This window comes from Acipenser ruthenus, chromosome 47 (assembly GCF_902713425.1).
Source record: "Acipenser ruthenus chromosome 47, fAciRut3.2 maternal haplotype, whole genome shotgun sequence".
NCBI lineage: Eukaryota > Metazoa > Chordata > Actinopteri > Acipenseriformes > Acipenseridae > Acipenser > Acipenser ruthenus.
In genome coordinates, this window is record NC_081235.1 from 1,062,983 (window position 1) to 1,207,161 (window position 144,179).

General features: G+C 42.8%; 29 non-coding genes across 29 annotated transcripts; all 29 read right to left on the minus strand.

Moving 5' to 3' along the window:
* Positions 1–30,158: 30,158 nt before the first annotated feature.
* trnaa-ugc (transfer RNA alanine (anticodon UGC)) lies at positions 30,159–30,230 on the minus strand. The gene has a single exon. It is a non-coding gene; the product is annotated as a tRNA-Ala (tRNA).
* Positions 30,231–31,461: 1,231 nt separating this feature from the next.
* On the minus strand, positions 31,462–31,533 carry trnaa-ugc (transfer RNA alanine (anticodon UGC)). Its single transcript has one exon. It is a non-coding gene; the product is annotated as a tRNA-Ala (tRNA).
* Positions 31,534–32,742: 1,209 nt separating this feature from the next.
* trnaa-ugc (transfer RNA alanine (anticodon UGC)) lies at positions 32,743–32,814 on the minus strand. Its single transcript has one exon. It is a non-coding gene; the product is annotated as a tRNA-Ala (tRNA).
* Positions 32,815–34,028: 1,214 nt separating this feature from the next.
* Positions 34,029–34,100, minus strand: trnaa-ugc (transfer RNA alanine (anticodon UGC)). Its single transcript has one exon. It is a non-coding gene; the product is annotated as a tRNA-Ala (tRNA).
* Positions 34,101–35,307: 1,207 nt separating this feature from the next.
* Positions 35,308–35,379, minus strand: trnaa-ugc (transfer RNA alanine (anticodon UGC)). The gene has a single exon. It is a non-coding gene; the product is annotated as a tRNA-Ala (tRNA).
* Positions 35,380–36,604: 1,225 nt separating this feature from the next.
* Positions 36,605–36,676, minus strand: trnaa-ugc (transfer RNA alanine (anticodon UGC)). The gene has a single exon. It is a non-coding gene; the product is annotated as a tRNA-Ala (tRNA).
* Positions 36,677–37,890: 1,214 nt separating this feature from the next.
* trnaa-ugc (transfer RNA alanine (anticodon UGC)) lies at positions 37,891–37,962 on the minus strand. Its single transcript has one exon. It is a non-coding gene; the product is annotated as a tRNA-Ala (tRNA).
* Positions 37,963–39,168: 1,206 nt separating this feature from the next.
* On the minus strand, positions 39,169–39,240 carry trnaa-ugc (transfer RNA alanine (anticodon UGC)). Its single transcript has one exon. It is a non-coding gene; the product is annotated as a tRNA-Ala (tRNA).
* A 1,207-nt stretch (positions 39,241–40,447) lies between these two features.
* trnaa-ugc (transfer RNA alanine (anticodon UGC)) lies at positions 40,448–40,519 on the minus strand. The gene has a single exon. It is a non-coding gene; the product is annotated as a tRNA-Ala (tRNA).
* Positions 40,520–41,739: 1,220 nt separating this feature from the next.
* On the minus strand, positions 41,740–41,811 carry trnaa-ugc (transfer RNA alanine (anticodon UGC)). The gene has a single exon. It is a non-coding gene; the product is annotated as a tRNA-Ala (tRNA).
* Positions 41,812–43,052: 1,241 nt separating this feature from the next.
* On the minus strand, positions 43,053–43,124 carry trnaa-ugc (transfer RNA alanine (anticodon UGC)). The gene has a single exon. It is a non-coding gene; the product is annotated as a tRNA-Ala (tRNA).
* Positions 43,125–44,330: 1,206 nt separating this feature from the next.
* On the minus strand, positions 44,331–44,402 carry trnaa-ugc (transfer RNA alanine (anticodon UGC)). Its single transcript has one exon. It is a non-coding gene; the product is annotated as a tRNA-Ala (tRNA).
* Positions 44,403–45,613: 1,211 nt separating this feature from the next.
* Positions 45,614–45,685, minus strand: trnaa-ugc (transfer RNA alanine (anticodon UGC)). Its single transcript has one exon. It is a non-coding gene; the product is annotated as a tRNA-Ala (tRNA).
* Positions 45,686–46,885: 1,200 nt separating this feature from the next.
* Positions 46,886–46,957, minus strand: trnaa-ugc (transfer RNA alanine (anticodon UGC)). Its single transcript has one exon. It is a non-coding gene; the product is annotated as a tRNA-Ala (tRNA).
* Positions 46,958–49,458: 2,501 nt separating this feature from the next.
* On the minus strand, positions 49,459–49,530 carry trnaa-ugc (transfer RNA alanine (anticodon UGC)). The gene has a single exon. It is a non-coding gene; the product is annotated as a tRNA-Ala (tRNA).
* A 1,129-nt stretch (positions 49,531–50,659) lies between these two features.
* Positions 50,660–50,731, minus strand: trnaa-ugc (transfer RNA alanine (anticodon UGC)). The gene has a single exon. It is a non-coding gene; the product is annotated as a tRNA-Ala (tRNA).
* A 1,215-nt stretch (positions 50,732–51,946) lies between these two features.
* trnaa-ugc (transfer RNA alanine (anticodon UGC)) lies at positions 51,947–52,018 on the minus strand. Its single transcript has one exon. It is a non-coding gene; the product is annotated as a tRNA-Ala (tRNA).
* Positions 52,019–53,223: 1,205 nt separating this feature from the next.
* On the minus strand, positions 53,224–53,295 carry trnaa-ugc (transfer RNA alanine (anticodon UGC)). The gene has a single exon. It is a non-coding gene; the product is annotated as a tRNA-Ala (tRNA).
* A 1,213-nt stretch (positions 53,296–54,508) lies between these two features.
* Positions 54,509–54,580, minus strand: trnaa-ugc (transfer RNA alanine (anticodon UGC)). The gene has a single exon. It is a non-coding gene; the product is annotated as a tRNA-Ala (tRNA).
* Positions 54,581–55,795: 1,215 nt separating this feature from the next.
* trnaa-ugc (transfer RNA alanine (anticodon UGC)) lies at positions 55,796–55,867 on the minus strand. The gene has a single exon. It is a non-coding gene; the product is annotated as a tRNA-Ala (tRNA).
* A 1,204-nt stretch (positions 55,868–57,071) lies between these two features.
* On the minus strand, positions 57,072–57,143 carry trnaa-ugc (transfer RNA alanine (anticodon UGC)). Its single transcript has one exon. It is a non-coding gene; the product is annotated as a tRNA-Ala (tRNA).
* Positions 57,144–58,341: 1,198 nt separating this feature from the next.
* On the minus strand, positions 58,342–58,413 carry trnaa-ugc (transfer RNA alanine (anticodon UGC)). Its single transcript has one exon. It is a non-coding gene; the product is annotated as a tRNA-Ala (tRNA).
* A 1,235-nt stretch (positions 58,414–59,648) lies between these two features.
* Positions 59,649–59,720, minus strand: trnaa-ugc (transfer RNA alanine (anticodon UGC)). Its single transcript has one exon. It is a non-coding gene; the product is annotated as a tRNA-Ala (tRNA).
* A 1,190-nt stretch (positions 59,721–60,910) lies between these two features.
* trnaa-ugc (transfer RNA alanine (anticodon UGC)) lies at positions 60,911–60,982 on the minus strand. Its single transcript has one exon. It is a non-coding gene; the product is annotated as a tRNA-Ala (tRNA).
* Positions 60,983–62,238: 1,256 nt separating this feature from the next.
* On the minus strand, positions 62,239–62,310 carry trnaa-ugc (transfer RNA alanine (anticodon UGC)). Its single transcript has one exon. It is a non-coding gene; the product is annotated as a tRNA-Ala (tRNA).
* Positions 62,311–63,569: 1,259 nt separating this feature from the next.
* Positions 63,570–63,641, minus strand: trnaa-ugc (transfer RNA alanine (anticodon UGC)). The gene has a single exon. It is a non-coding gene; the product is annotated as a tRNA-Ala (tRNA).
* A 1,194-nt stretch (positions 63,642–64,835) lies between these two features.
* On the minus strand, positions 64,836–64,907 carry trnaa-ugc (transfer RNA alanine (anticodon UGC)). Its single transcript has one exon. It is a non-coding gene; the product is annotated as a tRNA-Ala (tRNA).
* Positions 64,908–66,101: 1,194 nt separating this feature from the next.
* Positions 66,102–66,173, minus strand: trnaa-ugc (transfer RNA alanine (anticodon UGC)). The gene has a single exon. It is a non-coding gene; the product is annotated as a tRNA-Ala (tRNA).
* A 1,241-nt stretch (positions 66,174–67,414) lies between these two features.
* On the minus strand, positions 67,415–67,486 carry trnaa-ugc (transfer RNA alanine (anticodon UGC)). The gene has a single exon. It is a non-coding gene; the product is annotated as a tRNA-Ala (tRNA).
* Positions 67,487–144,179: the final 76,693 nt, after the last annotated feature.

Below are 144,179 nucleotides of genomic sequence, written 5' to 3' on the forward strand. Positions count from 1 at the left end.
TCGTGACATGGCTACGGGCATGCATTTCATGACATTGCCACAGACATGCATTTCGTAACATGACCAGAGGCAGCATTCAGAATCATGACCATGGTCATGCATTTCGTGACGTGGCCACGGGCATGCATTTCATGATGTGGCCACGGGCATCCATATCGAGACGTTGCCATGGCCATGCATTTCGTGACGTGGCCACGTGCATGCATTTCATGATGTGGCCACGGGCATGCATTTCGTGACATTGCCATGGGCATGCATTTCGTGACGTGGCCACGGGCATGCATTTTGAACTTGGCCACGGGCATGCATTTTGTGACATTGCCAAGGGATTTCATTTAGTGATGTGGCCACAGGGATGCATTTGATGACCTGGCCATGGGCATGCAAACTGTGACATGACCACGGGCTTGCATTTCATAACTTGGCAACTGGCATACATTTTGGGACATGACCATGGGCATGCATTTAATGACGTGGCCACGGGCATGCATTTCATTATATGACCATGAGCATGCATTTTGTGATGTGGCCATGGGCATGCATTTCGTGACATGGCCACAGGCATGCATTTCGTGACGTTGCCACGGGCATGCATTTCATGATGTGGCAACGGGCAGCATTCGTGACATGGCCACAAGCATGCATTTCGTGATGTAGCCACGGGCATGCATTTCATGACATGGCCGCAGGACATGGCCTCGGGCATTAATTTCGTGACGTGGCCACGGGCATGCATTTCGTGACGTGGCCACGGGCATGCATTTCGTGATGTGGCCACGGGCATTTATTTTGTGACGTGGCCATGGGTATGCATTTTGAACGAGGCCATGGGCATGCATTTTGTGTCATTGCCACAGGAATACATTTTATGACGTGGACACGGGCATGCATTTCATATTGTGGACACGAGCATTCATTTCGTGACGTGGCCACACGCATCCATTTCATGATGTGGCCACGGGCAGCTTTCGTGACATGGCCACGGGCATGCATTTCGTGACATGACCACGGGCATGCATTTCGTAACGTGGCCACGGGCATGCATTTCATGACGTGGCCACGGGCATGCATTTTGTGACTTGGCCACGGGCATGCATTTTGTGACATTGTACGGGTATGCATTTCGTGATGTGGCCACATGCATGCATTTTGTGACGTGACCACAGGCAGCATTTCATGACATGGCCACGGGCATGAATTTCGTGAGATGACCACAGGCATGCAATTTCGTAACATGACCACAGGCAGCATTCAGAATCATGACCACGGGCATGCATTTCGTGACGTGGCCACTGGCATGAATTTCGTGACATGGCCGCAGGACATGGACTCGGGCATTAATATCGTGACGTGGCCAAGGGCATGCATTTCGTGATGTGGCCATGGGCATGCATTTCTTGACATTGCCAAGGGCATGCATTTCATGACATGACCACGGGCATGCTTTTTGTAATGTGGCCACTTGCATGCATTTCATGACATGGCAACAGGACATAACCATGGGCATGCATTTCCTGACATGGCAATGGGCCGCATTTCGTGACATGGCCACAGGCATGCATTTCGTGACGTGGCCACGGGCATCCATTTTGTTACATGGCCACGGGGATGCATTTCGTGATGTGGCCACGTGCATACATTTTGTGACGTGGCCATGGGCAGCATTTCATGACATGGCCAAGGGCATGAATTTCGTGACATGGCCTCGGTACATGCATTTCGTGACATGGCCATGGGACATGGCCACGGGCATGCATTTCGTGATATGGCCACGGGCATGCATTTTGTGACTTGGCCTCGGGAATTCATTTCGTTACGTAGCCACGGGCAAGCATTTCGTGACGTGGCCACGGGCATGCACTTTGTGACATGACCACGGGCATGCATTTCGTGACACGGCCACGGGCAGCATTTCGTGACATGGCCACAGGCATGCATTTTGTGACGTGGCCACGAGGATGCATTTCGTGACGTGGCCACGTGCATGCATTTTATGACGTGGCCATGGGCATGCATTTTGTGACATGGCCACCGGCATGCATTTCGTGACATGGTGACATTTCGTGATGTGGCTTATGGCATGCATTTTGAACGTGTCCATGGGACATGGCCACGGGCATGCATTTCGTGATGTGGCTACGGTCATGCATTTTGAACGTGTCCACGGGCTTGCATTGTGTCATTGCCACGGGAATTCATTTCGTGATGTGGCCACGGGCTTGCATTTCATATTATGGACACGAGTAGCCATTTCGTGACGTAGTCACGTGCATCCATTTCGTGATGTGGCCACGGGCATGCATTTCATGACGTGGCCACGGGCATGCATTTTGTGACATTGCCATGTGAATTCATTTCGTGATGTGGCCATGGGCATGCATTTCGTGATGTAGCCACGGGACATGGAAACAGATATGCATTTTGTGACATGGCCACGGGCATGCATTTCATCACTTCGCCACGGGCATGCATTTTGAACTTGGCCACAGGCGTGCATTTTGTGACATGGCCACCAGCATGCATTTCGTGACATGGCCACAGGCATGCATTTCTTTACATTGCCACAGGCATGCATTTCATGAGGTGGCCACAGGCATCCATATCGAGATGTGGCCATGGCCATGCATTTCGTGATGTCGCCACGTGCATGCATTTCATGATGTGGCCACGAGCATTCATTTTGTGACATTGCCATGGGCATGCATTTCGTAAAGTGGCCACGGGACATGGCCACGGGCATGCATTTCGTGACGTGGCCACGGGCATGCATTTTGTGACATTGCCAAGGGAATTCGTTTCGTGATGTGGCCACAGGGATGCATTTTGAACTTGGCCACGGGCATGCATTTTGTGACATTGCCAAGGGAATTTATTTCGTGATGTGGCCACAGGGATGCATTTGATGACCTGGCCACGGGCATGCAAACTGTGACATGACCACGGGCATGCATTTCATAACTTGGCAACTGGCATACATTTTGGGACATGACCACTGGCATGCATTTCATGACGTGGCCACGGGCATGCATTTCATGATATGACCATGAGCATGCATTTTGTGATGTGGACATGGGCATGCATTTCGTGATGTGGCCACGGGCATGCATTTTGTGACGTGGCCACGGGGATGCATTTCGTGATGTGGCCACGTGCATGCATTTTGTGACGTGGCCATGGGCAGCATTTCATGACATGGCCAAGGGCATGAATTTCGTGACATGGCCTCGGTACATGCATTTCGTGACATGGCCATGGGACATGGCCACGGGCATGCATTTCGTGATATGGCCACGGGCATGCATTTTGTGACTTGGCCTCGGGAATTCATTTCGTTACGTAGCCACGGGCAAGCATTTCGTGACGTGGCCACGGGCATGCACTTTGTGACATGACCACGGGCATGCATTTCGTGACACGGCCACGGGCATGCATTTCATGAGGTGGCAACGGGCATGCATTTCATGAGGTGGCCACGGCATCTATATCGAGATGTGGCCATGGCCATGCATTTCGTGACATGGCCATGTGCATGCATTTAATGATGTGGCCACGGGCATGCATTTTGTGACATTGCCATGGGCATGCATTTCGTGATGTGGCCACGGGACATGGCCACGGGCTTGCATTTCGTGACGTGGCCACGGTCATGCATTTTGAACTTGGCCACGGGCATGCATTTTGTGACATTGCCAAGGGAATTCATTTAGTGATGTGGCCACAGGGATGCATTTGATGACCTGGCCACGGGCATGCAAACTGTGACATGACCACGGGCATGCATTTCATAACTTGGCAACTGGCATACATTTTGGGACATGACCACGGGCATGCATTTCATGACGTGTCCACGGGCATGCATTTCATGATATGACCATGAGCATGCATTTTGTGATGTGCCCATGGGCATGCATTTCATGACATGGCCACGGGCATGCATTTCGTGACGTTGCCACGGGCATGCATTTCATGATGTGGCCATGAGCATTCATTTCTTGACATTGCCACGGGCATGCATTTCATGATGTGGCAACGGGCAGCATTCGTGACATGGCCACAAGCATGCATTTCGTGATGTGGCCACGGGCAAGCATTTCGTGACATGGCCGCAGGACATGGCCTCGGCCATTAATTTTGTGACGTTGCCAAGGGCATGCATTTCGTGACGTCGTCAAGGGCATCCATTTCATGATGTGGCCACGGTCAGCTTTCGTGACATGGCCACTGGCATGCATTTCGTGACATGACCACAGGCATGCATTTCGTAACGTGACCACGAGCATGCATTTCGTAACATGACCACGAGCATGCATTTCTTGATGTGGCCACGGGCATGGATTTCGTGACATGGCCGCAGGACATGGACTCGGGCATTAATATCGTGACGTGGCCAAGGGCATGCATTTCATCACGTGGCCACGATCATGCATTTTGAACTTGGCCACGGGTGTGCATTTTGTGACGTGGCCACCAGCATGCATTTCGTGACATGGCCACGGGCATGCATTTCGTGACATTGCCACAGGCATGCATTTCGTAACATGACCAGAGGCAGCATTCAGAATCATGACCATGGTCATGCATTTCGTGACGTGGCCACGGGCATGCATTTCATGAGGTGGCAACGGGCATGCATTTCATGAGGTGGCCATGGGCATCCATATCGAGACGTGGCCATGGCCATGCATTTCGTGACATGGCCACGTGCATGCATTTAATGATGTGGCCACGGGCATGCATTTCGTGACATTGCCATGGGCATGCATTTCGTGATGTGGCCACGGGACATGGCCACAGGCATGCATTTAATGACGTGGCCACGGTCATGCATTTCGAACTTGGCCACGGGCATGCATTTTGTGACATTGCCAAGGGAATTCATTTAGTGATGTGGTCACAGGGATGCATTTGATGACCTGGCCTCGGGCATGCAAACTGTGACATGACCACGGGCATGCATTTCATAACTTGGCAACTGGCATACATTTTGGGACATGACCACGGGCATGCATTTCATGACGTGTCCACGGGCATGCATTTCATGATATGACCATGAGCATGCATTTTGTGATGTGGCCATGAGCATTCATTTTATGACATTGCCACGGGCATGCATTTCATGATGTGGCTACGGGCAGCATTCGTGACATGGCCACAAGCATGCATTTCGTGATGTGGCCACGGGCATGCATTTCGTGACATGGCCGCAGGACATGGCCTTGGGCATTAATTTTGTGACGTGGCCAAGGGCATGCATTTCGTGACGTCGTCAAGGGCATGCATTTCGTGATGTGGCCACGGTCATGCATTTTGTGACGTGGCCTAGGGCATGCATTTCATGATGTGGCAACGGGCAGCATTCGTGACATGGCCACGAGCATGCATTTTGTGATTTCGCCACAGGTATGCATTTCGTGACATGGCCGCAGGACATGGCCTCGGGCATAAATTTCGTGACTTGGCCAAGGGCATACATTTCGTGACATGGCCACGGGCATGCATTTTGAACGTGGCCACCGGCATGCATTTTGTGACATTGCACGGGCATGCATTTTGTGATGTGGCCACATGCATGCATTTTGTGACGTGGCCAGAGGCAGCATTTCATGACATGGCCACGGGCATGAATTTCATGAGATGACCACAGGCATGCAAATTCGTAACATGACCACAGGCAGCATTCAGAATCATGACCACGTGCATGCATTTCATGACGTGTCCACGGGCATGCATTTTGAACGTGGCCACGGGCATGCATTTTGTGACATTGCACGGGCATGCATTTCTTGATGTGGCCACGGGCATGCATTTCGTGACATGGCCGCAGGACATGGCCACGGGCATGCATTTCATGACCTGGCCACGGGCATGCATTTTGAACGTTGCCACGGGCATGCATTTTGTGACATTGCACAGGCAGCATTTCTTGATGTGGCTACGGGCATGCATTTCGTGTCATGGCCGCAGGACATGGCCACGGGCATGAATTTCATGAGGTGACCACAGGCATGCAATTTCGTAACATGATCACAGGCAGCATTCAGAATCATTACCATGGGCATGCATTTCGTGACGTGGCCACTGGCATGCATTTCATGAGGTGGCCACGGGCATCCATTTCGAGACATGGCCATGGCCATGCATTTCGTGACATTGCCACGGGCATGCATTTCATGATGTGGCCACGAGCATTCATTTCGTGACTTCGCCACGGGCATACATTTCATGATGTGGCAACGGACAGCATTCGTGAACGTGGCCACGAGCATGCATTTGATGATGTGGCCAAGGGCATGCATTTCGTGACATGGCTGCAGGACATGGACTCGGGCATAAATATCGTGACGTGGCCAAGGGCATGCATTTCATCACGTGGCCACGGGCATGCAACTTTCTTGACATGGCCACTGGCATGCATTTCGTGACATGACCACAGGCATGCATTTCGTAACGTGACCATGAGCATGCATTTCGTAACATGACCACGAGCATGCATTTCTTGATGTGGCCACGGGCATGGATTTCATGACATGGCCGCAGGACATGGCCACGGGCATGCATTTCATGACGTGGCCACGGGCATGCATTTTGAATGTGGCCACGGGCATGCATTTTGTGACATTGCACGGGCATGCATTTCGTGATGTGGCCACATGCATGCATTTTGTGACGTGGCCACAGGCAGCATTTCATGACATGGCCACGGGCATGAATTTCATGAGATGACCACAGGCATGCAATTTCGTAACATGACCACAGGCAGCATTCAGAATCATTACCATGGGCATGCATTTCGTGATGTGGCCACTGGCATGCATTTCATGAGGTGGCCACGGGCAGCCATTTCGAGACATGGCCATGGCCATGCATTTCGTGACGTTGCCACGGGCATGCATTTCATGATGTGGCCACGAGCATTCATTTCGTGACGTCGCCACGGGCATGCATTTCATGATGTGGCAAAGGGCAGCATTCGTGAACGTGGCCACGAGCATGCATTTCATGATGTGGCCAAGGGCATGCATTTCGTGACATGGCCACAGGACATGGACTCGGGCATAAATATCGTGACGTGGCCAAGGGCATGCATTTTGAACTTGGCCACGGGTGTGCATTTTGTGACGTGGCCACCAGCATGCATTTCGTGACATTGCCACAGGCATGCATTTCGTAACATGACCAGAGGCAGCATTCAGAAATATGACCATGGTCATGCATTTCGTGACGTGGCCACGGGCATGCATTTCATGAGGTGGCAACGGGCATGCATTTCATGAGGTGGCCACGGGCATCCATATCGAGACATGGCCATGGCCATGCATTTCGTGACATGGCCACGTGCATGCATTTAATGATGTGGCCACGGGCATGCATTTCGTGACATTGCCATGGGCATGCATTTCGTGATGTGGCCACGGGACATGGCCACAGGCATGCATTTAATGACGTGGCCACGGTCATGCATTTTGAACTTGGCCACGGGCATGCATTCTGTGACATTGCCAAGGGAATTCATTTAGTGATGTGGTCACAGGAATGCATTTGATGACCTGGCCACGGGCATGCAAACTGTGACATGATCACGGGCATGCATTTCATAACTTGGCAACTGGCATACATTTTGGGACATGACCACGGGTATGCATTTCATGACGTGTCCACGGGCATGCATTTCATGATATGACCATGAGCATGCATTTTGTGATGTGGCCATGGGCATGCATTTCGTGACATGGCCACGGGCATGCATTTCGTGACGTTGCCACGGGCATGCATTTCATGATGTGGCCATGAGCATTCATTTCATGACATTGCCACGGGCATGCATTTCATGATGTGGCAACGGGCAGCATTCGTGACATGGCCACAAGCATGCATTTCGTGATGTGGCCACGGGCATGCATTTCGTGACATGGCCGCAGGACATGGCCTCGGGCATTAATTTCGTGACGTGGCCAAGGGCATGCATTTCGTGACGTCGTCAAGGGCATGCATTTCGTGATGTGGCCACGGGCATGCATTTTGTGACGTGGCCTAGGGCATGCATTTCATGATGTGGCAACGGGCAGCATTCGTGACATGGCCACGAGCATGCATTTCGTGATTTCGCCACAGGCATGCATTTCGTGACATTGCCATGGGCATGCATTTCGTGACGTGGCCACGGGACATGGCCACAGGCATGCATTTCATGATATGGCCACGGGCATGCATTTTGAACGAGGCCACGGGCATGCATTTTGTGTCATTTCAACGGGAATACATTTTATGATGTGGCCACGGGCATGCATCTCAAATTGTGGACACGAGCATCCATTTCGTGACGTGACCACGGGCATGCATTTCGTAACGTAACCACGAGCATGCATTTCTTGATGTTGCCATGGGCATGCATTTCATGACATGGCCGCAGGACATGGCTATGGGAATGCATTTCATGACATGGCCACGGGCATGCATTTTGAACGTGGCCACGGGCATGCATTTTGTGACATTGCACGGGCATTCATTTCGTGATGTGGCCACATGCATGCATTTCGTGACGTGGCCAATGGCATGCATTTCATTAGGTGGCCACGGGCATCCATTTCGAGACATGGCCATGGCCATGCATTTCGTGACATGGCCATGGCCATGCATTTCGTGACTTTGCCATAGGCATGCATTTCATGATGTGGCCACGAGCATTCATTTCGTGACGTCGCCACGGGCATGCATTTTGTGAGATGGCCGCAGGACATGGACTCGGGCATAAATATCGGGACGTGGCCAAGGGCATGCATTTTGTGATGTGGCCACGGGCATGCATTTCGTGACGTGGCCACGGGTATGCATTTCGTGACGTGGCCACAGGCATGCATTTCGTGACGTGGCCACGGGCATGCATTTCGTGACATTGCCACGGGCATGCATTTCATGACATGACCACGGGCATGCTTTTTGTAATGTGGCCACTTGCATGCATTTCATGACATGGCAACTGGTCATAACCACGGTACATGCTTTTCGTGACATGGCCATGGGAAATATACCACGGGCATGCTTTTCATAACTTGGCAACGGGCCGCATTTCGTGACATGGCCACGGGCATGCATTTTGTGACGTATCCACGGGCATGCATTTTGTGACTTGGCCATGGGAATTCATTTCGTGATGTAGCCACGGGCATGCATTTCGTGACGTGGCCACGGGCATGCATTTTGTGACATGACCACGGGCATGCATTTCGTGACACAGCCACGGGCAGCATTTCGTGACATGGCCACAGGCATGCATTTTGTGACGTGGCCACGGGGATGCATTTCGTGACGTGGCCACGTGCATGCATTTTATGATGTGGCCATGGGCATGCATTTTGTGACATGGCCACCAGCATGCATTTCGTGACATGGCCACGGGCTTGCATTTCATGATGTGGCTTATGGCATGCATTTTGAACGTGTCCATGGGACATGGCCACGGGCATGCATTTCGTGATGTGTCTACGGGCATGCATTTTGAACGTGTCCACGGGCATGCATTTTGTGTCATTGCCACGGGAATTCATTTCGTAATGTGGCCACAGGCTTGTATTTCATATTATGGACACGTGTAGCCATTTCGTGACGTAGTCACGCGCATCCATTTCGTGATGTGGCCAAGGGCATGCATTTTCTGACATGGCCACGGGACATCGCCACGGACATCCATTTTGTGACATTGCCACATGAATTCATTTCGTGATGTGGCCATGGGCATGCATTTCGTGATGTGGCCACGGGACATGGAAACGGATATGCATTTTCTGACATAGCCACGGGCATGCATTTCATCACGTGGCAACGGGCATGCATTTTGAACTTGGCCACGGGCGTGCATTTTGTGACGTGGCCACCAGCATGCATTTTGTGACATGGCCACGGGCATGCATTTCTTTACATTGCCACAGGCATGCATTTCGTAACATGACCAGAGGCAGCATTCAGAATCATGACCACGGGCATGCATTTCGTGACGTGGCCAAGGGCATGCATTTCATGAGGTGGCCACGGGCATCCATATCGAGATGTGGCCATGGCCATGCATTTTGTGATGTGGCCACGTGCATGCATTTCATGACTTGGCCACGAGCATTCATTTCGTAACATTGCCATGGGCATGCATTTCGTGATGTGGTCACAGGACATGGCCATGGGCATGCATTTCGTGACGTGGCCACGGTCATGCATTTTGAACTTGTCCACAGGCATGCAATTTGTGACATTGCCAAGGGAATTCATTTCGTGATGTGGCCACAGTGATGCATTTGATGACCTGGCCACGGGCATGCAAACTGTGACATGACCACAGGCATGCATTTTATATCTTGGCAACTGGCATACATTTTGTGACATGACCACGGGCATGCATTTCATGATATGACCATAAGCATGCATTTTGTGATGTGGCCATGGGCATGCATTTCGTTACATGGCCACGGGCATGCATTTCGTGACGTTGCCACTGGCATGCATTTCATGATGTGGCCATGAGCATTCATTTCGTGATGTGGAAACGGGCATGCATTTCATGATGTGGCAACGGGCAGCATTCGTGACATGGCCACAAGCATGCATTTCGTGATGTGGCCACGGGCATGCATTTCGTGACATGGCAGCAGGACATGGCCTCGGGCATTAATTTCGTGACGTGGCCAAGGGCATGTATTTCGTGACGTCGTCAAGGGCATGCATTTTGTGATGTGGCCACGGGCATGCATTTTGTGACGTGGCCACGGGACATGGCCACGGGCATGCATTTCGTGATATGGCCACGGGCATGCATTTTGAACGAGGCCACGGGCATGCATTTTGTGTCATTGCCACGGGAATACATTTCGTGACGTGGCCATGCGCATCCATTTCATGATGTGGACACGGGCAGCTTTCGTGACATAGCCACGGGCATGCATTTCGTGACATGACCACGGGCAAGCATTTCGTAACGTGGCCACGGGCAGCTTTCGTGACATGGCCATGGGCATGCATTTCGTGACATGACCACGCGCATGCATTTCGTAACGTGGCCACGAGCATGCATTTCTTGATGTTGCCACGGGCATGCATTTCATGATGTGGCCATGAGCATTCATTTCGTGACGTCGCCACGGGCATGCATTTTATGATGTGGCCATGAGCATTCATTTCGTGATGTGGCCACGGGCATGCATTTTGTGACCTGGCCGCAGGACATGGACTCGGGCATAAATATCGTGACGTGGCCAAGGGCATGCATTTTGTGATGTGGGTATGGGCATGCATTTTGTGACGTGGCCACGGGCATGCATTTCATGATGTGGCCACGGGCATGCATTTTGTGAGATGGCCTGCAGGACATGGACTCGGGCATAAATATCGTGACGTGGCCAAGGGCATGCATTTTGTGATGTGGGTATGGGCATGCATTTCGTGACGTGGTCACGGGCATGCATTTCGTGACGTGGCCACGGGAATGCATTTCGTGACATGGCCATGGGCATGCATTTTGAACGTGGCCAAGGTCATACATTTTGTGTCATTGCCACGGGAATTCATTTTGTGACGTGGCCACGGGCATGCATTTCATATTGTGGAGACGAGCATCCATTTCGTGACATAGCCACGCGCATCCACTTCGTGATGTGGCCATGGGCAGCATTCGTGACATGGCCACAGGCATGCATTTCATAAAGTGACCACGAGCATGCATTTCTTGATGTGGCCACAGGCATGCATTTCGTGACATGGCCACAGGAATTAATTTCGTGATGTTGCCACGGGGATGCATTTGATGACATGGCAACAGGCATGCAAACTGTGACATGACCATGGGCATGCATTTCATAACTTGACAACTGGCATACATTTCGTGATGTGGCCACAGGCAGCATTCGTGACATGGCCACGGGCATGCATTTCGTGACGTGGCCACGGGCATGCATTTCATGATGTGGCCACGAGCATTCATTTCGTGACGTCGCCACGGGCATGCATTTCATGATGTGGCAACGGACAGAATTCGTGACATGGCCACAAGCATGCATTTCGTGATGTGGCCACGGGCATGCATTTCGTGACAATGCCGCAGGACAAGGCCTCGGGCATTAATTTCGTGATGTGGCCAAGGGCATGAATTTCGTTACGTGGCCACGGGCATGCATTTCGTAATGTGGCCACGGGCATGCATTTTGTGACTTGGCCACAGGCATGCATTTTGTGTCATTGCCACGGGAATACATTTTATGACGTGGCCACGGGCATGCATTTCATATTGTGGACACGAGCATCCATTTCGTGACGTGGCCACTCGCATCCATTTCGTGATGTGGCCACAGGCAGCATTCGTGACATGGCCACGGGCATGCATTTCGTGACATGACCACGGGCACGCATTTCGTAACGTAACCACGAGCATGCATTTCTTGATGTGGCCACAGGCATGCATTTTGTGACATGGCCTCAGGACATGGCCACGGGCATGCATTTCATGACGTGACTACGGGCATGCATTTTGAACATGGCCACGGGCATGCATTTTGTGACATTGCCACGGGCATGCATTTTGTGACATTGCCACTGGAATTCATTTCGTGATGTGGCCACGGGGATGCATTTGATGACATGGTCTCGGGCTTGCAAACTGTGACATGACCACGGGCATGCATTTCATAACTTGGCAACTGGCATACATTTTGGGACATGACCAGGGGCATGCATTTCATGACGTGGCCACGGTCATGCATTTCGTGATATGACCATGGGCATGCATTTTGGATTTCGGCCATGGGCATGCCTTTCGTGACATGACCACGGGCATGCATTTCATACTGTGGACACGAGCATCTTTGTGATGTGGCCACGCGCATCCATTTCGTGATGTGGCCAAGGGCAGCATTTGTGACATGGCCACGGGCATGGATTTCGTGACGTGGCCATGGGCATGCATTTTGTGACATGGCCACGGGGATGCATTTCGTGATGTGGCCACGTGCATGCATTTTGTGACGTGGCCATGGGCAGCATTTCATGACATGGCCAAGGGCATGAATTTTGTGATATGGCCACGGTACATGCATTTCGTGACATGGCCATGGGACATGGCCACGGGCATGCATTTTGTGACATGGCCATGGGCATGCATTTTGTGACGTCTCCACGGGCATGCATTTTGTGACTTGGCAACGGGAATTCATTTCGTGACGTAGCCACGGGCATGCATTTCGTGACATGACCACGGGCATGCATTTCGTGACATGACCACGGGCATGCATTTCGTGACACAGCCACGGGCAGCATTTCGTGACATGGCCACAGGCATGCATTTTGTGATGTGGCCACGGGGATGCATTTCGTGATGTGGCCACGTGCATGCATTTTATGACATGGCCATGGGCATGCATTTCGTGACATGGCCACGGGCTTGCATTTCGTGATGTGGCTTATGGCATGCATTTTGAACGTGTCCATGGGACATGGCCACGGGCATGCATTTCGTGATGTGGCTACGGGCATGCATTTTGAACGTGTCCACGGGCATGCATTTTGTGTCATTGCCACGGGAATTCATTTCGTAATGTGGCCACAGGCTTGCATTTCATATTATGGACACGAGTAGCCATTTCGTGACGTAGTCACGCACATCCATTTCGTGATGTGGCCACGGGCATGCATTTTGTGACATGACCACGGGCATGCATTTCGTGACACAGCCACGGGCAGCATTTCGTGACATGGCCACAGGCATACATTTTGTGATGTGGCCACGGGGATGCATTTCGTGACGTGGCCACGTGCATGCATTTTATGACATGGCCATGGGCATGCATTTCGTGACATGGCCACGGGCTTGCATTTCGTGATGTGGCTTATGGCATGCATTTTGAACGTGTCCATGGGACATGGCCACGGGCATGCATTTCGTGATGTGGCTACGGGCATGCATTTTGAACCTGTCCAAGGGCATGCATTTTGTGTCATTGCCACGGGAATTCATTTCGTAATGTGGCCACAGGCTTGCATTTCATATTATGGACACGAGTAGCCATTTTGTGACGTAGTCACGCGCATCCATTTCGTGATGTGGCCAAGGGCATGCATTTCGTAATGTGGCCACGGGCATGCATTTTGTGACTTGGCCACAGGCATGCATTTTGTGTCATTGCCACGGGAATACATTTTATGACGTGGCCACGGGCATGCATTTCATATTGTGGACACGAGCATCCATTTCGTGACGTGGCCACTCGCATCCATTTCGTGATGTGGCCACAGGCAGCATTCGTGACATGGCCACGGGCATGCATTTCGTGACGTGGCCACGGGCATGCATTTCATGATGTGGCCACGAGCATTCATTTCGTGACGTCGCCACGGGCATGCATTTCATGATGTGGCAACGGACAGAATTCGTGACATGGCCACAAGCATGCATTTCGTGATGTGGCCACGGGCATGCATTTCGTGACAATGCCGCAGGACAAGGCCTCGGGCATTAATTTCGTGATGTGGCCAAGGGCATGAATTTCGTTACGTGGCCACGGGCATGCATTTCGTAATGTGGCCACGGGCATGCATTTTGTGACTTGGCCACAGGCATGCATTTTGTGTCATTGCCACGGGAATACATTTTATGACGTGGCCACGGGCATGCATTTCATATTGTGGACACGAGCATCCATTTCGTGACGTGGCCACTCGCATCCATTTCGTGATGTGGCCACAGGCAGCATTCGTGACATGGCCACGGGCATGCATTTCGTGACATGACCACGGGCACGCATTTCGTAACGTAACCACGAGCATGCATTTCTTGATGTGGCCACAGGCATGCATTTTGTGACATGGCCTCAGGACATGGCCACGGGCATGCATTTCATGACGTGACTACGGGCATGCATTTTGAACATGGCCACGGGCATGCATTTTGTGACATTGCCACGGGCATGCATTTTGTGACATTGCCACTGGAATTCATTTTGTGATGTGGCCACGGGGATGCATTTGATGACATGGTCTCGGGCTTGCAAACTGTGACATGACCACGGGCATGCATTTCATAACTTGGCAACTGGCATACATTTTGGGACATGACCAGGGGCATGCATTTCATGACGTGGCCACGGTCATGCATTTCGTGATATGACCATGGGCATGCATTTTGGATTTCGGCCATGGGCATGCCTTTCGTGACATGACCACGGGCATGCATTTCATACTGTGGACACGAGCATCTTTGTGATGTGGCCACGCGCATCCATTTCGTGATGTGGCCAAGGGCAGCATTTGTGACATGGCCACGGGCATGGATTTCGTGACGTGGCCACGGGCATGCATTTTGTGACATGGCCACGGGGATGCATTTCGTGATGTGGCCACGTGTATGCATTTTGTGACGTGGCCATGGGCAGCATTTCATGACATGGCCAAGGGCATGAATTTTGTGATATGGCCACGGTACATGCATTTCGTGACATGGCCATGGGACATGGCCACGGGCATGCATTTTGTGACATGGCCATGGGCATGCATTTTGTGACGTCTCCACGGGCATGCATTTTGTGACTTGGCAACGGGAATTCATTTCGTGACGTAGCCACGGGCATGCATTTCGTGACATGACCACGGGCATGCATTTCGTGACATGACCACGGGCATGCATTTCGTGACACAGCCACGGGCAGCATTTCGTGACATGGCCACAGGCATGCATTTTGTGATGTGGCCACAGGGATGCATTTCGTGATGTGGCCACGTGCATGCATTTTATGACATGGCCATGGGCATGCATTTCGTGACATGGCCACGGGCTTGCATTTCGTGATGTGGCTTATGGCATGCATTTTGAACGTGTCCATGGGACATGGCCACGGGCATGCATTTCGTGATGTGGCTACGGGCATGCATTTTGAACGTGTCCACGGGCATGCATTTTGTGTCATTGCCACGGGAATTCATTTCGTAATGTGGCCACAGGCTTGCATTTCATATTATGGACACGAGTAGCCATTTCGTGACGTAGTCACGCACATCCATTTCGTGATGTGGCCACGGGCATGCATTTTGTGACATGACCACGGGCATGCATTTCGTGACACAGCCACGGGCAGCATTTCGTGACATGGCCACAGGCATGCATTTTGTGATGTGGCCACGGGGATGCATTTCGTGACGTGGCCACGTGCATGCATTTTATGACATGGCCATGGGCATGCATTTCGTGACATGGCCACGGGCTTGCATTTCGTGATGTGGCTTATGGCATGCATTTTGAACGTGTCCATGGGACATGGCCACGGGCATGCATTTCGTGATGTGGCTACGGGCATGCATTTTGAACCTGTCCAAGGGCATGCATTTTGTGTCATTGCCACGGGAATTCATTTCGTAATGTGGCCACAGGCTTGCATTTCATATTATGGACACGAGTAGCCATTTTGTGACGTAGTCACGCGCATCCATTTCGTGATGTGGCCACGGGCATGCATTTTGTGACATGGCCACGGGACATTGCCACGGGCATGCATTTTGTGACATTGCCACATGAATTCATTTCGTGATGTGGCCATGGGCATGCATTTCGTGATGTGGCCGCAGGACATGGACTCGGGCATAAATATCGTGACGTGGCCAAGGGCATGCATTTTGTGATGTGGGTACGGGCATGCATTTCGTGACGTGGCCACGGGCATGCATTTCATGATGTGGCCACGGGCATGCATTTAGTGAGATGGCCTGCAGGACATGGACTCGGGCATAAATATCGTGACGTGGCCAAGGGCATGCATTTTGTGATGTGGGTACGGGCATGCATTTCGTGACGTGGCCACGGGCATGCATTTCATGATGTGGCCACGAGCATTCATTTCGTGACGTCGCCACGGGCATGCATTTCATGATGTGGCCACGGGCATGCATTTTGTGAGATGGCCTGCAGGACATGGACTCGGGCATAAATATCGTGATGTGGCCAAGGGCATACATTTTGTGATGTGGGTACGGGCATGCATTTCGTGACGTGGCTACGGGCATGCATTTTGTGACGTGGCCACGGGCATGCATTTTGTGACATGGCCACGGGCATGCATTTTGAACGAGGCCATGGGCATGCATTTTATGTCATTGCCACAGGAATACATTTTATGACATGGCCATGGGCATGCATTTCATATTGTGGAAACGATCATCCATTTCGTGACGTGGCCACGCGCATCCATTTCATGATGTGACCACGGGCAACTTTCGTGACATGACCACGGGCATGCATTTCGTAATGTGACCACGAGCATGCATTTCTTGATGTGGCCACGGGCATGCATTTCGTGACATGGCCACAGGACATGGCCACGGGCATCCATTTCATGACGTGGCCACGGGCATGCATTTTGAACGTGGCAACGGGCATGCATTTTGTGATGTGGCCACATGCATGCATTTTTTGACGTGGCCACAGGCAGCATTTCATGACACGGCCACGGGCATGAATTTCATGAGATGACCAGAGGCATGCAAATTCGTAACATGACCACAGGCAGCATTCAGAATCATGACCACGGGCATGCATCTTGGGACATAACCACGGGCATGCATTTAATGACGTGGCCACGGGCATGCATTTCGTGATATGACCATGGGCATGCATTTTGTGATGTGGCCATGGGCATGCATTTCGTGACATGGCCACGGGCATGCATTTCATGACATGACCACGGGCATGCTTTTCGTAATGTGGCCACAGGCATGCATTTCGTGATGTGGCCACGGGCATGCATTTTGTGACGTGGCCACGGGGATGCATTTCGTGACGTGGCCACGTGCATGCATTTTATGACGTGGCCATGGGCATGCATTTTGTGACATGGCCACCGGCATGCATTTTGTGACATGGCCACGGGCTTGCATTTCGTGATGTGGTTTATGGCATGCATTTTGAACGTGTCCATGGGACATGGCCACGGGCATGCATTTCGTGATGTGGCTACGGGCATGCATTTTGAACGTGTCCACGGGCATGCATTTTGTGTCATTGCCACGGGAATTCATTTCGTAATGTGGCCACAGGCTTGCATTTCATATTATGGACACGAGTAGCCATTTCGTGACGTAGTCACGCGCATCCATTTCGTGATGTGGCCACGGGCATGCATTCTGTGACATGGCCACGGGACATTGCCACGGGCATGCATTTTGTGACATTGCCAAATGAATTCATTTCGTGATGTGGCCATGGGCATGCATTTCGTGATGTGGCCGCAGGACATGGACTCGGGCATAAATATCGTGACGTGGCCAAGGGCATGCATTTTGTGATGTGGGTACGGGCATGCATTTCGTGACGTGGCCACGGGTATGCATTTCATGATGTGGCCACGGGCATGCATTTTGTGAGATGGCCTGCAGGACATGGACTCGGGCATAAATATCGTGATGTGGCCAAGGGCATGCATTTTGTGATGTGGCCACGAGCATTCATTTCGTGACTTCGCCACGGACATGCATTTCATGATGTGGCCACGGGCATGCATTTTGTGAGATGGCCTGCAGGACATGGACTCGGGCATAAATATCGTGACGTGGCCAAGGGCATGCATTTTGTGATGTGGGTACGGGCATGCATTTCGTGACGTGGCCACGGGCATGCATTTTGTGACGTGGCCATGGGCATGCATTTCGTGACATGGCCACGGGCATGCATTTTGAACGAGGACATGGGCATGCATTTTATGTCTTTGCCACAGGAATACATTTTATGACATGGCCACGGGCATGCATTTCATATTGTGGACACGATCATCCATTTTGTGACGTGGCCACGCGCATCCATTTCAAGATGTGGCCACGGGCAACTTTCGTGACATGACTACGGGCATGCAATTCGTAACGTGACCACGAGCATGCATTGCTTGATGTGGCCACGGGCATGCATTTCGTGACATGGCCACAGGACATAGCCACGTGCATCCATTTCATGACGTGGCCACGGGCATGCATTTTGAACGTGGCAACGGGCATGCATTTTGTGATGTGGCCACATGCATGCATTCTGTGACGTGGCCACAGGCAGCATTTCATGACATGCCCACGGGCATGAATTTCATGAGATGACCAGAGGCATGCAAATTCGTAACATGACCACAGGCAGCATTCAGAATCATGACCACGGGCATGCATCTTGGGACATAACCACGGGCATGCATTTAATGACGTGGCCACGGGCATGCATTTCGTGATATGACCAGGGGCATGCATTTTGTGATGTGGCCATGGGCATGCATTTCGTGACATGGCCATGGGCATGCATTTCATGACATGGCAACAGGACATAACCACGGGCATGCGTTTCGTGACATGGCAACGGGCAGCATTTCGTGACATGGCCACAGGCATGCATTTCGTGACGTGGCCACGGGCATGCATTTTGTGACGTGGCCACGGGCATGCATTTTGTGATTTGGCCACGGGAATTCATTTCGTGACGTAGCCACGGGCATGCATTTCGTGACGTGGCCATGGGCATGCATTTTGTGACATGACCACGGGCATGCATTTCGTGACACGGCCACAGGCAGCATTTCTTGATATGCCACAGGCATGCATTTTGTGACTTGGCCATGGGAATTCATTTCGTGACGTAGCCACGGCATGCATTTCATGATGTGGCAACGGGCAGCATTTGTGACATGGCCACGAGTATGCATTTTGTTATGTGGCCACGGGCATGCATTTCGTGACATGGCCGCAGGACATGGCCTCGGGCATAAATTTCGTGACGTGGCCAAGTTCATGCATTTCATGACATGAACACGGGCATGCTTTTCGTAATGTGGCCACTTGCATGCATTTCGTGACATGGCAACAGGACATGACCACGGGCATGCATTTCGTGACATGGCAACGAGCAGCATTTCGTGACATGGCCACAGGCATGCATTTTGTGACGTGGCAATGGGCAGCATTTCATGACATGGCCAAGGGCATGAATTTCGTGACATGACCACAGGCATGCATTTCGTGACGTGGCCACAGGCATGCATTTCGTTACATGGCCACGGGACATGGCCACGGGCATGCATTTTGTGACATGGCCATGGGCATGCATTTCGTGACGTGGCCACGGGCATGCATTTTGTGACTTGGCTACGGGAATCATTTCGTGACGTAGCCACGGGCATGCATTTTGTGATGTGGCCACGTGCATGCATTTCGTGACATGGCCACGGGCAGCATTTCGTGACATGGCCACAGGCATGCATTTCGTGACACGGCCACGGGCAGCATTTCTTGACATGGCCACAGGCATGCATTTTGTGACGTGGCCACCGGCATGCAATTTGTGACGTGGCCACAGGCAGCATTTCATGACATGGCCATGAGCATGAATTTCATGAGATGACCACAGGCATGCATTTCGTAACATGACCACAGGCAGCATTCAGAATCATGACCACGGGCATGCATTTCTTGACTCTGCCACGGGCATGCAATTCATGATGTGGCAACGGGCAGCATTCGTGACATGGCCACAAGCATGCATTTCGTGATGTGGCCACGGGCATGCATTTCCTGACATGGCCGCAGGACATGGCCTCGGGCATAAATTTCATGACGTGGCCAAGGGCATGCATTTTGAACGTGGCCACGGGCATGCATTTTGTGTCATTGCCACGGGAATTCATTTTGTGACGTGGCCACGGGCATGCATTTCATGACGTTTCCACGGTCATGCATTTCATGATATGACCATGGGCATGCATTTTGGATTGCGGCCATGGGCATGCCTTTCGTGACATGACCACGGGCATGCATTTCATATTGTGGACACGAGCATCCATTTTGTGATGTGGCCACGCGCATCCATTTCGTGATGTGGCCACGGGCAAGCAAACTGTGACATAACCACTGGCATGCATTTCATAACTTGGCAACTGGCATACATTTCGGTATATGACCACAGGCATGCATTTCATGACGTGGCCACGGGCATGCATTTTGTGATATGACCATGGGCATGCATTTTGTGATGTAGCCATGGGCATGCATTTCGTGACATGGCCACGGGGCATGCATTTCATGACATTACCACGGGCATGCTTTTCATAATGTGGCCACTTGCATGCATTTCGTGACATGGCAACAGGACATGACCACGGGCATGCATTTCGTGACATGGCAACGAGCAGCATTTCCTGACATGGCCACAGGCATGCATTTCGTGAGATGACCACAGGCATGCATTTCGTAACATGACAACAGGCAGCATTCAGAATCATGACCACGGGCATGCATTTCTTGACATGGCCACGGGCAGCATTTCGTGACATGGCCACAGGCATGCATTTCGTGACACGGCCACGGGCAGCATTTCTTGACATGGCCACAGGCAAGCATTTTGTGACGTGGCCACCGGCATGCAATTTGTGACGTGGCCACAGGCAGCATTTCATGACATGGCCATGAGCATGAATTTCATGAGATGACCACAGGCATGCATTTCGTAACATGACCACAGGCAGCATTCAGAATCATGACCACGGGCATGCATTTCTTGACTCTGCCACGGGCATGCAATTCATGATGTGGCAACGGGCAGCATTCGTGACATGGCCACGAGCATGCATTTCGTGATGTGGCCACGGGCATGCATTTCCTGACATGGCCGCAGGACATGGCCTCGGGCATAAATTTCGTGACGTGGCCAAGGGCATGCATTTTGAACGTGGCCACGGGCATGCATTTTGTGTCATTGCCACGGGAATTCATTTTGAGACGTGGCCACGGGCATGCATTTCATGACGTGGCCACGGTCATGCATTTCGTGATATGACCATGGGCATGCATTTTGGATTGCGGCCATGGGCATGCCTTTCGTGACATGACCACGGGCATGCATTTCATATTGTGGACACGAGCATCCATTTTGTGATGTTGCCACGCTCATCCATTTCGTAATGTGGCCACGGGCAGCATTTGTGACATGGACACGGGCAAGCAAACTGTGACATAACCACTGGCATGCATTTCATAACTTGGCAACTGGCATACATTTCGGTATATGACCACGGGCATGCATTTCATGACGTGGCCACGGGCATGCATTTTGTGATATGACCATGGGCATGCATTTTGTGATGTAGCCATGGGCATGCATTTCGTGACATGGCCACGGGGCATGCGTTTCATGACATTACCACGGGCATGCTTTTCATAATGTGGCCACTTGCATGCATTTCGTGACATGGCAACAGGACATGACCACGGGCATGCATTTCGTGACATGGCAACGAGCAGCATTTCCTGACATGGCCACAGGCATGCATTTCGTGACGTGGCCATGGTCATGCATTTTGTGACATGGCCACGGGGATGCATTTCGTGACGTGGCCACGTGCATGCATTTTGTGATGTGGCCACAGGCAGCATTTCATGACATGGCCACGGGCATGAATTTCGTGAGATGACCACAGGCATGCATTTCGTAACATGACCACAGGCAGCATTCAGAATCATGACCACGGGCATGCATTTCGTGACGTGGCCACGGGCATGCATTTCATGACGTGGCCACGGGCATGCATTTCGTGATATGACCATGGGCATGCATTTTGTGATGTGGCCATGGGCATGCATTTCGTGACTTGGCCACGGGGCATGCATTTCATAACATTACCACGGGCATGCTTTTCATAATGTGGCCACTTGCATGCATTTCGTGACATGGCAACAGGACATGACCACGGGCATGCATTTCGTGACATGGCAACGAGCAGCATTTCCTGACATGGCCACAGGCATGCATTTCGTGACGTGGCCATGGTCATGCATTTTGTGACATGGCCACGGGGATGCATTTCGTGACGTGGCCACGTGCATACATTTTGTGATGTGGCCACAGGCAGCATTTCATGACATGGCCACGGGCATGAATTTCGTGAGATGACCACAGGCATGCATTTCGTAACATGACAACAGGCAGCATTCAGAATCATGACCACGGGCATGCATTTCGTGACGTGGCCACTGGCATGCATTTCATGATGTGGCCACGAGCATTCATTTCGTGACGTCGCCACGGGCATGCATTTCATGATGTGGCAACGGGCAGAATTCGTGACATTGCCACGAGCATGCATTTCGTGATGTGGCCACGGGCATGCATTTCGTGACATGGCCGCAGGACATGGCCTCGGGCATTAATTTCGTGATGTGGCCAAGGGCATGAATTTCGTTAAGTGGCCACGGGCATGCATTTCGTGATGTGGCCACGGGAATTCATTTTGTGTCATTGCCACAGGAATACATTTTATGACGTGGCCACGGGCATGCATTTCATATTGTGGACACGAGCATCCATTTCGTGACGTGGCCACTCGCATCCATATCGTGATGTGGCCACAGGCAGCATTCGTGACATGGCCACGGGCATGCATTTCGTGACATGACCACGGGCATGCATTTCGTAACGTGGCCACAGGCATGCATTTCATGACATGGCCACGGGCATGCATTTTGTGACATGGCCACGGGCATGCATTTCGTGACATGGCCACGGGCATGCATTTTGTGACTTGGCCACAGGAATTCATTTCGTGATGTAGCCACAGGCATGCATTTTGTGATGTGGCCACGGTCAAGCATTTTGTGACATCACCCTGGGCATGCATTTCGTGACATGGTCACGGTCAGCATTTCGTGACATGGCCATGGGCATGCATCTCATGACGTGGCCACGGGCATGCATTTTGTGACGTGGCCACGGGGATGCATTTCGTGACGTGGCCACGTGCATGCATTTTGTGACATGGCCACAGGCAGCATTTCATGACATGGCCACGGGGATGCATTTTGTGACATGGCCACGGGGATGCATTTCGTGACGTGGCCACGTGCATGCATTTTGTGACATGGCCATGGGCAGCATTTCATGACTTGGCAAAGGGCATGAATTTCGTGACATGACCACAGGCATGCATTTCGTGACTTGGCTACAGGCATGCATTTCGTTACATGGCCACGGGACATGCATTTTGTGACATGGCCACGGGCATGCATTTTGTGACATGGCCACGGGCATGCATTTCGTGACGTGGCCACGGGCATGCATTTTGTGACTTGGCCACGGGAATTCATTTCGTGATGTAGCCACGGGCATGCATTTTGTGATGTGGCAACGGTCATGCATTTTGTGACAGCACCCTGGGCATGCATTTCGTGACATGGTCATGGTCAGCATTTCGTGACATGGCCATGGGAATGCATTTTGTGACGTGGCCAAGGGGATGCATTTTGTGACGTGGCCACAGGCAGCATTTCATGACATGGCCACGGGGATGAATTTTGTGAGATGACCAACAGGCATGCATTTCGTTACATGGCCACGGGACATGCATTTTGTGACATGGCCTTTGGCATGCATTTCGTGACGTGGCCACGGGCATGCATTTTGTGACTTGGCCACGGGAATTCATTTCGTGATGTAGCCACGAGCATCCATTTCGTGACGTGGCCACTCGCATCCATATCGTGATGTGGCCACAGGCAGCATTCGTGACATGGCCACGGGCATGCATTTCGGGACATGACCACGGGCACGCATTTCGTAACGTGACCACGAGCATGTATTTCTTGATGTGGCCACAGGCATGCATTTTGTGACATGGCCGCAGGACATGGCCACGGGCATGCATTTCATGACGTGACTACGGGCATGAATTTTTGAACGTGGCCACAGGCATGCATTTTGTGACATTGCCACGGGCATGCATTTTGTGATGTGGCCACGGGACATGGCCATGGGCATGCTTTTCGTGATGTGGCCACGGGCATGCATTTTGAACGTGGCCACGGTCATGCATTTTGTGACATTGCCACGGGCATGCATTTTGTGATGTGGCCACGGGACATGGCCATGGGCATGCTTTTCGTGATGTGGCCACGGGCATGCATTTTGAACTTGGCCACGGGCATGCATTTTGTGACATTGCCACGGGAATTCATTTCATGATGTGGCCACGGGGATGCATTTGATGACATGGTCTCGTGCTTGCAAACTGTGACATGACCACGGGCATGCATTTCATAACTTGGCAACTGGCATGCCTTTCGTGACATGACCACGGGAATGCTTTTCGTAATGTGGCCACTTGCATGCATTTTGTTTCATGGCAACAGGACATGACCACAGGCATGCATTTCGTGACATGGCAACAGGCATCATTTCATGACATGGCCACAGGCATGCATTTCGTGATGTGGCCACGGGCATGCATTTTGTGACATGGCCACGGGGATGCATTTCGTGACGTGGCCACATGCATGCATTTTGTGACGTGGCCATGGGCAGCATTTCATGACTTGGCAAAGGGCATGAATTTCGTGACATGACCACAGGCATGCATTTCGTGACCTGGCTACAGGCATGCATTTCGTTACATGGCCACGGGACATGCATTTCGTGACATGGCCACGGGCATGCATTTTGTGACATGGCCTCGGGCATGCATTTCATGACGTGGCCACGGGCATGCATTTTGTGACTTGGCCACGGGAATTCATTTCGTGATGTAGCCACGGGCATGCATTTTGTGATGTGGCCACGGTCATGCATTTTGTGACATCACCCTGGGCATGCATTTCGTGACATGGTCATGGTCAGCATTTCGTGACATGGCCATGGGCATGCATTTCATGACGTGGCCACGTGCATGCATTTTGTGACGTGGCCACGGGGATGCATTTCGTGACGTGGCCACGTGCATGCATTTTTTGACATGGCCACAGGCAGCATTTCATGACATGGCCACGGGGATGAATTTTGTGAGATGACCAACAGGCATGCATTTCATTACATGGCCACGGGACATGCATTTCGTGACATGGCCTTTGGCATGCATTTCGTGACGTGGCCACGGGCATGCATTTTGTGACTTGGCCACGGGAATTCATTTCGTGACATAGCCACGGGCATGCATTCCGTGACGTGGCCATGGGCATGCATTTTGTGACATGACCACGGGCATGCATTTCGTGACATGGCCACGGGCAGCATTTGGTGACATGGCCACAGGCATGCATTTCGTGACGTGGCCACAGGCATGCATGCCGTGATGTGGCCACAGGCAGCATTTCATGACATGGCCACGGGCATGCATTTTGTGATATGACCACGGGCATGCATTTTGTAACATGGCCACTTTTAACAAACCCAATCCTTAAGCAACATCCAATAACTAGTATTTTGTGACGGAATTACAAGTAAACTACCCTGAACAATATAAACTCTCCAAAGCAGTAGGATTGCACGACAGAACCAAGAAAAATTGCTGGGTAAGGCAGGATTGTTTACAACACATAGAAAATAGTAAGAAAATTAAACCCGAAGACAGTACCAAAACTCACATAGCAGAGGTTATTGAATAAGTGTGGAATATTATAGTTGTAGACAGAGGTATCAAACATTTGGTGTACATGAGTTTTAATCAGACAGCATTTGGACCATTCACAAATGTTCAGCAGAGACCACATTAATACTAATCATATAGGACAGATCAAGCGTTTAGTAAATGTACAGCCTAACATGCCCATGTTGATTAAAGTGTTTATCACAGAGTCCATCAGGCAGTCCTTATAGAAAAAAATGTCCATGAAACAACCACAATCAATACTTTAAAAGTCCCAAGCTGTTATATCAGGTCCATATTGAGAATGCAGGTTGAGTCAGTAAAGTTTAAACACAAAACAAAAAAACAACAAAAACCAAAATGAGACTTCTATGCGAGGTGCTCGTTAAACCCCGATAAATAAACAAAATGAGACTTCTATGCGAGGTCGTTAAACCCCGATAAAAAAACAAAATGAGACTTCTATGTGAGGTGCTCGTTAAACCCCGATAAATAAACAAAATGAGACTTCTATGCGAGGTGCTCGTTAAACCCTGATAAATAAACCAAAATGATAATAATCCCAAACAGTCAGAACAAAACAGATAATCCAGCAGCGAAAGATAAGATTCCTCCCCATCAGGGGATCTCACCCAGTTCTTCCTTGGTCCTGTAGAGCTTGGAGTTTCCAACCAGGTAAGGAGACAAAAAGTGATGATTTGGATAATAAATGGATTAGTCACCGTTGTTACTTTTAGGATAAAAATAAACAATTTGAATGATGTGGATAATTTCAATTGGGCAGGAGATTAGATAACTGGTTACTTTCAAACTGGAAAATGGCAGATTAGAAAAAATACACTTTCTAACAACCAACAGATCATTGCTTCCCGATCTCTCTTTTATAGACAGCAACCTTCTTCAAAAAACCCTGCTCTTTCCTCCAAACACTCTGCATCCACAAAAACCACACCCGAAAAAGAATCACCCCAGAAAAAGGAACCACCCCCTTCCCAGGAAGTAATAGCCATATTTAAAGAGCTCCCAATTAAGATACTTAGACAATGATAAATCAAGCTCAATAAGCCCTTTGCCAAGGCAATTAGCAACACCTGACTCTAATTAGAACTTCCATGTGGAAATTAAGGAAAAGATCATTCAGTTAAAATAAGAGAGACCAGTGCAGAGATAAACCCCTTACCAAAAACTGACAGTAAATTGATATAGCTTCACCTAAGTTTTACCTTATGAATCTGAAAGGCCCATTTTCGAAATTAGGACAAAATCACTTATTTAGCAATTGAATAGAGAATTAACTTAACCTGGCCAGGTATTCTGATACTCAATTACGAGCAGCAGGCAGCAAATTACTTATGCTACATATACCCCCCCCCCCCCCCCCCCCACGGAGGTACTGAGGTTTTAGAACTGAAATAGGGCTTCAAATTCACTACATGGACTGTATCAGCCTTGTCTGGTTGATGCACCCCCTGCACACGGTAATTGACAGGGCCTAACTTTTTTAATACAACGCAAGGACCTGTCCATTTAGGTGCTAGCTTGGCGGTAAAGTTGATTGAGGCATCAGAGATCAGGTGAGCTCGCACCCAGACCAAATCTCCCACCAGGAGCTGTACATTTCTCCGATGGGCATGTGGCAAAGTGCCCCGCCCCTGTGTGCATTTGTGTGTTTTGTGTATGTATGCGTGCGTATGTTAATGTTGGTGTATAGATTGGTACACGGGATATAAACGGGTCTGTGTTTCACGTATATTTAAAAAGTGTATATTTGTATTTAGGCACGGGATTGCACATCACGCACGTGCATTTAAAATATAATGTGTGGCACGGGGTTGCACGTAATGAATTCACGTGCTGGGATTCAAGTGAATAATTAATTAGTAATTGAATCCCAGCACAACAGTATATATAGAGACACGTAGCATGCAGTCGGGGTTGGTGTTCGGTGAGTGGAGAACGGGAGAGAGAGGAGAAACTAAGAAGTGAAAGAAAGAAAGAACGTAAATATTGCTTTACTCACCGTGTTTGTTCGTCCCTGTTTGTTAGTGTGTGTTCGTTTTTGTTTGTCTCTTTATTTTGGCGCAAGTGCCGTGTCCAGTGTTTTTTGTGTTTCAAACCTTTTATTTTCTGTTTATTAAATGCTGAGCGCGATCACGCGCCCAGCTTATACCAAACCACATCTCTCTGTGTATTCCTTTTCTGGTCTGACGCCACCCACTCTGGCCGTCTTTGTGACAGGGCATTATAATATTTGGCTTGTCTGGTTTGGGCTACCTCTACTCTCTGACGTACCGTATTTAAAAACGTCTGTTGACGTTCTAACAAGTTATATTGAGGACTGCTAGCAGGTGGAGCTGTAGTGATCAAACGGTCAAGAGGACCTTTCAGCTTCCTCCCCAAGGCTAGTTCGGCCAGACTAAACCCTGTGGTTTCCTGCTGGGCAGTGTTAATTACAAATTGAAACTCTGGTAACCACCGATTCCATAGCCGGTGATTCTCCCCTACAAATGAGGCGATCATGGTCTTCAACGTCCTGTTTATTCTCTCTGTTAAATTGGTTTGAGGATGATAACTTGTGGTTAATTTTTGTATTACTCCCCACATCTGACACACATCTTTCATTATTTGGCCTGTGAATTGGGCCCCTCTGTCGGACAACAGAAATCTAGGCGTACCCCAGCGAGTAAAAATCTCCTCGGTCAAGAACTTTGCTATCTTCGTGGTCTTGCTGTCCTGAATAGCCACCATCTCTACCCATTTGGTGAAGTAATCTACCACGACCAATAAAAAGACATTGCCTTTCTTACTGCGGGGAAATGGTCCCATTAAATCAATACCGAACATCTCCCCTGGTTCAGACACTTCAGTTGACTGAAGAAGTCCAGCAGGTTTTTGATTGCTGGATTTATACTGCTGACATGTAAGGCAGGTTTTTACATGTTTCCAGACGTCTTTCCGGATAGTAGGCCACCAAGCATTATTTAATATCCGCAGCAATGTCTTTGAATGGCCGAGATGACCTCCCAACGGATTGTCATGGTAGTGCTCTAGGAAGATGTTTGTCAAACTTTCAGGAACCACCAACTGATAGCTCACACCATCACCTTTGGTTGGAGCTCTTCTGTATATAACTCCTTGATGTTCCTCATAAGAGATACGATCACGTTTCTTAACAGAAGATGACTGCAGATTTATTTTAATATCACAGAGCATGGGATCTAATGATTGTGCATGTAGAATTTCTGGTAAAGAGGTTGGTATCTCCAAGCTTGCCGGAGTATTAGACATGGCAGCGCATTGGCTTGCCACAGGATCTGGAGAGAGAGGAGCCCTGGAAAGAGCATCTGGTACAATATTTAGACTGCCTTTTCTATACAGAACCTTAAATTGAAATGGCTGAAGCCGTATAGTCCATTTTATAAGCCGTGAGCTGGTCTTGGGAGAATTAAACACCCAGGATAGTGCGGCATGATCGGTCACAACTTCAAATTCTGTTCCCTCTAGGTAGTGTCTCCACTTTTCTACAGCCCAAACCACTGCAAGACATTCTTTCTCTGCTGTCGAATAATTACATTTAGCTATTTAGATATGTTTAGAATTGTAAATCAAAAGTTAGATAGTGATTAATAAAATAAATAATTTTGACATTTATAAATAAAAAGATAGATAGATAGATTGAATGAATGAATGAAACCATAAAGGGCTGGGTGATGGAAGAGAGTTTTTAACAAATTGTGATTTCATGGAAGAACGGGGTAAAGAAATACCACCTAGAGATGCCAGGGATTGAACCCGGAGCCTCATACATGCAAAGCATGCGCTCTACCACTGAGCTACATCCCCTGTTGGCATTGAGTCCTTGCTTTGTGCAACTGGCCCCTTTGATTTCCAGGGTAAGCTGTGTGCTTTGCTTTCAATCCTGAAGGGTGTGTTTTCTTACCTCAACTTTGCCGTGCCAGTTACAACAGTGCAGGGCTCTGTGGCGCAATGGATAGAGTGTTGGACTTTTAGACTGGCTGTGTAGTGTGATGCAAAGGTTGCGGATTTGAGTTCCGCCAGAGTTGTAAATGTTTACGCGTGTTTCTTTGGATTAATTTGATTCAAACCCAGGATCTCCTGTTTACAAGGCAGGTGCTTTAACCATCTAAGCCACAATGCCACACACTTGCCAGCTGATCGGTGTGCTAAACTGAAGGTCTACAAAACTGTCCCAGGACTTGGTGGACAGTAAGGTTATTTTGTTTTGACAGCTTCCCTCAATTTTTCTGAGACCTCCTCACGGTGCTCCATGTGGTGCACTTGTTTTGTGTGTGGTACTTATACGGCAGGATGCTGCGGTTGTGAGTTGGAGGCTCACCGGGAGCTGCTTTTTCAAAACTTGTAATCTGGATACAAATTATCTGGATTTGTAATCCTATATTTTGTGATCGAGATTACTTTTTAAAATGCTGGACTTTTTAATTATTCATAATATGGATAATCCAGCAGTGACATTTTCTGAACAAATGGATCAAAACGATCCAGATTACAAGTTTTGAAGAACCGGCTCCTGGAGCATATCTCTTTTGTGTTTCCCTCTGGTCCTGTTATTCTGATTAATTTAGCTTCAATGACAACATTAATCAGTTGAAACGGAGAAGATAAGAAGACTTTTTTTTGTAATGGCATGGCTAATAGATGGATGGATAGAGAGAAGGAGAAAGTTAAAAATAATAATATTTATTTTTAGATAAAAATACCTTTTTTGTAATGGTATGGCTAATAGATGGATGGATAGAGAGAAGGAAAGGTAAAAAATAATATTTATTTTTAGAAATCAAAATATAGATAGAGAATATATATATATATATATATATATATATATATATATATATATATATATGTTTATAATTATAAATCAAAAGTTAGATAGTGATTAATAAAATAAATAATATTTACATTTATAAATCAAAAGATAGATAGATAGATAGATTGATTGAATGAATGAAACCAGAAAGGGCTGGGTGATGGAAGAGAGTTTTTAATAAACAACAAATTGTGATTTCATGGAAGAACGGGGTAAAGAAATACCACCTGGAGATGCCAGGGATTGAACCCGGGGCCTCATACATGCAAAGCATGCACTCTACCACTGAGCTACATCCCCTGTTGGCATGGAGTCCTTGCTTTGTGCAACTGGCCCCTTTGATTTCCAGGGTAAGCTGTGTGCTTTGCTTTCCATCCTGAAATGTGTGTGTTTTCTTACCTCAACTTTGCCGTGCCAGTTACAACAGTGCAGGGCTCTGTGGCGCAATGGATAGTGTGCTGGACTTTTAGACTGGCTGCGTAGTGTGATGCAAAGGTTGCGGGTTTGAGTTCCGCCAGAGTTGTAAATGTTTACGCGTGTGTTTTTGGATTAATTTGATTCAAACCCAGGATTTCCTGTTTACAAGGCAGGTGCTTTAACCATCTAAGCCACAATGCCCCACACTTGCCAGCTGCTCGGTGTGCTAAGCTGAAGGTCTACAAAACTGTCCCAGGACTTGGTGGACAGTAAGGTTATTTTGTTTTGACAGCTTCCCTCAATTTTTCTGAGACTTCCTCATGGTGCTCCATGTGGTGCACTTGTTTTGTGTGTGGTACTTATACGGCAGGATGCTGCGGACGTGAGTTGGAGGCTCACCGGGAGCTGCTTTTTCAAAACTTGTAATCTGGATACAAATTATCTGGATTTGTAATCCTATATTTTGTGATTGAGATTACTTTTTAAAATGCTGGACTTTTTAATCGCAATTATTCATAATATGGATAATCCAGCAGTGACATTTTCTGAACAAATGGATCAAAACGATCCAGATTACAAGTTTTGAAGAACCGGCTCCTGGAGCATATCTCTTTTGTGTCTCCCTCTGGTCCTGTTATTCTGATTAATTTAGCTTCAATGACAACATTAATCATGTGAAACGAAGAAGATAAGAAGACTGTTTTTTTGTAATGGCATGGCTAATACATGGATGGATAGAGAGAAGGAGAAAGTTAAAAATAATAATATTTATTTTTAGATAAAAATACCTTTTTTGTAATGGTATGGCTAATAGATGGATGGATAGAGAGAAGGAAAGAGGTAAAAAATAATATTTATTTTTAGAAATCAAAATATAGATAGAGAAAAATATATATATATGTTTATAATTATAAATCAAAAGTTAGATAGTGATTAATAAAATAAATAATATTGACATTTATAAATCAAAAGATAGATAGATAGATAGATTGATTGAATGAATGAAATCACAAAGGGCTGGGTGATGGAAGAGAGTTTTTAATAAAAAACAAATTGTGATTTCATGGAAGAACGGGGTAAAGAATTACCACCTGGAGATGCCGGGGATTGAACCCGGGGCCTCATACATGCAAAGCATGCGCTCTACCACTGAGCTACATCCCCTGTTGGCATGGAGTCCTTGCTTTGTGCAACTGGCCCCTTTGATTTCCAGGGTAAGCTGTGTGCTTTGCTTTACATCCTGAAATGTGTGTGTTTTCTTACCTCAACTTTGCTGTGCCAGTTACAACAGTGCATGGCTCTGTGGCGCAATGGATAGTGTGCTGGACTTTTAGACTGGCTGCGTAGTGTGATGCAAAGGTTGCGGGTTTGAGTTCCGCCAGAGTTGTAAATGTTTACGTGTGTTTCTTTGGATTAATTTGATTCAAACCCAGGATCTCCTGTTTATAAGGCAGGTGCTTTAACCATCTAAGCCACAATGCCCCACACTTGCCAGCTGCTCGGTGTGCTAAACTGAAGGTCTACAAAACTGTCCCAGGACTTGGTGGACAGTAAGGTTATTTTGTTTTGACAGCTTCCCTCAATTTTTCTGAGTCCTCCTCATGGTGCTCCATGTGGTGCACTTGTTTTGTGTGTGGTACTTATACGGCAGGATGCTGCGGTTGTGAGTTGGAGGCTCACCGGGAGCTGCTTTTTCAAAACTTGTAATCTGGATACAAATTATCTGGATTTGTAATCCTATATTTTGTGATCGAGATTACTTTTTAAAATGCTGGACTTTTTAATCGCAATTATTCATAATATGGATAATCCAGCAGTGACATTTTCTGAACAAATGGATCAAAACGATCCAGATTACAAGTTTTGAAGAACCGGCTCCTGGAGCATATCTCTTTTGTGTCTCCCTCTGGTCCTGTTATTCTGATTAATTTAGCTTCAATGACAACATTAATCATGTGAAACGGAGAAGATAAGAAGACTGTTTTTTTGTAATGGCATGGCTAATACATGGATGGATAGAGAGAAGGAGAAAGTTAAAAATAATAATATTTATTTTTAGATAAAAATACCTTTTTTGTAATGGTATGGCTAATAGATGGATGGATAGAGAGAAGGAAAGAGGTAAAAAATAATATTTATTTTTAGAAATCAAAATATAGATAGAGAAAAAAAAAATATATATATCTGTTTATAATTATAAATCAAATGTTAGATAGTGATTGATAAAATAAATAATATTGACATTTATAAATCAAAAGATAGATAGATAGATTGATTGATTGGATGAATGAAATCAGAAAGGGCTGGGTGATGGAAGAGAGTTTTTAATAAACAACAAATTGTGATTTCATGGAAGAACGGGGTAAAGAAATACCACCTGGAGATGCCAGGGATTGAACCCGGGGCCTCATACATGCAAAGCATGCGCTCTACCACTGAGCTACATCCCCTGTTGGCATTGAGTCCTTGCTTTGTCCAACTGGCCCCTTTGATTTCCAGGGTAAGCTGTGTGCTTTGCTTTCCATCCTGAAATGTGTGTGTTTTCTTACCTCAACTTTGCTGTGCCAGTTACAACAGTGCAGGGCTCTGTGGCGCAATGGATAGTGTGCTGGACTTTTAGACTGGCTGCGTAGTGTGATGCAAAGGTTGCGGGTTTGAGTTCCGCCAGAGTTGTAAATGTTTACGTGTGTTTTTTTGGATTAAGTTGATTCAAACCCAGGATCTCCTGTTTATAAGGCAGGTGCTTTAACCATCTAAGCCACAATGCCCCACACTTGCCAGCTGCTCGGTGTGCTAAACTGAAGGTCTACAAAACTGTCCCAGGACTTGGTGGACAGTAAGGTTATTTTGTTTTGACAGCTTCCCTCATTTGTTCTGAGACTTCCTCATGGTGCTCCATGTGGTGCACTTGTTTTGTGTGTGGTACTTATACGGCAGGATGCTGCGGTTGTGAGTTGGAGGCTCACCGGGAGCTGCTTTTTCAAAACTTGTAATCTGGATACAAATTATCTGGATTTGTAATCCTATATTTTGTGATCGAGATTACTTTTTAAAATGCTGGACTTTTTAATCGCAATTATTCATAATATGGATAATCCAGCAGTGACATTTTCTGAACAAATGGATCAAAACGATCCAGATTACAAGTTTTGAAGAACCGGCTCCTGGAGCATATCTCTTTTGTGTCTCCCTCTGGTCCTGTTATTCTGATTAATTTAGCTTCAATGACAACATTAATCATGTGAAACGGAGAAGATAAGAAGACTGTTTTTTTGTAATGGCATGGCTAATACATGGATGGATAGAGAGAAGGAGAAAGTTAAAAATAATAATATTTATTTTTAGATAAAAATACCTTTTTTGTAATGGTATGGCTAATAGATGGATGGATAGAGAGAAGGAAAGAGGTAAAAAATAATATTTATTTTTAGAAATCAAAATATAGATAGAGAAAAAAAAAAAAATATATATATATATGTTTATAATTATAAATCAAAAGTTAGATAGTGATTAATAAAATAAATAATATTGACATTTATAAATCAAAAGATAGATTGATTGAATGAATGAAACCAGAAAGGGCTGGGTGATGGAAGAGAGTTTTTAATAAACAACAAATTGTGATTTCACGGAAGAACGGGGTAAAGAAATACCACCTGGAGATGCCGGGGATTGAACCTGGGGCCTCATACATGCAAAGCATGCGCTCTACCACTGAGCTACATCCCCTGTTGGCATTGAGTCTTTGCTTTGTGCAACTGGCCCCTTTGATTTCCAGGGTAAGCTGTGTGCTTTGCTTTCCATCCTGAAATGTGTGTGTTTTCTTACCTCAACTTTGCTGTGCCAGTTACAACAGTGCATGGCTCTGTGGCGCAATGGATAGAGTGCTGGACTTTTAGACTGGCGGTGTAGTGTGATGCAAAGGTTGCGGGTTTGAGTTCCGCCAGAGTTGTAAATGTTTACGCGTGTTTTTTTGGATTAATTTGATTCAAACCCAGGATCTCCTGTTTATAAGGCAGGTGCTTTAACCATCTAAGCCACAATGCCCCACACTTGCCAGCTGCTCGGTGTGCTAAGCTGAAGGTCTACAAAACTGTCCCAGGACTTGGTGGACAGTAAGGTTATTTTGTTTTGACAGCTTCCCTCAATTTTTCTGAGACTTCCCCATGGTGCTCCATGTGGTGCACTTGTTTTGTGTGTGGTACTTATACGGCAGGATGCTGCGGTTGTGAGTTGGAGGCTCACCGGGAGCTGCTTTTTCAAAACTTGTAATCTGGATACAAATTATCTGGATTTGTAATCCTATATTTTGTGATCGAGATTACTTTTTAAAATGCTGGACTTTTTAATCGCAGTTATTCATAATATGGATAATCCAGCAGTGACATTTTCTGAACAAATGGATCAAAACGATCCAGATTACAAGTTTTGAAGAACCGGCTCCTGGAGCATATCTCTTTTGTGTCTCCCTCTGGTCCTGTTATTCTGATTAATTTAGCTTCAATGACAACATTAATCATGTGAAACGGAGAAGATAAGAAGACCTTTTTTTTGTAATGGCATGGCTAATAGATGGATGGATAGAGAGAAGGAGAAAGTTAAAAATAATAATATTTATTTTTAGATAAAAATACCTTTTTTGTAATGGTATGGCTAATAGATGGATGGATAGAGAGAAGGAAAGAGGTAAAAAATAATATTTATTTTTAGAAATCAAAATATAGATAGAGAAAAATATATATATATATATATATATATATATATATATATGTTTATAATTATAAATCAAAAGTTAGATAGTGATTAATAAAATAAATAATATTGACATTTATAAATCAAAAGATAGATTGATTGATTGAATGAATGAAATCAGAAAGGGCTGGGTGATGGAAGAGAGTTTTTAATAAACAACAAATTGTGATTTCACGGAAGAACGGGGTAAAGAAATACCACCTGGAGATGCCGGGGATTGAACCTGGGGCCTCATACATGCAAAGCATGCGCTCTACCACTGAGCTACATCCCCTGTTGGCATTGAGTCTTTGCTTTGTGCAACTGGCCCCTTTGATTTCCAGGGTAAGCTGTGTGCTTTGCTTTCCATCCTGAAATGTGTGTGTTTTCTTACCTCAACTTTGCTGTGCCAGTTACAACAGTGCAGGGCTCTGTGGCGCAATGGATAGAGTGCTGGACTTTTAGACTGGCTGTGTAGTGTGATGCAAAGGTTGCGGGTTTGAGTTCCGCCAGAGTTGTAAATGTTTACGTGTGTTTTTTTGGATTAATTTGATTCAAACCCAGGATCTCCTGTTTATAAGGCAGGTGCTTTAACCATCTAAGCCACAATGCCCCACACTTGCCAGCTGCTCGGTGTGCTAAGCTGAAGGTCTACAAAACTGTCCCAGGACTTGGTGGACAGTAAGGTTATTTTGTTTTGACAGCTTCCCTCAATTTTTCTGAGACTTCCCCATGGTGCTCCATGTGGTGCACTTGTTTTGTGTGTGGTACTTATACGGCAGGATGCTGCGGTTGTGAGTTGGAGGCTCACCGGGAGCTGCTTTTTCAAAACTTGTAATCTGGATACAAATTATCTGGATTTGTAATCCTATATTTTGTGATCGAGATTACTTTTTAAAATGCTGGACTTTTTAATCGCAGTTATTCATAATATGGATAATCCAGCAGTGACATTTTCTGAACAAATGGATCAAAACGATCCAGATTACAAGTTTTGAAGAACCGGCTCCTGGAGCATATCTCTTTTGTGTCTCCCTCTGGTCCTGTTATTCTGATTAATTTAGCTTCAATGACAACATTAATCATGTGAAACGGAGAAGATAAGAAGACTGTTTTTTTGTAATGGCATGGCTAATAGATGGATGGATAGAGAGAAGGAGAAAGTTAAAAATAATAATATTTATTTTTAGATAAAAATACCTTTTTTGTAATGGTATGGCTAATAGATGGATGGATAGAGAGAAGGAAAGAGGTAAAAAATAATATTTATTTTTAGAAATCAAAATATAGATAGAGAAAAAAAAAATATATATATCTGTTTATAATTATAAATCAAATGTTAGATAGTGATTGATAAAATAAATAATATTGACATTTATAAATCAAAAGATAGATAGATAGATTGATTGATTGGATGAATGAAATCAGAAAGGGCTGGGTGATGGAAGAGAGTTTTTAATAAACAACAAATTGTGATTTCATGGAAGAACGGGGTAAAGAAATACCACCTGGAGATGCCAGGGATTGAACCCGGGGCCTCATACATGCAAAGCATGCGCTCTACCACTGAGCTACATCCCCTGTTGGCATTGAGTCCTTGCTTTGTCCAACTGGCCCCTTTGATTTCCAGGGTAAGCTGTGTGCTTTGCTTTCCATCCTGAAATGTGTGTGTTTTCTTACCTCAACTTTGCTGTGCCAGTTACAACAGTGCAGGGCTCTGTGGCGCAATGGATAGTGTGCTAGACTTTTAGACTGGCTGCGTAGTGTGATGCAAAGGTTGCGGGTTTGAGTTCCGCCAGAGTTGTAAATGTTTACGTGTGTTTTTTTGGATTAAGTTGATTCAAACCCAGGATCTCCTGTTTATAAGGCAGGTGCTTTAACCATCTAAGCCACAATGCCCCACACTTGCCAGCTGCTCGGTGTGCTAAACTGAAGGTCTACAAAACTGTCCCAGGACTTGGTGGACAGTAAGGTTATTTTGTTTTGACAGCTTCCCTCATTTGTTCTGAGTCTTCCTCATGGTGCTCCATGTGGTGCACTTGTTTTGTGTGTGGTACTTATACGGCAGGATGCTGCGGTTGTGAGTTGGAGGCTCACCGGGAGCTGCTTTTTCAAAACTTGTAATCTGGATACAAATTATCTGGATTTGTAATCCTATATTTTGTGATCGAGATTACTTTTTAAAATGCTGGACTTTTTAATCGCAATTATTCATAATATGGATAATCCAGCAGTGACATTTTCTGAACAAATGGATCAAAACGATCCAGATTACAAGTTTTGAAGAACCGGCTCCTGGAGCATATCTCTTTTGTGTCTCCCTCTGGTCCTGTTATTCTGATTAATTTAGCTTCAATGACAACATTAATCATGTGAAACGGAGAAGATAAGAAGACTGTTTTTTTGTAATGGCATGGCTAATACATGGATGGATAGAGAGAAGGAGAAAGTTAAAAATAATAATATTTATTTTTAGATAAAAATACCTTTTTTGTAATGGTATGGCTAATAGATGGATGGATAGAGAGAAGGAAAGAGGTAAAAAATAATATTTATTTTTAGAAATCAAAATATAGATAGAGAAAAAAAATATATATATATATATATGTTTATAATTATAAATCAAAAGTTAGATAGTGATTAATAAAATAAATAATATTGACATTTATAAATCAAAAGATAGATTGATTGAATGAATGAAACCAGAAAGGGCTGGGTGATGGAAGAGAGTTTTTAATAAACAACAAATTGTGATTTCACGGAAGAACGGGGTAAAGAAATACCACCTGGAGATGCCGGGGATTGAACCTGGGGCCTCATACATGCAAAGCATGCGCTCTACCACTGAGCTACATCCCCTGTTGGCATTGAGTCTTTGCTTTGTGCAACTGGCCCCTTTGATTTCCAGGGTAAGCTGTGTGCTTTGCTTTCCATCCATAAATGTGTGTGTTTTCTTACCTCAACTTTGCTGTGCCAGTTACAACAGTGCAGGGCTCTGTGGCGCAATGGATAGAGTGCTGGACTTTTAGACTGGCTGTGTAGTGTGATGCAAAGGTTGCGGGTTTGAGTTCCGCCAGAGTTGTAAATGTTTACGCGTGTTTTTTTGGATTAATTTGATTCAAACCCAGGATCTCCTGTTTATAAGGCAGGTGCTTTAACCATCTAAGCCACAATGCCCCACACTTGCCAGCTGCTCGGTGTGCTAAGCTGAAGGTCTACAAAACTGTCCCAGGACTTGGTGGACAGTAAGGTTATTTTGTTTTGACAGCTTCCCTCAATTTTTCTGAGACTTCCCCATGGTGCTCCATGTGGTGCACTTGTTTTGTGTGTGGTACTTATACGGCAGGATGCTGCGGTTGTGAGTTGGAGGCTCACCGGGAGCTGCTTTTTCAAAACTTGTAATCTGGATACAAATTATCTGGATTTGTAATCCTATATTTTGTGATCGAGATTACTTTTTAAAATGCTGGACTTTTTAATCGCAGTTATTCATAATATGGATAATCCAGCAGTGACATTTTCTGAACAAATGGATCAAAACGATCCAGATTACAAGTTTTGAAGAACCGGCTCCTGGAGCATATCTCTTTTGTGTCTCCCTCTGGTCCTGTTATTCTGATTAATTTAGCTTCAATGACAACATTAATCATGTGAAACGGAGAAGATAAGAAGACCTTTTTTTTGTAATGGCATGGCTAATAGATGGATGGATAGAGAGAAGGAGAAAGTTAAAAATAATAATATTTATTTTTAGATAAAAATACCTTTTTTGTAATGGTATGGCTAATAGATGGATGGATAGAGAGAAGGAAAGAGGTAAAAAATAATATTTATTTTTAGAAATCAAAATATAGATAGAGAAAAATATATATATATATATATGTTTATAATTATAAATCAAAAGTTAGATAGTGATTAATAAAATAAATAATATTGACATTTATAAATCAAAAGATAGATTGATTGATTGAATGAATGAAATCAGAAAGGGCTGGGTGATGGAAGAGAGTTTTTAATAAACAACAAATTGTGATTTCACGGAAGAACGGGGTAAAGAAATACCACCTGGAGATGCCGGGGATTGAACCTGGGGCCTCATACATGCAAAGCATGCGCTCTACCACTGAGCTACATCCCCTGTTGGCATTGAGTCTTTGCTTTGTGCAACTGGCCCCTTTGATTTCCAGGGTAAGCTGTGTGCTTTGCTTTCCATCCTGAAATGTGTGTGTTTTCTTACCTCAACTTTGCTGTGCCAGTTACAACAATGCAGGGCTCTGTGGCGCAATGGATAGAGTGCTGGACTTTTAGACTGGCTGTGTAGTGTGATGCAAAGGTTGCGGGTTTGAGTTCCGCCAGAGTTGTAAATGTTTACGCGTGTTTTTTTGGATTAATTTGATTCAAACCCAGGATCTCCTGTTTATAAGGCAGGTGCTTTAACCATCTAAGCCACAATGCCCCACACTTGCCAGCTGCTCGGTGTGCTAAGCTGAAGGTCTACAAAACTGTCCCAGGACTTGGTGGACAGTAAGGTTATTTTGTTTTGACAGCTTCCCTCAATTTTTCTGAGACTTCCCCATGGTGCTCCATGTGGTGCACTTGTTTTGTGTGTGGTACTTATACGGCAGGATGCTGCGGTTGTGAGTTGGAGGCTCACCGGGAGCTGCTTTTTCAAAACTTGTAATCTGGATACAAATTATCTGGATTTGTAATCCTATATTTTGTGATCGAGATTACTTTTTAAAATGCTGGACTTTTTAATCGCAGTTATTCATAATATGGATAATCCAGCAGTGACATTTTCTGAACAAATGGATCAAAACGATCCAGATTACAAGTTTTGAAGAACCGGCTCCTGGAGCATATCTCTTTTGTGTCTCCCTCTGGTCCTGTTATTCTGATTAATTTAGCTTCAATGACAACATTAATCATGTGAAACGGAGAAGATAAGAAGACTTTTTTTTTGTAATGGCATGGCTAATACATGGATGGATAGAGAGAAGGAGAAAGTTAAAAATAATAATATTTATTTTTAGATAAAAATACCTTTTTTGTAATGGTATGGCTAATAGATGGATGGATAGAGAGAAGGAAAGAGGTAAAAAATAATATTTATTTTTAGAAATCAAAATATAGATAGAGAAAAAAAAAAAATATATATATATATATGTTTATAATTATAAATCAAAAGTTAGATAGTGATTGATCAAATAAATAATATTGACATTTATAAATCTAAAGAGAGATAGATAGACAGATTGATTGGATGAATGAAATCAGAAAGGGCTGGGTGATGGAAGAGAGTTTTTAATAAACAACAAATTGTGATTTCATGGAAGAACGGGGTAAAGAAATACCACCTGGAGATGCCGGGGATTGAACCCGGGGCCTCATACATGCAAAGCATGCGCTCTACCACTGAGCTACATACCCTGTTGGCATTGAGTCCTTGCTTTGTGCAACTGGCCCCTTTGATTTCCAGGGTAAGCTGTGTGCTTTGCTTTCCATCCTGAAATGTGTGTGTTTTCTTACCTCAACTTTGCTGTGCCAGTTACAACAGTGCAGGGCTCTGTGGCGCAATGGATAGTGTGCTGGACTTTTAGACTGGCTGCGTAGTGTGATGCAAAGGTTGCGGGTTTGAGTTCCGCCAGAGTTGTAAATGTTTACGTGTGTTTTTTTGGATTAAGTTGATTCAAACCCAGGATCTCCTGTTTATAAGGCAGGTGCTTTAACCATCTAAGCCACAATGCCCCACACTTGCCAGCTTCTCGGTGTGCTAAACTGAAGGTCTACAAAACTGTCCCAGGACTTGGTGGACAGTAAGGTTATTTTGTTTTGACAGCTTCCCTCATTTGTTCTGAGTCTTCCTCATGGTGCTCCATGTGGTGCACTTGTTTTGTGTGTGGTACTTATACGGCAGGATGCTGCGGTTGTGAGTTGGAGGCTCACCGGGAGCTGCTTTTTCAAAACTTGTAATCTGGATACAAATTATCTGGATTTGTAATCCTATATTTTGTGATCGAGATTACTTTTTAAAATGCTGGACTTTTTAATCGCAATTATTCATAATATGGATAATCCAGCAGTGACATTTTCTGAACAAATGGATCAAAACGATCCAGATTACAAGTTTTGAAGAACCGGCTCCTGGAGCATATCTCTTTTGTGTCTCCCTCTGGTCCTGTTATTCTGATTAATTTAGCTTCAATGACAACATTAATCATGTGAAATGGAGAAGATAAGAAGACTGTTTTTTTGTAATGGCATGGCTAATAGATGGATGGATAGAGAGAAGGAGAAAGTTAAAAATAATAATATTTATTTTTAGATAAAAATACCTTTTTTGTAATGGTATGGCTAATAGATGGATGGATAGAGAGAAGGAAAGAGGTAAAAAATAATATTTATTTTTAGAAATCAAAATATAGATAGAGAAAAAAAAAAATATATATATATATATATATATATATATATATATATATGTTTATAATTATAAATCAAATGTTAGATAGTGATTGATAAAATAAATAATATTGACATTTATAAATCAAAAGATAGATAGATAGATAGATTGATTGAATGAATGAAATCAGAAAGGGCTGGGTGATGGAAGAGAGTTTTTAATAAACAACAAATTGTGATTTCATGGAAGAACGGGGTAAAGAAATACCACCTGGAGATGCCGGGGATTGAACCCGGGGCCTCATACATGCAAAGCATGCGCTCTACCACTGAGCTACATCCCCTGTTGGCATTGAGTCCTTGCTTTGTCCAACTGGCCCCTTTGATTTCCAGGGTAAGCTGTGTGCTTTGCTTTCCATCCTGAAATGTGTGTGTTTTCTTACCTCAACTTTGCTGTGCCAGTTACAACAGTGCAGGGCTCTGTGGCGCAATGGATAGTATGCTGGACTTTTAGACTGGCTGCGTAGTGTGATGCAAAGGTTGCGGGTTTGAGTTCCGCCAGAGTTGTAAATGTTTACGTGTGTTTTTTTGGATTAATTTGATTCAAACCCAGGATCTCGTGTTTATAAGGCAGGTGCTTTAACCATCTAAGCCACAATGCCCCACACTTGCCAGCTGCTCGGTGTGCTAAACTGAAGGTCTACAAAACTGTCCCAGGACTTGGTGGACAGTAAGGTTATTTTGTTTTGACAGCTTCCCTCAATTATTCTGAGACCTCCTCATGGTGCTCCATGTGGTGCACTTGTTTTGTGTGTGGTACTTATACGGCAGGATGCTGCGGTTGTGAGTTGGAGGCTCACCGGGAGCTGCTTTTTCAAAACTTGTAATCTGGATACAAATTATCTGGATTTGTAATCCTATATTTTGTGATCGAGATTACTTTTTAAAATGCTGGACTTTTTAATCGCAATTATTCATAATATGGATAATCCAGCAGTGACATTTTCTGAACAAATGGATCAAAACGATCCAGATTACAAGTTTTGAAGAACCGGCTCCTGGAGCATATCTCTATTGTGTCTCCCTCTGGTCCTGTTATTCTGATTAATTTAGCTTCAATGACAACATTAATCATGTGAAACGGAGAAGATAAGAAGACTTTTTTTTTGTAATGGCATGGCTAATAGATGGATGGATAGAGAGAAGGAGAAAGTTAAAAATAATAATATTTATTTTTAGATAAAAATACCTTTTTTGTAATGGTATGGCTAATAGATGGATGGATAGAGAGAAGGAAAGAGGTAAAAAATAATATTTATTTTTAGAAATCAAAATATAGATAGAGAAAAAAAATATATATATATATGTTTATAATTATAAATCAAAAGTTAGATAGTGATTAATAAAATAAATAATATTGACATTTATAAAACAAAGGATAGATTGATTGAATGAATGAATGAAATCAGAAAGGGCTGGGTGATGGAAGAGAGTTTTTAATAAACAACAAATTGTGATTTCATGGAAGAACGGGGTAAAGAAATACCACCTGGAGATGCCGGGGATTGAACCCGGGGCCTCATACATGCAAAGCATGCGCTCTACCACTGAGCTACTTCCCCTGTTGGCATTGAGTCTTTGCTTTGTCCAACTGGCCCCTTTGATTTCCAGGGTAAGCTGTGTGCTTTGCTTTCCATCCTGAAATGTGTGTGTTTTCTTACCTCAACTTTGCTGTGCCAGTTACAACAGTGCAGGGCTCTGTGGCGCAATGGATAGTGTGCTGGACTTTTAGACTGGCTGCGTAGTGTGATGCAAAGGTTGCAGGTTTGAGTTCCGCCAGAGTTGTAAATGTTTACGTGTGTTTTTTTGGATTAAGTTGATTCAAACCCAGGATCTCGTGTTTATATTTCAGGTGCTTTAACCATCTAAGCCACAATGCCCCACACTTGCCAGCTGCTCGGTGTGCTAAACTGAAGGTCTACAAAACTGTCCCAGGACTTGGTGGACAGTAAGGTTATTTTGTTTTGACAGCTTCCCTCAATTTTTCTGAGACCTCCTCATGGTGCTCCATGTGGTGCACTTGTTTTGTGTGTGGTACTTATATGGCAGGATGCTGCGGTTGTGAGTTGGAGGCTCACCGGGAGCTGCTTTTTCAAAACTTGTAATCTGGATACAAATTATCTGGATTTGTAATCCTATATTTTGTGATCGAGATTACTTTTTAAAATGCTGGACTTTTTAATCGCAATTACTCATAATATGGATAATCCAGCAGTGACATTTTCTGAACAAATGGATCAAAACGATCCAGATTACAAGTTTTGAAGAACCGGCTCCTGGAGCATATCTCTTTTGTGTCTCCCTCTGGTCCTGTTATTCTGATTAATTTAGCTTCAATGACAACATTAATCATGTGAAACGGAGAAGATAAGAAGACTTTTTTTTGTAATGGCATGGCTAATACATGGATAGATAGAGAGAAGGAGAAAGTTAAAAATAATAATATTTATTTTTAGATAAAAATACCTTTTTTGTAATGGTATGGCTAATAGATGGATGGATAGAGAGAAGGAAAGAGGTAAAAAATAATATTTATTTTTAGAAATCAAAATATAGATAGAGAAAAAAAATATATATATATGTTTATAATTATAAATCAAAAGTTAGATAGTGATTAATAAAATAAATAATATTGACATTTATAAATCAAAAGTTAGATAGATAGATAGATTGATTGAATGAATGAAATCAGAAAGGGCTGGGTGATGGAAGAGAGTTTTTAATAAACAACAAAGTGTGATTTCATGGAAGAACGGGGTAAAGAAATACCACCTGGAGATGCCGGGGATTGAACCTGGGGCCTCATACATGCAAAGCATGCGCTCTACCACTGAGCTACTTCCCCTGTTGGCATTGAGTCTTTGCTTTGTCCAACTGGCCCCTTTGATTTCCAGGGTAAGCTGTGTGCTTTGCTTTCCATCCTGAAATGTGTGTGTTTTCTTACCTCAACTTTGCTGTGCCAGTTACAACAGTGCAGGGCTCTGTGGCGCAATGGATAGTGTGCTGGACTTTTAGACTGGCTGCGTAGTGTGATGCAAAGGTTGCAGGTTTGAGTTCCGCCAGAGTTGTAAATGTTTACGTGTGTTTTTTTGGATTAAGTTGATTCAAAACCAGGATCTCGTGTTTATAAGGCAGGTGCTTTAACCATCTAAGCCACAATGCCCCACACTTGCCAGCTGCTCGGTGTGCTAAACTGAAGGTCTACAAAACTGTCCCAGGACTTGGTGGACAGTAAGGTTATTTTGTTTTAACAGCTTCCCTCAATTTTTCTGAGACCTCCTCATGGTGCTCCATGTGGTGCACTTGTTTTGTGTGTGGTACTTATATGGCAGGATGCTGCGGTTGTGAGTTGGAGGCTCACCGGGAGCTGCTTTTTCAAAACTTGTAATCTGGATACAAATTATCTGGATTTGTAATCCTATATTTTGTGATCGAGATTACTTTTTAAAATGCTGGACTTTTTAATCGCAATTACTCATAATATGGATAATCCAGCAGTGACATTTTTTGAACAAATGGATCAAAACGATCCAGATTACAAGTTTTGAAGAACCGGCTCCTGGAGCATATCTCTTTTGTGTCTCCCTCTGGTCCTGTTATTCTGATTAATTTAGCTTCAATGACAACATTAATCATGTGAAACGGAGAAGATAAGAAGACTTTTTTTTGTAATGGCATGGCTAATACATGGATAGATAGAGAGAAGGAGAAAGTTAAAAATAATAATATTTATTTTTAGATAAAAATACCTTTTTTGTAATGGTATGGCTAATAGATGGATGGATAGAGAGAAGGAAAGAGGTAAAAAATAATATTTATTTTTAGAAATCAAAATATAGATAGAGAAAAAAATATATATATATATGTTTATAATTATAAATCAAAAGTTAGATAGTGATTAATAAAATAAATAATATTGACATTTATAAATCAAAAGATAGATAGATTGAATGAATGAAACCAGAAAGGGCTCGGTGATGGAAGAGAGTTTTTAATAAACAACAAATTGTGATTTCATGGAAGAACGGGGTAAAGAAATACCACCTGGAGATGCCGGGGATTGAACCCGGGGCCTCATACATGCAAAGCATGCGCTCTACCACTGAGCTACATCCCCTGTTGGCATTGAGTCCTTGCTTTGTGCAACTGGCCCATTTGATTTCCAGGGTAAGCTGTGTGCTTTGCTTTCCATCCTGAAATGTGTGTGTTTTCTTACCTCAACTTTGCTGTGCCAGTTACAACAGTGCAGGGCTCTGTGGCGCAATGGATAGTGTGCTGGACTTTTAGACTGGCTGGATAGTGTGCTGGACTTTTAGACTGGCTGGGTAGTGTGATGCAAAGGTTGCGGGTTTGAGTTCTGCCAGAGTTGTAAATGTTTATGTGTGTTTTTTTGGATTAATTTGATTCAAACCCAGGATTTCCTGTTTACAAGGCAGGTGCTTTCACCATCTAAGCCACAATGCCCCACACTTGCCAGCTGCTCGGTGTGCTACGATGAAGGTCTACAAAACTGTCCCAGGACTTGGTGGACAGTAAGGTTATTTTGTTTTGACAGCTTCCCTCAATTTTTCTGAGACCTCCTCATGGTGCTCCATGTGGTGCACTTGTTTTGTGTGTGGTACTTATACGGCAGGATGCTGCGGTTGTGAGTTGGAGGCTCACCGGGAGCTGCTTTTTCAAAACTTGTAATCTGGATACAAATTATCTGGATTTGTAATCCTATATTTTGTGATCGAGATTACTTTTTAAAATGCTGGACTTTTTAATCGCAATTATTCATAATATGGATAATCCAGCAGTGACATTTTCTGAACAAATGGATCAAAACGATCCAGATTACAAGTTTTGAAGAACCGGCTCCTGGAGCATATCTCTATTGTGTCTCCCTCTGGTCCTGTTATTCTGATTAATTTAGCTTCAATGACAACATTAATCATGTGAAATGGAGAAGATAAGAAGACTTTTTTTTTGTAATGGCATGGCTAATAGATGGATGGATAGAGAGAAGGAGAAAGTTTAAAATAATAATATTTATTTTTAGATAAAAATACCTTTTTTGTAATGGTATGGCTAATAGATGGATGGATATAGAGAAGGAAAGAGGTAAAAAATAATATTTATTTTTAGAAATCAAAATATAGATAGAGAAAAAAAAAATATATATATATATGTTTATAATTATAAATCAAAAGTTAGATAGTGATTAATAAAATAAATAATATTGAAATTTATAAATCAAAAGATAGATAGATAGATAGATTGATTGAATGAATGAAACCAGAAAGGGCTGGGTGATGGAAGAGAGTTTTTAATAAACAACAAATTGTGATTTCATGGAAGAACGAGGTAAAGAAATACCACCTGGAGATGCCGGGGATTGAACCCGGGGCCTCATACATGCAAAGCATGTTGGCATTGAGTCCTTGCTTTGTGCAACTGGCCCCTTTGATTTCCAGGGTAAGCTGTGTGCTTTGCTTTCCATCCTGAAATGTGTGTTTTCTTACCTCAACTTTGCTGTGCCAGTTACAACAGTGCAGGGCTCTGTGGCGCAATGGATAGTGTGCTGGACTTTTAGACTGGCTGCGTAGTGTGATGCAAAGGTTGCGGGTTTGAGTTCCGCCAGAGTTGTAAATGTTTACGCGTGTTTTTTTGGATTAATTTGATTCAAACCCAGGATTTCCTGTTTACAAGGCAGGTGCTTTAACCATCTAAGCCACAATGCCCCACACTTGCCAGCTGCTCGGTGTGCTAATCTGAAGGTCTACAAAACTGTCCAAGGACTTGGTGGACAGTAAGGTTATTTTGTTTTGACAGCTTCCCTCAATTTTTCTGAGACCTCCTCATGGTGCTCCATGTGGTGCACTTGTTTTGTGTGTGGTACTTATACGGCAGGATGCTGCGGTTGTGAGTTGGAGGCTCACCGGGAGCTGCTTTTTCAAAACTTGTAATCTGGATACAAATTATCTGGATTTGTAATCCTATATTTTGTGATCGAGATTACTTTTTAAAATGCTGGACTTTTTAATCGCAATTATTCATAATATGGATAATCCAGCAGTGACATTTTTTGAACAAATGGATCAAAACGATCCAGATTACAAGTTTTGAAGAACCGGCTCCTGGAGCATATCTCTATTGTGTCTCCCTCTGGTCCTGTTATTCTGATTAATTTAGCTTCAATGACAACATTAATCATGTGAAACGGAGAAGATAAGAAGACTTTTTTTTTGTAATGGCATGGCTAATACATGGATGGATAGAGAGAAGGAGAAAGTTAAAAATAATAATATTTATTTTTAGATAAAAATACCTTTTTCGTAATGGTATGGCTAATAGATGGATGGATAGAGAGAAGGAAAGAGGTAAAAAATAATATTTATTTTTAGAAATCAAAATATAGATAGAGAAAAAAAAAAATATATATATGTTTATAATTATAAATCAAAAGTTAGATAGTGATTAATAAAATAAATAATATTGACATTTATAAATCAAAAGATAGATAGATAGATAGATTGTTTGAATGAATGAAACCAGAAAGGGCTGGGTGATGGAAGAGAGTTTTTAATAAACAACAAATTGTGATTTCATGGAAGAACGGGGTAAAGAAATACCACCTGGAGATGCTGGGGATTGAACCCGGGGCCTCATACATGCAAAACATGCGCTCTACCACTGAGCTACATCCCCTGTTGGTATGGAGTCCTTGCTTTGTGCAACTGGCCCCTTTGATTTCCAGGGTAAGCTGTGTGCTTTGCTTTCCATCCTGAAATGTGTGTGTTTTCTTACCTCAACTTTACTGTGCCAGTTACAACAGTACAGGGCTATGTGGCGCAATGGATAGTGTGCTGGACTTTTAGACTAGCTGTGTAGTGTGATGCAAAGGTTGCGGGTTTGAGTTCCGCCAGAGTTGTAAATGTTTATGTGTGTTTTTTTGGATTAATTTGATTCAAACCCAGGATTTCCTGTTTACAAGGCAGGTGCTTTCACCATCTAAGCCACAATGCCCCACACTTGCCAGCTGCTCGGTGTGCTAAGCTGAAAGTCTACAAAACTGTCCCAGGACTTGGTGGACAGTAAGGTTATTTTGTTTTGACAGCTTCCCTCAATTTTTCTGAGACCTCCTCATGGTGCTCCATGTGGTGCACTTGTTTTGTGTGTGGTACTTATACGGCAGGATGCTGCGGTTGTGAGTAGGAGGCTCACCGGGAGCTGCTTTTTCAAAACTTGTAATCTGGATACAAATTATCTGGATTTGTAATCCTATATTTTGTGATCGAGATTACTTTTTAAAATGCTGGACTTTTTAATCGCAATTATTCATAATATGGATAATCCAGCAGTGACATTTTCTGAACAAATGGATCAAAACGATCCAGATTACAAGTTTTGAAGAACCGGCTCCTGGAGCATATCTCTATTGTGTCTCCCTCTGGTCCTGTTATTCTGATTAATTTAGCTTCAATGACAACATTAATCATGTGAAACGGAGAAGATAAGAAGACTTTTTTTTTGTAATGGCATGGCTAATAGATGGATGGATAGAGAGAAGGAAAGAGGTAAAAAATAATATTTATTTTTAGAAATCAAAATATAGATAGAGAAAAAAATATATATATATATATATGTTTATAATTATAAATCAAAAGTTAGATAGTGATTAATAAAATAAATAATATTGACATTTATAAATCAAAAGATAGATAGATAGATAGATTGATTGAATGAATGAAACCAGAAAGGGCTGGGTGATGGAAGAGAGTTTTTAATAAACAACAAATTGTGATTTCATGGAAGAACGGGGTAAAGAAATACCACCTGGAGATGCCGGGGATTGAACCCGGGGCCTCATACATGCAAAGCATGCGCTCTACCACTGAGCTACATCCCCTGTTGGCATGGAGTCCTTGCTTTGTGCAACTGGCCCCTTTGATTTCCAGGGTAAGCTGTGTGCTTTGCTTTCCATCCTGAAATGTGTGTGTTTTCTTACCTCAACTTTACTGTGCCAGTTACAACAGTGCAGGGCTCTGTGGCGCAATGGATAGTGTGCTGGACTTTTTGACTAGCTGTGTAGTGGATGCAAAGGTTGCGGGTTTGAGTTCCGCCAGAGTTGTAAATGTTTACGTGTGTTTTTTTGGATTAATTTGATTCAAACCCAGGATTTCCTGTTTACAAGGCAGGTGCTTTCACCATCTAAGCCACAATGCCCCACACTTGCCAGCTGCTCGGTGTGCTAAGCTGAAGGTCTACAAAACTGTCCCAGGACTTGGTGGACAGTAAGGTTATTTTGTTTTGACAGCTTCCCTCAATTTTCGGGAACCTCCTCATGGTGCTCCATGTGGTGCACTTGTTTTGTGTGTGGTACTTATACGGCAGGATGCTGCGGTTGTGAGTTGGAGGCTCACCGGGAGCTGCTTTTTCAAAACTTGTAATCTGGATACAAATTATCTGGATTTGTAATCCTATATTTTGTGATCGAGATTACTTTTTAAAATGCTGGACTTTTTAATCGCAATTATTCATAATATGGATAATCCAGCAGTGACATTTTCTGAACAAATGGATCAAAACGAACCAGATTACAAGTTTTGAAGAACCGGCTCCTGGAGCATATCTCTATTGTGTCTCCCTCTGGTCCTGTTATTCTGATTAATTTAGCTTCAATGACAACATTAATCATGTGAAACGGAGAAGATAAGAAGACTTTTTTTTTGTAATGGCATGGCTAATAGATGGATGGATAGAGAGAAGGAGAAAGTTAAAAATAATAATATTTATTTTTAGATAAAAATACCTTTTTTGTAATGGTATGGCTAATAGATGGATGGATAGAGAGAAGGAAAGAGGTAAAAAATAATATTTATTTTTAGAAATCAAAATATAGATAGAGAAAAAAAAATATATATATATATATGTTTATAATTATAAATCAAAAGTTAGATAGTGATTAATAAAATAAATAATATTGACATTTATAAATCAAAAGATAGATAGATAGATTGATTGATTGAATGAATGAAACCAGAAAGGGCTGGGTGATGGAAGAGAGTTTTTAATAAACAACAAATTGTGATTTCATGGAAGAACGGGGTAAAGAAATACCACCTGGAGATGCCGGGGATTGAACCCGGGGCCTCATACATGCAAAGCATGCGCTCTACCACTGAGCTACATCCCCTGTTGGCATTGAGTCCTTGCTTTGTGCAACTGGCCCCTTTGATTTCCAGGGTAAGCTGTGTGCTTTGCTTTCCATCCTGAAATGTGTGTTTTCTTACCTCAACTTTGCTGTGCCAGTTACAACAGTGCAGGGCTCTGTGGCGCAATGGATAGTGTGCTGGACTTTTAGACTAGCTGCGTAGTGTGATGCAAAGGTTGCGGGTTTGAGTTCCGCCAGAGTTGTAAATGTTTACGCGTGTTTTTTTGGATTAATTTGATTCAAACCCAGGATTTCCTGTTTACAAGGCAGGTGCTTTAACCATCTAAGCCACAATGCCCCACACTTGCCAGCTGCTCGGTGTGCTAAGATGAAGGTCTACAAAACTGTCCCAGGACTTGGTGGACAGTAAGGTTATTTTGTTTTGACAGCTTCCCTCAATTTTTCTGAGACCTCCTCATGGTGCTCCATGTGGTGCACTTGTTTTGTGTGTGGTACTTATACGGCAGGATGCTGCGGTTGTGAGTTGGAGGCTCACTGGGAGCTGCTTTTTCAAAACTTGTAATCTGGATACAAATTATCTGGATTTGTAATCCTATATTTTGTGATCGAGATTACTTTTTAAAATGCTGGACTTTTTAATCGCAATTATTCATAATATGGATAATCCAGCAGTGACATTTTCTGAACAAATGGATCAAAACGATCCAGATTACAAGTTTTGAAGAACCGGCTCCTTGAGCATATCTCTATTGTGTCTCCCTCTGGTCCTGTTATTCTGATTAATTTAGCTTCAATGACAACATTAATCATGTGAAACGGAGAAGATAAGAAGATTTTTTTTTGTAATGGCATGGCTAATAGATGGATGGATAGAGAGAAGGAGAAAGTTAAAAATAATAATATTTATTTTTAGATAAAAATACCTTTTTCGTAATGGTATGGCTAATAGATGGATGGATATAGAGAAGGAAAGAGGTAAAAAATAATATTTATTTTTAGAAATCAAAATATAGATAGAGAAAAAAAAAATATATATATATATATATGTTTATAATTATAAATCAAAAGTTAGATAGTGATTAATAAAATAAATAATATTGACATTTATAAATCAAAAGATAGATTGATTGAATGAATGAAACCAGAAAGGGCTGGGTGATGGAAGAGAGTTTTTAATAAACAACAAATTGTGATTTCATGGAAGAACAGTGTAAAGAAACACCACCTGGAGATGCCGGGGAATGAACCCGGGGCCTCATAGATGCAAAGCATGCGCTCTACCACTGAGCTACATCCCCTGTTGGCATGGAGTCCTTGCTTTGTGCAACTGGCCCCTTTGATTTCCAGGGTAAGCTGTGTGCTTTGCTTTCCATCCTGAAATGTGTGTGTTTTCTTACCTCAACTTTGCTGTGCCAGTTACAACAGTGCATGGCTCTGTGGCGAAATGGATAGTGTGCTGGACTTTTAGACTGGCTGTGTAGTGTGATGCAAAGGTTGCGGGTTTGAATTCCGCCAGAGTTGTAAATGTTTACGTGTGTTTTTTTGGATTAATTTGATTCAAACCCAGGATCTCCTGTTTACAAGGCAGGTGCTTTAACCATCTAAGCCGCAATGCCCCACACTTGCCAGCTGCTCTGTGTGCTAAGCTGTAGGTCTACAAAACTGTCCCAGGACTTGGTGGACAGTAAGGTTATTTTGTTTGACAGCTTCCCTCAATTTTTCTGAGACCTCCTTATGGTGCTCCATGTGGTGCACTTGTTTTGTGTGTGGTACTTATACGGCAGGATGCTGCGGTTGTGAGTTGGAGGCTCACCGGGAGCTGCTTTTTCAAAACTTGTAATCTGGATACATATTATCTGGATTTGTAATCCTATATTTTGTGATCGAGATTACTTTTTAAAATGCTGGACTTTTTAATCGCAATTATTCATAATATGGATAATCCAGCAGTGACATTTTCTGAACAAATGGATCAAAACGATCCAGATTACAAGTTTTGAAGAACCGGCTCTTGGAGCATATCTCTTTTGTGTCTCCCTCTGGTCCTGTTATTCTGATTAATTTAGCTTCAATGACAACATTAATCATGTGAAACGGAGAAGTTAAGAAGACTTTTTTTTTGTAATGGCATGGCTAATAGATGGATGGATAGAGAGAAGGAGAAAGTTAAAAATAATAATATTTATTTTTAGATGAAAATACCTTTTTTGTAATGGTATGGCTAATAGATGGATGGATAGAGAGAAGGAAAGAGGTAAAAAATAATATTTATTTTTAGAAATCAAAATATAGATAGAGAAAAAAAAAATATATATATATATATATATATATGTTTATAATTATAAATCAAAAGTTAGATAGTGATTAATAAAATAAATAATATTGACATTTATAAATCAAAAGTTAGATTGATTGAATGAATGAAACCAGAAAGGGCTGGGTGATGGAAGAGAGTTTTTAATAAACAACAAATTGTGATTTCATGGAAGAACGGGGTAAAGAAATACCACCTGGAGATGCCGGGGATTGAACCCGGGGCCTCATACATGCAAAGCATGCGCTCTACCACTGAGCTACATCCCCTGTTGGCATGGAGTCCTTGCTTTGTGCAACTGGCCCCTTTGATTTCCAGGGTAAGCTGTGTGCTTTGCTTTCCATCCTGAAATGTGTGTGTTTTCTTACCTCAACTTTGCTGTGCCAGTTACAACAGTGCATGGCTCTGTGGCGAAATGGATAGTGTGCTGGACTTTTAGACTGGCTGCGTAGTGTGATGCAAAGGTTGCGGGTTTGAGTTCCGCCAGAGTTGTAAATGTTTACGCGTGTTTTTTTGGATTAATTTGATTCAAACCCAGGATCTCCTGTTCACAAGGCAGGTGCTTTAACCATCTAAGCCAAAATGCCTCACACTTGCCAGCTGCTCGGTGTGCTAAGCTGAAGGTCTACAAAACTGTCCCAGGACTTGGTGGACAGTAAGGTTATTTTGTTTTGACAGCTTCCCTCAATTTTTCTGAGACCTCCTCATGGTGCTCCATGTGGTGCACTTGTTTTGTGTGTGGTACTTATACGGCAGGATGCTGCGGTTGTGAGTTGGAGGCTCACCAGGAGCTGCTTTTTCAAAACTTGTAATCTGGATACAAATTATCTGGATTTGTAATCCTATATTTTGTGATCGAGATTACTTTTTAAAATGCTGGACTTTTTAATCGCAATTATTCATAATATGGATAATCCAGCAGTGACATTTTCTGAACAAATGGATCAAAACGATCCAGATTACAAGTTTTGAAGAACCAGCTCCTGGAGCATATCTCTTTTGTGTCTCCCTCTGGTCCTGTTATTCTGATTAATTTAGCTTCAATGACAACATTAATCATGTGAAACGGAGAAGATAAGAAGACTTTTTTTTTGTAATGGCATGGCTAATAGATGGATGGATAGAGAGAAGGAGAAAGTTAAAAATAATAATATTTATTTTTAGATAAAAATACCTTTTTTGTAATGGTATGGCTAATAGATGGATGGATAGAGAGAAGGAAAGAGGTAAAAAATAATATTTATTTTTAGAAATCAAAATATAGATAGAGAAAAAAAAATATATATATATATATATATATATATGTTTATAATTATAAATCAAAAGTTAGATAGTGATTAATAAAATAAATAATATTGACATTTATAAATCAAAAGATAGATTGATTGAATGAATGAAACCAGAAAGGGCTGGGTGATGGAAGAGAGTTTTTAATAAACAACAAATTGTGATTTCATGGAAGAACGGGGTAAAGAAATACCACCTGGAGATGCCGGGGATTGAACCCGGGGCCTCATACATGCAAAGCATGCGCTCTACCACTGAGCTACATCCCCTGTTGGCATGGAGTCCTTGCTTTGTGCAACTGGCCCCTTTGATTTCCAGGGTAAGCTGTGTGCTTTGCTTTCCATCCTGAAATGTGTGTGTTTTCTTACCTCAACTTTGCTGTGCCAGTTACAACAGTGCATGGCTCTGTGGCGAAATGGATAGTGTGCTGGACTTTTAGACTGGCTGCGTAGTGTGATGCAAAGGTTGCGGGTTTGAGTTCCGCCAGAGTTGTAAATGTTTACGCGTGTTTTTTTGGATTAATTTGATTCAAACCCAGGATCTCCTGTTCACAAGTCAGGTGCTTTAACCATCTAAGCCAAAATGCCTCACACTTGCCAGCTGCTCGGTGTGCTAAGCTGAAGGTCTACAAAACTGTCCCAGGACTTGGTGGACAGTAAGGTTATTTTGTTTTGACAGCTTCCCTCAATTTTTCTGAGACCTCCTCATGGTGCTCCATGTGGTGCACTTGTTTTGTGTGTGGTACTTATACGGCAGGATGCTGCGGTTGTGAGTTGGAGGCTCACCAGTAGCTGCTTTTTCAAAACTTGTAATCTGGATACAAATTATCTGGATTTGTAATCCTATATTTTGTGATCGAGATTACTTTTTAAAATGCTGGACTTTTTAATCGCAATTATTCATAATATGGATAATCCAGCAGTGACATTTTCTGAACAAATGGATCAAAACGATCCAGATTACAAGTTTTGAAGAACCAGCTCCTGGAGCATATCTCTTTTGTGTCTCCCTCTGGTCCTGTTATTCTGATTAATTTAGCTTCAATGACAACATTAATCATGTGAAACGGAGAAGATAAGAAGACTTTTTTTTTGTAATGGCATGGCTAATAGATGGATGGATAGAGAGAAGGAGAAAGTTAAAAATAATAATATTTATTTTTAGATAAAAATACCTTTTTTGTAATGGCATGGCTAATAGATGGATGGATAGAGAGAAGGAAAGAGGTAAAAAATAATATTTATTTTTAGAAATCAAAATATAGATAGAGAAAAAAAATATATATATGTATGTTTATAATTGTAAATCAAAAGTTAGATAGTGATTAATAAAATAAATAATATTGACATTTATAAATCAAAAGATAGATTGATTGAATGAATGAAACCAGAAAGGGCTGGGTGATGGAAGAGAGTTTTTAATAAACAACAAATTGTGATTTCATGGAAGAACGGGGTAAAGAAATATACCACCTGGAGATGCCGGGGATTGAACCAGGGGCCTCATACATGCAAAGCATGCGCTCTACCACTGAGCTACATCCCCTGTTGGCATTGAGCCCTTGCTTTGTGCAACTGGCACCTTTGATTTCCAGGGTAAGCTGTGTGCTTTGCTTTCCATCCTGAAATGTGTGTGTTTTCTTACCTCAACTTTGCTGTGCCAGTTACAACAGTGCAGGGCTCTGTGGCGCAATGGATAGTGTGCTGGACTTTTAGACTGGCTGTGTAGTGTGATGCAAATGTTGCGGGTTTGAGTTCCGCCAGAGTTGTAAATGTTTACGTGTGATTTTTTGGATTAATTTGATTCAAACCCAGGATTTCCTGTTTACAAGGCAGGTGCTTTAACCATCTAAGCCACAATGCCTCACACTTGCCAGCTGCTCGGTGTGCTGAAGGTCTACAAAACTGTCCCAGGACTTGGTGGACAGTAAGGTTATTTTGTTTTGACAGCTTCCCTCAATTTTTCTGAGACCTCCTCATGGTGCTCCATGTGGTGCACTTGTTTTGTGTGTGGTACTTATACGGCAGAATGCTGCGGTTGTGAGTGGAGGCTCACCGGGAGCTGCTTTTTCAAAACTTGTAATCTGGATACAAATTATCTGGATTTGTAATCCTATATTTTGTGATCGAGATTACTTTTTAAAATGCTGGACTTTTTAATCGCAATTATTCATAATATGGATAATCCAGCAGTGACATTTTCTGAACAAATGGATCAAAACGATCCAGATTACAAGTTTTGAAGAACCGGCTCCTGGAGAATATCTCTTTTGTGTCTCCCTCTGGTCCTGTTATTCTGATTAATTTAGCTTCAATGACAACATTAATCATGTGAAACGGAGAAGATAAGAAGACTTTTTTTTGTAATGGCATGGCTAATAGATGGATGGATAGAGAGAAGGAGAAAGTTAAAAATAATAATATTTATTTTTAGATAAAAAATACCTTTTTTGTAATGGTATGGCTAATTGGATGGATGGATAGAGAGAAGGAAAGAGGTAAAAAATAATATTTATTTTTAGAAATCAAAATATAGATAGAGAAAAAAATATATATATATGTATGTTTATAATTATAAATCAAAAGTTAGATAGTGATTAATAAAATAAATAATATTGACATTTATAAATCAAAAGATAGATTGATTGAATGAATGAAACCAGAAAGGGCTGGGTGATTGAAGAGAGTTTTTAATAAACAACAAATTGTGATTTCATGGAAGAACGGGGTAAAGAAATACCACCTGGAGATGCCGGGGATTGAACCCGGGGCCTCATACATGCAAAGCATGCACTCTACCACTGAGCTACATCCCCTGTTGGCATTGAGTCCTTGCTTTGTGCAACTGGTGCCTTTGATTACCAGGGTAAGCTGTGTGCTTTGCTTTCCATCCTGAAATGTGTGTGTTTTCTTACCTCAACTTTGCTGTGCCAGTTACAACAGTGCAGGGCTCTGTGGCGCAATGGATAGTGTGCTGGACTTTTAGACTGGCTGCGTAGTGTGATGCAAAGGTTGCGGGTTTGAGTTCCGCCACAGTTGTAAATGTTTATGCGTGTTTTTTTGGATTAATTTGATTCAAACCCAGTATTTCCTGTTTACAAGGCAGGTGCTTTAAACATCTAAGCCGCAATGCCCCACACTTGCCAGCTGCTCGGTGTGCTAAGCTGAAGGTCTACAAAACTGTCCCAGGACTTGGTGGACAGTAAGGTTATTTTGTTTTGACAGCTTCCCTCAATTTTTCTGAGATCTCCTCACGGTGCTCCATGTGGTGCACTTGTTTTGTGTGTGGTACTTATACGGCAGGATGCTGCGGTTGTGAGTTGGAGGCTCACCGGGAGCTGCTTTTTCAAAACTTGTAATCTGGATACAAATTATCTGGATTTGTAATCCTATATTTTGTGATCGAGATTACTTTTTAAAATGCTGGACTTTTTAATCGCAATTATTCATAATATGGATAATCCAGCAGTGACATTTTCTGAACAAATGGATCAAAACGATCCAGATTACAAGTTTTGAAGAACCGGCTCCTGGAGCATATCTTTTTTGTGTCTCCCTCTGGTCCTGTTATTCTGATTAATTTAGCTTCAATGACAACATTAATCATGTGAAACGGAGAAGATAAGAAGACCTTTTTTTTGTAATGGCATGGCTAATAGATGGATGGATAGAGAGAAGGAGAAAGTTAAAAATAATAATATTTATTTTTAGATAAAAATACCTTTTTTGTAATGGTATGGCTAATAGATGGATGGATAGAGAGAAGGAAAGAGGTAAAAAATAATATTTATTTTTAGAAATCAAAATAGAGATAGAGAAAAAAAAAAATATATATATATATATATATATATATATATATATATGTTTATAATTATGAATCAAAACTTAGATAGTGATTAATAAAATAAATAATATTGACATTTATAAATCAAAAGATAGATAGATAGATAGATTGAATGAATGAAACCAGAAAGGGCTGGGTGATGGAAGAGAGTTTTTAATAAACAACAAATTGTGATTTCATGGAAGAACGGGGTAAAGAAATACCACCTGGAGATGCCGGGGATTGAACCCGGGGCCTCATACATGCAAAGCATGCGCTCTACCACTGAGCTACATCCCCTGATGGCATTGAGTCCTTGCTTTGTGCAACTGGCCCCTTTGATTTCCAGGGTAAGCTGTGTGCTTTGCTTTCCATCCTGAAATGTGTGTGTTTTCTTACCTCAACTTTGCTGTGCCAGTTACAACAGTGCAGGGCTGTGTGGCGCAATGGATAGTGTGCTGGACTTTTAGTCTGTCTGTGTAGTGTGATGCAAAGGTTGCGGGTTTGAGTTCCGCCAGAGATGTAAATGTTTACGTGTGTTTTTTTGGATTAATTTGATTCAAACCCAGGATCTCCTGTTTACAAAGCAGGTGCTTTAACCATCTAAGCCGCAATGCCCCACACTTGCCAGCTGCTCGGTGTGCTAAACTGAAGGTCTACAAAACTGTCCCAGGACTTGGTGGACAGTAAGGTTATTTTGTTTTGACAGCTTCCCTCAATTTTTCTGAGATCTCCTCACGGTGCTCCATGTGGTGCACTTGTTTTGTGTGTGGTACTTATACGGCAGGATGCTGCGGTTGTGAGTGGAGGCTCACCGGGAGCTGCTTTTTCAAAACTTGTAATCTGGATACAAATTATCTGGATTTGTAATCCTATATTTTGTGATAGAGATTACTTTTTAAAATGCTGGACTTTTTAATCGCAATTATTCATAATATGGATAATCCAGCAGTGACATTTTCTGAACAAATGGATCAAAACGATCCAGATTACAAGTTTTGAAGAACCGGCTCCTGGAGCATATCTCTATTGTGTCTCCCTCTGGTCCTGTTATTCTGATTAATTTAGCTTCAATGACAACATTAATCATGTGAACGGAGAAGATAAGTTTTTTGTATTGGCATGGCTAATAGATGGATGGATAGAGAGAAGGAGAAAGTTAAAAATAATAATATTTATTTTTAGATAAAAATACCTTTTTTGTAATGGTATGGCTAATAGATGGATGGATAGAGAGAAGGAAAGAGGTAAAAAATAATATTTATTTTTAGAAATCAAAATATAGATAGAGAAAAAATATATATATATATGTTTATAATTATAAATCAAAAGTTAGATAGTGATTAATAAAATAAATAATATTGACATTTATAAATCAAAAGATAGATAGATTGAATGAATGAAACCAGAAAGGGCTGGGTGATGGAAGAGAGTTTTTAATAAACAACAAATTGTGATTTCATGGAAGAACGGGGTAAAGAAATACCACCTGGAGATGCCGGGGATTGAACCCGGGGCCTCATACATGCAAAGCATGCGCTCTACCACTGAGCTACTTCCCCTGTTGGCATGGTGTCCTTGCTTTGTGCAACTGGACCCTTTGATTTCCAGGGTAAGCTGTGTGCTTTGCTTTCCATCCTGAAATGTGTGTGTTTTCTTACCTCAACTTTGCTGTGCCAGTTACAACAGTGCAGGGCTCTGTGGCGCAATGGATAGTGTGCTGGACTTTTAGACTGGCTGCGTAGTGTGATGCAAAGGTTGCGGGTTTGAGTTCCGCCAGTGTTGTAAATGTTTACGTGTGTTTTTTTGGATTAATTTGATTCAAACCCAGGATTTCCTGTTTACAAGGCAGGTGCTTTAACCATCTAAGCCACAATGCCCCACACTTGCCAGCTGCTCGGTGTGCTAAGCTGAAGGTCTACAAAACTGTCCCAGGACTTGGTGGACAGTAAGGTTATTTTGTTATGACAGCTTCCCTCAATTTTTCTGAGATCTCCTCACGGTGCTCCATGTGGTGCACTTGTTTTGTGTGTGGTACTTATACGGCAGGATGCTGCGGTTGTGAGTGGAGGCTCACCGGGAGCTGCTTTTTCAAAACTTGTAATCTGGATACAAATTATCTGGATTTGTAATCCTATATTTTGTGATCGAGATTACTTTTTAAAATGCTGGACTTTTTAATCGCAATTATTCATAATATGGATAATCCAGCAGTGACATTTTCTGAACAAATGGATCAAAACGATCCAGATTACAAGTTTTGAAGAACCGGCTCCTGGAGCATATCTCTATTGTGTCTCCCTCTGGTCCTGTTATTCTGATTAATTTAGCTTCAATGACAACATTAATCATGTGAAACGGAGAAGATAAGAAGACTTTTTTTTTGTAATGGCATGGCTAATAGATGGATGGATAGAGAGAAGGAGAAAGTTAAAAATAATAATATTTATTTTTAGATAAAAATACCTTTTTTGTAATGGTATGGCTAATAGATGGATGGATAGAGAGAAGGAAAGAGGTAAAAAATAATATTTATTTTTAGAAATCAAAATATAGATAGAGAAAAAAAAATATATATATATATATATATATATATATATATATATATATATATATATATATATATATATATATATATGTTTATAATTATAAATCAAAAGTTAGATAGTGATTAATAAAATAAATAATATTGACATTTATAAATCAAAAGTTATATTGATTGAATGAATGAAACCAGAAAGGGCTGGGTGATGGAAGAGAGTTTTTAATAAACAACAAATTGTAATTTCATGGAAGAACGGGGTAAAGAAATACCACCTGGAGATGCCGGGGATTGAACCCGGGGCCTCATACATGCAAAGCATGCGCTCTACCACTGAGCTACATCCCCTGTTGGCATTGAGTCCTTGCTTTGTGCAACTGGCCCCTTTGATTTCCAGGGTAAGCTGTGTGCTTTGCTTTCCATCCTGAAATGTGTGTGTTTTCTTACCTCAACTTTGCTGTGCCAGTTACAACAGTGCAGGGCTGTGTGGCGCAATGGATAGTGTGCTGGACTTTTAGACTGGCTGTGTAGTGTGATGCAAAGGTTGCGGGTTTGAGTTCCGCCAGAGTTGTAAATGTTTACGTGTGTTTTTTTGGATTAATTTGATTCAAACCCAGGATCTCCTGTTTACAAAGCAGGTGCTTTAACCATCTAAGCCGCAATGCCCCACACTTGCCAGCTGCTCGGTGTGCTAAACTGAAGGTCTACAAAACTGTCCCAGGACTTGGTGGACAGTAAGGTTATTTTGTTTTGACAGCTTCCCTGAATTTTTCTGAGATCTCCTCACGGTGCTCCATGTGGTGCACTTGTTTTGTGTGTGGTACTTATACGGCAGGATGCTGCGGTTGTGAGTGGAGTCTCACCGGGAGCTGCTTTTTCAAAACTTGTAATCTGGATACAAATTATCTGGATTTGTAATCCTATATTTTGTGATAGAGATTACTTTTTAAAATGCTGGACTTTTTAATCGCAATTATTCATAATATGGATAATCCAGCAGTGACATTTTCTGAACAAATGGATCAAAACGATCCAGATTACAAGTTTTGAAGAACCGGCTCCTGGAGCATATCTCTATTGTGTCTCCCTCTGGTCCTGTTATTCTGATTAATTTAGCTTCAATGACAACATTAATCATGTGAAACGGAGAAGATAAGAAGACTTTTTTTTTGTAATGGCATGGCTAATAGATGGATGGATAGAGAGAAGGAGAAAGTTAAAAATAATAATATTTATTTTTAGATAAAAATACCTTTTTTGTAATGGTATGGCTAATAGATGGATGGATAGAGAGAAGGAAAGAGGTAAAAAATAATATTTATTTTTAGAAATCAAAATATAGATAGAGAAAAAAAATATATATATATATATATATATATATATATATATATATATATATATATATATATATATATGTTTATAATTATAAATCAAAAGTTAGATAGTGATTAATAAAATAAATAATATTGACATTTATAAATCAAAAGATAGATAGATAGATAGATTGATTGAATGAATGAAACCAGAAAGGGCTGGGTGATGGAAGAGAGTTTTTAATAAACAACAAATTGTAATTTCATGGAAGAACGGGGTAAAGAAATACCACCTGGAGATGCCGGGGATTGAACCCGGGGCCTCATACATGCAAAGCATGCGCTCTACCACTGAGCTACATCCCCTGTTGGCATGGAGTCCTTGCTTTGTGTACTGGCCCCTTTGATTTCCAGGGTAAGCTGTGTGCTTTGCTTTCTATCCTGAAATGTGTGTGTTTTCTTACCTCAACTTTACTGTGCCAGTTACAACAGTGCAGGGCTCTGTGGCGCAATGGATAGTGTGCTGGACTTTTAGACTAGCTGTGTAGTGGATGCAAAGGTTGCGGGTTTGAGTTCCGCCAAAGTTGTAAATGTTTACGTGTGTTTTTTTGGATTAATTTGATTCAAACCCAGGATTTCCTGTTTACAAGGCAGGTGCTTTCACCATCTAAGCCACAATGCCCCACACTTGCCAGCTGCTCGGTGTGCTAAGATGAAGGTCTACAAAACTGTCCCAGGACTTGGTGGACAGTAAGGTTATTTTGTTTTGACAGCTTCCCTCAATTTTTCGGAGACCTCCTCATGGTGCTCCATGTGGTGCACTTGTTTTGTGTGTGGTACTTATACGGCAGGATGCTGCGGTTGTGAGTTGGAGGCTCACCGGGAGCTGCTTTTTCAAAACTTGTAATCTGGATACAAATTATCTGGATTTGTAATCCTATATTTTGTGATCGAGATTACTTTTTAAAATGCTGGACTTTTTAATCGCAATTATTCATAATATGGATAATCCAGCAGTGACATTTTCTGAACAAATGGATCAAAACGATCCAGATTACAAGTTTTGAAGAACCGGCTCCTGGAGCATATCTCTTTTGTGTCTCCCTCTGGTCCTGTTATTCTGATTAATTTAGCTTCAATGACAACATTAATCATGTGAAACGGAGAAGATAAGTTTTTTTTAATGGCATGGCTAATAGATGGATGGATAGAGAGAAGGAAAAAGTTAAAAATAATAATATTTATTTTTAGATAAAAATACCTTTTTTCTAATAGTATGGCTAATAGATGGATGGATAGAAAGAAGGAAAGAGGTAAAAAATAATATTTATTTTTAGAAATCAAAATATAGATAGAGAAAAAAAATATATATATATATATGTTTATAATTATAAATCAAAAGTTAGATAGTGATTAATAAAATAAATAATATTGACATTTATAAATCAAAAGTTATATTGATTGAATGAATGAAACCAGAAAGGGCTGGGTGATGGAAGAGAGTTTTTAATAAACAACAAATTGTGATTTCATGGAAGAACGGGGTAAAGAAATACCACCTGGAGATGCCGGGGATTGAACCCGGGGCCTCATACACGCAAAGCATGCGCTCTACCACTGAGCTACATCCCCTGTTGGCATGGAGTCCTTGCTTTGTGCAACTGGCCCCTTTGATTTCCAGGGTAAGCTGTGTGCTTTGCTTTCCATCCTGAAATGTGTGTGTTTTCTTACCTCAACTTTGCTGTGCCAGTTACAACAGTGCAGGGCTCTGTGGCGCAATGGATAGTGTGCTGGATTTTTAGACTGGCTGTGTAGTGTGATGCAAAGGTTGCAGGTTTGAGTTCCACCAGAGTTGTAAATGTTTACGTGTGTTTTTTTTGGATTAATTTGATTCAAACCCAGGATCTCCTGTTTACAAGGCAGGTGCTTTAGTCATCTAAGCCGCAATGCCCCACACTTGCCAGCTGCTCGGTGTGCTAAACTGAAGGTCTACAAAACTGTCCCAGGACTTGGTGGACAGTAAGGTTATTTTGTTTTGACAGCTTCCCTCAATTTTTCTGAGATCTCCTCACGGTGCTCCATGTGGTGCACTTGTTTTGTGTGTGGTACTTATACGGCAGTATGCTGCGGTTGTGAGTGGAGGCTCACCGGGAGCTGCTTTTTCAAAACTTGTAATCTGGATACAAATTATCTGGATTTGTAATCCTATATTTTGTGATCGAGATTACTTTTTAAAATGCTGGACTTTTTAATCGCAATTATTCATAATATGGATAATCCAGCAGTGACATTTTCTGAACAAATGGATCAAAACGATCCAGATTACAAGTTTTGAAGAACCGGCTCCTGGAGCATATCTCTTTTGTGTCTCCCTCTGGTCCTGTTATTCTGATTAATTTAGCTTCAATGACAACATTAATCATGTGAAACGGAGAAGATAAGTTTTTTGTAATGGCATGGCTAATAGATGGATGGATAGAGAGAAGGAGAAAGTTAAAAATAATAATATTTATTTTTAGATAAAAATACCTTTTTTGTAATGGTATGGCTAATAGATGGATGGATAGAGAGAAGGAAAGAGGTAAAAAATAATATTTATTTTTAGAAATCAAAATATAGATAGAGAAAAAATATATATATATGTATGTTTATAATTATAAATCAAAAGTTAGATAGTGATTAATAAAATAAATAATATTGACATTTATAAATCAAAAGTTATATTGATTGAATGAATGAAACCAGAAAGGGCTGGGTGATGGAAGAGAGTTTTTAATAAACAACAAATTGTGATTTCATGGAAGAACGGGGTAAAGAAATACCACCTGGAGATGCCGGGGATTGAACCCGGGGCCTCATACATGCAAAACATGCGCTCTACCACTGAGCTACATCCCCTGTTGGCATTGAGTCCTTGCTTTGTGCAACTGGCCCCTTTGATTTCCAGGGTAAGCTGTGTGCTTTGCTTTCCATCCTGAAATGTGTGTTTTCTTACCTCAACTTTGCTGTGCCAGTTACAACAGTGCAGGGCTCTGTGGCGCAATGGATAGTGTGCTGGACTTTTAGACTGGCTGGATAGTGTGCTGGACTTTTAGACTGGCTGGGTAGTGTGATGCAAAGGTTGCGGGTTTGAGTTCCGCCAGAGTTGTAAATGTTTACGTCTGTTTTTTTGGATTAATTTGATTCAAACCCAGGATCTCCTGTTTACAAGGCAGGTGTTTTAACCATCTAAGCCACAATGCCCCACACTTGCCAGCTGCTCGGTGTGCTAAACTGAAGGTCTACAAAACTGTCCCAGGACTTGGTGGACAGTAAGGTTATTTTGTTTTGACAGCTTCCCTCAATTTTTCTGTGATCTCCTCACGGTGCTCCATGTGGTGCACTTGTTTTGTGTGTGGTACTTATACGGCAGGATGCTGCGGTTGTTTTTGGAGGCTCACCGGGAGCTGCTTTTTCAAAACTTGTAATCTGGATACAAATTATCTGGATTTGTAATCCTATATTTTGTGATCGAGATTACTTTTTAAAATGCTGGACTTTTTAATCGCAATTATTCATAATATGGATAATCCAGCAGTGACATTTTCTGAACAAATGGATCAAAACGATCCAGATTACAAGTTTTGAAGAACCGGCTCCTGGAGCATATCTCTATTGTGTCTCCCTCTGGTCCTGTTATTCTGATTAATTTAGCTTCAATGACAACATTAATCATGTGAAACGGAGAAGATAAGAAGACTTTTTTTTTTGTAATGGCATGGCTAATAGATGGATGGATAGAGAGAAGGAGAAAGTTAAAAATAATAATATTTATTTTTAGATAAAAATACCTTTTTTGTAATGGTATGGCTAATAGATGGATGGATAGAGAGAAGGAAAGAGGTAAAAAATAATATTTATTTTTAGAAATCAAAATATAGATAGAGAAAAAAAAAATATATATATATGTTTATAATTATAAATCAAAAGTTAGATAGTGATTAATAAAATAAATAATATTGAAATTTATAAATCAAAAGCTGGATAGATAGATAGATTGATTGAATGAATGAAACCAGAAAGGGCTGGGTGATGGAAGAGTGTTTTTAATAAACAACAAATTGTGATTTCATGGAAGAACGGGGTAAAGAAATACCACCTGGAGATGCCGGGGATTGAACCCAGGGCCTCATACATGCAAAGGATGCGCTCTACCACTGAGCTACACCCCCTGTTGGCATTGCGTCCTTGCTTTGTGCAACTGGCCCCTTTGATTTCCAGGGTAAGCTGTGTGCTTTGCTTTCCATCCTGAAATGTGTGTGTTTTCTTACCTCAACTTTGCCGTGCCAGTTACAACAGTGCAGGGCTCTGTGGCGCAATGGATAGTGTGCTGGACTTTTAGACTGGCTGTGTAGTGTGATGCAAAGGTTGCGGGTTTGAGTTCCGCCAGAGTTGTAAATGTTTACGTGTGTTTTTTTGGATTAATTTGATTCAAACCCAGGATCTCCTGTTTATAAGGCAGGTGCTTTAACCATCTAAGCCACAATGCCCCACACTTGCCAGCTGCTCGGTGTGCTAAACTGAAGGTCTACAAAACTGTCCCAGGACTTGGTGGACAGTAAGGTTATTTTGTTTTGACAGCTTCCCTCAATTTTTCTGAGACCTCCTCACGGTGCTCCATGTGGTGCACTTGTTTTGTGTGTGGTACTTATACGGCAGGATGCTGCGGTTGTGAGTTGGAGGCTCACCGGGAGCTGCTTTTTCAAAACTTGTAATCTGGATACAAATTATCTGGATTTGTAATCCTATATTTTGTGATCGAGATTACTTTTTAAAATGCTGGACTTTTTAATCGCAATTATTCATAATATGGATAATCCAGCAGTGACATTTTCTGAACAAATGGATCAAAACGATCCAGATTACAAGTTTTGAAGAACCGGCTCCTGGAGCATATCTCTTTTGTGTCTCCCTCTGGTCCTGTTATTCTGATTAATTTAGCTTCAATGACAACATTAATCATGTGAAACGGAGAAGATAAGAAGACTTTTTTTTTGTAATGGCATGGCTAATAGATGGATGGATAGAGAGAAGGAGAAAGTAAAAAATAATAATATTTATTTTTAGATAAAAATACCTTTTTTGTAATGGTATGGCTAATGGATGGATGGATAGAGAGAAGGAAAGAGGTAAAAAATAATATTTATTTTTAGAAATCAAAATATAGACAGAGAAAAATATATATATATATATATATATATATATATATATATATATATATATATATATATATATATATATATATATATATATGTTTATAATTATAAATCAAAAGTTAGACAGTGATTAATAAAATTAATATTATTGACATTTATAAATCAAAAGATAGATAGATAGATTGATTGAATGAATGAAACCAGAAAGGGCTGGGTGATGGAAGAGAGTTTTTAATAAACAACAAATTGTGATTTCATGGAAGAACGGGGTGAAGAAATAATATATTTTTTTTTAGCTAAGAAGACTTTTTTGTAATGGTATAGCTAATAGATGGATGGATAGAGAGAAGGAAAGAGGTAAAAAATTATATTTATTTTTAGAAATCAAAATATATATAGAAAGAGAAAAGAAAAATATATATATATGTTTATAATTATAAATCAAGTTAGATTGTGATTAATAAAATAAATAATATTGACATTTATAAATCAAAAGATAGATAGATAGATTGATAGATAGATAGATAGATAGATAGATTGATAGATAGATAGATAGATAGATAGATAGATAGAGAGAGAGATAGATACATAGATTGATACATAGATTGATTGAATGAATGAAACCAGAAAGGTGTCATGGAATTCTAAATAAAAGGAAGAGAGACTGCGAGTTCCAAACACACAGGCCTTTTTTTCTTAAGTTTGCAAACTGAAAACACTCTCAATGCACAGGGTGCTAGATAATTATCGAGCAGTGTTTCAACATACAGAGTTAGATCAGTTTCTTATATACCTTAAAACTGTCAGCAAGGCAGAGATTTAGCCAATGATGATTCAGGTATTAGCATATAAGAGAAACAACTTATAATTATGCATACGTGGCATAAAACTAAGCAAGCAGATAAAAAGGATTGGTGGTTTGGGTATATACGTACAAAGAAATAAGTCTGGCTCATCCTGTTATCTTCACAGCCGCAGTTGCAGTGTAGTCATCTTGCGGTTCCTTGTAACAAACTTTATCTTAGGCAAAGCATACAAGGTTATGCGAGCAAGGTTATAAGAGTACAAAATGCCAGTACTTTTCACTCCTATTTTCTGCAACTTTTCTATTACATTCCCTCCCTTATTCAGAAAATGGATTCAAACACACACAATAGTACAAGTTAAAGCGAGATTTACAAATTTTAACATATAGTATAATATAAACGAAGTGACGACCCAACGTATCCCGCTTGCAGATTTTCCCCACTATCTTAACTCATTAGGTCATCTGCCATTTTGTTGAAAGGGTCATCATTTGAATCATTACACTGGTCATCATTAGTAAGCAGGGGCATGTTTAAAACAGTTTTAGTACATAACTTTTTCACGCAGGTTATGATAAGCAAAAACAACAACAATATCACTACATCATATATAAACCAGTGTCAGTAATGTTCAAAGAGTTCCGTACAGTATGACTGAGCATTGCCCACCAACCGTTGTCCGCATGTTTTCGATCATGCTCTGCACTCCATGTGTGCAATGTTCTTTTTGTTCTGAGTCCTGTGCGATTTTCAGCGTAGCTGTGGTTTGTAATATCTGGCTCTTTTTTATTATCTTTAAGTTCAGTTAAGAGCCACATGAGAAACACAGTTAATATGCTGCCAAGAAAAATAACAGTCAGGACTCTGGGGGTCCAAAGCTGACTGTCTCAAGGCCATCCGAGCCGTCTACGTTGTTCCAGGGGGCGATACATCTCCCTTCGGGCTATAGGGCACTTTTCTGCAATGGCTGGCGTGGACCCACGTTGATCGTTCAGCGACTTTCACTGCTGTCTGCATTGTCAGGAGCACCTGGAACGGACCTGTCCAGCGTTGCTGATGCCAATGCTTCCGGCGGAGGTCTTTGATGATCACCCAGTCCCCTGGCAGGAGCTTGTGGAGCGCCCCTTCCTTCGGTTCGGGTAGGGCGGCTTTTACCCTGGGAAAAATAGACTTCAGAACATTGTTAAGAGCAGCACAATATTTTACCATTTCATCCTCACATCCCATTAGGGTGAGCCTATTTTGAGGAAAAGGTGTGTTCAGCATCCGCATTGGGCGTCCCATTAATACTTCATGGGGTGCTAGCCCTGTAGTACTGTGCGTACGTCTGCGCATGTACATCAGGGCCAATGGCAATACTGTAACCCAGGAGAGCCCTGTTTCAGCCATGAGCTTAGTTAGTTTAGTTTTTATTGTTTGGTTCGCTCTCTCCACCAAGCCTCCGCTTGCGGGGTGGTAGCTACAGTGTGTGCGTAAATCAATTTGTAGGCTTTCAGAAATGTTCTGTACCACACTGTTCACAAAATGAGAACCATTGTCAGATGTCAATTTAGATGGCAGACCCCATCGGGGTATAATCTCTCTCATCAGGCGTTTTGCTACTGCCATAGCTGTGGCATGTCTGCAGGGGAATGCTTCAGTCCATTTAGAAAAAACGTCAATTATCACAAGGCAGTACTTGTGACCTTGGCAAGGTTTTAATTCAATAAAATCCATCATGACATGTTCGAAGGGGCCCTCAGGCCTCGGATGAGCTGATAGGGACATGGGCGTGCTGTGGCCTACATTGTTGGTCATACAAATCACACATTTAGCACAAAATTGGTTAGCATATGTAGAAAAACCTGGAGCAAACCAAAAATTGTACATTCATTGTACAAACCAAACATTCATCGCCCCTCCTTTTGACACATGGTCTTGGCCGTGTGCCAACTTAGCTACATAATGAGTAGAATCATAAGAGCATTTGTTTTTCCAAGAGCTATCTCGGCAGGTCCCACACTGTGTTATAAGTCAGCTATGTCCTGTAAAGAAAATACAGATTCAGTTAAGGCAGGTAATGACACCATTTGGAGCACAGGGGCCTGAGTTGATGCGGCCACTGCTTTAGCAGCAGCATCTGCAACAGCATTCCCTTGAGAGACAGGATCAGAAGCGATAGTGTGTGCCTGGCATTTACATACAGCAGCGTTCAATAGGGGCACATCAGTAAGATCGGGTCGTGGCTTGCAGACCTGTTCCACTAAGGCAGTGCAATCGTGAGGCTCTCCATCGGCTTCTGTAGGAAGAAGTGTAGCAGGGTTAAGCACAGTACAGCGTTTTAGCACAACATGTGACATGGTCATTAATACATTCTGGTAATGTATAACAAACAGGTTAAAAGGTTTAGAGTGATTGGGTAACCCAAGACAGGGCAGAGAGGACAAGAGTTGTTTAAGTTTTTTTTTCTGAGGGCAGTTAGTCTGTCAGGAGTCCAGTCAATTGTGTCTTTCATAGTCATCTTATGGCCATGTATCAAGTCAGCTAGGGGCTGTGTTACTGCAGCATAATCTGGAATCCAAGCTCTACAGTAGCCAGCCATACCTAGCAATGTCATCATGTGTTTTTTTGTGGCAGGCTGGTGCAGTGTCAGAATTGCAGTGACACGCTCCAAGCCCAATTTCCTGCCTTCCGGTGTAATATCGTGTCCCAAGTATTTTACAGATGGTGACACGAGCTGCAGCTTTTTTTTATTATTATTATTTTTTTTTGATACCTTATGGCCATTACGAGCTAAGTACTCTAAAAGAGCTCTTGTATCAGTTTCGCATGCGTGCTGAGTTTCAGAACATAAAAGCAAATCATCCACATACTGTATGAGCTTGCTTCCACCAGGGGGAACAAAACCTTCCAGATTCTGCGCCAAAGCGGCAGAAAAGACAGCTAGTGACTCGGTGAACCCTTGCGGCCGTTTCCCCATAAAGGTGAAAGCAAACCAAAACTGTGAGTCCCTTGCAACGGGGATGCTAAAAAATGCATTTGCTAAATCAATAACAGTAAACCACTTCGCACTTGGGGGAACAGCAGAGTCTTTCTTTTTCCTGCCATGACGACTCACACGTAAACTGCACGACTTGCTGTTTTCTATAGGGGTCGCTGTGGACCAGGGATGATATACACACAGGGCATTTATAAATGTAAAAACATTTGTCTTTCATAAGCAAGGGTATGGAGACATGCAGTACCAAACACGTCATAGTAAGTGACCATGTGACCTACAACAGAGACGCAACATGTTTAGATTACAATTTGTCTTTTTAATTTTCTTCAACTTCAACCGGTACTGTTGTTTTCACTTGTTTTTCGGATCATATTAAATCATTTGGGGATCCTGACAAGTAAAGGCATTTCATATTATATTGATACTGTCACGAATTAATCTAAAGTCTTCCTTTGTACAAGGTGCAATCACAATTTTTTGAGTGAAAGGTGTATGTGGCAGAGATAGATGTCTCTTTGTGAACAGGCTGGCTGTAGGGGTGAAGTCAGGCCAGAAAGAAACACAGACAGACAGTAGTGGAAGGTGAAACTGAGACGCTGCGGCACTTAATGCGTTTATTGTAAAATAAAAAGGTTTAAACAGAAAACAGCACACGGCCCTTGAGGCCAAAATAAACAAACTAAACAAATATACACTAACAAACAGGGTGGATGAACGCTAAACACAAAACAAGTATTGCTGCTCTAGAAAGAGTGCAAAGAAGAGCAACCAAAATGATCCCAGGTTTAAAAGGCATGTCGTATGTAGACAGGCTAAAATAATTGAATCTATTCAGTCTTGAACAAAGAAGACTACGCGGTGATCTGATTCAAGCATTCAAAATTCTAAAAGGTATAGACAATGCTGACCCAGGCGACTTCTTTGACCTGAAATTCGAAACAAGGACCAGGGGTCACAAATGGAAATTAGATAAAGGGGCATTCAGAACAGAAAATAGGAGGCACTTTTTTACACAGAGAATTGTGAGGGTCTGGAACCAACTCCCCAGTAATGTTGTTGAAGCTGACACCCTGGGATCCTTCAAGAAGCTGCTTGATGAGATTCTGGGATCAATAAGCTACTAACAACCAAACGAGCAAGATGGGCTGAATGGTCTCCTCTCGTTTGTAAACTTTCTTTTGTTTAGTTTAAAGCATTGAATGGCTAAAATGGGACTGTTATAATATTTTTACTATGTTCTTGATAGACTGGATTTAAGTGAGAATAATTGGATATATAATTTGCTATATATCTTCTACCAGCCCCTATCGAATATGTTTTAGTTAATTGTTAAACCACATCTATACATGTAATAAAGCCAACCTACTAAGAAGGATGTCTTTTGATGTTAAAATATATTTTTTAACCCAAGATTGGAATAATTAAACCAAAGTAGGTGTTATGTATTAAACACATCTTTCTATATGTATTCTTCATATGCTTGCACTGTATTCACATGCATGCTGTGTTCAGGAACTCCCTGGTACCAAGAAAGAATAACATCAGTTCAAAAGTTCACCTTACATATTTCGGAGATGTAGGCAAGGTGGACTAGGGGATGATGGCTAATTAATCTTATGGAAGGAGTTACCGGATGTTTTGAAAATATTATTAACTTGAAGGACAGGAGTTGTTAATGCTGATTCATTTTTAAATTTATTTATGACTTTTGACGTAAAAAGCGAAACAAAAACTCTATGAAAATCAAGGTCAAATCTTAGTCAAGTGTCACTCAACTTGTTAACTACAAGTTGTGTGATCCATGCTCTGAAGATCTCTGATCAGCTGATTGCTGTTGGTGTCGTATTCAGAAGTCTTTGCCTTTGAAGACAGTTCCTGTCCTTACATTATATTCTACACTTCCATATATATATCGGAAGGTAAGAACTATTTTGAATCTATATCTCTTTTATATTGATGCATCGTTATATGGTATTTGACTTAAGTTTTAGTCTAAGAGAGGGATATATTGGATACTCTAGGATTTAGCTGGGACGTTTTTAGCTCCATGCATGCATGCATAGCCTTAGGGCAAAACATGTTGTAACCATAAATGATTTGCAGTATTTATGCTATCATACCTGTTAAGGCACTGGACCTCCGAGGTTGCCTGTCAGCTGGGACTCGACGTAGTCTGTAATTACTCAATCCATTTTAAGCATTTAATAAAACAAAGGGGTACTAATACTACTCTGATTCATTAAAACTTCAAATTGAATGAGTCTGTGTGAATTTCTTGATTATTAATAGTCATCTGGATACGTTGCAAGCCCAGTGCACGAACGAGCCACTTACAGGAGTCCAAAACATCTTTATGTCCTCCTAAACGTGCCCCCTGAGTTTAAGAGTGTGCTTAGAGTATAGAGAGAGAGAGAGAGAGAGAGAGAGAGAGAGAGAGAGAGAGAGAGAGAGAATGTGCAAATCTGACAATACCTTCATAGGAACACTTTAAAAACAACATTAACAAAATGTTATGAATTCTGCTTTCAAATACCATTTACCGTTTGCTTCTATCATGTGTACATCCAAAGTTATTCAAGTTGCACGAGGACTTTATAAACACACCCTGTATACTGTATGAAGTATGTTTTTCAATATTGTAGAATCTTGCATGCACATCTGATATTAGAAAGCTCAAGGACAGTTTTCACAAATGACACGGAAAGTTCTTAATCAATAATGTTGATCTTCTATTTTGGTTCCAGTTTCTGGAGAGCCTCCTCCCAGTGCAGATTCCCAAGTACCTCCCAGTCTGTCTGAGGGGCTGAGGATGGTGCTGCTTGGGAATACTGGGGCTGAGAAGAGTGCAGCAGGAATCACCATCCTAGGTAGAGAGGAGTTTAGATCTGAAGCCAGCTCCTCCTCCTCTGCAGGAGTGTGAGAAGAGAAAAGGACAAGTGGCTGCAGGGAGACACTCCAGAGCTCTCCTCTCGGACAAACTCCAGATTAGCAGCTGCAAGTCTCTGTATGCCCCAGGACCCCATGCTTTCCTCCTGGTGATACCGGTGGTGGGCCGATTCACAGAGGAAGAGAGCAGAGCAATGGAGACAATCCAGGAGATAATCAGTGACAGGCAAGACCATTGAAGATCACATTGAGACAGGCAGCAAGGAGCTCCAGCAGCTTGTTGAGAAATGTGGGAACAGGTATCATGTTCTCAAGAATGAGGACCGGAGTGATGGCACTCAGGTCACACAGCTCCTGGACAAGATATACAACATGGTGAAGAGAAACAAAGGCAGCTACTACACCAGTGATATGTACCCGGAGGCGGAAGCAAAGATCAGACAAAGAGCAGATGAGATATTGAAGTAGGAGGAAGATAAACTGAGGAAAATGCACCTACAAGAACTGGAGAACCTAGAATCGAAGATGAGATGGGAAATCCAGAAACAAGAGAAGATCAGGGAGCTGAGGAGAGAACAGGAAGAGAATCACAGGATCAAACTGGAGGGAGAGCTGAGGAGAAGGAAAGAGGAGAGAGAGGGTGGTGCGAGAGAAGAAGGAGTGCAGGAAGGAGGGGGAGAGAGAGGGTAGAGTATGAGGAGAAACACAGGAGAGAGGTGGAGGAAGTCAGGCAGCACTACTGGAAACCATCATCGGAACAGAAGCAGAGAGATCCAATAAGTTTCTAAAAACAAAATCTCAAAAGATGAAGCCAGCTGAAGCAACAGGGCAGAACTAGAGGCAGTAACCAGAGCAGTATCATGAGCAATGAGAGGAGGGGCTGAGGTAGGGACAGTATTACACACAGTAACCAGAGCAATCAGAGAAGAGACCAGACTAGGGGCAGTGATCCACGCAGCAAGAAAAGCCATGGCAAGGGAGCAGCACACAGGGCAGTGATTGGTGCAGTGACAGTAGCAATGAGAGGAGGGGCTGCCATTGGGACAGAATTGCACACAGTATCAGAAGCAATAGAGGAGGCAGTGCCAGAGGAAGAAGGGAGGAAACTGAAATATGATGAACAGTGGAGGAGAGAAGAGGGGATGAAGTTGAGGAAGGAGGAGGAGCTGGAGAAAGAGCCAGAGGAATCCAAGCTGCCTATCAGTAGAAGGAACAGCATGGAAGATGGTTTCCGTCCCAACTGTAAGTATCCCTTTGAACCCCCTGATTATCAGTTCAGTAAATCACCTTTCTGAGACACATGATAGTCCCTCCAGGCTTCCACGATCACGGAAAACATCACGAAATTAGCCTCCGCCCGCGGAATTTTCAATTTTATCCCATTTCTTAGAATCAATTAAAAATGTGATGAATTTTTTATTTTTTTTTATCACAACTTGAGCGTTTGTTTTGTAGTATAAGAAGGTAGCGCTTACCATATAAAATTCATGTGTATATGTAATAGAAACAAAAGAGATGCTTTCTGATTGGATCAGAGTCTGAGTGCTCATGTTCACAGCCAATTAGTGTCTGTTTCCAAGCTCTTCAGTACATGAATGAGAGATGTGATGCTTCAAGAACAATGTGCTGCCGTGATGCAGATATGTTTCAAAGCTTTGAGGGATAATGTTTTTTGGCATTGGTAAGCAAAAATGCTTCTAAATACAGTATACTGATTTGGTCATTTGTGTCTGCTGTTAGTTAAGACGCTCTGTTTCTCAAACAAACATTGATGTGTAACTTGGTGATCAGATAGTGTGGGGGGGGGGGCGTTTGAAAAAAAATAGAATGTACAGTAGGAGAACAGCTCTAACCCTTTGCGGTCCATTTATTAAATGAGCGTCAGGCACGCCAGGTCTAATTAATTTTCACATGCGCAGTTAATTTTAGACGCGCTGTTTAAAAGTATTTTTTTTCACAGTCAAACGGGTTTAAATGGCCCTGCATATCAACAAAGCACTCACTAGGCATCTCCAGCCCAGCCCCACCCTTTCACCTATGTAAGAAATAAATAATAATAAAAATAATAGTTGTACATACTGATCAATCATCTCTGGATCACTCGTTTTATCACCAAACTCCACAATATTGCGATCAAAGTCATTATTTTATTACTATAACATCTGAAAAAAGCTCTGCAAATGTCCATGATAGTCTCTGTGCGCTGACGCACTTAGCCAGCTTGTTTACATGACCGCCCCGTTATCTGATACCAGGGCCATATGTATGACTATTCATGAGATACGCCTTTTTTTTTTTTTTCGACTTGTCTCGGCTCCTGTCGCTACCACTCAGTAATTGAATGGTTTTGTCAGCTTTTTCCGGAGAAAAAACAACTAGAAACCCGTTTATTGCGTTGCTATAATGATGTCGGACCCAGTCCGACAAAGGACCTGAGAGGAATAATTGCAATGTCGGACCCAGTCCGACAATGGACCGCAAAGGGCTAAACACGTGTAAGTAGTAATATTACTATAGCTTATGTCAAAAGTTTGATTAATGACCCCTTTGACCTTTTTTTGACCTTATATGTGTGAATATATGAATATATAATGAGGGGTGTGGAATTATGAATTTATGAATATATAATGAGGGGGCTTGGATTTGTGCATTTATGAATATATAATGAGGGGGCTGTGGATTTTATGATGGTTACAAGACTGATATGCTAATTGAATATTTATTCAGGGCAGCAGTGTGGAGGAGTGGTTAGGGCTCTGGATTCTCGACCGGCGGGTCGTGGGTTCAATTCCCGGTGGGGGCACTGCTATTGTACCCTTGAGCAAGGTACTTTACCTAGATTGCTCCAGTAAAAACCCAACTGTATGAATGGGTAATTGTATGTAAAATAATGTGATATCTGTATAATGTGATATCTTGTAAAAATTGATAAGGGTGTCTGCTAAGAAATAAATTATATATATATATATATATATATATATATATATATATATATATATATGCCTATAAACTTATGGCATGTCTTTTAGAAGATATGTACAAAAATCAGTGTTTAATATGTTATTTATGTAATCAGGGGATAGTGGGATATCCAACTTTTATAAATGCTTATGTTAATTTATGCTTTGTGCAGACAACATTAAAGTCTTAGTATTTTTTACATAAGACACTTAATGAAAAAAGAAAGTTTTCACAGTAATCACAGTAAAACTTGGAGTGTTTTGTCGTTTAAAAAAGGGGTCACAGACATATATGTTTATGGTGTATATATATATATATATATATATATATATATATATATATATATATATATATATATAATAATGTGAACTGTCCAGCACCACACACGGTTCTTGCCCCTTTAAAAATTGACCCAGCACACAAGAAATTGATTTTTCTGCGCTGACATGCTATTTTTAATAAACACAATAAAATAAACACAAAATAAACACCTGGCTCTTTACGAGCACTAACTAACACACAAGAACACCCTGACTACAAGTTGGACAGCTAGGATGTTTCCCCACCAAACAATAAACAACAACCACACAGGTTTAATACAGCACACTTTTTACCTGACGACTGCTGGGACACAGCACACACCTTCCTATGTCTCTCCTTCAGCAGCCCCGAGCAAACTGACTGCCTCTCTTTTATACCCTGCACCTGGCTCTAATTTAATAATAAGCACCAGGTGCAGGGGATGATTAATAATAAAACAATTAACAAATCAAAGTAACAATTAAGCAAACTCACAAAAAGGTGCCTGCGCACATATCTTACACAGGGAGGATTTTAACCCCCCTCCCTGCTGTCTTACAATATATATATTGTAAGAAAGAAGTAACGTCGCCTTTAAGGAATGGCGGCGCTACTACAGAAAATGAAGCAAACAGCGCCCAGGAACCGGAGCACTAATTGGTAGGGCGGGGTTCCTGGGGTATATAAGGAAGTAGGGTAGGACAGGTCGGGGGTGATCGTGGGGAGCACCGCCGGATTGTCCTACAGGAAAATACCCAGAGAATAGAGAGTGTTGTCAAAGTTTGCAAGGTAAAGCGAACGGGTTTTTGTTTGTGAACGAGAGTTTTGTTTTGTGTAAATTGTGAGCGTTTTTCCTCTTGGTGAGGTAGCCTTTTGTTTTTCTAGGATAATTTGTTTTATTTAAACGTTTGGATGAACGCCGCTCGTCAGTGTTAAGTAAAACAGTTCCGCAGCTTCCGTGTCGGTTGAGAACCGTCACGGCGGCCGTCTGTGTGTCTGTGTGAAGTATCCGGGACCTGGAAAGGGATTGTATGAGTACGCGCTGCAGGAGCAGCGGGTAGAAATAAAAGGAAAAGGAAGCGGACTAAAACAACAGTTTGGTTTGCAGGACACAGTTTATTGTAACAGGAAATAAGCACGTTTTACACAGGGGTGCTCTGGAACCTCCCAGGACACTGGCTGCCGGGGTTCTTCCCCACAGTCTGGATATAGTCATCAACGCCGTTGGGCACGTCTTGCTCGGGAGGTGGGACACAGGAGTGTTCATCCAGGAGCTCTTATTCAGGGCCCCGTTACATACTCCAGCCAAGAGTCTTCCCGGTGTTTGTTACCTGTGTTGCAGCGTGACTCCAGCAGAGGGAGTCGGCGCTGTACTTACCTGTTACCTGTGTTGCAGCGTGACTCCAGCAGAGGGAGTCGGCGCTGTACTTACCTGTTACCTGTGTTGCAGCGTGACTCCAGCAGAGGGAGTCGGCGCTGTACTTACCGGCTACCTGTGTTACAGCGAGACTCCAGCAGAGGGAGTCGGCGCTGTCCTTACCTGTTCCTGTGTTGCAGCGAGGCTCCAGCAGAGGGAGTCGGCGCTGTCCTTGCCTGTGCTGCAGCGAGACTCCAGCAGAGGGAGTCGGTGCGGTTCTTACCTCTGTGTCAGAGAGACTGCAGCGAGCGAGGAGTCCGTGGATACTTACCCGTGTTGCAGGACTACCCCAGCAGAGGTAGCGGTTGGACTACGTGGAATACAAAGCTCATACCACAGGGAGAGTCTACGCGGACCCTTCCTCGGGAGTGGACTTCTACAGGCTCCGACCTGTAGGAATTGGTATTCTATACTAGATAGAGAGGGGCGAAGAAGTGAGACAGTTAGTGTCCCGTACAGGGCATTCAGTGATTTAAAGAGTCTCTTGTGTTTGAATATTGTAAATAAAAGTTACTTGCCTGCAATCTCTACGTGTCTGTGCTCGTCGGTGGAAGCCGTGGAAAGGAGTATCCCGCAGGGTACCCCTCCAGTTTGTTACATATGGTGGCAGCGGTGGGATCCTAACGACTGAAAACACACTTCAGTCGGACCCACGAGAACGTAACAAGATGGAGAACACCGACGCACTACTTCGTGCGCTGTTACATGCAACAGCCGTACAATACGACACTAACACGAAAATGCAGGAGCTACACCAGTCTGCTATTCAAGTACAGCAGGAAACCAACCGGCTGCACGCCCAACAGTTGGAGGTAACCCGGCAAGAGGTAGACGTGTTAAAAGGGCGTATGGAACAGTCGGCAACCCTACCACCGGTGACTTCAATTCGACCCTCCCACGTCTTGCAGAAGATGACGCGGGAGGATGATGTGGAGGCATTTTTACTGGCGTTTGAACGCACCGCCACCCGGGAGGGATGGCCATCAGAAAAATGGGCGGGAATCTTGGCACCATTTTTAGTTGGAGAGGCCCAAAAGGCATACCATGATCTGGCCCCGCAGGAAGCTGAGAGTTATCCACATCTGAAAGCGGAGATCCTTGCTCGGGAAGGGGTGACCTCAGCTGTGCGGGCCCAGAAATATCATGCCTGGGGCTATGTGCCGGGAATTCCACCCAGGTCACAGATGTATGACCTGATTCACTTAGCCACTAGGTGGCTCAAGCCAGAGATCAATAATGCTGAAAAGGTTATTGAGATCCTCGTTATGGACCGGTATCTACGGTCATTACCGGCCCCATTAAGGAAGTGGGTCGGCCAAGGAGACCCTCGGTCCATTAATGAGTTTGTCGACCTCGTGGAGCGGCAGTTAGCCGCAGAAGAACTCTCCCGTCAGCCCCAGAACCCAGCGGTGAGGACCACGAGACCACCCACGTGGAAGCTTCGATCGAACTTGGGTTCGGGTAAGCGACCGGCGATGCCGGAAAGGGGTGAAGAGCGGTCAGAGGCCGTGAAGGGACTGGGGACGGACAAGGGGGTAAGGGCTGAGACCCCGGGTTATGGAAACTATAGGTGTTTTAAATGCAATCAGTTGGGCCATATTGCCAAATACTGCAGGAATGAGGAAAGGATGGAGTGTAATGTTATTAAACCCAGTATTGCAGAGAGCTCATTCTGTGGAAACATTATTGTTCCACGTCACCCTGTCGGGGCATACCCTTATTTGGTTTTGGTGTCGGTTAATGGGAAAAGGGCGGAGGCTCTCGCTGATTCGGGAAGTGCAATTACGTTAATTACGCCCGATTTATTATTAGATCGCGCATTAGATCAGGAATTTAAAACAGGGATTACTTGTATTCATGGGGATGTTAAGCACTATCCAACGGCCGTAGTTACTATTGAAGTTGGGTCTCAGATCGTAGACTTACGGGTTGGAGTAGTCCCCCATCTTCCCCACCAAGTAATTCTTGGTAGAAATATTCCGGGGTTTGACACCTTGGTGAAATTTAATAGGCAATTGGCCAAGCCTAGAATAACTATGGAGGAGGAAAGTAAGCCTTCAGAGAGCCCCCAGGCTATTTTTCCATTTACAGACCCGGACCTATTTATTGAGAGTCATTGTGTAAAAGAAAGGAAGTCCCGCCGACAGCGGAGACAGGAACGTGACACTAGGATACAGAGTTTAGTCGGAGTCTTGACAAAACGCAATAGCAAGGGGGTATCTACTCAATGCAATGAGGCAGAAATACTTGCAGAATCGGGGGAAGTGGTCATAGACAACCCAAGGGAAGGTTCTTGGGAGGAGTGTCTCCAACTTCCCAGTGAAAGTTTTGCGAGAGAACAGGAACAAGACCCCACGCTAGTAAATGTTAGGAAAAAGGTGGTGTCGATAAATGGCAGCAGGGTTGAAAATACTGTGATTAACCCGCTTGAGCATTTTATAATAAAAAATGATCTACTGTATCGCTGTACTCAGCTTAATCAAGAACCAGTAGAACAGTTGTTGGTTCCGCAGGCTTTCCAATCTCAGGTGTTATATTTGGCCCATTCACATCTGTTTGGGGGACATTTAGGATCTGAAAAAACCCTGCAACGAATATTGAGAAGGTTCTATTGGTTAGGCATTAGAAAGGCAGTGGATCGATACTGTAGGTCCTGCCCAGAATGTCAGTTAGCGAGTCCAAATCCAGGTTTCCGAGCACCGTTACAACCCCTCCCGATTATTGAAGTCCCGTTTGAAAGAATAGCGATGGATTTGGTGGGGCCCTTGAATAAGTCAGCTAGGGGTCATGAATATATCCTAGTTATATTAGACTACGCTACTAGATATCCAGAAGCCATTCCTTTACGAAACACGGCATCTAAAACTATTTCTAAGGAATTAATACACTTGTTCTCTCGAGTAGGTATCCCGAAGGAGGTGTTGACGGACCAGTGTACTCCTTTTATGAGCCAGTTGATGAGAGATTTCTGTACTACCCTTAAGGTTAACCCCATTAGAACGTCAGTGTACCATCCTCAAACGGATGGACTTGTGGAGAGGTTTAATAAGACCCTGAAGTCGATGCTAAGGAAAGTGGCCTCCAAAGACGGGAGGGACTGGGACCTCCTATTGCCCTATTTGATGTTTGCTGTTCGGGAGGTACCACAGTCCTCAACCGGGTTTTCTCCGTTTGAATTATTATATGGGAGACAGCCCAGGGGCATCCTGGATATAGCTAAGGAAACGTGGGAAGCTCAAACTTCGTCAGGACGTAATGTGGTAGATTATATCCTACAGGTTCGAGATCGAATTGCAAAAATAACACCCATAGTAAAGGCCCATATGGAGGAAGCACAGGCCCGACAAGCAGGTCAGTATAACAGGTCGGCAGTACGCCGGAAATTTTCACCCGGAGACCGGGTTATGGTATTAGTACCAACGCCAGAGAGTAAACTGTTCACTAAGTGGCAAGGCCCATATGAAATAATAGCTCCAGTAGGAGAAGTTAATTATAAAGTAAGGCAGACGGATAAACGAAAGAAAGAACAAGTGTACCACATTAACCTTCTCAAACCGTGGGTAGATCGGGAGGAGTTGGTCGCGTTGGTGGCCTTGGGAAAAGACGGGAAGGGACTGGAAGGGAGATCAGTTAACATAGGTCCCTCCCTTACTCCCCAACAAATCCAGGAGGTACAGCGATGTGTGAAAGCTAACCACGATGTGTTTTCTTCCATGCCAGGAAGAACAACGGTTATCCAACATGAGGTCCACACACCCCCGGGGGTGTGTGTCCGGGTTAGGTCCTATAGGATCCCGGAGGCCCAACGGAACGAAGTCGTTCGCGAGGTCGAAGCGATGAAAAGGCTGGACGTCATCGAGGAGTCCTCGAGTCCGTGGAACAGTCCAATTGTGATGGTGGCCAAACCCAATGGAACTTGGCGGTTTTGTAATGACTTTCGCCAGCTCAACCAGGTATCGAAATTTGATTCATATCCTATGCCTAGAGTCGATGAGTTAATTGAAAGGTTAGGTTCGGCGAAGTACTTAACCACGTTAGACCTCACAAAGGGGTATTGGCAAATTCCCCTCAGCCCTAAGTCTAGGGAAAAAACTGCATTTGCCACACCCCTAGGACTATTCCAATATAAGGTAATGCCATTTGGATTGCATGGCGCACCCACCACCTTCCAACGGCTTATGGACATCATATTAAGACCTCATGCACAGTATGCTTCGGCTTACATCGATGACATTGTGATATACACCGATTCGTGGGAGACACATCTTGAAAAAGTGAACGCCGTATTACAGTCTTTACGGGAAGCAGCATTAACTGCAAACCCGGAGAAATGTTTTGTGGGCTTACAGGAAGCGCAATACTTGGGGTTTGTCGTAGGGGGCGGTAAAGTCAAACCCCAAACGAGCAAGGTAGAGGCAATTACAAATTGGCCGATACCAAGAGATAAGAAACAAGTACGAGCCTTCTTGGGGTTAGCAGGATATTATAGACGGTTTGTGTTAAGTGGAGCCCCGAGGCGGATAAAGCCTTTAAAGCTATTAAACAGGTACTGTGTAACAGCCCGGTGTTGAAGGTACCCGATTTTTCCCAGCCTTTCATATTACAGACAGATGCATCGGAAGTAGGTTTAGGGGCAGTGTTGTCGCAGATAGTTGAGGGGGAGGAACACCCCATAGGGTACTTAAGCCGAAAACTTCTACCACGAGAAAGAAGATATGCCGTGGTTGAAAAAGAATGCTTGGCAGTGAAGTGGGCAATTGAGGCGTTGAAATATTATCTGTTAGGCAGAGAATTTACCCTAGTGACAGATCATGCACCCCTAAAATTCATGAAAGAGAATAAGGAGAAAAATGCTAGGGTAACCCGCTGGTTTTTAGCTTTGCAGCCATATAAGTTCAGGATTGAACATAGACAGGGGATTCAAAATGCAAACGCGGATGGGCTGTCGAGAAAACACGGGGTTAGTTGGGCCGCTCTAACCGATAGGTTGGAGCTGGGGAAGAGGATATGTAAGAAAGAAGTAACGTCGCCTTTAAGGAATGGCGGCGCTACTACAGAAAATGAAGCAAACAGCGCCCAGGAACCGGAGCACTAATTGGTAGGGCGGGGTTCCTGGGGTATATAAGGAAGTAGGGTAGGACAGGTCGGGGGTGATCGTGGGGAGCACCGCCGGATTGTCCTACAGGAAAATACCCAGAGAATAGAGAGTGTTGTCAAAGTTTGCAAGGTAAAGCGAACGGGTTTTTGTTTGGTGAACGAGAGTTTTGTTTTGTGTAAATTGTGAGCGGTTTCCCTCTTGGTGAGGTAGCCTTTTGTTTTTCTAGGATAATTTGTTTTATTTAAACGTTTGTATGAACGCCGCTCCTCAGTGTTAAGTAAAGCAGTTCCGCAGCTTCCGTGTCGGTTGAGAACCGTCACGGCGGCCGTCTGTGTGTCTGTGTGAAGTATCCGGGACCTGGAAAGGGATTGTATGAGTACGCGCTGCAGGAGCAGCGGGTAGAAATAAAAGGAAAAGGAAGCGGACTAAAACAACAGTTTGGTTTGCAGGACACAGTTTATTGTAACAGGAAATAAGCACGTTTTACACAGGGGTGCTCTGGAACCTCCCAGGACACTGGCTGCCGGGGTTCTTCCCCACAGTCTGGATATAGTCATCAACGCCGTTGGGCACGTCTTGCTCGGGAGGTGGGACACAGGAGTGTTCATCCAGGAGCTCTTATTCAGGGCCCCGTTACATACTCCAGCCAAGAGTCTTCCCGGTGTTTGTTACCTGTGTTGCAGCGTGACTCCAGCAGAGGGAGTCGGCGCTGTACTTACCTGTTACCTGTGTTGCAGCGTGACTCCAGCAGAGGGAGTCGGCGCTGTACTTACCTGTTACCTGTGTTGCAGCGTGACTCCAGCAGAGGGAGTCGGCGCTGTACTTACCGGCTACCTGTGTTACAGCGAGACTCCAGCAGAGGGAGTCGGCGCTGTCCTTACCTGTTCCTGTGTTGCAGCGAGGCTCCAGCAGAGGGAGTCGGCGCTGTCCTTGCCTGTGCTGCAGCGAGACTCCAGCAGAGGGAGTCGGTGCGGTTCTTACCTCTGTGTCAGAGAGACTGCAGCGAGCGAGGAGTCCGTGGATACTTACCCGTGTTGCAGGACTACCCCAGCAGAGGTAGCGGTTGGATTACGTGGAATACAAAGCTCATACCACAGGGAGAGTCTACGCGGACCCTACCTCGGGAGTGGACTTCTACAGGCTCCGACCTGTAGGAATTGGTATTCTATACTAGATAGAGAGGGGCGAAGAAGTGAGACAGTTAGTGTCCCGTACAGGGCATTCAGTGATTTAAAGAGTCTCTTGTGTTTGAATATTGTAAATAAAAGTTACTTGCCTGCAATCTCTACGTGTCTGTGCTCGTCGGTGGAAGCCGTGGAAAGGAGTATCCCGCAGGGTACCCCTCCAGTTTGTTACAATATATATATGCATTATTATTATTATTATTATTTATTTCTTAGCAGACGCCCTTATCCAGGGCGACTTACAATCGCAAGCAAATACAAATACATTCAAGTGTTACAATATAAGTCATACAATAAGAACAAGAAATACAATAATTCTCAAGTGTGACAAACCACAATTCAATAATACAGCAGATAATAGTGAAAGTTACATCAGGATATGATTAAATAGTGATAGTTACATCAGGATATGATTAAGTACAAAATACTACAGATTAAACACTTGGCAGATTACAATATTCTGAGGTACAGGATTAAATGCAGTAAAATAGGGGGCAGATAAGAGCAAAATAAAGCATATTTAAATGAAGGGTGATAGTGTCCCAGGATACAACAGAGGAGTTCTACAGGTGCTGTTTGAAGAGGTGAGTCTTAATGAGGCGCCGGAATGTGGTCAGGGACTGGGCAGTCCTGACATCTGTAGGAAGGTCGTTCCACCACTGCGGAGCAAGGGTGGAGAAGGAGCGGGCTCGGGAGGCAGGGGAGCGTAGCGGAGGTAGAGCCAGTCTTCTAGTGCAGGCGGAGCGGAGAGGTCGAGTGGGGGTGTAGGGAGAGATGAGGGTCTGGAGGTAGCTGGGTGCAGTCTGATCAAGGCATCTGTAGGCTAGTACAAGAGTCTTGAACTGGATGCGAGCGGTGATCGGGAGCCAGTGGAGCGAGCGGAGTAGTGGAGTAGCGTGGGCGAAGCGAGGTAGAGAGAACACCAGGCGAGCAGCAGAGTTCTGGATGAGCTGGAGCGGACGGGTGGCGGACGCAGGGAGGCCAGCCAGGAGGGAGTTGCAGTAGTCTAGACGGGAGAGTACCAGGGCCTGGACCAGGAGCTGGGTAGCATAGTTGGTGAGGAAGGGTCGGATTCTTCGGATGTTGCTCAGGAAGAATCTGCAAGTGCGTGCCAGAGTGGAGATGTGCTGGGAATAAGAGAGGCAGGGGTCCAGGGTGACTCCAAGGTTCTTAGCTGAGGAAGAGGGAGAGAGTGTGGTAGATTCCAGAGGAACAGAGATAGAGAGATCAGAGGAGGGGGAGGAGGAGGGAAAGAAAAGGAGGTCAGATTTAGAGAGGTTGAGTTTGAGGTGATGCGAGTGCATCCAGGAGGAAATAGCAGACAGACAGGTAGAGATACGGGAGGAGATGGTGGAGTCAGAGGTGGGGAAGGAGAGGAAAATCTGAGCATCATCAGCATAGAAATGGTATGAGAAACCATAGGATGCGATGCGGGGGCCCAGGGAGCGGGTGTAGAGAGAGAACAGGAGAGGACCCAAGACTGACCCTTGGGGGACTCCAGTTAAGAGAGGGTGAGGTGTGGAGGTTGCTCCACGCCAGGTTACCTGGTAAGTGCGGTTGGAGAGGTAGGAGGAGAACCAGGCCAGAGCAGTGCCAGAGATCCCCAGGTCAGCAAGAGATGATAGTAGAATAGAGTGATCAACAGTGTCAAAGGCAGCAGAGAGGTCGAGGAGAATTAGGACAGAGGAGAGAGAGGCAGCTCGGGCACACTTAAGTGAGTTGGTGACAGACAGAAGGGCGGTTTCAGTGGAGTGAGCAGAGCGGAAGCCAGATTGGAGAGGGTCAAGCAGAGAGTGGTTGGACAGGAAAGCAGAGAGCTAGCGGTGTACAGTCCGCTCGAGGGTTTTGGAGAGGAAGGGTAGGAGGGAGACAGGACGGTAGCTCTGGAGGGAGGTGGGGTCGAGGGTAGGTTTTTTGAGGAGGGGAGTGATAGAGGCTTTTTTGAAGGCAGAGGGGAAGATGCCAGAAAGTAGAGAGGTGTTGAGGAGGGAGGAGATGAAGGGGAGTAGAGCAGGAGCAGCAGCTTGAAAGAGGTGAGTGGGGAGGGGGTCCAAGGCACACGTGGTGGGTTTGTGACCCTGGAGCAGGGAGGAGAGGTCAGAGTCTGAGAGGGGCAAGAAGGTGGAGAGGGAAGGCGAGTTAGTAGGGGATGTAGTGGGTGTAGGGGTTGGAGCAGGAGGGGGTGCGGGGGAGGGAGAGGTGTTAAAGAGTTTGCGGATATCTGAGATTTTAGAAGAGAAGAAGGAGGCAAAGTCGTCAGGGGAGATAGAGGAGGGAGGAGGAGGGGGGGAGGGTTTAGGAGGGAGGAGAAGGTAGAGAATAGTTTACGTGGGTTGTTAGTGGAGGCTTGGATTACAGATGGGAAATAAGCACATTTAGCAGAGGAGAGAGTAGAGGAGAAGGAGGAGAGAAGAGTGCGGTAAAGGTCTAGGGCAGCAGGGAGTTTGGTTCTCTTCCATTTCTTTTCAGCAGATCGCAGTGTGATTCTTGCCGAGCGGAGCACAGAGGAGAGCCAGGGATGGGGAGGGGAGGGGCGAGCAGGTCGGGAGGTGAGGGGACAGAGGGAGTCGAGGGAGGAGGTGAGTGAGGAGAAGAGGGTGGAGGTAGCAGAGTCTACGGAGAGTTGTGAAAAGAAGTCGATAGGAGGGAGGTGAGAGAGAGCAGTGGAGGCAAGGACAGAGGGGGAGAGAGAGCGGAGGTTACGGCGAGAGGTGACAGTGGGGGTAGGAGGAGCAGGGAGAGGGGGGAGAGACAGAGAAAAAGAGATGAAATAGTGATCAGAGAGGTCCAGGGGGGTGACAGAGAGGTTGGAGGGGCAGCAGGCCCTGGAGAAGGTGAGGTCCAGTTGACGGCCAGCTTTGTGGGTAGGAGGGGACGGAGAGAGACAGAAGTCGAAGGAGTGAAGGAGAGGGAGGAATTCAGCAGAGTGGCTGGGGTTGGAGAGATGGATGTTGAAGTCACCCAACAGGACAGTCGGGGTAGACAGAGAGGGGAGGAGGAGAGTAGATAGTCGAGTTCATCCAGAAAGTGAGTGAGAGGCCCAGGGGGGTGGTACAGAACAATGAGCAGGAGTTGACAGGGAGAGGTTAGTTGGACTGCATGAAATTCAAAGGTAGTGACAGAGAGGGAGGTGAGATCGGAGGGGACAGAAAAGAGTAAGGAGGGAGAGAGGAGAAGACCCATCCCACCTCCCCGTCCGGTGAGACGCGGGGTATGGGACAGGACGTAGAGAGAGGACAGGGCAGCAGGAGTAACAGTGTTATCAGGGGACAGCCAGGTTTCAGTGAGAGCAAGGAAATCGAGCGAGAGGTGGGAGGCAAAGGCAGAGATGAAATCAGCTTTGTTAGCCGAAGAGTGACAGTTCCAGAGTGCACCAGAGAGTGTGCGGGAGGGGGGGAGAGGCAGAGAAATGAGGTTAGAGGGGTTGGAGGAGCAACAGCGGAGGGAGGGCAGAGGACGAGGACGGGAGGACAGAACAGGGATGTGAGAGACAGTCATAGCAGGACAAGCAAGACAAAAGGCACAGTAGGAGCAGTGGGGTGGAGGATACAGACCTGACTAGTAGATGGCTTCTTCCAGAGCGCTGTTAGGTTCGGATCTAGTCGAACAGCGTCTCAGCGCAGGCCTCCCCTCGCTGGACTCCCACAGCTAGACTCCCGGCTCTTTTGTTGAGGCTCTTCTGTTGGCTGGCGCTTCGTGCTGGCGCTAAAATAAGCTGCTTGAATAAATGTTGTTACCCCTGCTTGGCAAAAGAACCAACTAAACTGTGTGGAAACCAATCAAATAGCAAAATCAACTGCTAATCAATTTAGCCACTCACCTGGTACTAATCACACACAAACTCAGCCAATTCAAACACCACCTTACAATGTCACCATTGTATGCATGTACACTTACGGCAATTGTCCATATTTACAAAAATCATTGTTTAATAAGATGCTTGAGGTTGTTCAAAGGTTTGAGGCGCTATGATTTTACATTTTATATGTTTGGTGTATACATATTTTTACCAGGACACGTTAAAAGCAAAAGATATTTTACATACAGAAACCAATAGTTGAAACAGGAGAAAATTTTTAACAGCGTATCACAAAAGCAATAAATTAAATATTTATAAAAAAGAACAAAAACAAAACAAAATCTACCAATTTCTGAAAAAAGCTCTCTCTCTCTCTTACCGTTTAAAAAAAAACTCCCCGGACAAACACTTAAGTACAGCCAGAATTCTCTCCCTCTCAGACATCTGCACTCTTCAAACTTCAGCGTAAGAATGACTGCAAACTCGTTCTGTGACTTAAATAGGGGGGCGGTTCCTTTACACCGCACATGCGCACGAAACACACACCCAGTGAGAATATTTTTCATTTGATTTTACATGTAATGAACAGAGTGGGGGTAAATGTGTGCTGAAAGCAGACAATATTTAGATAGGAGGTTATCTCTGAAAATCATTGATCCTGGAGCAGTGTAGTACGGAAGCCCTGAACCGCAGATGAAAAAAAAACACACACACAGATTAACTCGTACGTACGTGATAGTTTCACGTACGTACGAGATAGTTTCACGTACGTACGTGATAGTTTCACGTACGTACGAGATAGTTTCACGTACGTACGTGATAAGTTTCATGTACGTACGAGATAGTTTCACGTACGTACGTCATAAGTTTCACGTACGTACGTGGTAATCTCTTAGTGGTGGATATAGGTGGGTAGTGCAAGAATGCAGTGCTACAATCCAGTGCTGTAACAGTGAGTGAGGGAGGTGGGAGCGGTCTCTACAGCCTGGTTAATAACAACGAAAGGTGGTAACTAAACTGGTTGGTGAAGATGGCGGGTGAACTGGACAATCTGACATCGCTGTACTTCAGTTTAGGACTTCAGCAAAAAGAAATTCTAGAACTTCTTTCCATTGGACATGGCCTTACTGTAAGCCTCAGAACACTCCAGGCAACACTGCAGAAGAAGAGACTGTATCGCCGAAAACATTACTCAGATATTGTCGATGTTGCAATTTACATAGTGGAGGAAACCAAGATATCAGGACAACTCCTTGGATATCGGTTAATGCATTTGAAATGCATACAGCGTGGGTTTGTTGTGAAACGAGAAACCGTAAGGCTTTTGTTAAAAATTATTGACCCAGTTGGTGTGATGCACCGAAGTCATCGGAGGCTTAGGCGACGAGTTACAATAACCCTGGTCCAAATTTTATGTGGCACCTTGAATCTTACGACAAGCTTAAGCCTTATGGTCTCTGTATAAATGGATGCGTGGATGGCTTTTCACGTAGTGTCATCTGGCTTGAGGTGTACTCAACTAATAGTGACCCGAGAGTAATAGCAGCGCATTTTATAGAGGTTGTAAAAGCAAGAGCTGGCTGTCCAAAAAGAGTCTGTGCAGATCATGGAACGGAAAACATCCATGTGGAACAAATGCAGCGATTTCTTCGTCGCTATGCCATTGATCGTTTTGCTGGACACGGAAGTTTTGTATATGGTTCAAGTAACCATAATCAAAGAATTTAAAGTTTCTGGGGTTTTGTGAGGAAAGAAAACGCCCAGTTCTGGATGAACCTTTTCCAAGAGCTGAAGGAAGAGGATCAGTTCACAGGGGATTTTCTTGACAAGTCTCTGATCCAGTTTTGTTTCATGAAACTATTACAGGTTAGTAATAGTTTTTTATGGTTCTAATATAACAATATTTCATAGTCCTGAAATGTGCTGATGTTGTATCACAAGTCTATTTAAATGGGCTCTGCATTGATAAAAATAGAAACATCATGCATCGTACAATACTCTATTTCACCTTGTTCATAGTTAAATGCAAAGAATACGGCTTCTTCATTGGGAATAGGATACATGTTTCCCCAAATATGTGAAATTCCAAAATAGCATAGCATATAGTTGAAGTATCCTGGGTGTATCCTATATTGTAGCATGTGTTTTTCTCATACTGTTTTAGGTTACACCTACCCCGATATATTGTTATTATTTTGATATTTTTTTCTGTAAAGCGCTTTGTTATAGTCTTGCCATGAAAGGCGTTATAAACATTAATTGATTGATTGATTTGATTAGTGTAAACAGTAGTTGTGTGTGTGTGTGCGCGCGTGCGTGTGCGTGCAGTTAAATTTAGACAGTAATAAAGTAAAGAGAGTTAACGCTACAACAGTTACAAAGTAGCCTGTCCTCAAATAAGGACAATGGCACTTAACGGGTTAATGGTTTTATAAATGTGTTTTATACAATGCTTAAATGTATTGTACTTTGGTCCACGGCAGTGGGATACTATGTTTGCAAATGTAGTGATTAAAAAAAAAAAAGTTTTTAAACAAAAACATATACCGGTATTTTATTTTGCTGCAGGACGAACTGAACACAGTTGCCCACATTTGGAACACCCATCCCATTCGTGCTCAGCGAAACCGAACTACACCTCACGGTCGACCGCTCATAATGTACACCCTTCCACATCTCTATGGAGTTGCTGATCATCTCTGTCCCAGCAGCAGGGATGACATTTTGAATTGTGAAGAAGAATGCCTCACAAGGAGAAACTATCCCTGCGACAAAACAGTGTTTGAACTGTGCAGCCTTTTGATGGTTGAACGTGGACTTGATCCACCAGTTGATATAGACCAAGCTACACATCTCTACATAACTTTGAAAGAGGAAATTTGGAATTTGCTGTAATCTTCCCCATTGTTGGTCTTTATTCATTTAAATTTAGATTTTTTTTTTTGTGCAATTTTTTTATACCTAAGTTTGAATCACCACTGAGAGCCAGAATTGCAGAGACTTGTGCTGCTAAAATGATGGCCTCTTTCCACACTGCAATGCAGAATGGGAATAGGGTAGTTTCAATGGGTTTTTCAATGGACTTATAGTTGCCAGAAGTGATTTAAACTGGTTTAAAACAGTTAATGAATTGGATTGCCCTCTTTAGATACTTTGTAAAAGATCAGTGGATAGAAATCTCAGCTGTTTTCTCAAACATGAGTGGTGATTTAGTTTGTTGATTTCTTTTTTAAAAGATTGTGAAAATGACATTTTTTCTTAATTGTTTTTAATATTTAATGTTAAAAAACATGAAAAATGTACTTTTGTAAATCTCAGATTACATAAAACAAGTGATGTCTCCAATCAATGTGTTAGCTTGAGTAGAACATTTGTTTCCATTGGAATGTATAGCTATCGTAGGGCAACCCATGGTTTAATAGAGACATAGGTATAAACAAATCAGATTTGACAAATAAAAAGAGACAATGTTATTTTCAGCTACACTTTTATTTATTGAGAAACGCCAAAGTACACTTTGAAATCTGAAGGGAGGATTTTTATTACAGAAAATGTATACCCCTTTTAAAGTGAAACTATAATCCAAATATAGTAAGATTAATATTAATATATATATATATATATATATATATATATATAGTATGCTTGTAAAAGGTATTTCTTTAAAAAAGGTTTTAGAACTTCAATTGGACACTTAAAATGTGATTTGTTTTAAAACATTACTTCTGATCCACTCACAGCAATTTAACAATAATGAGAAGATGTTTACCAAATTGTTTGTAAGGATATCAGTTTTTGTAAAACCAGCTTTTACAAATATTTTTTTCTTGAAGACTGTGAAAATGAAGGGAAAAAAATAAATTACTTTACAAAAGTTTTATGGATCACTTGAGAATCAAAACCACAAATAAAACTAGATGCTGTGATAAATTGTTGTTAATCAATTTTAAAAGCAGACCTAACACTATCATCTGTATTTTTTAATTATTATTATTACAAATTGCTGTTGGGTACATTTATCTATTATTTGCAATGTAAAAGAACACCTTTTATAACAAACACAGTACAACTTCACTGAAACCCCCCCTCCAAATTATGATACAATAAGTCTGATTTTTCCCTTTTGTTAACTCAAGATCCACTTATGTTCAGAAATACAGCCCTTCAGAAGAAAACTGTTATCTGTAACATACTTATGTGACATTCATTTTTAAATAAAAGTATATATAAAAAAAACATTTTACCAGTTTGTTGGTGCTGTTGTCTTCATTTTAACCCTTTCACATTCTAAAACACATCTCAAATACAGTTAAAATACACCTTATTAAAATACACCTGGTATTAGAAATGGAAGAAATGAAAAGTTGCACCCCAAACTTTTGGTCCTGTTGGATGTAAAAATGTATATATTTAAATTCTTATTTGAAGTAGCATACCCTGGCCTGAGGAACTCTCTGACATAAACCAGTATCATAGCAAGGACTACAAAATATGTAGCTTCCGGCAGGGTTTCAAATAAAAATTACAACCAAGAAAAAACATGTCTAAATTTACTAAATGCTTATGGCAGAGAAAATTAATGATTTAAACATTTGTAAAATAAAATAATACAATAAATAAAACCATCATAAGGCACACAATAAGCCCTTATTCACACAGCTGTACCCTACTTAAGACTTAAATGTGATAAATTAAACATTGTCCATTTTCAAGAACAATTCTACATTCCTTTAAAAAAAGGAATATATAGTGAAATGTTTACTAAATAAATGTTTTACTGCCTACTATTGTTTTAATCCATGTGAACAGGACCCAGAATGGCAACACAAATCTAGATGACTTAAATCACAACAACTGTCATCATTAAAACACAAAATATGTGTGTTGTACAGACAACCTACACAATCCTTGAACCACAGTGAAAAAGTGTACCTTACTATGAACTGAAACGTAGTCTACATAAACGGCTGGTTTCACAGACCCCAATTGGCACTAATCTTGGGTTACTTTACCTAAAATAACATGAGGTAATGCAAGATTAGTGCTTATTGGGGTCTGTGAAACCAGACATATGTGTTTCCTGCTTTTAACATGTAAATGGCTGGCAACTCATTTTCAATATGCTTTTTACATTTTCAGTCAAGTAAAGTGTTATATCCAATCCAATTTAAAACAGAACAATGTATATAGAATAAGGTACATTATAGTACATTGTTCTATGGAAGGCCATCATAATTTAACCATACCATGTAATTTAACTATAACATGTAATTTAACACCTGTCTTTCTTAAATTGGAATAGATTTGTTCTGAGGTGGACTGATAATCTTCCACTCAACTGTTAATGTAATGAGATGTAAGTGCACATGAGAACCGACGACAGTGGTGCACAACTCTGGCCCTCGAGATTCATTCCAGTTCAGACCTTTAATCCAAGCAGATCCTAAATTAGTTAATTATACCTGTTGGGGTCAATTAACTCATTCAGGAACTGACTGAAACAAAAAACCCTGACTGGAATGAATCTCGAGGGCCAGAGTTGTGCACCTACGGTATCACATATAGATGATACGGACCATTAGTCTTTTGCACTCTGTGGTTCAGGGGTTCTGTAAAAATCCATCCTGTATGTATAACTGTTTTCCTATGCACAGATGAAGAATTCCTCATAACAAAGCTAACAATGGGGAATGTTGATGCACTATGCAGATTATGAGCACAATAAAGGTACTTTTTAAGAGAAGGCAGCACGCTGCTTCTAACAACACACTTTTACAGTGTTTATCACCTGCATTTAAATTGCTAAAATTCTAAGATATCTTTCATCATTTCTTAACCAACTCACATGTATGTACTGTAGCATCATCATCTCTATCTGCTTAAAGAAGATTTATCCAGGTATAGGCTTTTTGAATTCCAAGTAAAGTTCTCAGAAAAAGTGCACACAAGTCTCTGCATATCTACTTTATAAATGGAACACGCCACCTTAATTAAAGCATTCACATTATGTCCATTCTGTGACAATCACCATCCAAAATATTCTGGAATTCACTTCTAAATTCTGGATAGGAATTATAGGTGCATGGCACCTCTAAAAGCGGTCCACAGGTGTGTGCAATCGGCCTTCGCTCCAGACCTCTCAGAGTAGTGAATTGCACTTCAATTTTCTCAACACACATAATATCTGCTCCCGTCACAAAGCGCAAGAATTTCTGGAGTCGTTCATCATGCAAAGAGCGGATGAACTGCTTCAAGAAATTCAATGTCTTGTTCTGGGCTGCATTCTGAACCTCGGCTTCAATAAGTTTTAGTACTCCTTTTACTGTGACCTTCTTGGCCTCATACAATGCTACTACAGCTGAAACATCTGGTAGAAACATTTGCAGAGTGCTGCGGATTATATTGGACATAATGTCCAAGGCATATTTTGGTTTTTGTATCAGCTGTTTATGGGCTACTTGCAGAATTGTGCCCTTCATGTCATCGAGAGATGGAACTGTGTGACAACCCATTCTAGACAGAATTTCCAGCAACTCATCATGATCATCTTCTCCAATGCTACCATTCATTGCTGCAGTTATTACATCTTTCTCAAATGAAGCAATATAGCTAAAAAAAGAATCAATCAATATTTCGGGAGTAATTTTGGACTCTCCATGGACTACAGCAACAACAAATGCAAGTGAGAGTTGAATTGGGAAATAGGAATGGTCTATGTATCCCTTAATTAGTATTCTTCCCAAGGATTCCCATTCCTCTTTGCCATATTCCGGACACAGTGCTGGAACACGTTCCAGCTCTCCTTCAGCGCGGTTCTGCATAAAAGTGGCCCAAAAAGCAGCATATGCATCCCGCGAGACACCAGACGCATCAGCACCTGCTTCATCAGCAAAGGATATTTTCAGAGAAGCATTCAAAATGCTTGAATCTTTAAACGCTGCTATCATATCTTGAACTATGATTACCCTGTGTAAAGTTACGTAGTACACATCTGACAGCTGCAGTGGAGGCGAGCTGGGTGCAGGTGTTGAGTTTGGTGGCAGTGGGTGCACCTGTTGCAGAGCAGAGCTGGGTGCAGGTGTTGAGGAGGTGATGAAGGTGATTAATTGTTCTTGTCTTACAGGTGAGTTTGGTGGTCTGTGTTCAGGTGTAGAACAAACAATAGGGTTATTGGTTTCAAGCATTGGCTTAAGGGAAGTAGGAACTGGTTGGTATTCATTGGGAATGCCTGGTGTCACCCAAGGCACAGTGTCATCACACACTTCACTTTCAACATTGAATGGATAAAACTCTACCTCCGAATCAGAAGAAAATATAACGCTCACAAAAGCAGATGTTATAATGTTTCCAGAGCTGCAGAGGCCAATGTCACATTCAGTGGCAGCAGAATCAGTTAGAAAACAGTGATTGGCAGGCATTTCTTTCAGTGAATCACATCTTACATTTCTGCAAGAATTTGAGGTACATGTTTCAGATACTGGGTGCATGCTGACTTTTTCTGGAAGATGAACTTGTGCAGACTCAGCAGCATCGAAAGGCACATTGCAGTCTACAGTACTTGACCTTTCTTCTGGGACATTGTCTACCACTTGCACAGTTGTTTCAACTCTATTTTGATCCAGAGACGCTAAGTAGAAATGAACAATCCCCATTTTAACTTTTTCATACACATCCCCTACAGTTACACCAAGTGGTAACACATTTTCTTTAAAATCCCAGATTTTAAAAATGAACTCTTTTTCATTCCCTTTTTTGACTGTCCATCAGGAAAAAAACAGATCTTTCCCAATCTTTAACAACCCCTCACAGTCCATGTTCTTTGGGACAGAGATTTTTCTAGTACCACCCCCACCACGAACACGGACTTGTCTCCCATTATGTATCCAGCCAAACTATTTTCCTGTTGCTTTTTGCAGCATATTTGTTTCCAACCATTGATTTCCCTACTTTGTGTTGTGAATGATTTTCATCATCACTTGAATCAGAACTGACTGCTGATGATTGCTTTAACTTCATTTTTTTCCTGAGTTTTTCAAGAAGCACGTTTTTCCTCACATGGTTGGTGTACTTTCCATCATGTGAATTACTGCCAGCTTGTTTTGTGCAATAACTTTTCAAAGCCATTCTATCCCCTAGAGCAGGCAAGTATCTCGCTAAAGTTTCATCATCCATCAGCAGAACGGTTGAAGAGTCAATCTGTAAAAATAAAAAACAATACACATTTAAGAATAAATACATTAAAACATGAAGACAAATCACAGTGACTACAGTAATGTTTTTGGCTTATTGTTTTGTAAATTACCCATCAGTGTCTACTATTTGAGCAGTTGAACAACTATCTCTGAAGTAGTTTTCCGAAGTATTTTTTGATTGTACAACATTAAAACTGAGGTAAAAATAATTCCTAATATTGAACAGACACAGGCTTCATGCACACATTTCAAACTATTGGACTGAAATTTCTGGATTTTTTCTTGAGCAGAATATTCTGCATGACATTTTTGACAAATCAGTGAGATGCTAGAAAAAACACACAAGGTGTTTGAGATCTTCTTTTACTCTTCAGTCAGTGTCCCTTACATCACTCTGGCAACTAGCGTTCTCACTATCTCAGTCAGTCAGCCTGTTGGTATCTGTGCACTGCAGCTCACTTTCTGAAGTACCTTTTTTGCACCTGAAGCTCATTGTGACAGGAATGGACGAGGGTCTGACGTCACGGCAGAAGAAGGGACCACAACAACAAAAAGGTATTGTGCAGTGGCGCGGGCGCCGTTTTATTTAAATCAACCAAAAATAAAATAAATATTTCAAACAGAAAGCACTCGCTCACAGAGCAAAATAAAAGGTTAAACAAAAACAAATCACGAACACAAAATCCAAAATAAATAAACCATACAGGTCAGGCTGGGCAGTCGCTGTCACTGTTCCTGTATGCTATGATTTAGTTTCGTTTTTAAATAACTCCGTCTACTCTCACACACTCTCTCCTTCTGACACCCACCCTGAACTGGAGAGCTGCAGGCTTTTTATATTCAGGTGACCATCTCCCGATTAGCAACTAAATTAATCACTTAATTAATTCGGGAGATGGCCACCTTCTGCACGAGTTTTAATTATTACTCCTGGCAGAGGACGAGCACCGATCTCGCCTCTGCCAGAACACGTTTTTAAAAATAAACAAAACAATAACACGGCGCTACGCCGTCATTTAATACTATACAATAAAACATACTGCGCTCGCCGACATAAATACAATAATACAATAAATCATAATAAACAAAAACAATACTCTGCACAGGGGCGGAGGGGGAGACCCCGATCTAAAATAAATAAACAATGTACAGGGCTGCTCGCCCTGTTACACTCATCTATTCCATTTTGATGTGTGGTGCAGCTAGAAGTGTCATCAACAAGAAGGACATTTCCTCTGTATTCCACCTATGATTCACTGTGCTAGATGTTTATCTTTAAATATGCAAAGCATGAAGTCATATTGTAGCTTGAGGTTTGCACAAAGAAGGGAGTTAATAATGTATCTGTATGGTTAGTTTCTCCCTGGGTCTTTAAGAATCAGTAAACAGTATACCCATGTAGCACTAGCCACATGAATGCAGCATAAGTAAGTTTACTGTCTATAAAAGAGAGATGGGGAAGCAATGATCGGTTGGTTGTTAGAAACAGTGTGTTTTTTACTAATCTGCCATTTTCCAGTTGGAAAGTAACCAGTTATCAAATCTCCTGCCCAATGGAAACTATTTACATCATTCAAATTGTTTATTTTTTATCCTAAGAGCAACGACGGTGACTAATCCATTTATTACCCAAATCATCACTTTTTGTCTCCTTACCTGGTTGGAAACTCCAAGCTCGACAGGACCAAGGAAGAACTGGGTGAGATCCCCTAATGGGGAAGAATCTTATTTTTTCGCTGCTGGATTATCTGTTTTGTTCTGACTGTTTGGGATTAGTCTTGTTTTGTTTATTTATCGGGGTTTAACGAGCACCTCGCATAGAAGTCTCATTTTGTTTTTTGTTGTTTTTTTGTTTTGTGTTTAAACTTTACTGGCTCAACCTGCATTCACAATATGGACTTGATATAACAGCTTGGGACTTTTAAAGTATTGCTTGTGGTTGTTTTCATGGACATTTTTTTCTATAAGGACTGCCTGATGGACTCTGTGAAACACTTTAATCAACATGGGCATGTTGGGCTGTACATTTACTAAACGCTTGATCTGTCCTATATGATTAATATTAATGTGGTCTCTGCTGAACATTTGTGAATGGTCCAAATGCTGTCTGATTAAAACTCATGTACATCAAATGTTTGATACCTCTGTTGACAAGTATAATATTCCACACATATTCAATAACATCTGCTATGTGAATTCTGGTGCTGTCTTCTGATTTAATTCTTAATATTGTCTGTGTTGTAAACAATCCTGCCTTGCCCAGCAATTTTTTCTTGGTTCTGTCGCGCAATCCTACTACTTTGGAGAGTTTATATTGTTCAGGGTAGTTTACTTGTAATTCCGTCACAAAATACTAGTTATTGGACGTTGCTTAAGGATTGGGTTTGTTACACCCAGACTTGCATTATATTTAAGTTTTACAACATTCCTTGCTCTTAAAGGTGTTCTTTTTTTATGTTAAAAAATCATTCTTTGAACAAACGTACCTTCTGACTTTGCATCTGCTGAATGGCCTCATCACCAACTCCACTCTCCTGAAGAAATGGAAATATGTCCTTTTGATCTGCCATTCTTGTATATAATCTAAAGTTAAGGACATAAACAGAATTTAAGTTTATAAACTTAAGTGATTATATTTAAATATATTTATAATACTGTTATGCACAATAATTATGATAAATAAAAAATAGTAGTAGTAGTGGTAGTTAATAACAATATAGAAGATCCAGATATCATAGGGTTGTTTATGCTAAATGACATAGTAATTAAAATGTTTCTCTAACAATTTTAGGTAAATTATATGCAGTGACTATAACAATTATTCAGACAGTGCCACGTTTGTTGTTTTTTGTTGTAATTTTTCCTATTAAATCTAAATATTGCATAGAAAAAACTACTAATTTGTATTTAGTATACACAGGGTGTCTCAAAAAAATGTATAGACAATTTAATCGTTAGAAATATAGACATGTTATCTACTGTAATGATTTTTATTTTATTGGAAAGCAAGAAGCATAACTTACGATGTACACTACTGTAGATATTCAAAGTGTCCACCATTGACATCGAGACACTTATTATAGCGGCCAGCAACAGAGCGATACACGTGTGCACATGTGTCCAGTGAGATGGCAGCGCAGGCATCAACAACTCTCAGGCACATGGCATTACTGTTGGCTTTCTAAGGAAACAACAATCAGCACTGTCAAGCAATATCTCTGAATTCTTGATGACTGAATTGTGTATAACTTTGTTTTGAGACATGCTGTATTTAGGCAACCTGCAAAGCAAATATTAACAGTTTTTCTCCCATATTAAAGTTTTTTAACAAAGATTTTAAGCCCGATGTTTTCAAACAATTATTTAGGCAGAAACAGAAAAGTGAGTGCTTCAGATATTGTGCAGGAGCTAGTTGAGGAATATGGTGTTAAGGTGTCAAACAAACAGTAAGAATAGAGTGTAGAGAAGGGATTTAATGGATGGGTTGCTAAAAAGAAGCCCTTCATCAGTTCAATCAACAAGAAGAAAATATTTTGCCCAAAGGTATTTTCAGAAGCCAGAAGCTTTTCCAAGCAAAGTAATTTGTCAGATGAATCCAAATGTTATTTGTTTGGCTCAGATGAGAGAGTGATGGTGTGGAGAAATGTACAGAGGAGTACCTGCAACCCACCATGAAACATGGAGCACACAGAATTAACGTTTGGTGTGTACATGAATATAGAAATGTACAGGGAAAGTCTACAGGGGAATTTGAAGAAGTCAGCTAGGAATTTAAATGTAAAACTTTCAGTTCCAACAAGACTGGTGTATGAAGCACAGCAAACTACTGCCACATCTGACATAACATCTTTGTTTAAACACTTTTTTTTTTTAGTGTTTATATTGTCTTTACAAGTTGCCTGAATATATACTAAAAACAAATATGTATCTTTTTCTTTGGGGGAGGGGCACCAAGTTATTATTATTTATTTATTTATTTATTTTTGGGAGTTCGTTATGGAAAAGGTCCCCCACATCAACCGTTCGCCACTATTAGTTACATGAGCGCAAACAAACCAACCAACCAAATAAATACTATTTGCGCGATACTATGAAACGCCCACACAGCACGGCTTACTAAGTACATGTATCGCATATACTGAATGCTGCGTTTGTTTCCAGAAACGTTTTTCTTATTATCTTAATTTTGAATGAATGAAGTGAGAATGCCCTCTGCAGTAATTACAGTGCAATAAACAAATATCGACACACCAAACTACTGTAAAGTAACGAATGTGCACATACATTAATGCTTACTTTAAACTGACTGGTTAATCTTGCACCAATTCGTATATTAGAACTTAGACGGTTAGTCCTATAAGCTTTTGTGCTCCGCGTATTTACGATCTGTGACATACACATTCCAGATCTACAGGGATCGAACGCATTTACAAAAAGCTGCAACTACTTGCTGCCTGAACTACAGACGCAAAACTACAATAACGACCCTACAAAGCTGTTAATTGCGAAGACTTCAGTAAAGCTACCAGTATTCATCATGGGTCACCCATAAATGATACATAAACAAATGTGTGTTATGAGAAAACCCTAACAAATCCATTTCGGGAATATATTACATTAAATATCAATAGCAATATGACAATCATAAGCTTAATTATTATAATAAATACCGTGAATATAATACTATACTATACTATACGTTACTCTATTAAAAAAAAAAAATAATAATCTCAATTTACCCTATGCACCAAGCACGCCTTTAGGAAGGTCCCGGGTCAAGATAAATTACATTATGAAGCACTGTATCCGTCATGATTTTAGAGATTATCACGTACGTACGTGAAACTTATCTCGTACGTACGTGAAACTATCACGTACGTACGTGAAACTATCACGTACGTACGAGATAATATGTGTGTTTTTTTTTTTTTTTTTTTCATCTGCGGTTCAGGGCTTCCGTAGTGTAGTCTAGGTTTGTTGTTTGGAAAACATGTGGTTATCTCAACTTGAATATGTTTAAGCTCTGCAGGGTCCTAATGCCCCAAATGTATTGTATATGTACTATAATAATTATTTAAACCAAACTTTTTATTTTTTACTTTACCTTAATTAACACCCCATGATCATTTACAAATGTATTCATTAACCCCCCTTTAGTTTAAATCCCAAAAAAGCGTTTTAAGAAAAGATATATAAAATTGAAAAATGTAGTATATTGCAAATAAAATAAGAGATAAATATTGTACGTGTTTTATCATCAACAGATTTGAACAGACTCCTACACAACCAAACTATTCTGACGGTTTGTTGCAAATCATTAATACGTTTTTACTGTTTCGATTTTTTTAAAACTATAGGAGCATCGTACATCGTTATGTTTTTAATTCGATTAAACTAATGTTTGCACATCCAGATGTAATGACCCTGTGGCAGGATAGCAGCAGAGGGAAGACTCAGACAGAAAGTGCAGTGAAACCAAAATATTTTAATTTAACAAAACACAAATAAAAAAGGCACGATGGCCAACCAAAAAGACAAACACAAAACAGGCTTTAAACAAACCAAAAAGAACCACTCACACTCTCTCTCACACACACATCGTCTCACAGTTACAAACACTCTCCCCCTAACAAACACTCTCCTCCTATACCCAACCACTCCCTTTTATACAGGTGCCTGGGCTAATTGGGCAATTCGCACCTCATTAGCCCAGGCACATTCCACACATTCCTCACACATAAATTCACTGAACCACACCCCAAACTCACTCACATCCACTCTAAACAATACAAAAAAACACAGAACCACCACAAAATAGGCTGCACCCCATCACAGACCCCTTTATAATTTTATATTTTAGATATTGTCAATGGTATCTCATTTTATATATATATATATATATATATATATATATATTTTGTGAACAGGAATAGTCCACGTAAGTATGAGATGCGTAAGCGGTGTCTGATTTGGTGCAGAAGAACGTGACAGAGACCCAGGTTCAGGGAAATTTCTGTTTTAATGATTTTCCTTTTTCTCTTATCTTCAATCAAAATGAACACACAGAAGTCCCAGTTATCAAGCAAAATAATAATCAAACTCAAATAAACAGTCCAGGACTTTCTTTGTGGAGCGAGACCCTCAGGTAAGTAGTTGCTTATTGTATCCGAGTTCCTTCCGAGTTGGCTTGGTCTACTCGCAGGTTTATACTCCCGACTGCCCCAGAGGTCTGTTACGGAAGAGTACGACCCCAACACCCAGCCAACCCTTCGTTAAGGTAAGTAATAACACTGCTGTGTAGATTAGAATTAATACAGGTGATCAAACAGTGAGCAATGAGTGTTCTCTAACTCTTGCCTCTCTTTTGTTGCAGGATCCACTGTTCTCTGGATATAAAATAAAATGGTGTTTCGTTTAAATAACCCTTGTTGCGTCCCTGCGTATTATTACACCATTCAACACTTCCAGCTGGACACAGTTCTCCTGGGTTAATAACTTTCCCTGCTCGTGGGCTTTTGATACAGTCTTTAAGCACTCTGTTTGAATACACACAAGTCCCGTACTTCAGTAGCTCCCAGCATATCAAAGGTAAAACACAGCGTACTCACTCTACAGCAATCCGTGTTCTCTGCGTTGCTTCGATGCAGGGAAGCTTGTAGTCCACTGTGTTATTTCAAGGTCGAACCACCGTGCACTGTCCCGCTGTAGAAACAAAGGTTGTCTCCGACTGGTGACAATGGTAGTCCGCAAGGTTGCTTCAATGCAGCGCCCAATACGTTGTTCCGTTTTCTCTCCTCTCTATCTGATTCCAGTAGCTTTTTAAAGCTGCCGCTGTTACCCGTCAGGCACTGTGTTTTTTCCCCGTTGTTGGGAAATGTAGTTCCTGGTTGTTCTGTGTCTCTTCCCGGGTTACTACCGGTACCTGCTGTTTCTAACCCCTTCGAAACTCTTATAATCTCACAATATATATATATATATAATTTTAACTCAAAGAGCCTGATGTAAACGTTTTGATATGTGTGTGTGTGTGTGTGTGTGTGTGTGTGTGTGTGTGTGTGTATATATATATATATATATATATATATATATATATATATATATGGGCACGTGAGGTGTGTGTGTGTATATATATTTATATGGGCATGTGAGGGGTGTGTGTGTGTGTATATATTTATATGGGCACATGAGGGGTGGGTGGGTGTGTATAAGGGCCTTTAAATAAAACAGATGTGGATATAGGGTAAAAACTAATAAAACCTTTAAAATGAAATGTTAGAAACAGAATGCATAAACGTTCACAACACGAGTGAGAATATTTATTTGATTTTACACGTAATGAACAGAGTGGGGCAATTGGGTGTTAAAAGCATGTCTGCTGATGTTGAAAATCTTTGATCCTGGAGTCGTGATGATGTTACGTTTTCCTGACCCGGACCCCTGGTGGTCACGACCGCTTTGACCATGGAATTGTACACAAAGTTACCTTTGAAAATCTTTGATCCTGGAGTCGTGGTGATGTTACATTTTCTTGACCCAGCCCCCATGGTGGTCACGGCTTTATAGACGATATAAACACGATTCTCAGAACATGTAAGCAAGTCAGAAGTCATCAAGACCGAATCAAGCAAACACCCTTTCGCTATAAATGGACTGTGAAATAAACAATAACAATGATCTTTTACAAGGTACGTACCTATGTTTAATGCTTAAATACTGTCTTAACTCTGTGCGAAAAAAGATGTTAATTAAAAATGTATATATTATAAAATGTCGCGTTTTGAATATTGTCTGTATAATGTTAATAGATAGTACGTAAAAATGTTTGTAATGCGTTTTAACTCAGAGCGTAAGCGTTTGTATGGGTCTGTATGTCGTTAAGCCTATTGAAAAATGATGTTTTTAGTTTGTGAATGAACCCTAGCGTTTTTATCTGTGACGGGTCTATAACTCAGAGATATAAACGCGAATGTAAATACATACCTTAACCCTTTGCAGTCCATTTATTAAGTGTGCGTCAGGCACGTCAGGTCTAATTAATTTTCACACGTGCAGTTAATTTTAAACGCGCTGCTTAAAAGTATTTTTTTCCACAGTCAAACGGGTTTAAAAGGCCCTGCATATCAACAAAGCACTCACTAGGCATCTCCAGCCCCGCCTCAACCTTTCGTTCGCTATCGCTTTCACCTATGTAAGAAATAAATAATAAAAATAATAGTTGTACATACTGATCAATCATCTCTGGAACACTCGTTTTATCACCAAACTCCTCAATAATGCTATCAAAGTCATTATTTTATTACTATAACATCTGAAAAAAGCTCTGCAAATGTCCATGATAGTCTCTGTGCGCTGACGCACTCAGCCAGCTTTTTTACTATGACCGCCCCGTTATCTGATACCAGGACCAGGGTTTTTTGAAAAAAAACTTGTAAGAGGAAACATTTGGAAATTACTGTTGATGATGATTCCGACAATGATGATGCTGTGAATGGTGTTCAAAAAAATAAAAAGGTTTCAATTGATCCGAGTCAAACCGTGTCAATTTCTGTTGTTAATTCTGTAGTCATCCCCCTTAAATACAAATCCCTCAACAAGCTCCCATACACATAGTAAGTCTCCAACCCTAGATGTCAGACCAAGCACTGTTCACCCCCAAAATTTAGGAGGTTTTGAGAATTTCGACTATCTTGACAAACTATTAAATTATTTAAATTATAACGCGTGTAATTTACCGTCAATCAGGGCTCTGATTGATGAAATTTCTACAGACAGTCCCCCGATAAATGACAACACCACTAATATAGACAACAATAACTCCCAGTGCCCAGGGTTTATTAATGATGCTAAATTGACTCAGATCAATTTTGACTCTTTGGATAAGCTTTTGCAAGAAATGTCTAGAGAAAATCATGTTACTACAGAGAGTGTCGATTATGGAAAGCCAAATAGGGGAAGGCTTAAACATGGGGTCTTGCCAAGATGACTCTTTTAGCATAAAAGTCCCGGGGGCATGTGTAGTACATGATGATCAAGTGGCAGGTCCTTCTGGTTTACAGGCCCCCCTAGAGCTAACGATAGGGATAGAATTGGTGGGGAAGGTGTACAGCTTCGACATAGACCTATGTTTAACAATATCGAATTGAAGCACCCTCTTAACTTTGCACATCTGTATGACTTGGATTCCTACGCTGAAGTTTTTACTGTGTTGCATGAAACGTTAGAGAATATGTTGAGTGAGGTTTCTATAACGTTAAGACCCACAGACATTGTGCAACTTGAATTACGAGCAGGATCCTTAGATATACCAGTATATGTAAATATGACTGGAGACAATTTAAGTCTAGACGATTTTCTCAGTCAGATTGAAGCTCTCCTTCAAAGTCATAGTGAAGTTTTGGCTGATGACTCTTTAATGTTGATTGTCCAGATTATAAGGTGTCCTGAAGGAGGGGGGTTTAAGGAGAGGTTTATATGTTACAACAGAGACAATCAATTATGTTTTGCTTACAGCGTTCTGAGCTTGTTATTTCCAGAATTCAGGGGGGCCTATGATACGTGTATGGCTGAGGCTTTAAAACTTCAACAGAGTGTGGGGTTAAGTGAACATCAGAGGGTTTTGTTTGCTGACATAGATAAATTTGAACAGGCCCTAGATGTTAAAATTGTGGTGTGGTACAGATGTCCTCAAAATGACGTGTTCCTGAAACACCAAACAGATACTCGACCAAAAAACAAAACTGTATTTCTGTTTCTTCATGAGAATAATTTCTGCGGCATTGTTAACTTGAAAGGTTTTCTGGGTGCAGCCTATCTGTGTAATTACTGTTACACAGCCTACAGTAACCGATCTGGACATCGGTGTGAGGGACACTGAATGTGTGTTTTTCACCAGCCTGTAACAGTAAGTCCTCTGTAAAGGTAAAATGTAACGATTGCAATCGTTATTGTCGATCACAGCTCTGTTATGATGAGCATAAGATTCTCCGAGATAAAGCCAACAGTGAAAAACAGGTTTATATGTGTGACATTTTAAAACTTTGTACAAGATGCTATTCTCTCTATAAATGCAATCCTGATAAATCGTCGCTTCATAAATGTCTAAGTCCCTACTGTAAGATATGTAAGGCTGTGTTACCTCACACTGATCACAAATGCTTCATTCAAGTGCTTAAACCTTATGAACACACAGACAAATATGTGTTTTATGATTTTGAATGTCAGCAGGAAGATGGGGTGCACAATCCAAATTATTTGTGTTGCATCCACCTGGGTGGTGAATCATGGTTTTGAGAGGGTGAGGACTGTGTGAAAGTTTTTTGAAAGGTATCGCAGACCCTGTTACGCCTGTTTTATTTCTCGACTCACAACGCGAAATCGTATGACAGTTATTTACTGATGAATTATTTAGTGACCAACGGTGTTAACCCTCATATCATAGCTCAGGGTAGCAAGTTAATGTGTTTTACAGACGAGGCTTTTAAGATGCGTTACATTGATTCCTTTACAGACGTGCTCAAATTTGTTGGTAACCCTCCACAAAAAACGAAAAATGCACAATTTTCTCTGAAATAACTTGAAACTGACAAAAGTAATTGGCATCCACCATTGTTTATTCCATATTTAATAGAAATCAGACTTTGCTTTTGATTTTTTATTCAACATAATATTGTAAATAATAAAACAAATGAAAATGGCATGGACAAAAATGATGGGACCGCTAACCTAATATTTTGTTGCACAACCTTTAGAGGCAATCACTGCAATCAAACGTTTTCTGTAGCTCTCAATGAGACTTCTGCACCTGTTAACAGGTAGTTTGGCCCACTCTTCCTGAGCAAATTGCTCCAGCTGTCTCAGGATTGATGGGTGCCTTCTCCAGCAAGTTTCAGCTCTTTCCATAGATGTTCGATAGGATTCAGATCAGGACTCATAGAAGGCCACTTCAGAATAGTCCAATGTTTTGTTCTTATCCATTCTTGGGTGCTTTTAGCTGTGTGTTTTGGGTCATTATCCTGTTGGAGGACCCATGACCTGCGACTGAGTCAGAGCTTTCTGACACTGGGCAGTATGTTTCGCTACAGAATGCCTTGATAGTCTTGAGATTTCATTGTGCCCTGCACAGATTCAAGACACCCTGTGCCAGGCGCAGCAAAGCAGCCCCAAAACATAACCGAGCCTCCTCCATGTTTCACTGTAGGTATGGTGTTCTTTTCTTTGAAAGCTTCATTTTTTCGTCTGTGAACATAGAGCTGATGTGACTTGCCAAAAAGCTCCAGTTTTGACTCATCTGTCCAAAGGACATTCTCCCAGAAGGATTGTGGCTTGTCAATATGCATTTTAGCAAATTCCAGTCTGGCTTTTTTATGTTTCTTTCAAAAGTGGAGTCCTCCTGGGTCTTCTTCCATGGAGCCCACTTTCGCTCAAAAAGCGACAGATGGTGCGATCAGAAACTGACGTACCTTCACCTTGGAGTTCAGCTTGTATCTCTTTGGCAGTTATCCTTGGTTCTTTTTCTAGCATTTGCACTATCCTTCTGTTCAATCTGGGGTTGATTTTCCTCTTGCGGCCGCGCCCAGGGAGGTTGGCTACAGTTTTATGGACCTTAAACTTCTTAATAATATTTGCAACTGTTGTCACAGGAACATCAAGCTGCTTGGAGATGGTCTTGTAGCCTTTACCTTTACCATGCGTGTCTATTATTTTCTTTCTGATCTCCTCAGACAACTCTCTCCTTTGCTTTCTCTGGTCCATGTTCAGTGTGGTGCACACAATGATACCAAACAGCACAGTGACTACTTTTCTCCATTTAAATAGGCTGAATGACTGATTACAAGATTGGAGACATGTGTGATACTAATTAAAGAAACTAATTAGTTTGAAATACCACTATAATCCAATTATTTATTATCTTTTCTAAGGGGTACCAACAAATGTGTCCAGGCCATTTTAGAATATCTTTGTAGAATAAGCAACAATTCATCTCTTTTTCACAGCTTCTTTGCTTTATTCTATGACATACCAAAGGCATGCAAGTATACATGATAAAATAGCTTTTAATTTCATCACTTTTCAGGAGGAATGAAGCATTATTTCAATGAGCTGTAAGGGTACCAACAAATTTGAGCACGTCTAACTTTATGCCCATATAGTTAAGTGCAATGCCTGCCGCTATGGGGTTTGAAGCCAGAAAAGGATATTTTCCTCATTTTTTCAATACTGTTGCAAACCAGAACTACGTAGGCCCCTATCCTGAACCACGTTACTACGGTGTTCAGCAAATGATGTCTAAAGAACGTGATGACTTTTACAAATGGTATGATTCAATTAAGAATGGTGTTTTTAATTTCAGAGAAGAAATGGTGTTCTACTGCAAAAATGATGTTGAAATTTTGAAAGAGGCCTGTATCAAATTCCGTTCCAATGTTTATGCTATAGGGCAGTGTGGCAAAGTGGTAGACGTGCAGGTGAGTGCAGTGCAGAGTAATCACTCGGACAACGTTGGTACAGGTGCAAGGGTGTTTATTTAATTTAATAAATGTCCAGAGCCTTAAGGCAAACCTGCAAATAATAATAGTGTTGGAAGTGTTACAGCGGCATGTATCACTTCTGTTTGTAATCCACGGGTTTGACCCGTAACCCAAAGTCCCGTTCAGTCACCCACACAAAACACAAAAACACAGTGCGTGATTCTAGTGCTAGTGGTGAAAACAGACAGTTCTGGTAGTGCAAAAAGTGAATGGTGAAGTCCGGGTTTGTCGCTGGCCTGCGGCTGCAGCTCCGGATTGTGCTCAGTATTCTTCAGTGACTAAATAACACACAAGACACACAGTGTTAAGACACAGACAAGAAAACACTCACAGTTCTTTACAATACGGGCTCCTTCTCAGTTAGTTAGCTTAACCATATACAAAGGAACAGATCACTCAAGCCATGCCCCCTATTTATACCCTCGCCCATGACCCCGAGGTTAACGAGCGCATCCGCTCCTCCAGTCCTCGGATGCCACGCCGCTTACCGTCCGGGTCAATGAGCTTGGGTGCCGTGGCTCCTCCCCCTTCCTAAATGACCGACTTCCATCTACCCTACGTGGGGGCAGCAGTGTGGAGTAGTGGTTAGGGCTCTGGACTCTGGACCGGAGGGTTGTGGGTTCAATCCCCAGTGGGGGACACTGCTGTTGTACCCTTGAGCAAGGTACTTTACCTAGATTGCTCCAGTAAAAACCCAATTGTATAAATGGGTAATTGTATGTAAAATAATGTGATATCTGTATAATGTGAAATAATGTATAATGTGATATCATGTAACAATTGTAAGTCGCCCTGGATAAGGGCGTCTGCTAAGAAATAAATAATAATAATAATAATAATAATAATAAATTGTCATGCCATTTAATTAAGGGTACTCTGTTCCTCGTGCACCGTGCCCTCACAGGTCGAGAGGGAGATCTAACACCAAGACTCATTCGATCTCTGTCACATATCCCACCGCTCAGAGTGGAGCCAAAGGAACACTCGGCTGAATCTACCTTTCCCATTATTCCCCCCTCCCGGGAAAAATAATCCGCATTTTGGTGGTCTTTCCCTGCACGGTGTACCATATGGTACATGAAGGGCTGTAATGCCAGATACCACCGAGTTATCCGGGCATTGCTGTCCTTCATTGTGCTTAACCACATGAGTGGGGCGTGGTCAGTGACGAGATCAAATGAGTGTCCCAGCAGGTAGTATCTCAAAGAGTGAGTAGCCCATTTAATGGCCAAACACTCTTTTTCGACGACTGAGTATTTGCTCTCCCTAGGGAGCATTTTTTTACTTATGTACAGAACAGGGTGTTCTACTCCGCCTACCATTTGGGACAGGACTGCACCCAAACCGACATCCAAAGCATCAGTGTGGAGGATGAATCTCTTAGTGAAGTCTGGAGTAATGAGAGCAGGGGCCTGGCAAAGTCTCTGCTTAACAATATCAAACGCCCCCTGACATTCTTCTGACCATTTAATTGAATTTGGTGCGCTCTTTCTGGTGAGGTCAACTAAGGGATTAACCACTGTGGCATACTCGGGGATAAAGCGGCGGTAATAACCGGCTAACCCCAGTAGCGACCTCACTTGAGCCTTGGTTTTGGGGATTGCCGCGTCTACCAAGGCCTGGACCTTGGAGACAACGGGTTTCACCCTGCCATTCCCCATTACAAATCCCAAATATTGTGTTTCTTTCTTGGCAAACGCACATTTTCGTAAGTTAGCTGTCAGCCGGGCTGCCCTTAGACTGAAGGACTGCTGCAATCCTAGCCAAATGCTCTCGCCAGGTGGAGCTGTAAATCACCAAATCATCAATATACGCTGCCGCATATTCACGATGTGGGTGTAAAACCTGGTCCATCAGTCTCTGGAAGGCAGCAGGCACACCATGTAACCCAAACGGCATGGTTGTAAAATGAAACAGCCCCTCTAGTGTTGAAAATGCGGTTTTCTCTCTAGAACTACGAGTTAACGGGATCTGCCAATATCCCTTCGTCAGATCCAGAGTGGAAATAAACCTTGCCGTCCCCAGTCTATCTAGAAGTTCGTCGACCCGAGGCATGGGATACGCATCAAACTTGGCAATAGCGTTTACCTTGCAGAAATCAACGCAGAAGCGGTTGGTGCCGTCCTTTTTGGCCACTATCACAATTGGACTGCACCACTCGCTCCTGGAATGCTCAATCACCCCAAGTTCGAGCATGTCCCATACCTCTTTGCGAACACCACTCCGTCGACTTTCCGGGATCTGATAAGGTCTCTCTCGCACTGTGACACCTGGGGGAGAGATAATGTCATATTCAGCAAGGTTAGTTCTACCGGGCGTGTCAGAAAAAACATCGCTAAATTCCTCAATTAACCTGCGTAGTTCACGTTGCTGATCAGGCAGTAACTGTTCCCCCATCGAAATGTTCTTTGTGCCAGAGGGTTCTAGCTCGGGCCCTAAATCATCCTCTATATTGCCTGGAGCTATGAATAAAACCTCTCTTGCCTGCCAGGGCTTTAATAAATTTGTGATAAATTTCTTTTTTATTACGGCGATCGGGCTGTCTAATTTCATAATTCACCTTTCCTATAGCCCGAATCACCTCATATGGCCCTTGCCATTTAGCACATAGTTTGGATTCTGATGAGGGAAGTAGCAGCATTACCTTGTCTCCAGGCCGAAAAGTTCGGATTAATGCATTTTGATTGTAATGCTGCTGTTGTCGATGCTGAGCCGATCTGAGATTGTCTTGGGCCAAACGACCGACCAAATCTAGGCGATCTCCAAGTAGGAGCACATGCTGCACTACATTTTTGGACGAGCCTTTGTGCTCCTCCCACCCCTCTCTCAACAGATCGAGAATGCCGCGAGGCTGTCGGCCGTACAAGAGCTCGAAGGGGGAGAACCCTGTCGAACTCTGCGGCACCTCTCTCACTGCGAAAAGGAGGTAAGGAAGAAGCGATGCCCAATGTTTTTGCTCTTGATTCACAAATCGTCTCAGGATCGCCTTTAGAGTCTGATTGAAACGTTCCACCAATCCGTCCGTCTGTGGATGATAAACCAACGTTCTGATGGGACGTATTTTTAGTAATTTATATACCTGCTGTAGCGTATTTGACAAGAAATTAGTTCCATGATCAGTCAATATCTCCTTAGGGATCCCTACTCTTGCCATAATCTGCACTAGTTCTTTGGCTATCGCAGCAGCACTAGTGGACCTCAATGGAACTGCCTCTGGGTATCGCGTTGCGTAATCTACCACCACTAAGATATGCGTATACCCGGAGTCAGAAGGTAGCAAAGGGCCGACTATGTCCACTGCGATGTGTTCAAAGGGGGTGGAAATAATCGGCAGTGGGACCAAAGGGGCGGGGCGCACTCGACCCGGCACTACTCGCTGGCAGTCTGGGCATGTGGCTACATATTTCGACACTTCCTTATAAAGACCTAGCCAAAAAAATCGAGCCAATATCCGTTCCCTTGTCTTGTCAACTCCGAGGTGCCCCGCAAAAGGGATATCATGCGCCAGCCTCATGACCTCCAGTCGACAAGACGGGGGAACCAATAATTGTGTTACAGGATGTCCTGTGCCCGTGGCCAGGTTTACCCTATATAGTAATTGCCCTTTGATAATGAAGTGTGGAAATACTAGTGCCCCAGCGCCTTCAACATCCTTACCTTCAATGGACCGGACCTGTCCCCAAATGTGCACCAGTGATGGGTCATTTTTCTGCTCCCACACTAGGTTCACATTTGAGTGCCACATGTCCGGTACCTTGAGCGGGGCGGGAGTAACATCTGCCCTTGATGGCCCAGTAACCTCGCCCTCTCGGTCACACTGCGTTCCGACCCCCTTTGACTGATGTTTTTCACCGTTATAGCAGGCTCCCACCAGCCCCCAGCCTTGTCTCATTAACGCTCCCTCCCATTTCCGTAACCTTCTCTCTTTGTTTGTTTTTTTCGGCCGGAACAGAGGAGAGAACATTTCCGCTTGAAAGGGAAAAACATTACCAATCATTTCCCCTTCTACTTTTTCTGCCACATTTGCGTGTATGGCCGGGACTGCCCTTAATTTCACCAAATCTTTATAGTTGGGCCAGTCCCGACCCAGAATAACGGGATGTGGTAGCCTTTCCGCCACCCCAACTACCAGGTGACGTTCAATCGGACCGACTGATAAATATGCTTTTACTGTGGGGTATGTTGCCGTGTCTCCATGGATACAGGAGATCGCCACCTGGCTGCCACACCATACCGCCTAAGAGAGATGCTCTAATTAAGCTCTGACCACACCCTTTGTCCACTAATGCATGGGTTTTCACATTTCCCAAAATCACATTAACAATACAAGGCCCCTCCCGACCATTTTTCTCTCGCTTACCCGCTTCAGATGCCAGATTACAGACGGCCACGTCACACTCCATCGCAGATGGGCATGACCTAGCCTGATGTCCCGGCTGGCGGCACCTAAAACAGGTAGGGGAAAAGAGGGTATGGTGTTAAATGGTCTGTCCCGCTGCTGGTATGGCAACAGGGCAGGGGTAGCACCTCTACCCCAGCTGGGGGCCAACCTTGGTCTCCATGAAGAGGAGGCAAGGTCGCCCATTGGGGTCGGTGCTCTCGGAGGTCGTTGAACCGGTCCCGGTGGTGGGGTTGGTGGAGCAGAGAGAGGAGGTGGGGCTCGGCCGCTCCGTTGAAGTGGCAGGGTGAGTAGCCCAGTCTGGGCGGATACCAGGGAGTCCTCAAAGTTCTCGGCGAGTTTTACTGCCTGTTCCAGGGTGTCAGGGTTGTGGCGCCGTATCCATGCTTGGGTCTCGGCGCCGACCACATGACAAAACTTCTCAATAACGATGGCCTCCCCCATCTGGGCAGTTGTTTTTTAGCGCCGGGGTGAGCCAGTGTATCATGTGGTCACAGAGCTTCTGCGCGACCACCCTGGGGCGTACGTTCGGGGACCTCCTGTACTCCCTGAACCTCACTCGGTGCGTTTCCTCCGTAATATTAAGACGGCGGAGAATAGCCAGTTTTACCAGGTCATATTGAGCGGTGTCGTCATCCCCCATCGCCTGGTATGCTGCCTGTGCTTCCCCAATCAGGCAGGGTTCCAGCTGGCTTGCCCAGAACTGTCGGGGCCATGACGCGGTGGTAGCCAGCCGCTCAAATGCCACCAGGTATGCTTCTGGGTCATCTTCCGCCGTCATTTTGTGCGTCCTCGCCTTGGGCGCTACGAAGCTGTGTTCTGCTGACGCTGTGAGAGGTATTGCCAGCCCGACCCTCTCGATCAGCGCGGTGTACCTCTCCTCTCTCCGTCTCTCCTCCACCTCCCGTCTGCTGTCCAGCTGCTCCAGCAGCGCAGACAGTGTTGCGTAATCCATCCCTCACTTCTGACAACCACGTGTGGCAAAGTGGTAAAGACGTGCAGGTGAGTGCAGTGCAGAGTAATCACACGGACAACGTTGGTACAGGTGCAAGGGTGTTTATTTAATTTAATAAATGTCCAGAGCCTTAAGGCAAACCTGCAAATAATAATAGTGTTGGAAGTGATACAGCGGCGTGTATCACTTCTGTTTGTAATCCACGGGTTTGACCCGTAACCCAAAGTCCCGTTCAGTCACCCACACAAAACACAAAAACACAGACACAGTTTGACAGTGCGTGATTCTAGTGCTAGTGGTGAAAACAGACAGTTCTGGTAGTGCAAAGAGTGAATGGTGAAGTCCGGGTTTGTCGCTGGCCTGCGGCTGCAGCTCCGGATTGTGCTCAGTATTCTTCAGTGACTAAATAACACACAAGACACACAGTGTTAAGACACAGACAAGAAAACACTCACAGTTCTTTACAATACGGGCTCCTTCTCGGTTAGTTAGCTTAACCATATACAAAGGAACAGATCACTCAAGCCATGCCCCCTATTTATACCCTCACCCTTGACCCCGAGGTTAACGAGCGCATCCGCTCCTCCAGTCCTCGGATGCCACGCCGCTTACCGTTCGGGTCAATGAGCTTGGGTGCCGTGGCTCCGCCCCCTTCCCAAATGACCGACTTCCATCTACCCTACGGAATAAATTGTCGTGCCATTTAATTAAGGGTACTCTGTTCCTCGTGCACCATGCCCTCACAGGTCAAGAGGGAGATCTAACACCAAGACTCATTCGATCTCTGTCACAGGCTGATAGACCCCTTCCAGTGTACTACCATTGCTTCACTGTGCATGGCTATGTATAGAAGTAAATTCCTGCCTAAAGACACAATAGCTATCATTCCTCCTGACAATTACAGTGACCAGCAAAAAAGCTTTTCAAATGCCTCGATACAATGGTTAATGTATGTATCTGAAACTGAAAATGTTTTCATTCAACATGCTTTAAACTATGGAGAGCTTAAAATAGGTCCCTTTTTCTTGGACGGTTATGCTGTGATTAATTGTAAACGTACGGCTTTTGAATTTGCAGGGTGCTTTTTTCATTTTTGTCCCAGGTGCTATGATTCTGCAGATGTAAACCCCTTATTATTGTTATTATTATTATTTATTTCTTAGCAGACGCCCTTATCCAGGGCGACTTACAATTGTTACATGATATCACATTATACATTATTTCACATTATACAGATATCACATTATTTTACATACAATTACCCATTTATACAGTTGGGTTTTTATTGGAGCAATCTAGGTAAAGTACCTTGCTCAAGGGTACAACAGCAGTGTCCCCCACTGGGGATTAAACCCACAACCTTCCGGTCAAGAGTCCAGAGCCCTAACCACTACTCCACACTGCTGCCCCTAAGCAAAGTATCATGCGGTACGATGTATCGTCACTTTGATGAAAAGATTGAAACATTGCAAAAGGTTTACGGGTTGGAAGTCAGAGTTATTTGGGAACATGAATGGAACACCCTGAAAAAACAGCCTAAAGTTTAAGATTTTCTGGTTCGCTCTGATTTTCCAGAACGTATAAATCCTTGTGAGGCTGTTTGGGGGTCTGTGATAGGGTACACCTCGTCCCTGTATTATTATTTGTATATTTCGTATTATTATTATTATTATTATTATTATTATTATTATATTTGTATTTGACGGTAGGAGAGCCGTGTTTTTTTTATTGTTCGTTTTGTTAATTAATTTAAAAAACCTGTGTGAATGTGGCTGGAGCCTCAATAAGGTAATTGTTTTATTGATAATTAATTAAGGCCACAGCTTAAAAGAACGAGCTCCAGGGTAAGGGGGGGGAGATTTTCCTTTGAGTTAGAGACGGGAGGACGGTTTAGAGCGAGATCATACATCCCAAGCAACTGCTACCGCTGTACCACTCGGTATTTGTTTCTTTATGTATTTTTGGCCATCGAGCCCTTTTGTTTGTTATAGAGTGTTTTGTTTATTGTTTGATTTATTATTAAAACCCGAGCGCAAACGCGTCTCGTTTCCCCTACCTACCTTTGCCTTTGTTTTTGTATTGCTTCTTCCTGGTCCGGGACGTCAGTACTGCAACCGCTCTGTCACATATGGTGTCCTGCGTGGGATAAACGCCTCCAGGAGCCGGACCAGGAATACAAAGTGCGTTTTTTTTTTTTTTTTTTTCCGAAAATTGTTTTTTGTGGAAAAGTAAATAAATAAAAAAAAATAAAAAAAATGGAAGGCTGGAACTGGAGAGACGGCTGCAGTGAGCTGGAGGATCTCCTCGGCAGGTTGGAGGACCAAGGTTGGTGCCTTGCCTGCGGGGTGTATGGGCACACGGTGGCTGTCTGCCCTTTCCAGGAAGAGGAGGAGGAACCAGCCCAAAGGAGGAAGGTGAGCAGAAGGAGGCAGAGAGGGGGAAAAGTGAGGAGGAAGCAGAGGGAGCCAAGGTGGTGCACCATGTGCATTGCTTATGGGCATGACGAGGACTGCCCAGAGCAGGAGCCCGAATGGGAGGAGCCCGAACGTCCTGCGCCCGAGTGGGAGGAGCCCGAACGTCCTGCGCCCGAGTGGGAGGAGCCCGAACGTCCTGCGCCCGAGTGGGAGGAGCCCGAACGTCCTGCGCCCGAGTGGGAGGAGCCCGAACGTCCTGCGCCCGAGTGGGAGGAGCCCGAACGTCCTGCGCCCCGAGAGGGAGGAGTCGGTGCGTCCACGGCCCGAGAGGGAGGAGCCGGTGCGTCCTGTGTCCGGAGGGGAGGAGCTGAAGGCCCAAACCCCTATTTTTTTTTGGGAGGGACGAGGGCGTGAAGCTCAGGCTCCACAGCAGCCGCTGTTTTTGCTGCTGAAGGAAGCCCAGCGGAGACGCCCGCCACCAGCCCTAACCCCGCTGTCGGAGGAGCCGGCAGCGCCACCAGCCCTAACCCCGCTGTCGGAGGAGCCGGCAGCGCCACCAGCCCTAACCCCGCTGTCGGAGGAGCCGGTAGCGCCAACAGCTCTAACCCCGCTGGCGAAGGAGCCAGCAGTGCCACCGGAGGGAGATGAGCTGCTGTTCCTGCCGCCACCACCCGAGGGAGAGGAGCAGGAGCTGCCTCTGCCTCCACCACCACCACCCGAGGGAGAGGAGCAGGAGCTGCCTCTGCCTCCCGAGGGTCCGCTGCTGCTGCCGTCGCCTCCCGAGGGTCCGCTGCTGCTGCCGTCGCCTGGGGTCGTTGAGGGTCCTGCTTCGCCTGGGGTTGCTATACTGTGGCCGGAGCCCAACGGAGGGGAGCTGCCGGCCATGAAGAAGGGGGGGGAGGTCAGGAGACCAGTTCCCCTCGCAGCAGTTTCGCTGCCGGAGATCGGGTGGTCGGAGCCCCACGGAGGGGAAATGCCGGCCATGAAGAAGGGGGGGGGGGAGGTCAGGAGACCAGCTTCCCCAGCCGCACGTTTGCAGCAGGATAGTGTGTGGCGGGAGCCCTGGAAGAGGGAGCTGCCGGCCACGAAGAGTTGGGGGGTGCCGGACCTCCCACCATGGCCACCCCCATGGACACTGTGCTTCCCCCTCTTCCGGGACGTTGAGACTGAGAGGGGAGGTGGCCATTGAGGCCATGTGTGCTACGCACAAGGGGGGGCGTGTGTGATAGGGTACACCTCGTCCCTGTATTATTATTTGTATATTTCGTATTATTATTATTATTATTATTATATTTGTATTTGACGGTAGGAGAGCCGTGTTTTTTTTATTGTTCGTTTTGTTTATTAATTTAAAAAACCTGTATGAATGTGGCTGGAGCCTCAATAAGGTAATTGTTTTATTGATAATTAATTAAGGCTTCAGCCACAGCTTAAAAGAACGAGCTCCAGGGTAAGGGGGGAGATTTTCCTTTGAGTTAGACGGGAGGACGGTTTAGAGCGAGATCATACATCCGAAGCAACTGCTACCGCTGTACCACTCGGTATTTGTTTCTTTATGTATTTTTGGCCATCGAGCCCTTTTGTTTGTTATAGAGTGTTTTTATTGTTTGATTTATTATTAAAACCCGAGCGCAAACGCGTCTCGTTTCCCCTACCTACCTTTGCCTTTGTTTTTGTATTGCTTCTTCCTGGTCCGGGACGTCAGTACTGCAACCGCTCTGTCACAGGGTCGTACAAATGCCATTATATTACATTATGTGGTCCAAGAAAATGAAAGGGTGGAATACTTTGATTTCACTAGCTTGTACCCATTTGTCAACAAAACAAAAGTGTACCCTGTAGACCACCCTACCATAATTTACCATAATTTTCAAGACTTGAGGCAGTACTTTGGCTTGTTCAAATTAACTGTTCTGCCTCCTAGGGGTCTTTATTTCCCTGTACTGCCTGCCCGCATATGTGGTAAATTAATGTTTACCCTCTGCCGTTCATGCGAGGAAACACTAAACCAGACTGTTGTATGTAATCATACCTCTGGAGAAAGAGCCTTGACAGGGACATGGTCAGTGTCGAGGTAGTCAAAGCTCTTGAGAAAGGTTACAAAGTGTCTAAAATACACGAAGTTTGGCATTTTCCTCAGAAATCTGACACTCTCTTCACAGGTTACATTAATAGTCATCTCAAGGGGAAACAGGAAAGTTCAGGTTTCCCTGCTCATTGTACCGATGACGAGCGTAAAGAGCGTTATATTGCTGAATATTTTCAGAAAGAGGGGGTTCAATTAGATCCTCAAAACATTAATGTTAACCCTGCTAAAAGACACATCTCCAAATTATGTTTAAACAGTCTTTGGGGAAAATTCGCCCAGAGAACTAACCAACTCTCTACAAGCTTGGTTAAGGATCCTGATCAGTTTTTCCATTACCTCTTTTAAAAAAGATATCAGGTTTCGCATTTTTGTTTTGTAAGTGATACAGTAGCCCAGGTTCAGTGGCGTTACGCTTCTGATACCTATACTCCCCCAGGTAATGTAAACGTATTCATAGCGGTGTTTACAACCGCTTACGCCCAGCTAGAGCTCTATAACATCATGGATCGTCTGCAGGATCGATGTCTGTATCATGATACTGATCTTTGTCAGTAGGCCCCAGGCTTGGCGTCCAGAACTAGGCGATTATCTTGGTGATTTAACTAGCGAGTTGAAGCCGGGGGAATACATTACAGAGTTTGTGTCGGGGGGGGCCCTAAAACGTATGGATACATCACAAACAGCGGAAAAACATGTCTCAAAGTAAAGGGTATTACCCTAAACTATGTGAATTCCAAATTAATTAACCTCGCTTCATTAAAAGACCTTGTACAAAACTTTGTGAATCATGATAGAAACACCCCCGCGGAGCATATCATGATTCGAGGCTCCCAGATTCACTGTAATAAAAAATAATTTCAATTGGAAAACAAACCACTCCAGAAAACTTTTCAAATAGTCTACAATAAGCGAGTCTTGCTGTCTGATTACACATCTCTTCCTTATGGCTACTGAAGATGGTTTTGATATTAGACTAACCGTACCTTTTGCCGCTATAATATCTGGGCCCTCCAATTCAGGCAAAAGTTATTTTGTGAAGCAGCTTTTAGAAAACTCTCAACAGATCTTTTCCCAAACCCCTGAGTATCATATGGTGTTGTAGCTGTTGGCAGCCATTATACAACGAATTGGCACTTAAATTTAAAAATGTCAAATTTATTGAAGGCATACCAGCTTCATTAACCGATGATAATTTAATGCCTCCTAACAAAATCAATTTAATCATTATAGATGACTTGATGGAGGCGGCTAGCGAAAATGATGAAATACAGAAAGCTTTTACAAAATACGTTCATCATAGGAATTTATGCGTACTCTATTTGGTTCAAAATTTGTTTTTTCAAGGAAAAATGAGCCGTACCATAAACTTGAATGCCAATTACATTATTGTGTTTAAAAACCCTCGAGATAAACTTCAAATCAACACGCTAGCCCGACAGATGTATCCCGGTAACTCCAAGTTTTTCTTAGAAGCGTTTGAAGACAAAGAAACCCTATGGTTATCTTTTAATAGACTTAAAGGCACAAACCCCTGAAACATACCGTCTAAGAACTGGTTTATTTACTCCTGATTGGCCAGTTGCTTATATCATGAGAAATACCAAGACAAAACACTTACAATCGGCCTGCTATAGCGCTAAAACTTTTGTTTATCTAGACTCTTCAACAACGCAGCGTGTTGGCTAGAATAAAACGTAACCTCCATCTCTTAAAGAGCATAGTTCATAGCTCTGCTCATCAGAGAAGAGCAGTTTTACGAGACGCTTCAGACGATTTTATCAAATCTATTGTGGAAATTGCCTTAAACGCCTTAAAGGGCCACATCCCCTTAACTTTGAGTCAGTTAAACACTCTCAAAAAGCAGCGGCGTGTTATAAAGAGCCTATGTAATAAGGACCATTCAATTAAAAAGAAGAAAAAAACTGTGAATAAGAGTGGTGGTTTCATTGGTGCTTTAATAAGGATTGCATTGCCTTTTTTATCAGGACTCTTAACGCCTCAAAGTTAATTTGTAAAATTTATTTATTTTTATTTAATTTATTTTCACACGCGCAGTTAATTTTAGACGCACTGTTTAAAAGTATTTTTTTCCACAGTCAAACAGGTTTAAATGGCCGTGCAATTTCAACAAAGCACTCACTAGGCATCCCCAACCCCGCCCCACCCTTTCGTTTGCTATCGCTTTCACCTATGTAAGAAATAAATAATAATAAAAATAATAGTCGTACATACCGATCAATCATCTCCGGATCACTCGTTTTTTCACCAAACTCCTCAATATTGCGATCAAAGTAATTATTTTATTACTATAACATCTGAAAAAAGTTCTGCAAATGTCCATGATAGTCTCTGTGTGCTGACGCACTCAGCCAGCTTGTTTACTATGACCGCCCCGTTATCTGATACCAGGGCCATATGTATGACTATTCATGAGTGTAACAAATTCGCAACTCACACGGTTCGTTGCCCCTTTAAAAATAGACCCAACACACTGGAATGGATTTTTTAAGTGCGGTTGCACAATTTTTAATGAACACAAACAAAAACACAAAACAAACACCTAGCTCTTTACGAGCACTAACTAAACAAACAGGAACCTAAACTATAACTCAGGACAGCTAAGCGGCGGCTCCTCCCCTCTGGGCTCTGGAAGCGGCGGCTCCTCCCCTCTGGGCTCTGGAAGCGGCGGCTCCTCCCCTCTGGGCTCTGGAAGCGGCGGCTCCTCCCCTCTGGGCTCTGGAAGCGGCGGCTCCTCCCCTCTGGGCTCTGGAAGCGGCGGCTCCTCCCCTCTGGGCTCTGGAAGCGGCGGCTCCTCCCCTCTGGGCTCTGGAAGCGGCGGCTCCTCCCCTCTGGGCTCTGGAAGCGGCGGCTCCTCCCCTCTGGGCTCTGGAAGCGGCGGCTCCTCCCCTCTGGGCTCCGGAAGCGGCGGCTCCTCCCCACTGGGCTCTGAGGCTGGAGTCAGCGGGGCTCCTCTCGCTTGCTCCCACCTTTGGAACAACAGCTCCAGTTCGGTCGGCTCCCGCACTTGTCTCTTCAGCGGGGCCAACCCCAGCTCTCTCTCCCATCTCTCATTTTGCTCTTTTTGAGCGGCTGTATTTTCTCGATCAGTTCTTTAAAATCAATTTTCTGGGTCTCTAGGGGCGCCCACACACGCTGCCACCACATGTAACAAATTCGCAACTCACACGGTTCGTTGCCCCTTTAAAAATAGACCCAACACACTGGAATGGAATTTTTAAGTGCGGTTGCACATTTTTTAATGAACACAAACAAAAACACAAAACAAACACCTAGCTCTTTACGAGCACTAACTAAACAAACAGGAACCTAAACTATAACTCAGGACAGCTAAGCTGTTTACCTGGAACACAAAACACAATCTTCACCACGAAACAAACCACACAGGTTTACACTACCTTTCTTCACCCGACTGCTCGGAAGCAGAGCACCTATCCTGCTTCCTTCTCTCTCAGCAGCCATGGGCAGACTATCTGCCTCTCTTAAATACCCTGCACCTGGTACTAATTTAACAATGGCTACCAGGTGCAGGGGATAATTAATACTACAACAATTAACAAATATTTCAATTAAACAATAAAGCAAAACAATCAAACAAAACAAACCCACACATTTTACTGCGGGGATGACTCCAATCCCATCCCCACTGTGTTACAATGAGATACGCCTTTTTTTTTTTTTCGACTTGTCTCGGCTCCTGTTGCTACCACTCGGCAATTGAATGGTTTTCTTGGCTTTTTCCAGAGAACAAACGTCTAGAAACCCGTTTTTTGATGTGATTGTTGTGTTTGAGAATTAGGTATATAGAATAGGGGGTATTTATCACTGCCAAACCTTTGATGAATTCAACCCACCCTACAGGTAGCCTATGTTCAGGGATGTTGACAGTCCCGGTAGCAGCCCTGATTAAATCAACCATATGTGACCCTCTAATGTTCATGCCCCTAAGAATGAATTCCCCTTGATCATTCCATGAGGTAACCAAAGCATTCTGAGACATTGTGTTTAAAATAAAATTAGTATTTTTCTTAGATCTGGAGGGAACGCTACTCATAACCGCAGTCACTACCTTAGATTCAGATTCTGCAGCAGGTTGGGCCATTTCCTCAGAGGGGGGTGTGATTAAAGTCAGGGTATTAAGCTCTTTTTCACTCTGTTTAAGCAAGGTTAAATATCTCTGTAAGGAGCTGGTGTATAGCTTAACCCTTTGTGGTCCATTGTCGGACTGGGTCCGACATTGCAATTATTCCTCTCAGGTCCTTTGTCGGACTGGGTCCGACATCATTATAGCAACGCAAAAAACGGGTTTCTTTGTTCTGTGAGTCTTTGGTTTCTTGCTCCTTCTACGGTTACCGCTACTAAATGACCTGAATGTAGAGGGTTTCGCCTTTTTGTGATGATGATAGCGAGATCCCGGGGCTTTGCTACGTTTTTTCTTGTAGCCTCTGGACATCACCATCAATCCCTCCCCTGACTGGCTCTTGTTGTGGCTATGAGGGTTATGACTTGTTAGGACATTTGACACTACATCACTAACAATATTTTTAGCTGCTGATTTAAAATGAGGTTTAACTATTTCAAAACCCCTTCTAAGTAAAGGTAAAGCTTTTCTGAAAAGACTTCGAAAAATACCTCCTATACCCGCTCCGTACATTACAGGAGCTCCAGAAAATCCAGGCAAACCATTACCAGCTTGATTTTTGTAACAATTAATATAAGGATTGACATATCTCTGAGGTCTCATTTTTCTTTTCAATTAGGTGTAGGTTTTACAGGTCGGAAATGCAACTTCACTACAACCTTCCCAAAACGGAATGGCACTAACTTGTTTTGATCCATCTTAATTTGTATAGTTAACGTGTCAAAGGTGGTCTTGCTGAGGGGTACGTAATGAGGTCTTTCGTAAGTTACCGTGATTATATAGTTGTTTTTGCCTTTAATAGGGACACACCTTAGAAGAGGCACGTAACTATCTCCAATGGCTTGATGTGTAATGATATCTGTATAGACATACATGGTATAAAAACCCACTCGGATATCGGCGGGGTAGATGGTCCTCAAATGAGCACTATACAGTTTAGCCTCAATAGGGCCCAATAGTTTCACCCTTTATAGTCTCACGCAATCCCAACATTTGTCCGAGTTGTTCTTTGGCAAAAATCATATATGGAGTAGTTCTTTTTATATAAATTCGTCTTTCTATAGGTTTATAGACTCATTTCAAATCATTTTTATATTGCTCATCGGGAGCCTTGTCGCCTTTCTGATCTAGTCCTTTTCCGAGCATGACATTGTTCATGGTCGTTATTACATCCTGAAGGGTCTCATAATATCCTTTTGGTATAGTATAATCACGTTTTATCACCTTTTCTATATCATAAGTAATAAAAGTGCTGTCCTTAAGGTTTATATTATCCCATGTATGGGGATATTGAATCTCTGCTAAGCAAACTTCCCATTTTCCCGGTAGATTCATTGTTTTAACCAATTTGGTAGTAAAATTGGATATAGCGTTTTTAGGGAAAACATCCTGTGAAGCGTTACTAGGCAGAGTCACATAAAAAGAGTCTTGAGACATCTTGAATAATGTTTTAAGTGTAATTAAATACACCCCTGACTTATTAACTCTTTAGATCCACCACCTGATGCCCCGCGACCCAACTGTTAAATTTTTCAGGCCAACCGGCCCATTTTATGAGAAGACTTTTTGCCATTTTCCTTTTTCTCAGCAACTATCTTCTCTATCCTAAACAACCTATCAGTCTTGACATTTATTTTCTGCAATTCTGGTTCATAAAAAGTGCCCATTATAGGCTCTCCATCATAATCACCTAGTTTATACACCGGTGGAAATCTTGGTATACATTCTGTTATAGTAAAAGTCTCTGCTGCAAACGTCTGTTCATAGCCTTTATAAAGGGAGCTCTTAACTTTGAAATTCTTAAGTTGTCACCGACGACAAACTTAAACTTTATATGTTTAGGGCTTTTCTTCTTAGAGTATAAAGTTTTAAACACTTTAAATGAATTGTCTTCATTAACTTCTGAAGGTTTCATCTGAATACTACGGTGGAAGGAGTTGTTATAAGCCTGTACCATTTCTTGTAGTTTATCCATATACTTGTGAGTGTTAAAAGCGGTGAAATATTTCCACATTTTTGTTTTCAGAGTCCTGTTGTATCTCTCAATAATAGAGGCTTTTAGTTCATTCCCCGTGGTAAAGTGTAGAATATTATGTTTTTTTTAGCATGTGCTGAAAGGCTTTGTTTAGAAATTCTGTCCCTTTATCAGTTTGTAGTTTTTTAGGTTTCCTACCCGTGCTGAGGATCCTCTTGAATGCCTCTGTCACCATCTTAGCTGACTTATTTTTCAACGGTATTACCTAGGCATATTTGGATAAGATATCTATACATGTTAGCATGTACTTGTAACCTCCATTTTCTTTTGACAAGCTAGACATATCCACTAAATCAGCTTGCCACTGTGTATCGATATTAGATACAAATACAGTGTTTCTTTTCAAGTTTATTTTAGAGGGCTTATGCAACGTATATGAGTCTTGCTCTGATAAAAAGTCTGTTAAGACCCTCTCAGAGACTTTAGGCCCCTCAGACCCCAGAGCCCTTTGAAGAGTCTGTAATCCCCCTAAACCCCCAGGATTTGAGGGATCGTAGTATATTTTTTTCATACACTGATGTGTCATCTTTAACCAAAATAACACAACTGCGACAAGTATGTAGGTTCAAAAAGTTTTTATTCAAAGTTTATAATAACACCTCTGAGACATGTGTAAAGTTCAAATGTTTTATTCACAGTTTATCAAGAAGATTAGGACATTTTAGAAGACAAAGTTTTTACACAAACATTCATGATTAGTTACTAAGTAATCCACGACATTTTGTACATCTTTTGATATATCGTCATCTCTTAAAAACCTTGCCAGGTTATAAAAACAGACATCAGTCACATAAGCATACAAAACTATGATATGTGTACATTTGCAGTCTTCTATTTCGTCAAACATTTTAGGTAATATATTCATTAAAAATGCATTTAAGGGGTTACAGTGTTTTACAGGCCTTATACCAAATCTAACCATTCTTGAGCATCAACATCTTTATGGATTAAATCAGTTACACTTTTTAAATTGTTGAACATTTTTACATTTACGGGGATCAGGTTTTGAAAGAGTCTCTTGCAAGCCTCTTTCTCGGCTATTAACTCAAACAGCAGCCCTTCCATGGTTTTCCTCAGTTTTGCTGGAGTGTGGACGTTCCCCATTTTCAAAGTCACAGGCTCTATAATAAGCTAAAGGAGCTTGGGGGTTTGTAAAACTGCGATGGTAAAAAGCTTTGGTTATTTTGTTAACAATGTCTCGGGTCTTGTCATCCAGGGTTTCTTGTAGATGGCTCAGTTTACGTCTAATGCTGTGTTCTGGTCTTAGCTCTGTTAAAATATCTTCCACCAGTTTCTGAAGTTTTGTCAAAGATGGATGGAAATTGAAACAAGCTAGAGCTTTAGCCACCAGAAGCTTCAGCCACGGGACGTGTATTTTTTCTGGTATTTCTTCAAAATGTTGATCAAAATAATCGGGGTCCGCTTCAAAAAGGCAGCTGTGTCTCAGCTGGCTCGGGTGGTCAATTTCGCAACCGCAGCAATTTTTCACCATATGACGGTCAATGATCACTTCCAATAGAGAAGCCAGGAGACCCCTAGAGATCTTTAATACTTTTTCAAAAGAGATACCTAAAGGACCGTTGACGTCGTCAGACTCTGCAGGGTTGAGGAGGGGGACATTTTCAAAGTCTTTTATAAGGTGGGTCATTTCTTCACTGGTCCAATCCATCTCAAGATCGCTATGTTCAAGAACGGCATTTTCAGAGAAGTATCTAAAGTTTGCAGAAGACATGGCGTCAGACTCCTTCAATCAAAAGGGCATGTGGGGGCCCCTTTAGTATGCTCCCAAAGATTAGGTGTGGGCCTATGAGGGGTGATGACGCCTCAGGCACCATGGGGGATCCTTTGAGACGACCTATCAGAGATCCATGAATGGGTGGTCCTTGAGGCACCGCCCCTAGGGGCGTTTTCAGAGTTACCCTAAAACAGCCACCCCCTCTCTCTCATTTGGGTCTATTTTCAGTTCAGTCCACAGAGGAGTATGTACTGTACCCAGAGGATCCTTGGAACGGATGCATAAAGGCCCCCTTGCTTGGACTCTCTCTTGAACTTTTTATGCACTCCGTGGTTTCTTTAACCTCTGAAGAAGGGCTAATGCACATTTTTTTAAAGGCTTTTATAAGTTCAGACATTTGCCGATCCTCAAGATCCACTTTCTCAGAGTAGGAACTAACAAAGGTATGAGACATCTTGTGTAACACTCTAATAAACTGCACAAATATTTTCCTCCTTTTATGAGGTCTGAAAACAAGTCCAGACTTGCCCTTTTTAAAAAAAAAAAAAAAAAAAAAAAAAAAAACCTTCGTAGTCTCAATCATTTTAACCTTATGCTCAAACACCTAACCAACATGATTCTCAGAACCCCTGTAAGCTTAATTCTTATTTTTTATTTAGTAATGTTTTAAGAAAAACTGTTGTGCCGAGTGGTTAAGGCGACGGACTTAAGATCCATTTGACTCAATTGTCAGCGGGGGTTCGAATCCTACCACCAGTAATTATTTTTATTTCAAACTCTTTACATTTATAAATATTTAATGTTTATAAGCACTTGTTAAATACAAGGGGTCTGTTTATATATACAGACATGCTCAAATTTGTTAGTACCCCTCCACAAAAAACGAAGAATGCACAATTTTCTCTGAAATAACTTGAAACTGACAAAAGTAATTGGTATCCACCATTGTTTATTCCATATTTAATAGAAATCAGACTTTGCTTTTGATTTTTTATTCAACATAATATTGTAAATAATAAAACAAATGAAAATGGCATGGACAGAAATGATGGGACCGCTAACCTAATATTTTGTTGCACAACCTTTAGAGGCAATCACTGCAATCAAACGTTTTCTGTAGCTCTCAATAAGACTTCTGCACCTGTTAACAGGTAGTTTGGCCCACTCTTCCTGAGCAAACTGCTCCAGCTGTCTAAGGTTTGATGGGTGCCTTCTCCAGCAAGTTTCAGCTCTTTCCATAGATGTTCGATAGGATTCAGATCAGGACTCATAGAAGGCCACTTCAGAATAGTCCAATGTTTTGTTCTTATCCATTCTTGGGTGCTTTTAGCTGTGTGTTTTGGGTCATTATCCTGTTGGAGGACCCATGACCTGCAACTGAGACAGAGCTTTCTGACACTGGGCAGTACGTTTCGCTCCAGAATGCCTTGATAGTCTTGAGATTTCATTATGCCCTGCACAGATTCAAGGCACCCTGTGGCTGTGTGGTCCAGTGGTTAAAGAGAACGGCTTGTAACCAGGAGGTCCCCGGTTCAAATCCCACCTCAGCCACTGACTCATTGTGACCCTGAGCAAGTCACTTAACCTCCTTGTGCTCCGTATTTCGGGTGAGACGTAATTGTGACTCTGCAGCTGATGCATAGTTCACACACCCTAGTCTCTGTAAGTCGCCTTGGATAAAGGCGTCTGCTAAATAAACAAATAATAATAATAATAAAATAATAATACTGTGCCAGGCACAGCAAAGCAGCCCCAAAACATAACCGAGCCTCCTCCATGTTTCACTGTAGGTATGGTGTTCTTTTCTTTGAAAGCTTCATTTTTTCGTCTGTGAACATAGAGCTGATGTGACTTGCCAAAAAGCTCCAGTTTTGACTCATCTGTCCAAAGGACATTCTCCCAGAAGGATTGTGGCTTGTCAATATGCGTTTTAGCAAATTCCATTCTGGCTTTTTTATGTTTTTCTTTCAAAAGTGGAGTCCTCCTGGGTCTTCTTCCATGGAGCCCACTTTCGCTCAAAAAGCGACGGATGGTGCGATCAGAAACTGACGTACCTTCACCTTGGAGTTCAGCTTGTATCTCTTTGGCAGTTGTCCTTGGTTCTTTTTCTACCATTCGCACTATCCTTCTGTTCAATCTGGGGTCGATTTTCCTCTTGCGGCCGCGCCCAGGGAGGTTGGCTACAGTTCCTTGGACCTTAAACTTCTTAATAATGTTTGCAACTGTTGTCACAGGAACATCAAGCTGCTTGGAGATGGTCTTGTAGCCTTTACCTTTACCATGCGTGTCTATTATTTTCTTTCTGATCTCCTCAGACAACTCTCTCCTTTGCTTTCTCTGGTCCATGTTCAGTGTGGTACACACAATGATACCAAACAGCACAGTGACTACTTTTCTCCATTTAAATAGGCTGAATGACTGATTACAAGATTGGAGACATGTGTGATACTAATTTAAAAAAAAACTAATAAGTTTGAAATATCACCTATAATCCAATTATTTATTATCTTTTCTAAGGGGTACCAACAAATGTGTCCAGGCCATTTTAGAATATCTTTGTAGAATAAGCAATAATTCATCTCTTTTCACAGCTTCTTTGCTTTATTCTATGACATACCAAAGGCATGCAAGTATACATGATAAAATAGCTTTTAATTTCATCACTTTTCAGGAGGAATGAAGCATTGTTTCAATGAGCTGTAAGGGTACCAACAAATCTGAGCACGTCTGTATATGTGTGTATATATATATATATATATATATATATATATATATATACCTAAATTCCATACTCCTATATAAAAATCCACGCCCCCTCATTATATATTCATAAGTTCACACATATAAGGTCAAAAAAGGTCAAAGGGCTCATCAATCAAACTTTTGACATAAGCTATAGTAATATTACTACTCATGTAGTGGTAAAAATGTCATAATCTTTTCTTGTTTTTTTTTATTTTGATCATTACATTTGTTTAATAATTAAAGTTCTGAAAGGCTACCTTGGTTTAGATTTAATCAAAATACCATATTTACACTGTTTTTCATTAAATATAATAATATTATTCTTTCATAGTGGACCACCATCACAAAGCGCTTTACAGAGGTAGGCTGTGAACTGTGCATTATGTGCAGAGTCACTTACAATAGGACAATTAAAAAGACATTGCCGTGGAAAATCCAGATTTTTGGAAATTTTACTGCAGATTTCCGTGGGGACTAATGAAAGGGTCATTCCGTGTCAAATCAACCAAAATGCAATGAAGTAATTGAGAGCAGCTCAGTGGTTGGAACAAAAGGGACCAGGGTTGAGAACCACTGCTTTAAAACACTAGAAGAATCTCCCATGTGCATACGATGATGTTAAGAACACTCATAATAATAATCTTGTTCTTTTTGTTTGTTTTGTTTGTTTTTACCCCCCAGTGTCTGGAGAGGCTCCTCCCAGTGCAGATTCCCAAGCGCCTCCCAGTCTGTCTGAGGGGGCAGGAGAAATAGAGGAGCCCAGTCAAGAGCAGCAAGACGGGAGGGGGGTCCACACAACACTACAAATACAATGTCAAAAATATCATGTACTTCATTGGTTTTGTGGATTAAGTGTTCTATTTTAACTTATTGTAATACTGTACATAATGATATGATTCTAAATATGCTACTTACCAAAACCATAACTACACTGAAGTGTATTACAAAAAAATTTCCTTTATTCCGATTCCAAACATGCTGCTTTCTCAATGCAAGATGTATTGTAGGCATATACAGTGCTGCGTAAGAACGTTTACAAACGAGAGGAGGCCATTCAGCCCATCTAGCTCGTTTGGTTGTTAGTAGCTTATTGATCCCAGAATCTCATCAAGCAGCTTCTTGAAGGATCCCAGGGTGTCAGCTTCAACAACATTATTGGGGAGTTGGTTCTTGACCCTCGCAATTCTCTGTGTAAAAAAGTGCCTCATATTTTCTGTTCTGATTGTCCGTTTATCTAATCTCCATTTGTGGCCCCTGGTCCTTGTTTCTTTTTTTCAGGTCAAAAAAGTCCCCTGGGTCAACATTGTCTATACCTTTTAAGATTTTGAATGTTTGAATCAGATCGCCGCGTGGTCTTCTTTGTTCAAGACTGAATAGATTCAATTATTTTAGCCTGTCTGCATACGACTGGATAATTCTGGTTGCTCTTCTTTGTGACCAGAACTGAACACAATATTCTAGGTGAGGTCTTACTAATGCATTGTAAAGTTTTAACATAACTTCCCTTGATTTAAATTGCGCCCAGAAGCGAGTGTAATGTTATCTGTGGAGTCTGCAGTCCCCTGCTGTTGGAAAAGGGCATCTTCATGATTGAGACACCGCCTAATATAGCACTGCCAAAGGGGGTGTTGGTACAACCAGGAATCCTTCCAGCCTCAGCCATTGATGTCAACAGGCTTACTGTTAGACTGAGGAATGAATCGATGAAAGAAACCACATTGCCTAGTGGGAAAGTGCTGGCCCACCTATACAAGACGGACACAGTAGCTCAGGCTCAAAGACAGGATCAACAGATACCTGCCCTTGATCCCCAGCTGTTTGATTTTGGGACATCTCCCATTCCAGAGACGTGGAAGGAGAGACTGAGCAGAAAACTGGCTGAACGAGCCAATGTATTCTCAACTCATGAGTGGGATGTGGGACTGGCTGCAGGAGTCGAACACTCCATCCGGCTCAGTGACTCAAGACCTTTCAGGGAGAGGTCACGAAGACTTGCCCCTGCTGATATTGAAGATATACACCTGCATTTGCAAGAGTTGTTGGCAGCAGGCATTATTAAGGAGTCTCGTAGCCCATATGCCTCACCCATAGTTGTAGCCAGGAAGAAGAACGGATCAGTACGAATGTGCATAGACTATCGCACTTTGAACAGCAGGACCATACCAGACTAGTACACCATGCCGCGCATTGATGACGCATTGAACTGTTTGTCTGGTAGCAAGAGGTTTTCAGTACTAGATCTGTGCAGCGGATATTACCAGATACCTATGGCAGAGAAAGACAAGGAGAAGACAGCATTCATTTGTCCCCTTGGTTTCTACCAATTCGAACGTATGCCACAGAGTATCACAGGTGCCCCAGACACTTTTCAGTGGCTAATGGAGAAAGCCATGGGGGATATGAACCTTCTCCAAGTGTTAGTCTACCTTGATGACATAATCGTATTTGGTAAGATGTTGGAAGAACACGAAGAGCGACTTTTGAAAGTTCTTGATTGGCTGGAAGAATGTGGTCTGAAGGTGTCAATAGACAAGTGCCAATTCTGTCAGCCTCAGGTTAAATATGTTGGCCATATTGTCTCTGAACACGGTGTAGCAACTGACCCTGCAAAAGTTGAAGCCATGGCCAATTGGGAGCAACCTACGAACCTGAAGTCATTAAGATCCTTTCTGGGATTTTGTGGCTATTATCGTAGATTTGTGGCAAACTACTCAGCCATGGTCAGACCATTGACAGAACTTACCAAAGGCTATCCACCCGCACAGCGTGAAAAGAAGACCTCCAAAGACAGTGGAAAGTCCTACTTTAAAGAGTCTGAGCCCTTTGGAGACCATTGGAATGATCGGTGCACCGAAGCATTCCAGAAGATCATTCGCTGCCTTAACAATGCACCAGTATTGGCTTTTGCTGACAGTACTAAGCCCTACATCTTACATGTAGATGCTAGCATGAATGGGTTGGGTGCTGTATTAAACCAGGAATACCCTGAAGGATTGAGACCAGTAGCTTTTGCTAGCCGGAAGTTATCCATGTCCGAACAGCGATACCCAGTACACCAACTTGAGTTCTTGGCACTTAAATGGGCCATCGTGGATAAATTTCACGATTATCTTTATAGGAGCCAAGTTCACAGTGAGAACGGATAATAATCCTCTCACCTATGTTTTGACAACGGCAAAGTTAAACGCTACAGGTCATAGATGGCTTGCAGCTCTTGCCACCTATGATTTTAATATCCAGTACAGACCTGGACGAAACAACGTCGATGCTGACTTACTGTCGCAAAGATTGCATTCTAGTAATCTGACCAGTGAATGGAAAGAAATCCCGCCTTCAGGTATAAAAGCTGTATGCCAACGGGTGGAAGTAATTGAGTCTCCTGAATTCAACACACGTGTGGTGGATCAATTGGGAGCATCACCTATGGCTATACCCGACTGCTATGCATTTCCAGCCCTTCTGCAATTGAGCCCACTAGAACAACTGAGCAATAAAGACCTGCAGAAAGCTCAGGAAGTGGACCCAGTGATTGGAGAGATTGGATGTGTTATTAAAAGTGGTCGAGGGCCACAGGCAGTGAAGCACAAACACCCCGACATCACCCTGTTACTGCGTGAGTGGGAGAAACTTGTGATGCAGAATAACCTGTTGTAACTAGTAACTAAAAGAACTCATGGAAAGGAAGTCCATCAGCTTGTACTGCCTAGCAGATTCTGGATGATGGTTTTACAAGCCATGCATGATGAGTTGGGTCACCTGGGAGTTGAGAGAACTATGCAGCTCCTAAAAGATCGGTTTTACTGTCCGAAGATGGCATCAGAAGTGGACCAATACATTAAGAACTGTGGAACATGTATCAGACGCAAGACATTACCCCACAGAGCCGCTCAACTGAACCAGATCAGTAGTGAAGAGCCTCTGGACCTTGTATGCATTGACTTTTTGTCCCTAGAACCTGACTCGAAGGGGATAGCCAACATCCTGGTCATCACTGATCATTTTACCTGGTATGCGCAGGCCTTTCCCACAAGAGATCAGAAGGCCACCACAGTTGCCAAAGTATTGTGGGAGAAATATTTTATCCATTATGGATTTCCTGCCTGAATCCATTCCGACCAGGGTTGCGATTTCGAGAGTCGGTTAATAAAGGAACTCTTAAGTATGCTGGGAATATGAAAGTCCAGAACTACTCCGCATCATCCTCAAGGGAACCCACAACCTGAGAGATTTAATCGGACTCTACTATCCATGTTAGGAACCCTTGACCCGTCCAAGAAGCAGAGATGGAGCCAACATGTCAGTCAATTAGTGCACGCCTATAACTGCACCAAGAATGACGCTACAGGGTACTCCCCATACTATTTAATGTTTGGGAGAGAAGCTCGTCTTCCGGTGGACCTCTGTTTTGGTGTGTCACCTGACTGTGAATCGTACGCAACATACCAACAGTACGTCGCCAAGCTGAAATCCGAGTTGAAAGAAGCCTATCGGTTATCCACTAATGCTGCCTGCCAAAATCACTTGAGTAACAAAAGACGTTACGATCAGCATGTGCGTAACCAGACATTAGAAGTAGGTGATCGTGTACTTCTACGCAACCTAGGGATACTAGGAAAGCATAAGTTGGAGGACAGATGGAAATCGGTACCACATGTAGTAGTGGAGAAGTTGCCTAACTTACCTGTGTACGGGGTCAAGCCTGAGAAAGGAATGGGTATTGTGAAGACAGTTCACAGAGATCACCTGTTACCCATTGGCTACCTAGTGAGGATGCCTGTCAATTCAGAAGTTAAAAAACCGTCACCTAGACCTGTCACCAGAACACAGACCAAACGGTACCAGAAGGAAGTGCCTAAGAACGTGACACATGAAGATGAAAGCTATGAAGAACAGGGAGACACTTCATCAGAGTCTGAAGATGGAGGAGTGTGCTACCATGACCATCCCACTTTAAATGAGAGCATCATTGAGCCCACTGGTTCTGACATACACCCAGAGCTTGGAACTGTCCCTGATGGAGCAGAGCTTGTCTTAGAAGAGAGCATTGCCAGCTCTTCCCAAGAGCTTGAAAGTTCTGACGGAGAGACTGCCTTGGAGGAAGAGGACGCCCAACACCCAATTGAAGACCCTGTGGTGGACACAGAGCCTAACAAGGGAGACGTCTCTATATTGGTGGAGGGTGGGGATCCTACAATTGAACGTCGTGCTAAGAGAGAAGTGAAGCCTGTCATCCGTTTAACCTATGATGAGCCAGGAAAACCTTCTGATGTGCCTTTGACCATAATACACCAGGGAATGGTCATTCAAATCAGTAGCAGCTATCCTGAAGTGCAATGTCAGAGTCAATGCGCCATCTGGTAAAAAGTTAAGTCTGATGGGGACATCCAGACATTCTAGAAGGGGGAGGATGTAGCCCTGCTGCAAATTTGCGCTATTCCTTTAAATAAAAATGTTTTATTTTTTGTAACATAGTTAGAATGCACCAGAATCACATTTACTAGCTTGCTACACCTAAACACAATTCTATTGGACAGGTTTCCCCTCTGAACCAATTAGCCAACAGGTAGTGAAATTTGGGGTTGGGACTTGGTTTTGTGCGAGAGTGTGTGAAGAGACAGACGCAACGTGCGAGAGAGTGTGAAGGAACAGAGGCAACGTGAGGGAGTGAAAGAAAAGTTTTATAGTAAAAGAAATATCTGAACGATATATTTTGTACTTTATTAGCAGTGTATAAGAGGCTAATATATTTCAGTAAACCAAGCGTTTGTTGTAGACAGTACTATCTACCTGTAATTTCACAAGATAGAAATTAGTCACCATTTTATGGTATAGTCTTTTTTGTTTATTAGTAATTTACTTTTCTGCTGGTGTCTGCAGCTGCTGCTGAGACCCAGATAGCACTCGGGGTGACCAGGAGAAAGCCCCGAGTACCTCTGGCCACGTTGGAAAAGAAGATTTTTCAGCTGCCGTTGGGTTTATTGTGTCCTTCTACGAACTTACCTTGGAAGAAAGAAAATAAACTGCGTTGCTGGTCGTGAGTACTGCTTGCATTCAAAAAACCGTTTTGAAAGTATAATTGTGTTGCTTATTTGACATAAATAAGTGAAGGGGCATCTTGTTTTTTTTTTATTATTGCCACTATGTACCCGAGCGACGGTTCAGGCCTGCAACGTGTTATTTCTTTTATATTGGTGCACGTGTTCAGTACACGTGAGTACACGTGTGTGCATGTGTGTGTGGGCACACTGTAGTGCAATAGTTTAATTATTTTGTATAGCAACATAATTATTTAAGAGTAAATATATTATTTGTAATAGTGATTGTATATTATTTTGCTTATATTTATTTTAATTCCTATCCTTTGTTTATTGTATGTTTATGTTATTATTGAAAATACTTTATTATTGCCCATTTATTTGAGTAAATTGTTTACTTATTTCGAAAATATACTGAGCATCAAAAGAAACTTATCACTTATATTTGGATAAAATTCACTAGATATGATTGAAAAATGACAAGTGCAGTTACTTTTTATTGTGCTGGATAACAATTTACATTTTATTGTCTAAAGTTATGGGAGGACAGGGGATACTGTTAAAGTCACAGGCTAGTAGTGTGTGTGGCCACCGTTGGGAGCAATACAAGCAGTACATCTGCGACGCATGCTTTGCTCCAGGTTTCGAATGTTGTCTTGTGGAATCCTGGCCCATTCCTCTTGTAGTTCCTGGATAAACATCTGCCTGTTCAGTGGTCTCTGAGCCCTGGAAGCCACACGTTGCCCACGTTCATCCCACAAATGTTCAATTGGGCTCGGGTCTGGGGAATAAGGCATCCATGGCATGACTCTCATGTTCGCATTCTGCAAGAAAGCTGTCGTGACACAAGCAACATGTGGACGTGTGTTGTCTTGCTGGAATGTTGTCACATTAGGATGGGCTTGCAAGAAGGGCACCAAGTGAGGCCTTAGGGACTTGGTCAACATATCGCATATTGCCATCAATCACTAGACACTAGCGACTAGACACTCCTGCCCAGACCATCACACTTGGACCTCCCCACCGTTTGGTGCGAAAACGATCACGAAGCTGCTGCAAAATGATCTGTCGATAGGCAGGTGGTGCGACTCTTGGTCTCGCAGTTCATGGCCTGTCATTGACAGAGTGTGTCTGGTTATACCGTCTCGCCAGGTTTGAAATTGCTCGCTGTGAGCACCCAAGACGACGAGCCACAGCACGCTGCCCTAGTCCAGCCTCCAACATGCCGATTGTACGAAGGCACTGCTCTCTTGACAGACGTGGCATATTGGTGTTTTTCTGTGATTTTCTTTATTGCTTTTATTCAAGCTTGCAAGTCAACAGCTGAAATCACTCCATATCCAGTGTCCAATCAACTGTCACACAAATTAAGTGATTATGTGCATATGCTTCAGTCATAGTCACTCAAGCATGTCATGAATGATCGAGGGATTAGGCCCTGTCCACACTATGCCTTTAAACCGTATTAGTTACATTTAAGCCGACTTAAAAGTGCTAAATACGGTTTGCGTCCACACTGCACAGCATTTAATACCGTACTCGAGAACCGGACTCAAGACCACCTCAGGAGGTAGTCTCGAGTCTGGTTCTAATTAGATCGCATCAGGTAGTGCGGTTTATCAGAAGTGTGGACTACTACATTTTTTTGTGTATCCTCCAATATCCCAAAATACTTTGTGGTATGTTTGGCGAAATACTCAGAGCAGGCGCCTGAAGGACTTGCTATCAGTGTACACTCCGCACTAGGTATTCATTTTTATGCTTCAAAAAAACTGTCAGGACATCTCTGTTAAACTAGTGGGGAAAATAACAAAAACACAACGTTAAATTAGACGACTGCAAAAATGAAATGCGAGTTAAAAGTAGGATCGGGGATGAACAAATTACGTAATTTGTCAGCTCTGTTTGAAATAAAATTAAGAGGACCAGAATTAGGCTCAGGTAAGATATGAATGTAAAAACAAAGATTGTTTTGTAATTAACAGCTTTTTCTGAGTTTAATTATAAAACAGAATCAGCTGAATTTGTTCAAAGGGACTTCAATCTGATTAAAAATAAAACCTGAAAATGTCAAGCCCTACTTGTGTGTGTTCGGATTTACTTTTTCCACAATATTTCATTTATGCAATATGGGCCTCTGTTAATATGGGGCATAACACATTATTTTAAAATAAAATACAGTGCATGGTGGGATACTATCGTATTCATTTCCACGGTTCATTGCACTGCTGGGGATTGTAACTGAACTATTCTAATGGTGTGTGGACACAATAAGCCTGACTAAACATGAAACGGTACTTCAGTGTGGACGCTTTGAGCTGGATTAATTAGAGCGATTTCGAGTACGGTTCTCGAGATCGGTTATGTAGTGTGGACAGGGCCTTAAAAAAGAAACCAAAAACATTTTGTCAATGTCCATCATTTATATACCTTATTTTTTTCAAAAATAAATGTGTTTTAATCATGATAAGATTCTTTTGATGCCCAGTATATGATGTAATATTTACTATACAGGTTACTTTGACTGGTTTGTCGCTTCTAGGTAGTCAGAAATCTTGATGCTTCTAGTGTGAAGGAATTATTATATATTTTGTTCTGTAAAAACAAAGTATAAAATATAAAGTTTTGTGATTTTGTTATGCCTGTACCTACTTATATCCCTGATTACATATGATTATTTGCTTAATTGGTACATATGATTATCAGTAACAAGAACTATCATGGTTTTGATTGTTGTTTTTGTTTGGTTTTTATCAAATCTTTTTATTGTAGGAACAAACCATACAACAAAACAAAAGCAATACAACAAAGACTTCCCCCTTTTTTAACCCCCCCCCCCGTTTCGACTGTTTTTTAATTAGCATGTCTTGTATTCCCTTTTGTACTAAATCACCTATTATCATATCCAATGTTTTTTGCTTGATTGTTTAATAGATTCCAGGAGTTGTGTTTATTTGGAAGTGATGGTGATTGTTCACCTTTGTTAATTAATGAAGAAGTTAAAAAGGGTGTTCCTTTGTATGAAGTTAGGTCTACTCATTGAGATTGTGTCGGTGCTTTTTTTCTTTTTAAAAGATTTTTGAAGAGAAAAGCTAATATAAAATCAAACAAAAAAAATGAACAACACTTTTTTGCCACAGTCAAAAAAAATCTTCTTGAAGAATTGGTTGTCTTTTCCTTGAATTAACCTGTTTACTTGTTGACAACCAATACAAGCTGTCTTTTTTTTCTTCAAATGTATGTATGTATATGTATCATGGGTGCTCATTTATTCTACCAGCACACTGTATAAGAATGTGTTGTCAGGTAAAGGGGCTGGTTCCTGTTGGAGAGATATTGATATAGTTTAGTACAGTATAGAAGAGTACAGAATAGTAGAGAGTCTGGGATTTGAAGCTGGGACACTGTGGTCAGGAGTGCAGGGCCTCTAACCCACTACACACTGTGGTCAGGAGTGCAGGGCCTCTAACCCACTACACACTGTGGTCAGGAGTGCAGAGCCTCTAACCCACTACACACTGTGGTCAGGAGTGCAGGGCCTCTAACCCACTACACACTGTGGTCAGGAGTGCAGGGCCTCTAACCCACTACACACTGTGGTCAGGAGTGCAGGGCCTCTAACCCACTACACACTGTGGTCAGGAGTGCAGGGCCTCTAACCCACTACACACTGTGGTCAGGAGTGCAGGCCTCTAACCCACTACACACTGTGGTCAGGAGTGCAGGGCCTCTAACCCACTACACACTGTGGTCAGGAGTGCAGGCCTCTAACCCACTACACACTGTGGTCAGGAGTGCAGGGCCTCTAACCCACTACACACTGTGGTCAAAAATCAAGCTAAATGGCATGCAAACGAGAGGTCCCCAGAGCTTTGAGTTTATCCACACAGGCATCCAGGAAACCTTGTAATGCCTCTTGAAAATAAAAGTATACATTTTAGTCATAGACATTGTAACAATTAAACCTATAAACTTATAATTATAGACTTAAGTTATAGCAGAATACGTGTTCGAGTAGAGGTATGGGGTGTTAAACAACCTATATTTCCTGATATCAGAAAGAAAAGAAATAGAAGCAAAGATCCATAATCAAGTATTTAATAATCCCAATTACGCCCTGAACCCCATTAAAGCACAAGAAAAGAAAGAAAAAATGTATCAAAAATAAAAACCTCCACCAAACCTCTGCCCTGCCTAAACTAATCACTCTCCCTATTTCTCTTCAAAACTGCAATTAAGTGGTCAGATAAAGATAACCACAAAAGGAAAATAGATGATGAATATATATATATATATATATATATATATATATATATATATATATATATTGTAACAAAGTACGGGGCAAGGTAATGGATGGGATATACATTCGACCCCGATTTGTACAATTTAACCCTGGATTCTAAGAGAAATGTAGTTCAGTGTCCGTGGCCTGCTGAACTACACTTCCCAGGTTGAAAGACAGGTTCTAATTGAACAAGTGCCAGATTTGATTAGGCACCTGTTGGCAATTAGCACAGGTATTTAAACTGGGCTGAAGCAACAAGGCGTGGCTTTTTGACAAGGCTCAATTCTGCACACAGAGCTGGCGTGTTGCTGAGGAAAGTATTGTTTTCGATTGTGGTTCTCTTGTAGAAACAATTACACTAGGTTTATGACTCGGTAAACGGCTTAGCCGTCCGAGAACTCAGTTTAGTCTCTAACAAGTTTAGGTAGACCTCCATGAAGGAGGTAGGCGTTTGTTTTGTTTGAATTTATTTTGTTTTGAAAAGTCATATGTATGTCAGTGTTTGAACAACCTGCCGAAACAAAGACTAAGAATAAACATACGAGCGCCGTCTCGTTCAACCAAACTTGCGTTGTCAAAGGAATCAATTATTTACATTAGAAGACCGTGGTTCGACAGGAAGTATGTGACAAAACCTCCCCCTCTTTGTCACATATGGTGGAGAATGCGGGTAGCCACACTTTAAAGGTCTGGGTGTAAGCAATAAAAGACAACCAAAATATGGAAGCACTGATTAACGCGCTAGTACAGGCTACTACTGTCCAGCAAAAAGCCACCGCTGTGCAACAGCAGGCGGTCACCGCGCAGCAGGAGACTAATCAACTGTTGATAACCCAACTCGAACAAAGTAAAACAGAAGTTCACGAATTGTCCCTGATGGTACAACAACTTCTTTCAGCTAGATCAACGGGAGACACCCGTTCTCCGGGCCAGTCATTTTATACAAAAGTTGACGGCCAATGATGATATCGAAGCATACCTACTGGCTTTTGAGCGCACCGCACAGAGAGAAGGCTGGCCAGTGGCACAGTGGGCTGGACTCTTAGCCCCTTTCTGAGTGGGGATTCCCAAAAGGCTTATTTTGACCTGGAACCAGCTCAGGCCGAGGATTACAGCAAACTTAAAGCCGAGATATTAGCTCGGTTAGGTGTGACCACTGCCGTCAGAGCACAGAGGTTCACCAACTGGAACTACCAACTAGAGAAAGCACCGCGGTCCCAGATGTATGACCTAATCCATTTGGCGAGGAAATAGCTACAGCCGAAGACCAAGACACCGGCCCAAATTGTAGAGAGGATCGTTCTGGATCGCTTCATAAGGGGATTACCACCAGGCCTTCGAAAGTGGACTAGTCAAGGAGACCCCTCTACTGCTGACCAACTAGTGGAACGGTGCCTTGCTACCGGAGAGCTTCTACGACCCGGTGGACCAGAGCAGCCCCAGCACCCAAAGGCCCGACTGTTCAGCGGAAACGGTAAGACTGTTCCGGGGGTCGGGGGTGCAGAAGAGCAGCCGGGGGCTGTGAAGGGACTTGTAGATACTTGGAGTGCCAAAAAATATACTGGGCCAATTAAGGCTGATAATTGGCCTGAGAAAATGGCAAGGGAGTAATGGGTGATGCATTTACTGCAATGAAATCGGGCATATAGCAACCAATTGCCCAGATAAAGAAGAGCCCATGCAGTGTAATGTAGGCGAACGTAATGAGATATTATATTGTAATGTGGTTTCTGTGCTCACAGTTATGCAATCTCCTAAGAATCATGTGTGTACAGTAAAAATAGGGGGGAATAAGGTAGAAGCGCTGCTCGATTCGGGAAGCATGATTACGTTGGTATCTAATACTCTGAACCAATCCCAGGAGCTCAGCATTACTTGCATACATGGAGATACACGTCAGTATGCAACTGCCAATGTGAACATAGAGACCAGTGTTGGCTCTGTGACACAAAGTAGGCTTGGTCTCCAAACTACTGTATCAAGTAATCCTTGCTTGGGATTTCCCTAGTTTTTTTGAACTACTAGGAACAAAAGGCAATTTAGATATGCCCCCTAAATCTACTGTAGCTGACAATCGGCTAGAGAGCGAAGCGCAACAAGCCTTACTCCCTATTGACACAGAGTTAATGAATGGCCAGATCAATAACGGTGGTGAAGCCACAGTAGTGGAACCTTATGACCCGATAGCCGTGTATGTAGGGGAGGAACAGAACCCAAAGAATAATGAAGAATTAGAGTTAAGTGATTTGAATGTAGGTCCTGGGAATTTTGGTGCTGCACAATTACGTGATCCTGCATTTAGCTCGGCTAGAAAAAATGTGAAAGTGATAAATAGTGTACCAGTGAATCCAGACGAATCTTTAGTCTTTCCCTATTTTGAATTAAATAATGAGTTATCATATCGGGTGACTAAAACGGGGCTAGAGGAAGAAAGACAGCTGTTGGTTCCGCAACAGTATAAACGCACGGTTTTGGATCTGGCACATGGACATGTGCTGGGAGGTCACTTAGGTGTTGAGAAAACTAAAGACAGGATAACCAGACGGTTTTTTTGGCCAGAGATACATGCCGAGGTAAATAAACATTGTGCATCATGCCCAGAGTGTCAACGTACTGCACCCTTCAAGGCTTTTCATAGTCCGCTAATACCATTACCTATAATTGAAACACCGTTCGAATGCATAGCCATGGACTACATAGGTCCA